The 144,179-nt window shown below is 45.1% G+C and overlaps 1 protein-coding gene and 1 long non-coding RNA gene across 5 annotated transcripts; both read left to right on the forward strand.

The window, feature by feature from the left end:
* The first annotated feature begins 7,541 nt into the window (after window positions 1–7,541).
* On the forward strand, window positions 7,542–8,940 carry LOC106611013 (uncharacterized). Its single transcript, XR_001330040.3, has 2 exons — window positions 7,542–7,649; window positions 8,597–8,940. It is a non-coding gene; the product is annotated as an uncharacterized LOC106611013 (long non-coding RNA).
* A 3,451-nt stretch (window positions 8,941–12,391) lies between these two features.
* LOC106610923 (kinesin-like protein KIF26A) lies at window positions 12,392–115,378 on the forward strand. 4 transcript variants are annotated; one of them, XM_045723484.2, is made up of 16 exons: window positions 12,392–12,652; window positions 12,922–13,161; window positions 53,804–54,274; window positions 62,525–62,724; window positions 96,002–96,194; window positions 99,007–99,210; window positions 99,574–99,667; window positions 100,132–100,394; window positions 101,279–101,462; window positions 102,716–102,875; window positions 104,904–105,066; window positions 105,838–109,126; window positions 110,123–110,316; window positions 111,334–111,357; window positions 111,709–111,859; window positions 112,049–115,378. In XM_045723484.2, the coding sequence occupies exons 1-16, from the start codon at window positions 12,593–12,595 to the stop codon at window positions 112,231–112,233; spliced, it is 6,075 nt and encodes a 2,024-aa protein (XP_045579440.2). In that variant the 5' UTR covers window positions 12,392–12,592; the 3' UTR covers window positions 112,234–115,378. The 4 variants fall into 4 exon arrangements, with proteins under 4 accessions (XP_045579440.2, XP_045579443.2, XP_045579442.2 ...); XM_045723487.2 differs by having other exon boundaries at window positions 111,337–111,357; XM_045723486.2 differs by lacking the exons at window positions 12,392–12,652; window positions 12,922–13,161 and adding an exon at window positions 45,416–45,547.
* Window positions 115,379–144,179: the final 28,801 nt, after the last annotated feature.

The raw sequence follows: 144,179 nt of genomic DNA on the forward strand, positions 1-144,179 counted from the left end.
CCCTGGTTGGCCTATCATGACCCCATCATTTCGTGGCAACAGAGGGCTCTCAAGGGATGGTCACCAAAGTGCTCGGGGAGGTGTGTAGGTGTTTCCATCGGTCGACTACGGTGGAGAGTCCAGACCAGGTCTCCACCGTGCACATCCCCTCAGAATATGCCGATTTGGCTCTCCATCGATGGGGGGATTGTGCGATAAATCTCCTGGTAGATGCAGCACTTCCCAGGAGTCACGTGTATCCTCTGTCACAGGAGGAATCTCTGGGGCAGGGATACATTCGGCCTTCTACTTCACCTGCCTCCTCGAGTTTCTTTTTTGTGAAGAAGAAGGAGGGAGGTCTGCGCCCGTGTATTGACTATCGAGGTATCAAATCAGATCACTGTGAGGTAGAGCTACCTGCTGCCTCTCATAGCCAGTGCGATCAAGTCAATGCACAGGGCGCGCTTCTTCACAAAATTGGATCTCAGGAGCGCTTACAATCTGGTGCGTATCCGAGAGGGGGACGAGTGGAAGACGGCATTTAGTACCACCTCTGGGCACTATGAGTACCTCGTCATGCCGTACGGGTTGATGAATGCTCCATCAGTCTTCCAGGCATTTGTAGACAAGATTTTCTGGGACCTGCATGGGCAGGGTGTAGTGGTGTATATCGACGACATTCTGATATACTCCGCTACACGCGCTGAGCATGTGTCCCTGGTGCGCAAGGTGCTTGGTCGACTGTTGGAACATGACCTGTACGTCAAGGCTGAGAAATGTCTGTTCTTCCAACAGTCCGTCTCCTTCCTAGGGTACCGCATTTCCATGTCAGGGGTGGAGATGGAAAGTGACCACATTTCAGCGTGCGTAATTGGCCGACACCAACCACGGTAAAGGAGGTGCAGCGGTTCTTAGGGTTTGCCAGCTACTACCGGAGGTTTATCCGAGGCTTTGGTCAGGTAGCGGCTCCCATTACCTCACTGCTGAAGGGGGGACCGGTGCGACTGCAGTGGTCAGCTGAGGCGGACAGGGCTTTTGGTCACCTGAGGGCTCTGTTAACCTCGGCTCCCGTGCTGGCCCATTCGGATCCCTCCTTGGCATTCATAGTGGAGGTGGACACGTCCGAGGCTGGGATAGGAGCTGTGCTGTCTCAGCGCTCGGGTACGCCACCAAAGCTCCGCCCCTGCGCCTTCTTTTCAAAGAAGCTCAGCTCGGCGGAGTGAAACTATGATGTGGGGGACCGGGAGCTGTTGGCTGTCGTAAAGGCTCTGAAGGCGTGGAGGCATTGGCTTGAGGGGGCTAAACACCCTTTTCTCATCTGGACTGACCACCGCAATCTGGAGTACATCCGGGCGGGAGGAGACTGAACCCTCGCCAGGCAAGGTGGGCCATGTTTTTCACCCGTTTTGTTTTCACCCTATCCTACAGACCAGGTTCCCAAAATGCTAAGGCAGACGCACTGTCCCGGATGTATGACACAGAGGAGCGGCCCATGGATCCCACTCCCATACTTCCGACTTCTTGCTTGGTGGCACCGGTGGTGTGGGAGCTGGACGCGGATATCGAGCGGGCGTTACGTGCAGAGCCCACTCCCACCCAGTGTCCAGCTGGGCGTCTGTACGTTCCGTCTGCTGTCTGCGACCGTTTGATCTATTGGGCCCACACGTCACCCTCCTCTGGTCATCCTGGCATCGGTCGGACAGTGCGCTGTCTTAGTGGGAAGTACTGGTGGTCCACCTTGGCTAAGGACGTGAGGGTTTATGTTTCCTCCTGCTCGGTGTGCGCCCAGTGCAAGACACCTAGACACCTGCCCAGAGGGAAATTACAACCCCTACCCATTCCACAACGGTCATGGTCACACTTGTCGGTGAATTTCTTGACTGATCTTCCTCCGTCACAGGGAAACACCACAATCCTGGTTGTTGTGGATTGGTTTTCTAAGTCCTGCCGTCTCCTTCCTTTGCCCAGTCTCCCTACAGGCCTACAGACTGCGGAGGCCCTGTTCACCCATGTCTTCCGGCACTACGGGGTGCCTGAGGACATAGTTTATGATCGGGGTCCCCAGTTCACGTCCAGGGTCTGGAGGGCGTTCATGGAACATCTGGGGGTCTCGGGCAGCCTCATCTCAGGTTTTCACCCCGAGAGTAACGGGCAGGTGGAAAGAGTTCACCAGGATGTAGGTAGGTTTCTGCGGTCGCCGGGGGAGTGGGCGGCTTTCATCCCCTGGGCAGAGATGGCCCAAAACTCACTCCGCCACTCCTCCACTAACCTATCTCCCTTCCAGTGCGTACTCGGTTATCAGCTGGTTCTGGCACCGTGGCATCAGAGCCAGATCAAGGCACCTGCGGTGGATGAATAGTTTAGGCACTCGGAGGAGACCTGGGACGCCGCCCATGTGCACCTGCAATGGGCCATAAGGCGGCAGAAGGCGAGCACCGACCGCCACCGCAGTGAGGCCCCGGTGTTCGCACCGGGAGACCGGGTCTGGCTCCCGACCCGAAACCTGCCCCTCCGCCTGCCTTGCCGGAAGCTGGGTCCGCAGTTTGTGGGGCCATTTAAAGTCCTGAGGAGACTGAACAAGGTTTATTACAAGTTACAGCTCCCCCGATTACCGTATTAACCCCTCGTTCTATGTGTCTCTCCTCAGGCCGGTGGTGGCTGGTCCACTCCAAGAATCTGAGGTGCGGGAGGTTCCTCTGCCCCCTCAATGTCCGGCGTATGCTGTTCGAGCCATCATGGACTCAAGAAGTCGGGCGAGAGGCCTTCAGTACCTCGTGGAGTGGGAGGGGTACGGTCCGGAGGAGAGATGCTGGGTGCCGGTGGAGGACATCCTGGACCCTTTGTTGCTGCGGGAGTTTCACCGTCTCCAACCGGATCGCCCTGCGCCTCGTCCTCCGGGTCATCCCCGAGGCCGGTGTCGGCACGCTGCTGGAGCCGCGCGTCAAGGTTGGGGTTCTTTCACGACTTCCGCCGAAGTTGGTCCCTCTCCTTGTTCGGGCGGCGTTCGGTGGTCGACGTCACTGGTTTTCTAGCCGCCACCGATCCACTTATCATTTTCCATTTGTTTTGTCTTCATTGTACACACCTGGTTTCCATTCCCATAATTATATGTTCCTTATTTAACCCTCTGTTTCCCCCATGGTTTTGTGTGTGTTTGTTTGTTGTAAGTTGGTCTGTATTTGTGAGTTTGATTATTTTCTTTCTTGGAATTTTGTTGTTTTGAGTAAAGTTACGTGAATTACTCATCTATGTGTCCTGCGCCTGACTCCGCCTTGCCTACTACACCTAGACGCCTTACACCTTCTCCCTTATTAATAAGTGAATAAAGATGTAGTTTAAGTATAACTCTGACTTGTGTGATACGTTTGTCTCTCCTCATTTGATAGTAAATAAGTTAAACACCACACCCTCCCGTCAGCAACCAGCTCATCAGCAGCCAGCCCCAGGACCAGCCCGTCAGCAACCAGCTCATCAGCAGCCAGCCCCAGGACCAGCCCGTCAGCAACCAACTCATCAGCAGCCAGCCCCATGACCAGCCCGTCAGCAACCTACTCATCAGCAGCCAGCCCCAGGACCAGCCCGTCAGCAACCAGCTCATCAGCAGCCAGCCCCAGGACCAGCCCGTCAGCAACCAGCTCATCAGCAGCCTGCAGGAGAAGAAATAGGGATGTAAAAATTGTGAAATTGAATGGTTTTCTTGCCCAAGGAATTGGCCACCCCATCTGGCTGCCAATGTGGATGGCGGTTAATCATGTGCAGGACATAAAGTCTTCTTTTGAACTGTTCATCCCAGACACCATCCAGAAAATCATTCTGGACTGCACTAATTTGGAGGGAATCCGTGTTTTTGGAGAGAGACGAAAGGAGATGGACCAAACTCATTTACATGCATACTGGGGTTCTTATCCTTGCTGGTGATTTCAGATCCAATGGGGAATCCACAGAATCCCTGTGGGATGCAGAAACTGGTAGAGAACTTTTCTATATAACGATGTCTCTGGAAAACTTCCACATTATTTCCAGGATTATCCGCTTCGATAACCGAGACACCAGACCAGCTCGGCGGCAGAGAGACAAGCTAGCTGCAATCAGGTCAGTGGGTGGACAGCCTTCCCCTGTTTTACAACCCTGGGCCCAATGTTACTGTTGATGAGCAGCTAATGCCATTTAGGGGCCACTGCCCCTTCAGGCAGTATATACCGTCTAAACTTGCACAATATGGAATCAGGATCTGGGCTGCCTGTGATGCTGCTTCATCATATGCATGGAACTTGCAAGTGTATATTGGGAAGCCAGATGGAGGAGCCCCTGAGAAGGACCAAGGGATGCGGGTTGTCCTGGACGTGACTTGGCATCCATGGCCACAACATCACATGCAATAACTTTTTTACTTCGCACAAGCTGGGACAGGAGCTCCTCAAGATGAAGCTGACGATGGTAGGAACAGTACGAAAAAATACGCCAGAGCTCCCACCTCAGCTGTTGAATACACAGAACAGGCCTATCAATTCCTCTAAGTTTGTGTTCACCGCCGACACGTCCCTAGTGTCCTACGTAACAAAGAAAGACAGAAATGTGGTACTCATGAGTATGCTGCATAGTGATGGGAGAATCTGTGGCCAGGAACATCAAAAAACAGAAATCATAATGGATTACAATGCCACAAAAGGAGGGGTGGACAATTTAGACAAGCTGGTGACTGGCTACAGCTGCAAAAGAAGAACCCTACGCTGGCCACTTGTGATATTTTTCAACATCTTGGAAACCTCAGCGTACAACGCGTTTGTCATCTGGATGGTGTTGAACCCAGATTGGAACAGAGGGAAGCTCCAGAGGAGACGGCTCTTTCTCGAGGAGCTGGGCATGGTATCGGTAAGACCTCAAATCCAGAGGAGGCAACAAATTCCAAGAACCCCAGCTGCTGGAGCCATCGTGAGGAGGATTCAGGAGGAGGATACTTGTGCCCCATCCGCCCGACCCACAGAACCAACAACTCCAATACCGGAAGTAAGTGTGAGTGATGTTGTTGCATGTGTGTGTGTCTGCCTCTCCTACCTTGGCCTGCTGTAACTATATATGTGAGTGAGTGAGATGTTAGTATAATTCCTGAACTAAGAGTTTTCATCATTCTAGATTGAAGCCGGTAGCAAAAAGAAGAAGCTCTGCGATGTTTGTGGACCCAAGAAGGACAGGAAGACACAGTACACATGCATCAAGTGCAAGAAATATATTTGCAACACACACACAGTAAAACTCTGTCCCTTGTGGTGTGTAGACCGGCCTTCATTTGTGTTCACTGGGGCTCATTTATCATTTCCATAAAATACTGTACGTAAAATGTGTCCTTCCAATTTGTTCAGTTCAAAGCAATAAACATCAATAGTGATGAAAACCTTGTTTAATATACATTTGTTCAAGATAAACATTTATTCTACCCATATTGTCAGGCGTGTGCGTACTTGTGCTGAAGTCAGGTGCAGAAGAGCAGAGAATTGTGAACAGGCGACACTTTGTTTCAGCAGAAGAGAATATACAGACGGACGCAGCTGCGTCCAAAAAACCTCCAACTAACAAGGCAAAGTGTAAAACGTGCAAAACAGTCACAACCATAAAATGTATACAAACAGGCTTCATGAAAATAACACGAGAGAAAACGCACGCAAGCCTAGTGCGTACAAAAACACGTACCACACAAACAATCTTACACAAAGACATGAGGAGGAACAGAGGAGTAAATACATGTAGTGTGATTGGGGAATGAAAACCAGGTGTGCAGGGAACAAGACAAAACAAATGGATACATGAAAAATGGAGCGGCGATGGCTAGAAAGCCGGTGACGTCGACTGCCGAACGCCGCCCGAACAAGGAGAGGAGTCGACTTTGGCGGAAGTCATGACACATATCTTGATTATAATTGATTTTTTAAATAGATTTTATTTTACAAAAACGAATAGCGCTTTAATTGATAAATGTGATCTAGCAGGGGTAAATGGCAAATATTAACCATGTATGCTGTCTATATTTCTTGTAATTGATATAAGTCAACATCTAAGTATTAAGTATTTTTACGTAAATTGTTATGGTCATATTGTTTTAAAAACCCAATAATGTTGTGGGCCCATCAGACCCGCGAACATTGGGTGAATAACAAAAACATGAACACCACACAAGGGTTAACTAAATGTGAATAACATTATAATTTGTATGTGTCAGTCCACGTCCATAGTTGTCATGCACATATCTGTACTATTGTGTAACTAGTAGAAGAGGTATCATATAACTTTATACTGTTCTGTGATAAAAGGAATACATGTATGATGTGACTGAAGCATGCAGGTTTTTGGACAACAGGATGCTTCTATGTTCTGTTTTTCCCCACTGTCACATGTTAATAATAAGCTCAGGATTGTCAGCTGCCTTCACTAATTCAGAGAGAATCGCTGGAAATCCCACATGCTGTTGTTAAGTTTAATTAAATGCATTGGTCCATTTACAATATATATTCAAATATATATTCAATGTGTTACGATATAAATTACTATTTATTGTTCTTTTTAGTCTTAGTCACCAGCGGTTTCTAGTTTCTGTGACCACTGGTTTACTGCTGTAAGAGAGGAGAGGTTGAGAAGTTGCCAGGAGAGATGTTGAATATAATGCAATTCTGTTATAGCACATACACTTCAATTAAATACTATTGTAGCCAGCATTGGAATCTGTATTGTCATTGTGAAAGAATCATGGGGGAAGTCAGGCTCTCACACAATGCATTCGCAGGGGAAGTCTCATACACAAGCCTGACACAAACATCTTTCAATACTTGCCTTTCTGAAATATGCCAGAAGACAAGTTTTCAGGGCCGGTGGTCTGCTTCCTCAAGTTTATTTTCCTGTGGTAATGCTTTCCATATGAATTGAAGTATTTGAATTCTGTTGTTGGGGATCATTTTCATTAGCTACTTGAAATCCCTCCCTGCATTCTCCCAATGAGATCAACGTAAATAATAAGGGGTTGGGGCTGCTCAGTACTCACGTAAATTAGAGAGCCATACCCTGCCAATTAGACTATAAAACCATTCCCCCTGGTGGAACAGCATGGGGGAGAATACTGTGTGTGTCTGCGTGGGTGACAATAATATATTCTATGAATGGATAAAGAATCATAACTCAAGACTCCTCCACTGTTCCATGGTACCTCAAAGTTAAGCAACCCAGGACACCCAAAAGTATGCTGCCTAGTGTTTGGCTATAGAACAATGTTAAATGGAATCCATGCAGTATTTCTCAATCTATAACTGTATTTTTAAGTCATTAGCCTATGTAGCCTACTGTAGGCTACACTTGTGTGGTATAAATCTGATCAATATTTAGCAAGGACTATAATTCATTGTTTGGTACAGATTTGATACTTTAGATAAAAACCTTTCAGCAATGTGAAGAGAGTATTAGTGACTACACTTGGCTTCGTCATGAAGGCGGCTGTCTGTCAGGCAACACAACTTGCTGGTGGAACCCAGCTCAGCCGGTCGGACCTGCCTGACCTTCATTCCTCACTGAATGAAAGGCTTGTATGAACCTACCCCAAAACACTATATATAATGAGCCGCGGCTCACCAAAGCCACACACACACACAGCATAGGCAAGGACTGCTCAAATGAAACCTCAACTCACGGTGAGATGACCTTTGAAAACGTATGCCTAGTATTTAGCTTACTATAGTAGGCCTATGAATTAACTTTGTCAGTTCAGGTGACAAGAAAAGTATTTTCAAACTGCTGTAAAATATGAAGTAGGCTACTGTTTCTGCTGGTGTGACGTAGGCATGCAGCGATGGTTGCAGACACTGCTCTTTATGCCCATTTTGGACTGCCCGTGGTCACCTGAAGAAGTGATGACTCGTAGTTTGGTCTCTCTGGTGGAGTGGTTCTTAACAGTTCAACAGTTCTTTGCCAAAATTGTGAAATGTTTAGGACCACTTGATCAGGCGGACAAATACTTCCAAGGCAATACATGGAGTAGCCTGCACTTCTTTGAGGATCTTGAATCATTGAGTAGTTTAGGCTGATATGCTATAGTAAAGTGATGAGATTCTTAATTAAATTGTGTGGATTAGACTAATTTCACGTCATGTCTTTAGCATAGTCTAATAGAAGATGTCAGACAATTTTTGAAATCTGAAAGCAGTCGGTTACATTCATTGTTTTATTTCTACAAGATTGATCTTTGAGGATCTTGAATCATTGAGTAGTTTAGGCTGATATGCTATAGTAAAGTGAGGAGATTCTTAATTAAATTGGGTGGATTAGACTAATTTCACGTCATGTCTTTAGCATAGCCTAATATAAGATGTCAGACAATTTTTGAAATCTGAAATCAGTTGGTTACATTCATTGTTTTATTTTTACAAGATTGACCTACATGTTTACGCTAATGTTCACCCTAACCTTGTTTGATTTGTGAGCATTTCTCACTCTCTCTATATCTCTCCCCCCCACAACTGCTCTCGCTCTGTCTACTTCTCTCTCTCTCTATCTCTCTCCCCCACCCCTGCTCTCTCTCTGTCTCCTTCTCTCTCTATCTCTCTCTTGTGTGCCACCTTGTGTTATAATGTCAATATAGCCTCGTGGTGTCCGACTGTTCCTGAAGTCCAAACAGCGCATTGGGCATGGTCGCTGTCCGAGGTGCTGAAGGAAAGGGCCAATTGGATTCCAGACAATTTAACTTTTTTTCCCCCGGTGGATAAATATGTTTTTTGTTTCAGGAGAGTACAATGAATACAAAAAAATATTTTTTGTTGTTGTTTTGTTTTCAATAACTGTTTTTCATTTATTGATGGACAAATATAAGAGAATAAAATTTTACACCGCTAGGAATAATGATGATGATCAAGATAGTTCTAAGGGAATAATATTTGCTTTGTTGTATTGACGTATGAATCATTTATTAAAGAGCCATCCACAGATTATTCTCTCCAGTCTCCATCCCAGACGCCGCTTTATTTCCTCTGATCTCAGCAGTGTGCCAACAACATTACGACTATTTGCTAAACGGTTCTCATGAAGCCCTGTGCACTGCGAAGGTTTGCAAGTTGGGTAAGATATTACGCAGTATAATGAGATGCCCATAGCGATTTCCCTACATGCGCAAAGGCAGCAGATGTAGGGGTAGTAGTCCCACAGGATGCGATCCGGAATTTCATCAGCGGTCGGGGTGACCCGAACCTCCTCCAGTTGGGAATTGGGTGGTGGTCGGACATGGTAAATCATCTTTACTACGGAGAATAGGCCAATTATCGGTCTCCTGAAAATCCAGTGAATCCTTAAAAAAAAAGTATAAACTGTGGTTGTGTCCGTGCGTAATAGTGTGTGTTTGAGTGAGCGTCTGTTTGTTGTGGGTGGGCAAGGTGCATAACTGGGCCTTAGAAAGCCACCTTGATATCCCTCAGGTTAATCTAGCTTCTAAAGATGTTTTTATTTAAATTGCCCAAATCTGAATAAATAAAGGTTGAATAATATAGCCTACGGAATTCCTACATTTTGATTAAACCCATGAGCACACAGCATTGTGTATCGAATTGTATTCTGCTCTCGCATAATGATGAAATGAAATATAATCTAAAATCAGACTTGAAAACATTCACACCCAACAAACTATATAAATGCTTTAAAGAGATGACATATTCAAAGGGTGCCAGGTACCAATGAGTTCATTATGGCGGTTATGACTGGCTGCTTATAAACGAAGTCCTCGGTCTGTGTACAGCAGATAATATTTTTATTAAAAGATCATCCCTGTTCAGCTTTCAAAGCACACAAAATAGATATGATCTATTTTATTAAAATTGCAACTCAAACAGCTCTGTATTTGAAAATGCTTTGAAAATAAGACATTAATATGTCTTTTACAAGTCTCAATTTTATCTGGAACTGGAAGGCAGCTAAGCCATATAGCCCAAACTCCACTAAGCCACACACAGACGTAAGCGCAAGAGCTGACTGCGTACAGTGCACTGACAAATGCAGGGTTTTCTCTACAAAATAGTTTAATTCCAAAAAAAACAAGACGATCCAACTAAGTTAAATGGGTCATGGCACAAGTTCCACCAAAGATCTCAAACCGGGTCATTGGGAAGCTGTTGGATTCCGCTGTTCTCTAGTGCGTGTTTGCTTTGATAAATACATGTTGGAGCCTCCATGAGCGAGTGAGCGAGCGATTAGGAGAGGGGGGGGGGGGGGGGGGAACGACTGCAAAAGGTGGTCTTTAGGCGCATGTGATTGCGTTCAGAGACCTGCGAGCTGAAAGACCAGGCGTGAGGAGTTAAAAAACAAATACTCTACCTGTGGATATAAAGGTTTGGATTACGGATGGATTGTATCGGTTTATTATCTTGCTGGACTGCTGGCCATGCACGGGAGATATATTTTTTGCGCACATGCCGCAATTGTTGGGCATTGAGTGGAGCGGTCATGGAGAGACAGTGAGCTCTCTCCGAGTCATTGTTGGATGTCCTGAATACCTTTTGGATTGAAACCATACAATGGTTGGGGGTCTATAAAAAATATCTCCTGAAATGGAAACTAATATACAAATATAGATGTCAATTCGGTAACCCACGGCGTGGAATATTACGCACATTTCTCTCATGGCTTTACCAAACTCCTCGGGCTCCTCTGGAGCTGACAAGCCCAACCCCAGTCTCATAGATCTGGGTACATTCTTCGTGGACTCCGATATCATATTTGGATTTACCAGTCATCTTCTCAGGAGAAAAGCAAAGGTGAGTAAGTGCACGCTACACTAAATAGCTGAAACATAGGCTGCTCAAACATAAAATGTAGCATAATCCACTGGCCCAACTACATTGAAAAATATAACGTTAATAAATAAGTAAGTTGATACACAAAGTGATCAGTAAAGCCACAGACCTGGATTTCCAGTACATTTCAGGACCATGAACAGCTCCCTTGACTGTCAGTTGCGCCTTATCTACGTTGCCAACTTCATAGCGTGATCACTGACTTGGATATATTTTCTTTCAAATCATTTAAAAAAGTTTGAACCAAGTAGAGAGTAGTAGGGTGGATGGGGCTTTGTGGTCCCGAACATTCAATGCTTTAATAGACAATACGGCTACTGTAATCTCTGCGCTCATTCGCTGTTAAAGGCGCTGAGTAGTTATAACCAAAAATGAACACTCGTAATCAGTACAAGCGCACGCAAGGGTCAGTAAAGACCACAATGACAGACTTGATTTCCCTATCACTGTCAAACATTTAATTTGATGATATGATAGAATGATTCATTTCTAAATGCAATGAGAGTCACACAAAACTGAAGTGGGGAAGATATGGAATAGCCTATCCTGGTTCCTGATCTCCTAAAGACTGTGTAACTAAATTATATTAGGATACCTATTTTTTAAATTGTGACTCCGGCTCATCTGTCTATTGTGTCTGTGGTCTGATAACCATGGCCGTAGCTTCAGATAAAAACATCATTTTCATATCTATGATAAATTATTCAGAGAATTTTGTATTTGCCTTTTGTTGTGAATAGCTTATGTTATGCTGCATGTGTAATTACAAAGAAACGTTTGGCAGTATTAAATTGGCCTCATTCTGTTAACCCCATAAGGACGCCTATAATTTGCAACCAGTTGCGCTGCCAAGCGTAAAGCCATTCAACCTTTTCGACAGACAGACACAGACTGACTGACTGACTGACAGACAGACAGACAGACAGACAGACAGACAGACAGACAGACAGACAGACAGACAGACAGACAGACAGACAGACAGACAAAAGGCTGCAATTGGGTCATGTGAGGGTAGAAAGGATTCTCAAAACGAAGTACGAGGCCGCCGTCGCTTACATCATCAACATCAAATATTTAAACTGGGTTAATTAAATATTTAACCTGTACCCCTTATTTTGCGAAAACCATCCTGCAATCTTTCTATTTACCAGAGGATGGCGCCAAAGTAGCAAGAACGGGACGCATTGGCTTTAAAGCTAAATCGGCTCTGTACTGTACCCATTATCTTGTCAGTGAAGCAATGTCTGCAACTGTGCTCGCGTGAGTGACAACAGGATGGATAAAACCATTGATTACAATAATCTAAAATCAAAATCACTATATTTCAAATAACATTACGAAATTAAGCTATATGAATAACTCAGTCATCTGACTAGTGTAATGCATTGATAATAGCGGCCAATAAAATGGGCAATTTCAGCTTTATAAATAGCTAGCCAAATAACCTATAAACCTAATACAACTCACACGTTGAATTATCCTGTCTGATCCATGCACCTACGGTTGTGATTTTAAGTGATTTACTATTGCAGTGTCCAATCACGCTCCAAAAAGTTTCTCAAAAGTTTTCCCCACCCATTTAAAAGAGTGTGTGCCAAAACTTCTCTCGGATTGTCCCGTCATAGGACGGATCAAGTGCAGGACACAACTATGGTTAGCCTATAATATGTTTAGTCGCTGACAGATTTAGAAGTGACACTTCAATTTACAACTACGACTACTCTTCAATGTACAAATTATTTTAAATGATTGAGTGTATGTGAGAACCACGTCTACTAGGGATACCCAGACCCGGGAGAATGAACTCATTTTGGGGAAATGCAACTCATGGACTGGACCCTGACAACCGCATGTTTACTGTAAGTGTTTTATGCATAAAGTTAAAATGATCAGTTCCGATTTTCAATAGAACCTGTCTCTGTCGCACACACCCTTTTGTCTTGGAACCCATTTAGCCTGCCTTTTCAAATTGGTAGTACTCATGTCTACCTATGACATTCATGCAGGTTGTCAGTCAACCAACAACTCCAGACAAGTAGACTTCCACACCTGTGCTTGTGCGTCTCGCCAGCGTATTGTCCTACCTGTGAATTTATTTTAACCGAGTTGCTTTTCTCTAATGGCGAAGGTGGAAGGTTGTCCTAGCGGAGAGTCGCCGTTCCCTGTTGATCTGAGTCCCAGGAAAGTACTTCACTTGGCGAAGGACGCGCGGTGCAGCAGCCGGCCACCCCCGGAGGGCGCAGGGTCCGTGACCGTCTCAGAGTCGGAGAGAAGGGATGGAAAAGGAAGCTTTTGCCAACAATGTCAAATGAATGTGACAGAGCTGAAGAGGCAAGCGCTGGCCTTGACAGACCCAAGTTCACTAAAGGTTTGTGAAGCAATTTTTTACTTTAATATGAGTCTCAAGTGCTGATTGCCTTTTAAGTACCAATAAGGCAAAATAATAATTTTCATACACTTTACACCAAGGTTACATAGTTGATAATGTTGTTGGTTGATTTTTGGATAATATTGCAATGGCATGGTAATAACCTCCTTTCCCCACTCATTTGAAATGAGTCCAGTGAGGTGGCTCTTTCATTTATTATGAGGCAGGTAGTAATGGGAGATGAATGTGTGTTTGTTAACATCATGCTCTGCTGGCGTAACAGGGACAGGCTGCCTTGGTTCCATACAGCAGGTCATATAGGGGCACACAGATGGCATGCTAAGAATAATTATTTTTGCCATCCTCCTCCCAGTGTAGCTAGCAGTGAAGGCATAGAGTGTGATTCTGACTAAGTCAGGATCATGACCTGTTCCCCAGCTTTTCTCTGTGGCCCTCATTACTGACGGGCACCTCTAATCAAATCAAATCAAATCAAACTTTATTTGCCACATGCGCCGAATACAACAAGTGTAGACTTTACCGTGAAACACTTACTTACAAGCCCTTAACCAACAGTGCAGTTCAAGAAGAAGAAAATATTTACCAAGTAGGCTAAAATAAAAAGTAATAATAAAAAGTAACACAATAAGAATAACGAGGCTATATACAGGGGGCACCGGTACCGAGTCAGTGTGCAGGGGCACAGGCTAGTTGATAATAGGTTTGAGCCCACTGCCCACGTGCTTATGCCATAGTCTAGACTCTATTATGATGGGTACATAAAGGCAGGGTGAGACATGGCTGTGAAACTCCTTGTGAGCTCTGTATTCCCAGCATGTAGTAGCTGTGGCTATAACTCCCCATACAAACACACCTTATTATAGAGCTGCGGTTGTCCTCTGGCTGGGTGCAGAGGTAATACATATCAAGTCCTTCTCCTCTGTGAGTACTGGAGTCATGAGAAGCTGTAGGGTAATGACACTGATTATAATGTCCCAGTCTTCCTGTGAAGTATTTTATTTCGCTGCTCACAGCCACACGCTGTTTATGGATGTGAAAACTCAGCGTCTGAGACTGAAAGGTCTCTGGAAGTGGCCTATTGTCTTGCTAAACAATGCTTATGTCTTTATTTTGCTGTCGGGGAGAGTAGGGGGGAGGAGCTGCTAGTGGCGGAGTCTGAGGAGGAAGTCAAATCCCAGTTGACCTTCGCAATGCATTGAAAGTGTTCCTGTATGGCTCGCCCCACAATTCCCACCGCTGTTAAATTTAGGCCCTTTTTGTTGATGTCACTGCTGCGTGAGTTTGCCCCAGGGTTTGTTCTCCTTTGTTGTTGTGTTGGAGGGACTGTCTCATGCTTAGCTTGGATTACAAGCCCTCCAGCCTCGTCGGAACCCCCTCAGCATCTTGTTTCTTATGGGAAAAGGGAGATGAGATAAACGATTGGGGAAAACTTTTGAGAGGAATTGAACTTCATCACTCAAGTGTTCTTCTGTATGTGTGGTCGAGTTTCTCTGTGGGGGTGGTCTAAATCATATCAGATCCGGTAAGCCCCCCCCAACAGATGTACACTATCCCACCTGCAAGTCCTTCTCCATGGGAATGGAACCCTCCCCTCTCGGTTACCTGTGTGGTCCTCTCCAGGTGTGGAGCGGTTGAAGGGTGGGATGGGGGCTGCTCCTTCCTTCTCCCATTATGCACATGTTGATGGCTAAATTGGGCCCTAATTCTAAGGTGGTAAACAGCCAAGGCAGGGTGCTCTTATAGTGCTCCCCTCATAGTATCCATTTCTCCAGCTGCAGGAGAAAGGGCTCCATTGTCGCATTGGGCCTGTGCTGCCCACCTGGAAGGTCTAGCTGGATGTGGTCGTAGATGGAGGGCTTTCACAGATTTTCTTTGGTGGAAGAGGGCCACGTGATGTGTGGTGGAAAGATGACTGTTGTGGGATGTTTGAGCTCCTGGCATCAGAGCTACAGAGTTCTGCTGTACCTGTCATGGTGGATAGGGGCCATCTGAGTTTACCCTGGGAAAGAGAGAGAGGGAGCTGTTTATGTGAGAGTTTCCCTCCTCTATCCTCCTGCCGTCCCATTTTTTTGTGATGAGGAAGTCAGCCTGCCTCCCCAAACAACCCGTCCTCCAGTTCCAGTAGACTTATTGTTTGAGTACAGTATCAGTAGCAGCCAGCAGATACATTCAAGGAAGACAATTTGGGTTGAATGAGTGTACTATGCTGAAGCCTGGGTTTACTGGGAAATGCACAGACAGTGAACTGCCTCAGAGGTGGCTTTCGTGTTATCCTGTTTGTCCTTCAAAGAACCCTCTCAGGTCACTCTAATGTTGTTAGGAACTTGAAGAGCTCCTGTTCTTCCTAGTGTCACTATGCTCTGGGCCACTGGCTCAGTGTCAACCTGAAGGAGCTCAGAGTAGCAGCAGCCAGCATACACTACAGCTGGGCTGGGAGGGAGACGGTTGCTGCATTACTGTGAGGTGTTGTCGAGGGAAACGCAGGGTCAGCATTAGAACAATGAAGGTGACACATGATTTTCTTTATGGTCTGCTGCAGCTTGCACAGCCAGTGGCAGCAATTAGTCTTTTTCCACGCTCTCTGCCATTAAGTGCCTGTCTCGTTCACAGAGGAGCAGCTCCTGTGTCCCCCACATCTTTTGTTTTCATATTTATAGCTGGCATGTGCTTTGTCTGACATCACCCATACCACTTCACCTCACTTAATGCTCGAAAGTAAAATACAGTGACTTGGACACACATTAACCAGACATTGTTAGACAGCAGCGCATTGAAAGAAGCCCTGGTAGAATGGGTTTTGCTTAAAGGACAGATACTGAAGAGGCAGATTAAATGGAGACACAGGTTCTGCAGACTTGATTTTCTCCCTTAATCAAAGGCATTCACCCGGGTTAATGTACAGTATTTGATTTATATAACTAAAAACGAACAAACAATTTTAGTAGTAAATGTCAGACAGTCTGGATGGCTGCAGCAGAAATGACACACTGTATTTCAGGTGGCTGAACATGATGGCAAGGTGAGGTATAATCGGGGGAAAGATGATCACTTGAAGGGTAACCTCAGGTTCAAAGCACTAAATACCCCTCAACCGTAATCAGAGGATCTGTCAACATTCAACATGCCTATAGAAAGACCAGACCTGTACACCTGGCTCAGATCCACCTGCATTTAATGAACGATACCCCCTTCATCCACCCCTTCAGATGATTTCTGCCCTGAAAGGGTTACTCAATATTTTGGCCGTGCCTTGTGATGGATTGGGAGGAGGACGTTTTTTTTTGTCTGCACTGTCAGCCGTCTCATGAAAAGGTAAGGGGGCTGTCAGTGACAACAATGGTCTGTTGGGTTTCTACAGCCCCTAAAGCCTGGCGGTATTGTGACCCACAAGGGCTTTAATTCCTCAGCCACGGCCAGGCAGCAGCTTCTAAAGCCACTGGTCCTATTCTAGGCAGGCTGACAGTTACTTGATATGGTGGTTGAAATAAGTATCCTCCCTCCCTATCTCTGACTATCACCCAAACATTAAAAGAAAAGAAAGGGCTCAGCGAAAGAAAAGCAGCCAGGCTATTGTTTGTTAGGTACTGTATACAAACATGTATATCGTCACTCTGCTTTCAAAGCATGTATCCCTGAAGCTCCTTGTGAAGCAAAGTTTATAGTTGATGAAATGCACTGTGCAAAGAAAAAATGTATCTAACAAACTTTCCTTCATGTTTTCCTTCAGGTGAGTTTGTATTCTCATTGCATTTGATGTAAGAGCATTGTAATTTAACCAATATATTCATAGGTTGGAATGTTTTTTTAGATTCCAGTCATTTACATTGTGTATGTCTATGAATTAGTCTTTGTGTGTATGTTTTTGTTCATAGTACAGTCAGAGCCAGTTCCAGGGCCAGTGTGAGTTTATAAAGACTTGTTCTGATGGCTGGAAGAGATAAGTAGATATTGTGTTAGTACTACACCAAGGGGTACAGGTCAGTGAAACAAGCACCATAGCCAACACCCCCACATAGCTACTTATATACGAACACCTAGGAATATGAATACAGTGTGGAATTCATGATACACAGAATGACTAGCAGAGAAAGCCTTGCAGGGGTTTATGGGCTTGCAGACTTGGATTAATCCGAGCAGTTGGAGGTAGAGGTCAATGGAGAGCTGGCATTGTGGCGTGGTGAATGAAGGGTTTTATTGGTGTTTGCAGTCTGACTGAACAGGCCTGCTATTTGCTCACAAGCTGATAATGAATCATTCTATTGATGTGTTAGAGTGGACGATGAACAGGTACTCCTAGTTAGTTGACTATGTATTTAGAGATGTCTTTGTTTTTGTTTATCCATCTGTTTACTTGTCTGTGTTTGTGTATTTATTGTGTGTGTGTGTGTGTGTGTGTGTGTGTGTGTGTGTGTGTGTGTGTGTGTGTGTGTGTGTGTGTGTGTGTGTGTGTGTGTGTGTGTGTGTGTGTGTGTGTGTGTGTGTGTGTGCCTGTCTGTCCAGGCTAGGAACACTTTCCTAAATCCCACTATGGGTTTATGTAAGTGTTCTGTAGAGGATATTTCAATAAAGTTTTTGGTTGCCATGGACAACAACCCATCTGGACCATTTCAGTATGTATGCATCACCACCTTTGTAGCCCTGGGTGACGTTTCAGAGCTTACACAATCACCATGTTCATTTCTCATCTGCCTATTCAGAGTTGAGTTGACAGGGTAAGTGCCAGGGATCACCAGGCATCCAAATCAAGAGATTTAAGTTTCTGAAGACGTATCATTAGTGTCAAAACTTTAGGGATCATATTTCTACTGGACTTTGCATAAATGTATGTGTTTATGTATGTGTGGGTACATGTGAGGGAGAGAGAGATAGGGAGAGAGAGAGAGAGCGAGAGAGAGAGTGAAAGAGAGATGGAGGGATCAGACTGAGTGAGCCTGTCCACCTGGCTGGCTGCTGTTTCTCAGGCTTGCCTCGGGGGTTACCTCTACCGTTGTTGATTGACCTCTGACCCGTCTGTCAGCTCTCCCAGCCTCTGCTGTGGGATAAGGTGGGATAGGGTTTCAGGTAGCCGGGCTGGGCTGGAACAGGTGTACGCTGCCAGGTCCACTGCAGGGGGTTGTGGACAAGACTGATGAGGACAGGGGAAGGAAGGGGTTGTGGGAGGATTGTGGGAAGTCATAAAACCTAAGGTAGATACAGAGTATGACCACATTGAAGAAAAAAAAGTAGGATCATACATTATTTTGTTCACTAGTATCATATGAACTATGGATGATTTGGTCGTAACTGGTTGGGCGGGGATGGGGGTAGAGGTGTAGGGGTGAGGTCCCACCCTGCAGAAGCTGCTGAGAGAGAGCCTTGCCTGGGGAGAGGAGTGCACTGTGAGGTGGGCTGCCTCCTCCTCCATGTCCTTTCTGGTGAGGCCAGCTAGGCTGTGCTGCTGTGCTTTATGGCATGTGCACAGTATTAAACTGCAGAGCAATAATCTGATGTCAACCAGCAGAGATAACACAGGCATCAATCACAGCCAAGCCCTGCGGTATCTGCGTGGCTCAGTCAACAGTACAGAGTTGGAGCAGAGGACAATCTCATCACGCTCTGCTTCTGCACTCAGTGACTCTTCTGTTCTCCTTTTGATTTGCTATTTTCATTACCTGGTCACCTCATTAATACGTCATTCCTGTACTGTGCCATTTGATTGTTTCTTCTGCTGGATGATTGTCTGCACATATGACCACATTTGTGGTGTCTAAGAGACAAGTGTCTGTAAACAGGACAGTGTGTGTCTGAGAGAAAGCAATAATGTGTTGGTCTCCCCCTCCCCCCACCTACACCCCGTGCCCCTCCGGATTCTATTCCAGTCTGGCAACAACAAGAGGAAACGGCCATCCACTTCAGGGCGGGGCCACAGGAAACAGCCTTCGAGGGGGACTTTGGTTGGTTGGCCTGTGTGGCATACCTAGGCTTATACATACAGCATGGAGGCTGATGCTCATCACTGGTCATCAGGGTAGAGGAATCTGTTTAGGTACAGGAATAGCTGCCATTCCTCCCCTCTCGGCAGCACTCCTCACTGTGCTGAGATAGTCTACAGCAGACGGACTCTGGACAAGATTAGACAGGCCACAAACACAGACGTGCCCCGCTCAGACCATCTGGCTCTACTGCTGCTGGCTGGCACTGGATGCAAAAGGGCCAGTCCAGATGTTCTCCCATTTACCTGGTGAAGGGGAGAGCAGCTTAGTGCCGGGGGTTTAGCTTAATAGTTCTAGTCTTTAATGTTAGTGAAAGCTTAGAATTGTTGTCATACCTACAGTGAAACAAGCAAGCTCCACCTGTGCTCTCCCATAATCATTCAACATGATAACCTTCAATCGATTCAGAGCGCTCAAGCCTTTGAAAGTATATGGTAAAATTGTACAATTCTTAGTACAAAACTGAAAACAGATCATCAAAAAGGATGTTTTTTCTAAACTTTAGGCACATTTTCAATTGACTAAGTACAGCACACAAAATCACACACTAACTTTTTCACCAACCTAATCAGTGTTTTATCTAGAAATACTTTTCATATAAGGTAATTAATTGCCTTTCACAATGCAATGCTCACAATACTTTTCATATGATTCTCTTTTAATTTATTTAAATACGTTTACCATCACTTAATCCAACTGCGCTTAATGGTTAATTACTAGGCGTTTGGTAAACCTATAGATTTTAAATTGGTTTGTCACCATATAGCTTTTCTGTCAATTTTGATGAGTAACGTAAGTGTATTGCCTAATGTGAAAACCGTGTAATCTACTGTAATTTACAGTACTGTAGCATATTACTTTCAGCACTTCTAAAGGGCCGTATCTTGCATTATTTGCTATTGGATTAACTGGTAGTTAAAATGACTAAATTGAAACGAGATCATTATGTTGTGTTTTGGGGATTAAACCAATGTTCTCATGTAATGCGGTGCGTACTGGCGGCAGAGAAGTCAGGCGCAGGAGAGCGAAAACTGATTTACAACGGTGTCGTTTAATAAAGAAACTACCGTCAATAGAACAATACATGAAATGGGTCAAACAAAACCCTGTAATAACCAGCATACTGTGCACAAGCACTGCAAGAAACAATTACGGACAAGGACATGGGGAGAACAGAGGGTTAAATACACAACATGTAATTGATGGAATCGGAACCAGGTTTGATGGAAGACAAGACAAAACCAATGGAAAATTAAAAGTGGATCGGCGATGGCTAGAATGTCGGTGGCGCCGAATGCCGCCCGAACAAGGAGAGGGACCAACTTCGGCGGAAGTTGTGACAGTACCCCCCCTTGACGCGAGGCTCCAGCAGCGCGTCGACACCGGCCTCGGGGACGACCTGGAGGGCGAGGCGCAGGGCAATCCGGACGAAGACGGTGGAAGCATTGAAGGGTCCAACACGTCCTCGACCGGAACCCAGCACCTCTCCTCCGGACCGTACCCCTCCCACTCCACGAGATACTGAAGGCCCCTCGCCCGACACCTCGAATCCAGTATGGAGCGAACGGAGTACGCCGGGTCCCCACGATGTCCAGAGGGGGCGGAGGAACCTCCCGCACCTCAGACTCCTGGAGCAGGCCAGCCACCACCAGCCTGAGGAGAGACACATGGAACGAGGGCTTAATACGGTAATCGGGTGGAAGCTGTAACCTGTAACTCACCTCATTCACTCTCCTCAGGACTTTAAATGGCCCCTCAAACAGCGGACCCAGCTTCCGGCTGGGCAGGCAGAGGGGCAGGTTTCGGGTCGAGAGCCAGACCCAGTCCCCCGGTGCAAACACAGGGGTCTCACTCCGGTGGCGATCTGCGTTCTCCTTTTGGCGCATCACGGCCTGCTGAAGGTGAACACGGACAGCTTCCCATGTCTCCTCCACGCGCCTGAACCAATCGTCCACCGCAGGAACCTCGGTCTGACTATGATGCCAAGGCGCCAGAACCGGCTGGTACCCCAGTACACACTGGAAGGGAGAGAGGTTGGTGGAGGAGTGGCGAAGCGAGTTCTGTGCCATCTCGGCCCAGGGCACGAATGCCGCCCACTCCCCCGGCTGGTCCTGGCAATAGGATCGCAGAAACCTACCCACATCCTGGTTCACTCTCTCCACCTGCCCATTACTCTCAGGGTGGGACCCTGAAGTAAGGCTGATCGAGACCCCCAGACGTTCCATGAACGCCGTCCAGACCCTAGACGTGAACTAGGGACCACGATCAGACACTATATCCTCATGCACCCCGTAGTACCGGAAGACGTGTGTAAACAAGGCCTCCGCAGTCTGTAGGGCCGTAGGGAGACCGGGCAGAGGGAGGAGACGACAGGACTTAGAGAAACGATCCACAATGACCAGGATCACGGTGTTACCCTGTGAGGGTGGAAGATCAGTCAGAAAATCCACCGACAGGTGCGACCAAGGCCGCTGTGGAACGGGTAAGGGGTGTAGCTTACCTCTGGGCAGGTGCCTAGGAGCCTTACACTGTGCGCACACCGAGCAGGAGGAAACATAAACCCTCACGTCAATAGCCAAGGTAGGCAACCAGTACCTCCCGCTCAAACAGCGCACTGTCCGACCGATCCCAGGATGACCAGATGAGGGTGACGTGTGGGCCCAATAGATCAACCGGTCACGAACAGCAGACGGGACGTATAGACGCCCAGCGGGACACTGGATGGGAGCGGGCTCTGCACGTAACGCCTGCTCAATGTCCGTGTCCAGCTCCCACACTACCGGCGCCACCAGGCAGGAGGCAGGGAGTGGGATCCATGGGCCGCTCCTCTGTATCATACAGCCGGGACAATGCGTCTGCCTTCACATTCTGGGAGGCTGGTCTGTAGAAAAGGGTAAACACAAAACGATGAAAAACATGGCCCACCTTGCCTGGCGAGGGTTCAGTCTCCTTGCTGCCCGGATGTACTCCAGATTGCGGTGGTCAGTCCAGATGAGAAAAGGGTGTCTAGCCCCCTCAAGCCAATGTCTCCACGCCTTCAAGGCCTTGACGACAGCCAACAGCTCCCTGTCCCCCACGTCATAGTTTCGCTCCGCCGGGCTGAGCTTCTTCGAGAAGAGGCACAGGGGCCGAGCTTCGGTGGCGTACCCGAGCGCTGAGAGAGCACAGCTCCTATCCCAGCCTCGGACGTGTCCAACTCCACTATGAACGCCAAAGAGGGATCCGGATGGGCCAGCACGGGAGCCGAGGTAAACAGAGCCCTCAGGTGACTAAAAGCCCTGTCCGCCTCAGCCGACCACAGCAAACGCACCGGGCCCCCCTTCAGCAGTGAGGTAATGGGAGCAGCTACCTGACCAAAACCTTGGATAAACCTCCGGTATTAGTTGGCAAACCCTAAGAACCGCTGCACCTCCTTTACCGTGGTGGGAGTCGGCTAGTTACGCACAGCTGAAATGCGGTCACTCTCCATCTCCACCCCTGAGGTGGAAATGCGATACCCTAGGAAGGAGACGGACTGCTGGAAAAACAAGCATTTCTCAGCCTTGACGTACAGGTCATGCTCCAACAAGCGACCAAGCACCCTGCGCACCAGGGACACATGCTCGGCGCGTGTAGCGGAGGATATCAGAATGTCATCAATATACACCACTACACCCTGCCCGTGCAGGTCCCTGAAAATCTTGTCTACAAAGGCTTGGAAAACTGATGGCGCATTCATCAACCCGTATGGCATGACGAGGTACTCATATTGCCCTGAGGTGGTACTGAAAGCCGTCTTCCACTCGTCTCCCTCTCGGATACGCACCAGGTTGTAAGCGCTCCTGAGATCTAGTTTTGTGAAGAAGCGCGCCCCGTGCATTGACTCAATCGCTGTGGCTATGAGTGATAGTGGGTAACTATACCTCACAGTGATTTGGTTCAGACCCCGATAGTCAATACACAGGCGCAGACCTCCCTCCTTCTTCTTCACAAAAAATAAACTCGAGGAGACGGGTGAAGCTGCGGACCGAATGTACCCCTGACGCGGGGATTCGGAGACATATGTTTCCATAGCCTCCGTCTCCGCCTGTGAGAGGGGATACACGTGGCTCCTGGGAAGTGCAGCGTCTACCAGGAGATTTATCGCACAATCGCCCCGTCGATGGGGTGGTAATTGAGTCGCCTTCTCTTTAGGGAAGGCGAGAACCAAATCGGCATATTCAGGGGGAATGCGCACGAGACCTGGTCTGGACTTTCCACCGTAGTAGCACCAACGGAAACCCCTAAACACCTCCCTGAGCACTCCCGCGACCACCCCGTGAGAGCCCTCTGTGGCCAAGAAACAGTGGGGTCATGACAAACCAACCAGGGTAGGCCTAGCACCACGGGAAACGCAGGAGAGTCAACAAGGAAGAGAATAATTCTCTTCTTGTGCCCCCCGTGCCTCACCATGCCCAGAGGAGTGGTGGCCTCCCTGATCACACCTGACCCTAATGGTCGACTATCTAAGGCGTGAACAGGGAAGGGCACAGCCACGGGAACAATGGGGATCCCTAAACTATGGGCGAATGATCTATCTATAAAATTCCCAGCCACGCCTGAATTGACGAGCACCTTATGCTGGGAATGCGGGGAAAACTCAGAAAAAGTGACATAGACAAACATATGAGCAACAGAGGGCTCTGGGTGAGATGGTGCCGGCTCACCTGGGGTGACGCCAGAGCGCCCCGCCTGCTGCCTCAATCCCCAGAGGAATCAACCCGGCACCGACCGGCGGTGTGACCTCTGCGGCCACAGATGGTGCACGAGCTGGAACCCCCTCTGGTCTCCCTGCGCACCGCCCCTCCCAGCTCCATGGGTATCGGAGAGGGGGTGCGGGGGGATGGAACCACCAGACCCCGATCTGAACGTCCGCGGGTAGCCAGCAGGTTGTCCAGCCGGATGGACAGGTCCACCAGCTGGTCGATCGTGAGGGTGGTGTCTCTGCAGGCCAACTCCCGATTGACGTCCTCGCGCAGACTGCAGCGGTAATGGTCGATCAGGGCCCTGTCGTTCCATCCCGCGCCGGCAGCCAGAGTCCTAAACTCCAGGGCGATCTCCTGGGCGCTCCTCGTCTCCTGCCTCAGATGGAAGAGGCGCTCACCCGCCGCTCTACCCTCGGGCTGGTGGTTGAAGACTGACCGGAAACGGCGGGTGAACTCCTCAAACTGGTCCAAAGCCGCATCTCCCGCTCTCCACACGTCGTTGGCCCACTCCAGGGCTTTCCCGGTGAGGCACGAGATGAGGGCGGACACCCTCTCAAGGCCCGACGGAGCCGGGTGGACGGTGGCCAGGTATAGGTCCAGTTGTAAAAGGAACCCCTGGCAGTTCGCAGCCTTCCCATCGTATTCCTGGGGCAGGGAGAGACGAATCCCACTGAGACCAGGAGGAAGAGGGGCGCTCAGGGGAGACCCCGGTTGTGCTGGTGGAGGTGCTGGAAGAACTCCCTGTCTCTCCCAGCGGTCCATTGTCTGGACAACGCGGTCCATGGCGGTGCCAAGATGTTGGAGCATTGCTGCGTGCTCCAGGACGCACTCCTCCACCCCTATACCCGGGGTACCTGCTCCTGCTGGCTCCATATTTTTGGTCTGTAATTCTGTAATGCGGTGCGTACTGGCTGCAGAGAAGTCAGGCGCAGGAGAGCGAAAAACAATTACGGACAAGGACATGGGGGGGAACAGAGGGTTAAATACACAACATGTAATTGATGGAATTGGAACCAGGTGTGATGGAAGACAAGACAAAACCAATGGAAAATGAAAAGTGGATCGGCGATGGCTAGAAGGTCGGTGACGTCGACCGCCGAAAGCCGCCCGAACAAGGAGAGGGACCAACTTAGGCGGAAGTCGTGACATCTCATTACATTTAACAATAAACGTATATTTTGAATCAATAGTTGTGTTGTGAGAGACAATCCAAATGAATGCACAATGACAGGTTTTGAATGAAAAACTGACTGCGTTACAAGTGTGACCGGTTTGGAGTTTTGTAATAAGAGTTAAAAAAAAACTAACATGAAGGAGACCAGCAATGACAAACATTCTCCCTGTTGTTGTCTCTTTGAGAAGAGAGAATGTTCAGTATATGAAGTAGCCCCATTACTCCTCTGTAATTATCTAGAGGGTTGAGAGATGATTTTACAGAATTCATTGAAGTGAGGAATAAAAGGAAGGATCAGTATTGGAAGAAACATCTCGCTTTTGTGTTGCTCAAGGTCAGTTTGATTGAATGGTCAACATCATACATAACAGTATGCCCCTGTATGTAATTCAATGAGATGGCTCCTGTTGGGTTAAAGATCGTTTGGGGAAATACCCTTGACCAAAGTAAAACAATTGATGTGTAGTCCTGCTTTATTGGGCAATATGTTATATGATGGCAGTCCAGTGGTCTGTCCCAGATCATGAAAACAATGTGACATGAGACGTGAGAAGAAATATCAATGAGTCAACAACTGACTGAACAAAGAGGTGTGACTGGGACCGCCTCTATTCGGTCTTATGTAGAAAAATTAGAAATTGTGTTTTTTACATTGGATAAAAGTAGCGACTCAGAGCTAGAAAGTGGTATATCATACACTACAGTTGAGGAACAATGAGAAAGTAATTCTGCTTTGAAAGTTGATAAACTTGTAACCCCACATTTGAAAAAATGACCCTTGAATGTTTTAGTCAGGGGCGCAACTGGGGGGACATATATTTTTGTAAATTCTATATTAAAAAAAATACAGTCGGATAACACTCCAAACAGCCTACCTGACCGCTCGGAGGCACCCACATGGTCCTAAAGCACACCATTGCCTCATTTTGGGGGGGGCATTTCAGAATGTGGGGGGGACATGTCCCCAGTGACACAAATATGACAGGCTGCATGACATCAGCAGCCTGGTGGTCCAAAATAGCATAACTGGTGTATTTTAACACCAATAAACCATTCTTAAAAAAATTTAGTATACGGCAATCAAGCAAACCTGGCAACTTAAAGCAACTTTCTAAACAATGTTTTAGTTTGTTTCTAGCTTGTTTAGTTAGCTAGCTAGCCAGTTCAAATAATACCCATATCATATAGCTGGCAACGTCTTAACTTTAAGCAATTTGTATTCATTATTACAGGAAAATAAACTCACAACAAGATCATTATTTACAAGTTAATGGCAAGCTAATTACAGGAAACGGCTTACTGTTGTGAGTGTGACGAATTAAAAGCAAAGCATTCTACAGGGGAATTTTAGAACTTGGACACTGTCTCGTTGACCTAACTTTATATCCTGATTTTACTTTGGTTCAGGTCATGCTGTTCTTCACATTACCGTCTTTGGTAAACACACAATCTATCAAATAAAATCTAAGTTTATTTGTCACATGCACAGGATACAGAATGTGTAAACGGTACAGTGAAATGGTTAGTTGCATAGTGAAGTCTTTTGTTTAGACATGTAGCTAGCTAGCTGAACAATGAACTCATAACATTACTACCCTGCATGAATATACAGGTAGCTAAAGCTAACCAACTAGGTTCAGTATTAGCTAGCTATCTAACATTAGGCTATGAATAGCAATGCAAATAGCTCTGAGATACGAATAATATTACTGCACAGATCATACACGTAACTTTAGCTAGCGAGCCAGCCAGCCAGCTAACGTTAGCTAGCTAGCCAACAGTACGCCTTAACTTACAATGAAAATTACTTTCTGACAGAATTAGAAATGTATCATATCTGAAAATGTAGCTAGCTAGACTCTCTTACCCGTATACATGGATGAATGCTTTTCCCTCTCTTTCACGGATGCCATGGTTGCCCTTAGTTTGAAGATGTAATCCAGAGACAGGTGATCTATATAACAGCCTTTGTGTATTCTCTTTTTGACGCCCTCCGCATAAACAAACGCCTGAATTTCCTCCATCTCCTTAGCGATCATACTTTGCTTCCACCGGGAATTCCACTGATTTCAAAACTTGGTCCTCCAGAAAGTGGAGAGCATTAGCAACATTATCACAGTTCTTCCTGATATCTTTATAAAAAGCTGTGTTAGAAAGGATTACCTACACATACTGAGCAGTTTATGTTATAAACAGAAGCATACTTCATGGCAGACCAATCCGAACTCATCTCTCGGCATGTCGGCATTAACATTTTTATTCATAATTACAGATGGCATGCAAATTTGTTATTGAGGCACATAAAAGTTCATATGTTCCAGAATTTTTTGATAAAAAAAAATAATGTTTACGTTCAAATGCCTCTTCTGTGAAGTAGTGACACTCGACATATGCCTAGTCTCCTGAAACGAGTCACAAATCAGCATGACTAGCTCACGAGGAAGAGAAGTGTGTGTGTGTGTGTGTGTGTGTGTGTGTGTGTGTGTGTGTGTGTGTGTGTGTGTGTGTGTGTGTGCTCCTGACAGCCAGTGTGTTTGTGTGTGGACATAGATTGTTGTGTGCTGTCAGGCTGCCCTGATGCATCATAATGAACTGAGATGTACCATAGCCTGGCTGTCAGGAGCACATCTCTGGAATTGATTCAGAGTATCGGAGAAAACATAATTGTTCAGATAAATTTCCAGTGTGATTATCAGAGAAGTGGGCTGAGTTTGAAGTATTCTTCCCCTGGCTCCATAAAGCGCAATAAATTGTCAGAAGACAAATCACCAGCCTTATAGCAATGTGCAGAAAGAGAACACCAGCGCTGTGTATCCTTGCCAAGATGGATCTGCATTCGGCAAACTCTAAGTCTAGCCTCTCGGGGCGTGGCAGGTGAGCCTCCCCTCCTCAGAACAAACAGATTGGATCACTATGGGCATTGTGGGTAATCTAGACTTGACATTGTCGTGTTTGTTTTCCCCCCTCAGTCTCAACTGGACATCTGTTTATGGAAAGCTGCTTTGTCTCTGGCTCACCTGCCAATACTGACAGCCCTGTTTGACAATGTTTACCAATTGTGAGTGCACGTGACTGTGTGTGTGTCTGTGTGTGTGCCTGTGTGTGTGTGTTTGTGTGATGGGGGTTGAGCAGCAGTGTTAGTTTGTCTCCAACTGCCTCTTTGGTATACGCTGGCATATTCTGTATTGTTGGGACTTTACCCTGATATACAGTGCTCCGTAAATCTCTACTCTGTGTGAAAATGCCAGTCAAAGTTCACGTTACTGCTCATTTCATGGTTGAGCGTCCCACTCTTTGAGCAGAGATGAGTGTGGATGTGTGTGTACAAGAAAGAAAAAGATAGATAGAGAAAGGGAGAGAGAGAGAGAGAACGACATGGATGAATTTGTGCTGAGAATATTCTTAAATCTCAATACAAGAGCAACAAAGACAATCCTAATTGTTTTAGTCGTCAATACTTCTCTCATTGAAATACAGTCTCTAGGCCATTTGGCTGGTTGAACGTAGAAAACCAACTGCTATCAGTCTATGCTTGTATCATAGTCAATGGTGTCCATGATATTGTAGCATAGTGACACATTTCTTGGCAATGCCCCTATACAGTTGCAATGTCCTTGGTTACTCTGTGACTGTAAATGCAGACTTGGGGAAGGTGATTGGTTACTCTGTGACTGTAAATGCAGACTTGGGGAAGGTGATTGGTTACTCTGTGACTGTAAATGCAGACTTGGGGAAGGTGATTGGTTACTCTGTGACTGTAAATGCAGACTTGGGGAAGGTGATTGGTTACTCTGTGACTGTAAATGCAGACTTGGGGAATGTGATTGGTTACTCTGTGACTGTAAATGCAGACTTGGGGAAGGTGATTGGTTACTCCGTGACTGTAAATGCAGACTTGGGGAAGGTGATTGGTTACTCCGTGACTGTAAATGCAGACTTGGGGAAGGTGATTGGTTACTCCGTGACTGTAAATGCAGACTTGGGGAAGGTGATTGGTTACTCTGTGACTGTAAATGCAGACTTGGGGAAGGTGATTGGTTACTCTGTGACTGTAAATGCAGACTTGGGGAAGGTGATTGGTTACTCTGTGACTGTAAATGCAGACTTGGGGAAGGTGATAGGCCAGTTCCATACGACTCTGCCTGCTGGACCTATGTGTGTGTCCGAATGTGTGTATATGTCAAATCAAATCAAATTGTATTTGTCACATGCGCCGAATACAACAGGTGTAGACCTTACGGTGAAATGCTTACATACAAGCCCTTAACTAACAATGCACTTTTAAGAAAATAAGAGTTAAGAAAATATTTTCTAAATAAACGAAAGTAAAAAAAGAATACTAAAAAAGTAACACGAGGCTATATACAGGGGTACCAATACCGAGAGTGTATGTGTGTAGTGGTGGAAAGAGTACCCAATTGTCATACTTGAGTAAAAGTAAAGATACCTTAATAGAAAATGACTCAAGTAAAAGTGAAAGTCACCCAGTAAAATACTACTTGAGTAAAAGTCTAAAAGTTTTAAACATACTTAAGTATAAAAAGGAAATGTAATTGCTCAAATGTACTTAAGTATCAAAGTAAAAGTACAAGTATAAATAATTTTAAAATTCTTATATTAAGCAAACCAGATGGCACAATTGTTTTGTATTTACGGGTAGCTAGGGGCACACTCCAACACATCATTTACAAATGAAGCATTTGTGTTTAGTGAGTCTGCCAGATAAGAGGCAGTAGGGATGACCAGGGATGTTCTCTTGAGTGTGTGAATTGAACCATTTTCCTGTCCTGCTAAGCATTCAAAATGTAACAAATACTTTTGGGTGTCAGGGAAAATATATGGAGTTAAAAGTATATAATTTTCTTTCGGAACGAAGTGAAGTAAAAGTTGTCAAAAATATAAATAGTAAAAAAAACGACTTAAGTAGTACTTTCAAGTATTTTTACTTAAGTACTTTACACCACTGTGCGTGCGTGCGTGCGTGTGTGCGTGCGTGCGTGTGTGCATGCGCGCGTGTGTGTCTGTGTTTGTGATGGGAATACCAACAGGCTTTATCTGCTTGGGTGTCTGGCTGCTGCCTCAGCACTTTGCCCTTGCAGTGTGACAAGGATTCTGGGAGGGTGATGGCTTTTTCTGGGCTTGCAGCTCCTCACAGCTCCTCACAGCTCCTCACAGGGCCAGGCAACACTTACACTGACTGCAGACTGACTGCTTCTAATAGACAAGAGACAAACACTGCTGATGTGGAACTATTCATTACTCACAATAGACCAGACAGTCTGAGGGAGGTTAGAACGGTTTTCGGAATCCCGAAATGCCTCACCAGGCTCAGGACCCTGTCTCTCTGTACTTCTCTGTTCCATAACAGCAGGTCAGAGGTCAATGCTGCTCTATTAGAAATCAATTCAGCTCTGATGAGGTGTCTGATTGTGTCGTTATCTCTATGGCAACCCTGATTAAGTTGACTCAAATAGGCTTCAAGGATATTTAGCATTTTCTGAATCTGGCCCCTTGTGTGAATATGTCAATTCAATTACTTGTAAAATGACTGAGCAATATACCAGTGGAAAGCCTTCATTGAAGAGAACGACATTGCACTCCTCCTCACAATGAAAGGAATGTCACCATTACATTGAGAAACATAAGCTGAATTATTGGAAAGAGACAACTGTGAGGAGGCCAACTCTGGCTGCAGCACCGTTCAATGGATTTTCATCAGATACTATCTGCACAGTTGTTACGTGAATGTATTTTCCCAAGTGGCAGGCTTGACTACTGCTGCCCTGGCAACTGTAGCTATGGAGTCTCTGTAGTCTCTGGATCATTTCCAGAGCTGCCAAGACTAGACTGCCTTATCATTGTTTGACTGACTGGGATATTCAGAGAGAGTGTGTGTTTCTTTGCTTACACAAACAGTAGATTAACTGTATCATAAAGAGCTGATAAGTCTCCCTCCCTCCTTGGCGACCATGCTGTTATGAAAGTCGTTATTTTTTACAACGTTGTTATGAGGGGTACTGAGGGGTACTGGGGGGTACTGAGGGGTACAGGGGGTACTGAGGGGTACTGGGGGGTACTGAGGGGTACAGGGGGTACTGAGGGTTACTGGGGGGTACTGAGGGGTACTGAGGGGTACAGGGGGGTACTGAGGGATACTGGGGGGTACTGAGGGGTACTGGGAGGTACTGGGGGTACTGGGGGTACTGAGGGGTACTGAGGGGTACTGAGGGGTACTGGGGCGTACTGGGGGGTACTGGGGGGTACTGGGGGGTACTGAGGGGTACTGGGAGGTACTGGGGGGTACTGGGGGGGGGGGGTACTGGTGGCTACTGGGAGGTACTGGGAAGTACTGGGAGGTACTGGGGGTACTTGGAAGTACTGGGGAGTACTGGGAGGTACTGGCTGGTTGGGGTAACATTAAAGCATGGCAGAGTCTAAGAGGGAGGGGAATGGATGTACTTGAGATAATCAGAGACTGTCATTAGCTCATGGAATGGCTAGCAGGACTGTCTTCCAGCGTGTGTGTGTGTGTGTGGGGGGGGGGGGGGGGGGGGGGGTGGACAGATAACATCAGAGGACAGGCAGACACTCACTCACTGAAATACCAAGTGACTAGGAAGCTGTGAGCACAGCCCAAACACACACACAAACACATTCACACACTCATGCACACACACACACCCACACACTTCACTGTGACATTCTCCGTAACTAACACATAAATGAGGATGATTCTTTATTCCTCCCCTCTGTTACTGTGGCGCCAGTTTATGATGTCACTCTGTCTTCACATGGTTCGCCAGAAGAGCCCTAGTTTTATCCCCTCACTGTGCTGGGCACTTAAACTCACACCTCTGTCTCTTTACGAGTCCCAATCTGCTCCCCTCCTCAATGCTCACTATCAATTCACCACAAACAATAAAAGCCATCCAGTTACTCCTCATTCTCCTCTCCCTGTAGCCTGGGAACTTACATCAGGACACACAATCCGGACCTCCAGCCAAGTACTACTCCTCACTCCCAAGCTGTGTGTTTGTGTGAGCCTTCCTTACCTTATTTTTAGCTCTCTATAACAGCCAAGTGTATAAGTTGCTCTCTCCTGAGTTGCCATGGTGTTGGCTGTGAGAGGACCTGACGCCCTGCTAGGTGTTGAGCTGATTCCTCATCACCATCACTCCTCTCCCTGGTTCTGGTTCCTCTCCCTGCTTATCTCCAGTCTGTTGCTACAATAAGCCCTGATTACAGCCTCTGTTTCTAATGGGATGTCATTAATTGGCCTGCAGATATTACTCTGATGTTATACTGGAGTTGGTATCAGTGGGCGTTTAGTTAGTGGTTAGAGTGCTTCTGATAGCGTGGCCAAACACTATTCTCACATTGAAGCTAGAACCCTGGCAAGCAAGGCTAGCTGAAATCCAACCCAGTTTTTCTGTGTGTCATGATCACTAGACATATGGTCGCTATGGAACTTCCCAGGCCAGGGTGTTTTGTGTACTTCAGAGAATTAGTTTGGACTCCTTTTATACCACTCTAAATGTATGCATCCAGCAAACATAGCTGGAATGCCTTTAAACGTGAATCCTTCCCTTCTTCAGAAGCCCCCTTGACAGGGAGGGAAGCTCTTGGGGAGTACATCTATGTGTGTGACCTTGATGGATTCCTGCACAACTTTACTGCTGGGAGGGGGGATGGAGCGGTAGAGGTGGGGGTACAGGTGGTGGATGATGGCCTGGCCATAGACCCTGACCCTAGGCAACCTCACGCCCACCTCCCCTCTCTGAGTCCTCTGGGCCTGGAGCCCTGGAGTCTGTGGTGGGAAACAGCTCCTTTACAAAACCAGGGTCATCTTGTAACGTCCACCGCAAGTCCAGACAACAAATGGGCAGTAAAACTATTATGTGGTCAAACTTAACTGCATTGTTTTATTTATGCACAGTGTTTTAATGGTTGCGTCAGCTTCAGTTTAGCATCCAAGCAGTGCTCTGGTTACCAAGGGAGGCCTTAGTCATACTTAGCAATGCTGTTCTTTGACTGGACCTCAGAAGCCTTTCAGGCCACATTATTGTGTTGTCAATGATCATGGTCAATTTCAATTCTGTTTCAGTTGATTTGCTCTGAATGGATGTAAAGAGGATACCTGTGAGTCCTCGTACAGGGTTATAACTTCAATTGATTATGAAACCGTTGTATTGTTCATCACTAACTTTGTCTTTCCTATTCCTTTCTGTGTTCCTGGAACTGGCCTCTCCTAAACCGGTCGACATTTCCTTCACTCTGTTTGTCCTTGTTCCTATTTTAGAACACCCCAGTCCTCAGCTATTAAGCTCCTGTTCTTCTTTACAGGGCCACAACATCCAGTTCCTACTTTGTCTCTGAGTAGTATATTGCACCAACATGACATACAGGCCATGGAGCAGTCTCCAACATCAGAGATACTACACATTACATCAGGAAATCCTGCCGTTGAGATGTTGTCCGCTTCACTGACCATCCAGTGACCCCCCGTGTCTAACACGGGGCCGTCATGCCCTCATGTCTTTGTTCCTGCAAGGCTGGTGGGGCCCCGGCGTCGTATGGTGGGGTCAAACAGGGGCACACTTGAACTCCCAATAAAAGACTCTAGGTCACTTAAGACATGAGAGCACATATGAACTGGATTTGAACCGGTTACGTGTGGATATGAGCCCTCTGTTTCTGTCTCTATCTTTTTGTCATGTTTTCTCTCTCACTCTATCTAAAGTATATCTAAAGGCTACATTATATTTTTACATCCACATTACAATATGCCCTAAACGTGCCTTTGCAGTGTAATCTACATGATATTGCAGTCATGAGTTAGATAAATGTGTATTAGCCCCAGTATGGGAAGGGGTGGCCATAGTAAACTGTAGTTAGAGGGTAGAGAATCACACAGAAAGCTGTTCTAAAGGTTATGTTATAGAGGGGGCCGTAAAGGAACGAGTTAGCCAATTGAAAGTCACGGTTATGATGGTACTGTATGAGTAGCAAGAGGAATGGGGTTGTTGTGGAAATAGAACTGAACAACGCTTAATTAGCTCATAAACAAGGGGAGTGGAGATGAGAGAGGGCAGTCAAGTGTTCCGCTCCTTCTTTGGCTCACGCTCCGTCAACAAAGGCCCCAGAACGCCCCCGACACTCTTGTTGTGTCTCACTGCGAGGGGCTTCCTGAGAACATGAAAGGCACACATTCCAACAAAAAGTCCCATCTCCACTCCCCTTGTCCACACCTCCCTTGGCCTTCAAAGCTCTCCTCTCAGCCCCAGCGTGATATTGACATTGCCCTGTCGCTGACCCACCCAATGTTGTCCTAGGGGTCCCGTAGCGACAGACCACCATGACATTGGAGGTCTGTTTTATTACCCTCCTTTGTCTGTGCCCTGTTCCTCTGACACACCACTGAGAGGCAGGAGGGATGTGTTTTATGTGATGACTATTGGTGTTGTGCTCAGGAAACCAGGACACTAGACTGGTCATCCAGGGATGACTGTGTAGACGTGTGTGTTAGTGTGTGAGTGAGCTCTCCTATGGAGTGAGATTTCTTACCCAGGCACTGCCACCTGAGGACAGCCGCTGCCGTGGCACGGAGGTAATCTCTGCTTGTTTGTGTCGATGTGCTATCATCCCCTGCTTCCTGACAACAGGACATGACAGCGGCTAGAGGGAGGATAGGAAAGTGCTGCCTTGATGTTCTGTTGGCTTGAAGTCCAACATGCCTCCCTGACAGTGACCATCCTAGCTGGGAAAACAAGCCTGTAAAGGGCGTGACCCACAGCGGGATACTCCACTGCGTTATTGAGCGATTCGTCCCTTCAGAGAAGCAGACACGGGCAGTGGAGATTGAGCAGGCTCCACCTAGCCAGAGCGGGTGGCCAGGCCAGCCTCATGTGATTTCAGCCTCTGTTTAGGAAAGGAAGTCACTGCCGGCATTTCGTTAATCATTTTTAAAACTGGACCCTCCTTTTCTGGATGATCCCCTGACCTCAAAACACAATACGTTTTCCACAGTGTAGGGAATGGTCTTGTTATTTTATTGTATTCCATCCATCCATCACACCTATTTGTTAATAGTTAGAACAGGAAGACAACTCCTCACACCTAGTGTCCAGTGGGAGATGTGCTTTTAAGTGTGTGTGCATTCCAGCGTGAGCTAAACTAGCAGTGTGGTGCAGGCAGCAGAGTCAGAGCTGACGCTGTGGAGGGTCAGGGCATAGTGTCTGCACTCACATGGGTAAATGGACAGGTATGCTGCTCAAACAGCGGATTAGAAAGCTGGCTAATTATTGACTGGTGAAAAAAATGATAACCATCTCTTGCTCTGCCTGTTTTCTTTATTGTTTAGAAGCCAGCTGGAATAGCTGCAAAGTATTCCTGTGGAATACCAGGAGTTTGTGGCAAGATTTAGTTAGGTTGTTTTATGGGACTTTAAAAAGGCTGCTTACTCAAGAATGTCATTGTTAGATTAAACAGATTGAACCAAGGGCCCTGTCGTCCGGTCCTGCATTGTCCCAGCAGCCTGTGTACCTGCTCATTTAAATGACAGGTTGACCGATATGATTGGCTGTTACAGAGAGATAGAAGGGAGCAATTTCAGCAAATTTAGAGATAGATCACTGTCTCTGCGCTGCAGCCCTGAGTGAGTCTGGAGAGGAGTCGCTGGTCATGGGCTAGCCATAGAGGGGCCACTTATGAGACTGGCTGAGAGATGAGAATCTCTCATCATAAGGTGTCTGTGTTTCAGCCTTAATATTTTAGAACTAACTGAGAATATGATCGCCAGAGAACTATCCATCCCAGAAGGCCCCACAGCCCTGTGTAAACGTGCATGTAGCAGCATGACCCAGATTAAGATGTGGCCCGTGTTTGCTGACTGGGGTCGATGTCATCAGCAGAGAGGTCGTAGTTCATTTGTCTTCCTGACAGAGCTTCAGGTGGTGTTCCACGGCTCTGTCAGAAGGCCACACTGATGCTGACCTCCACGAAGCGCACAATTAGGTGCCCTTTGACCCCACAGCCCCACAATCAAACCCACAGCACGGACAGAGCATGCTCCTGCATCTCTGAACACTCTGTGTGCGTGTGTGTATGTGCGTGTGCGTGCGTGCGTGCGTGCGTGTGTGTGTGCGTGTGCGTGTGCGTGTGTGTGTGTGTGTGTGTGTGTGTGTTACCATCAGGTAATTTCCAGGCTCATTTTGATGTTCTTAGTGCAGGAGACATTGATGTAGTATGTGTTTCGGGCGTGACATGATGGTAATACCACCGAACTCGCGTTTCCCACTTAAAATGAGAGGAACAAAACAGGTAGCTTTGACATGCATAAGCCCAGGCACCCCAGACATTATGCTGAATTCAGTTGTTCTCCACACTCCTGGTATCATAAATATATCATAGACATATTGCACAGCAGATGACTGTGATGCTCTCCTCTCCTCTTGTTGTGAAGATTGTTATTTATCTGCTCTGTTACTCAGGCTCTTTAGTGGAGTAAAATCCTTACATCAGTATCGAGCCCGGGGGTCGTGTAGACAGAGGCTTAGACAAATACCACTGGACCCTTGAGCAAAAGTAAACATCTCGCTGCTGGAAAGCATTTTTTCCCCGGCTTTCTATTTTTACGTTGTCTGCAGTGTTCCATGTTCCTCCTGTGGAGGCAAGGCCATGCACACACAAAGCAGCTATGAGCCTGCAGGTCTGAGCAGAATGCACCCAGTCTGTTTCTCTCATCGCCCTCTCTGTGTCAATGCCTGCCTGGCCTCCCTGACTCCCTGCACTCCCTGACTCCCTGCACTCCCTGACTCCTTGCACTCCCTGCACTCCCTGACTCCCTGCACTCCCTGCACTCCCTGACTCCCTTCACTCCCTGCACTCCCTGCACTCCCTGACTCCCTGCACTCCCTGACTCCCTGACTCCTACAGGCTCTGTTCTGACAGGACATGTGTACAGATAGATCTGGAGGGAAGGGAACAGCAGAATCTAGTCAACAAAAACCTGATTAAAACTCCCACCTCTCTCCAAACCCCATTAATTCATATGCAGATGAGAAATTACTGTTGCGCCTGCTTTTATCTGCTAATAGTAGCTTTTGTGCCATGACAATAGCAGTTGGATTGTAACTCTTTTCTTGTGTAATTGGTTGTGCAGACTGAAGGCCAGTCTGGTGCTGTCGTTTACTGTGGCTCTAATGTGGCAGTGATTTGTCAGTGCCTTTCAGAACATGTACCGGCTCGCTCAGACAGGTGGATATTCCGTAAAGCCTCAGCAAATTGCCACTATTGTGGGTGTGTGTGCGCGCGCGTGCAAGTGTGTTTGCATGTGAACGCACAGTATATCTGTCTACAGTATGTGTGGGATTATACAGTACAAGAGGTTGATTTTAAAAGGTGTATTAGATACCTAATCCTCACTGTAGAGAGGAAGGATATTCTGTCACTGAATTAATGGCCCATGAGTGAGCCTGTAAAATGTATAATGCACATTTAGCAAAAATCACCGTCTCTCTTCAGGTTCAATTTGGTCTCCCGTCAACCCACCAGACCACCCCCAACTCATTTGAATGTAAAGTGAAATGGTGGAAGTAGCTCCCTGGTTTTTATTGTGGGCTACACAGTATTCCATTGTTCCTAGTAGACAAAGTGGTGAAATGGCCATTGTAACCAGTCTTGATAAGCGTAGTATTCACTGGGAAAAAGAAAGAAAAGTCTTTACAATCATTAAGTGGATTAGTAGTCCCGTTTCCCTCACCAGATAGAGGGGGTTCTGCCTTTCCCTTATCTTATGGAGATTCAATTGTATATGTCTAGACATCTCAATTAGCCAGGAGAAAACAGCCAGTCCTGGTAAGCCACAGCACACTTTTCCTAGAGATGTTTTCCTATCAATACTCTCTCACCATCAACATGTCTACACCACGGCTGCAATTTTCAATTAGCATGTCATTCCCTGACTGCGAAGTCTAAATTGATGCTGAATGCTCAACTTATTAGTGAAAATTGCATTATCTTACAGGCCATTATTAGCATGGTGATATAATGTTCTTTCATGGTTAAATTGGTATTTCCTTCTATACCAGTCCTCTGTGTTCCTGTATGCTAACATGTGCTGCAGTTGCCATACTGTCACTTGCCACTCTCTGTTCTATTGTTCTGCTGACACTGCATCTTTGTGGATACACAAAGGATGCCAGTCACAGAGATAACAACCCCATAGAAGCCTGGGATGGAGCAGGGAGGCTCAGCACAGCACACCTGAGCTCAAGCAGATAGTGCAGTGCTTCATAGTACAGTGGAGCAGAATACAGTACAGAGACCTGGCAGTTTGCCAGCATAATTACTCTACCATCCATTCCACCAGGGGAGTGGATAGAATAATTGTGTGAATGTACTCAACATTTCACCTTGTCGTCAGTTGCATACAGCTTTATTCTGACAAGTACATAGAAATATGCATTTGGTTGTTTTTTTTCTTCTTCTGACAGTCAAAATTAGTTCAATAAAAATAATTAATGTTGTTTTACAAAGACAGAGGAGGTTTAGCAATCTGCTTTTCTTTTGTGTTTTTTTGTTGTTGCTCATATGCAAAACTCATCAGTAAATTATTTGTATTTTTTATTTATTTCACCTTTATTTAACCAGGTAGGCTAGTTGAGAACAAGTTCTCATTTGCAACTGCGACCTGGCCAAGATAAAGCAAAGCAGTTCAACACATACAACAACACAGAGTTACACATGGAATAAACAAACATACAATCAATAATACAGTAGGAAAATCTATATACAGCATGTGCAAATGAGGTAGGATAAGAGAGGTGAGGCAATAAATAGGCCATGGTGGCAAAGTAATTACAATATAGCAATTAAACACTGGAATGGTAGGATGTGCAGAGGATGAATTTTCAAGTTGAGATACTGGGGTGCAAAGGAGAAAGATAAATAAATAAATACAGTATGGGGATGAGGTAGATTGGATGGGCTATTTAGAAATGAGCTATGTACAGGTGCAGTGATCTGTGAGCTGCTCTGACAGCTGATGCTTAAAGCTAGTGAGGGAGGTAAGAGTCTCAAGCTGAATTCTGATCATGCTGATGTGTTGATTAATTTGAGACAAATGCTATGGAGAAATCGCATTAATGTCACGTCGTGTGTGTAGGTGGCAGGGAGGTCAGGCGCAGGGGAAACAAACTTGGTGTAACTGGAGTAGTTTAATAAAGTAAAAACAAACTCCAAAACCAAAGTACATAATAAAATAAACATGGGTACAATAACCCGTCGCACACCAATCCAACAACACGAGCAAATAACAACAAACAATCTCTGACAAGGACACGAGGGGAAACACACAACATGTAATGAATGGGATTGGAACCAGGTGTGCAGGAAGACAAGACAAAACCAATGGAAAATGAAAAATGGATCAGTGATGGCTAGAAGACCGGTGACGTCGACCGCCGAGCACCAACCGAACAAGGAGGGGCATCGACTTCGGTAGAAGTCGTGACAATGAAATTAATTCTGTTTGAATATTTTCCTCTCTGTGTTTGCATTTTTATTCAATAATTGAGGTTTTCCTCTCAGTCAGTCTGCTACTGGCTGCAGCTAAAGTTTACCATCTCTGGGGCTTTAAGAGAGCTGTTCTGTGGATTACCAGCCGTAAAGACCTGTGCTGCTTCTTCAACCTTTACCAGTTAGTTTTGTGATTGCAGGTTTGCTCATCATCATCATTTTGTCTTCTCAGTTAGTTTGTCTAGCAGAATCTTACATGGAGGGAATGAACGATTAACAGATTCACAAACATCCAAACTCTCAGTGACACGAATGGAATGGGACTAATGAAATGGGACTTGAAGGGTGGGATAATTCACACAGGCGAGGAGAGGCAGCTGGCTGTTTTTACTCTGTAAATATCAGGTAGGAAGTGAAACACTATGCTGAAGCCACTTTAGCTACAGCTGTTGTATTAGCATCCTCCTCTGCACTGAATGTCTGGAGTGGGTTCTCCTCATGTACAGAAATAGGTCTCTTTACAAGCCCCAGTGTATGGCTTCGAATACCAATATACACTTAGTTTACAAAACATTAGGAACACCTTACTAACATTGAGTTGCACCCCCTTTTGCCCTCAGAACAGCCTGAATTTTTTGGGCATGGACTCTACAAGGCGGCGAAAGCGTTCTACAGGGATGCTGGCCATGTTGACTCCAATGCTTCCCACAGTTGTGTCAAGTCGGGCTGGATATATTTTGGATGGCGGACCATTCTTGATACACACGGGAATCTGTTGAGCGTTAACCTCTCTAGGGTAGGTGGCACCAAATCGTCCCACCTACGTAACAGCCAGTGTAATCCCGTGGCGCGTTATTCAAAAACCTCAAAAATGCAAAAACTTACATTTTTCAAACATATGACTATTTTACACCATTTTAAAGACAAGACTCTCGTTAATCTAACCACACTGTCCGATTTCAAAAAGGCTTTACAACGAAAGCAAAACATTAGATTATGTCAGCAGAGTACCCAGCCAGAAATAATCAGACACCCATTTTTCAAGCTAGCATATAATGTCACATAAACCCAAACCACAGCTAAATGCAGCACTAACCTTTGATGATCTTCATCAGATGACAACCCTAGGACATTATGTTATACAATACATGCATGTTTTGTTCAATCAAGTTCATATTTATATCAAAAACCAGCTTTTTACATTAGCATGTGACTAGCATGTGACTAGCATTCCCACCGAACACTGCCGGTGAATTTACTAAATTACTCACGATAAACGTTCACAAAAAACATAACAATTATTTTAAGAATTATAGATACAGAACTCCTCTATGCACTCGATATGTCCGATTTTAAAATAGCTTTTCGGTGAAAGCACATTTTGCAATATTCTCAGTAGATAGCCCGGCATCACAGGGCTAGCTATTTAGACACCCAGCAAATTTAGCACTCACCAAAGTCAGATTTACTATAAGAAAAATGTTATTACCTTTGCTGTCTTCGTCAGAATGCACTCCCAGGACTTCTACTTCAATAACAAATGTTGGTTTGGTTCAAAATAATCCATAGTTATATCCAAATAGCGGCGTTTTGTTCGTGCGTTCAAGACACTATCCGAAAGGGTAAATAAGGGTGACGAGCATGGCGCAATTCGTGACAAAAAAAATTCGAAATATTCCATTACCGTACTTCGAAGCATGTCAACCGCTGTTTAAAATCCATTTTTATGCCATTTTTCTCCTAAAAAAAGTGATAATATTCCGACCGGGAATCTGCGTTTAGGTAAACAGACGAAAGAAAATAAAGCATTCGGTCGACTCGGGCACACATCTAAGCCCATAGTACTCTGATCGGCCACTTGCCAAAAGCGATAATGTGTTTCAGCCAGAGGCTGCCTCGATATCGTTCAGCTTTTTCCCGGGCTCTGAGAGCCTATGGGAGCCGTAGGAAGTGTCACGTTAGAGCAAAGATCCTCAGTCTTCAATAAAAAGAGCCAAGATGAAACACAACTTCTCAGACAGGCCACTTCCTGCATGGAATCTTCTCAGGTTTTGGCCTGCCATTTGAGTTCTGTTATACTCACAGACACCATTCAAACAGTTTTAGAAACTTTAGGGTGTTTTCTATCCAAAGCCAATACTTATATGCATATTCTAGTTACTGGGCAGGAGTAGTAACCAGATTAAATCGGGTACGTTTTTTATCCAGCCGTGTTAATACTGCCCCCTAGCCCTAACAGGTTAAAAACCCAGCAGCGTTGCAGTTCTTGACACACTCAAACCAGTGCGCCTGGCACGTACTGCCATAACCCATTCAAAGGCACTTAAATGGTTTGTCTTGCCCATTCACTGTCTGAATGGCACACATACACAGTCCATGCCTCAGTTGTCTCAAGGCTTAAAAATCCTTCTTTAACATGTCTCCTCCACTTTATCTACACTGATTGAAGTGGATTTAACAGGTGACATCAATAAAGAATCATAGCTTTCACCTGGATTCACCTGGTCAGTGTATGTCATGTAAGGGCAGTGTATTCAGTGTATAACGTGAATGCACAGCTTTTGGAGCCCACCTACTACAGCATAAAACATCTCTATCTCACTGGGTTAATCCAGATGGTTCTTCTTGAGACTAAGCCTGTACCACAGGGAACAAGGCCTACCGCCTCCCAGCTGTAGCCAAACTATCCATACCAAACTACATTTCTGTTGAGTCTCGCCTCAAAAGCTATCAGACCGATCTGACAGACATTTTATTCTGGGAGCAGACGTGATCCTCTGTCTCTGTTCTAACCCCCTGCTGCTCCCTGGGGCACAGTGAGTCTAGGAGCAGCAGGATCTGAAAAACTCAAAACTGGACAGAGAGAGGGAGAGCAATAGATGAGAGAGATGTTCTTTTTCTTCCTTTTGACACTTTCAAGAGATTTATTTGAAAAAGTTACTTTTTTATTTCATTAGCAGCAAGCACCAACAAGGAGGGCAAGATGGAGTTGGACTGGTTCTTTGACAAGGGTCTTCCAGTGTGTAGAACTCCAACCAGTACAGCTCTCATTAGTCGGGTGCTCCTGAGCTGAGATGGGGGCTCTAGCATCTTACTCCTTCCCCCTACCCTCACCTCTTCCTTCTCCTTCTCCTCCATACCTGCAGAGCTTAAAACAACACCTGGCTCCTGACTCTCCAGTTGCCTGCTGAATTTTTCATGATATATTTATTTTTGTTTGTTTCAGTAAATCTAGTAAAAAATATGAATTATCTGGTCTGGAGAGTTTCCAGGAGCGGTATATCAGGTATTCTAATTAGAAGTGCAGAGTAGCTGGTGAGCAGCATGCATAAATACACTCACAAGTGTCTCCCTGGTGGGAGAGATGAGCGTGAGTGCTGCTTCTGCTTGGCCTCCTCCAGATTGGCCACAGGCAACAGAGTAAAGATCTCTGGTGTAAGAGAAAAACATATATCCTGAAAATATAAACACAACATGTAAAGTGTTGGTCCCATGTTTCATGAGCTGAAAAAAAAAGATCCCAGAAATGTTTAATATGCACAACAAGGGTATTTCTCTCAAATGTTGTGCATAAATGTTTTACTTCCCCGTTAGTGAGCATATCTCCTTTGCCAAGATAATCCATCCACCTGACAGGTGTGGCAGATCAAGAAGCTGATTAAACAGCATGATCATTACACAGGTGCACCTTGTGCTGGGGAAAATAAAAGGCCACTCTAAAATGTGCAGTTTTGTCACATCACAATGCCACAGATATCTCAAATTTTGACTGCAGGAATGCCAGTGAATTGAATGTTATTTTCCCTACCATAAGCCACCTCCAACGTCGTTTTAGAGAATGTGGCAGTACACCCAAACGGCTTCACAACTGCAGACTAAGTGTAACCACGCCAGTCCAGGACCTCCACATCCGGCTTCTTCACCTGCAGGATTGTCTGAGACCAGCCACCCAGACAGATGATAAAACTGAGGAGTATTTCTGTTTGTAATAAAGCCCTTTTCTTAGGAAAAACTCATTCTGATTGGCTGGGCCAGGCTCCCCCATGCCTGCGCCCCTGCCCAGTCATGTGAAATCCACAAATTAGGGCCTATACATTTATTTAAATTGACTGATTTCCTTCTATGAACTGTATTCAGTAAAATCTTTGAAATTGTGCATGTTGCGTTTATATTTTTGTTCAGTGTATTTCATCATAGGTGTAATGCTACACTGGTGGAGAATGGAGATGGAGATACCCTGACACATAGATGTATCCCTGTCTTTGTTGTAGAGTGGTTGCAGTGAGACAATTTTCAGCGACGTTTCTTTTCTCTTCGCCAACGTGGTCCGATATGTTTGAATCCCCTGCTCCCCACTGAAACAGAATTTTGCTCTATGGAGTATGTACCTATTGAAAGCCTGAGTAGTAATTACAGTAGTGTCCACTGCCATGATGTCATTGATGTAGATGTCAGTTGGTGAAGTCATTCACTCTCTCACAGGGGAGTCTAGCTTATCCGTAGCCTGTAGCCTAGCCCAGACGATGACAGCTTGACTGATCTGGAGGAAAAACAGTGTGCCGACAGCTGCCTTGGATCCATGCGGGAGAGAGAGAGACGTTGAAAGGAGCAAGGGAGGGATGAAGTTTGTCCAAACAGTCTGAAAGGAGCTTGTTTTCTTTGTGTGCGTGAGTGAACAGGAAAAGGTAATTAACTGGCCAAGTGAGGAAAGGTTGGAGTGATGGATGGATGTGGTGTAAACAGACAGATGGACACACAAGGGGCACACACGCACACACACAAAAATGGGGAGCAATAAGGTTCAGTCAGTCACTCTCCTTTTCACCTATTCCTCCCACCTTGATAGCAGTGATTCATATAAGGCACTGCACATTCTTGTAATCGCTGACATGACAAAGTTATAGTATGAAAGGTAGCTAGAATCCTATTGCGTTCTCTCTTGGGTAACATGAGTGACAAGAACAAATGGGCCAGCCGTGACATGTCATTATGTGAGGTAATTTGATTGCAGGAAGCTTGCTTGACAGAGCTCCATTAAATCATGCATTCTACTTGATCCATAGTGTCTATCTATGGCTGATTGTTTGATAGACAGTGGCATCTGCTTGTTGTATAAATAATAGAAAAGGAGTGGCACTGTAACCATACAGTAATAGGCCCCTGCTATTATATGTAATGTGATACATAGCACATTATACACATCCTGTAGCATTATCTATAGCTAAATACTGTACATAACAATCATTTGAATACTGCACACACATATCCACTATGATGTTTAGGCTCTAATGCATTAAAGATGTACTATGCAGAAATCGCTTCGGCATTTCCTGGTTGCTAAAATTCGAATAGTTTGCCTAATTTCAGTTTATGAGACAAAACAAGCAAGTATATGGTAGAGAATCGTTGTACCATCTAAACCGCTGTTAAAATATATTTTCCAGAACCAAAAATATTGTATTTTCAGATGTTTGAAGCTGGTGTACAAAACCGAAATTAAAAGAAGCAAAAAAACGAAAGGGAAGCATTTAAATAGCACACATTGAATTTATCTACCGCTTCTGAGACTTGCTTTCAATGAGAATAACGATTTATAACACACATTTCTATGTGAATTTGGTCGTTGACCAAAAAGTTACATATTGCAGCTTTAAATGATGAGATGTTTGAAAAATGTCAAAACAGCCATACATTTTTCATCTAGGACCGTCCTGCTAAAATATGCTTCTTTGAGATATGAATCGATTCCAGGTAGACTTGATCGTATAGGCCTTACCATTGACTAAGTGGGCTCGCGTGTATCAGGTTCCCGGAACACTCCAGTCAATCAGGTTGTACGCTAACCCAGGCTACTCCTCCTACTCAGAAGCGCCTTGTGAAAGTTCAGCGCAAGCGTTTGCAGCAGTCTTCTGGTGTTCACAACATCAAAGCGGATAAAGGATTAATCAACTCCTCGCTCTGTCATCTGAAAAGTACAGGTAAATTAATTTCCTGATAGCGTTTATGTTAAATAATAATGCAATTTACTGTTTTTTTTTGGTTGGAAAGTGATTTAAGGTAGTTCTGCATACATTAGTTATACTTGAAAAAATATATAGTAAAATCATTGGCAACCATAGTATTTCCGCGAGTAGAGTTATCGCCTAATAACGTACTTACACATGAAAGCATTTGTTCAATATTGATCAGTAGGGATTCATTTTGATGCGGCATAAGGAGGATTTCGCAAGGGCTATACTTGGGGAATATGCCGTAATGTACTATTTGAATGTTTTATTTTCTATTACAATGGGGTCCAGATATACAACATCATGAATCATGCTGAAAATAAGGTGGATATTCCATCTCTGGAATGATGTTCTTATTTTATCATGCAGACAAATAACTACAACCCAGTGCTGTTGCTACAGATGTAGGATCTTAATTTGATCAACCTGTTGCAGGAGAACATTCCTGCAATTCAGGAAATGTTTAACTTGTAGTGTATTTGAGGTTTAAAAAGGCTTATGAAGTTTGTAATTTCCTGCATTGCAGGAATGTTCTCCTGCTACAGGGGCTGGCAGCATCTGTTTGATGTTTGTTTGATGACACATCCCAGTTTGTGTGCCACAGGAGACGTTCCCACAGAGGTAAACAGCATGCTAGTGTGAGATCCTGACTCATTGTCTTCTCTAGCGACACAGGACTCAACAGGAGTGGTTAAACTTAGTGGTCTGTGGCCCACTGCTTCTACTGGTGGTTCAGCATTAAATGCTCCTGAAGTCAAATGAGATGTATGGGTCTGCTGAGGCCATAGCTGAGGTTGTCCAGCCCAGTGCTGCTCCCGGGGATGGCTGAGGGGGGAGAGAGTTGAGGGGTGAGGTTGGGAGGGATTACCACTAGATGTGGTTCTTTTATCCTGGGAATGTAATCTGTTTTAATGGCCTGTGGTCATCCAGGGGCAGGCCTGCAGCTGTGCTTGTTTCTCTGGCCTGGCCCCAGGCTACCTGTGGGAGAGTAGCCCTGTTGGCAGCTCTCGTCCTCACTGTGGGACCTGTCCGTAGGCCCCTGTGGTTTATTAGGGCCTAGTCCCATTGAAACACACTGGGACAGCACTACTGATGGGGCCAAAGGTGTCAGAGGCCAAGTAAACAGAGAGGGCTCCGACTGTCTTAAGCTGTCCTTATGGAGAAATTAGAGAAGGGAGAGTGGAGGATTTCCAGTTTTTAAAAGGTGCCAGATGCGGCAGCTGTGTTGTTGTGTGGTCTTGTTGGTTTTATACACTGTTATAGGAAGTATGAAAAACTCTGAAGTATTGTATTGCTTGTGTTACTGTTAACAGCGATAATGCTGTTGGGTATGGGCTCTAGTGTGAGAGACACAGCACAGTTTTGACCTACTGAGTCATCGGGGGGAAAGTTTCCCTGTAAAATAGTACAAGAGCAAACTGGAAGAAGAAATGGGAGACTGCACGATTGAATCTTATGAAATCTTGTGGGTGTGCTGTGGCTGTTCTGCCTCTTGTTTCTTTTAAGTGAATGGCCACAGAAACACAGTGAGCTGCTCTGTGGTGAAGGTCACTGCTCCCCATCTAACAGGCACTCCTCATCTCGATGAAATAGAAAGTACTGTTTCCCAGAGTGTCTTACTTTTAATGGAGCGTGCTTAAAAGTCTTTAGTCTGGCGAGGGGTCTGAAAGTCTTTAGTCTGGCGAGGATCTTCATGCATCTTCCTGATTTAAGTAAGTCACGGGTCAGCTTTCTGTATCCGGTTGGCCGATCCGTGGCTGAATTTCATCAAATGGTAAACGTAGGCTTCCCACCCTGCTTGCTCCGTCTGTGGTTTTCATGTGGGTGCAGGAAGGGAGACAGTGAGGCGGGGTAAATTGAGACGATTTCCCAAATCATACCCCGTGTGACTTTGCCTGGCTCCATTTGCATTGAGGTACCCAGAGGACCCAGGCAGAGAGAAATCATGCACATCTTTTCCTCTCTCTCTCTCTCCATATGGACACAGTTACAGCTAAGCTTCTTTCCATCAGCCCCTGGGCAAAGGCTTTCTGATGACACTCACCACCCAGAAAGTTTTTCTCCGACCTCTCCTGCTGCCCGTCTGCAGTTTCTCCTCATCGTTTGTGTGAACAACTGACAGACAGACAAACTTGTGTGTCTGTAGTCTATGTAGACCTACAGTCCATTCCACAGGCACTTCTTTTCCATTGCATGCCGGTCTCCTTTCTATAATAAGGCCACAGCATCTGACTTCATTCGTCCCCAGAGTTTAATAAAGATCCTTGTTGACAGGCAATAACCCAACACAACGACCCACAAGCCCTCAGGCAAGGGGCCCAACCCCAACCTGCCTCCCCCTTCTTATTCTCTCTCTCTCTCTCCATGTCCCTAACTCGCATTCCCTCTCTCTCTAGAGTGCTTGTGCTCTGAAGCCTAGTGGTCTTCCACTTGTACCTAACAATGGTTGAAGAAGCCTAGGCCGTCATGTCTCTCTCAATGGCCTGGTGTGTCTGGAATACTTCTATTGTGTTGATGCAGCTTACTACAAATGTCTCTCAAACTGGGCTTTTCTTTATACTCACAACAAACAACCCTGCAAACAATAATGAGTCATTAGGACGTCCCGGTTGATCTCGGGGACGTCCCCCGAGGACTTTTTAGGATGTTCTTGGGACGTTGTGTCATGATCCCCTGGAGGTTTTGTCCCTGGGACGTCACCTGATGGTTCTGTCCCGGGGATATCACCTGATGGTCGCAAAGAAACGTACTCCCCTCCAAAAAATGTTTTACCCAGGGAACACGCACCCTCGTTTCATTGCACATCACCCCTTGTTACAGTTGCCAAGCCTATCAAGGCCCTGATTGGTGAACCACTGATCCAGTCACAGCTCTTTGTCAAATGCTAGGGATTGAACCACACACAAACGGTGCTTTAACATAGTGTTTTAAACTAACATATTTGACATACATGATTACATTGTGTATGTTTATTTAACATGTCCACACCTGGGATTTGAACTCACCACCACGTGGTTCACGGAATTCCAATCGTCCTGGTACACCATCATTTTCTGTATCAATGACTGATTTCACCTGTAAGCCTATTCCTACACTTTGCTCTTCAAAGTAAATCTCAGCTCTGTTAAAAATACACTAAAAAACTATTATATTTATCATAATGATTCAGGAGTACCATTAAAACAGAATAATATGCCCCACCAACATTAGACTACAACACTGAAAACCCAATGAAATCAATGAGAGAATAGTCAGATTAACTGATGATTAAAGTGCAGATTAGAGGTCGACCGATTATGATTTTTCAACGGCGATACCAATTATTTGAGGTCCAAAAAAAGCAGATACCGATTAATCGGACGATTTTCTTAACATGTATTTTTATATATATATTTGTAATAATGACAATTACAACAATAGTCAATGAACACTTTTATTTTAACTTAATATAATACATAAATAAAATCTATTTAGTCTCAAATAAATAATGAAACATGTTCAATTTGGTTTAAATAATGCAAAAACACAGTGTTGGAGAAGAAAGTAAAAGTGCAATATGTGCCATGTAAAAAAGCTAACGTTTAAGTTCCTTGCTCAGAACATAAGAACATATGAAAGCTGGTGGTTCAATATTCCCAGTTAAGAAGTTTTAGGTTATAGTTATAATAGGAATTATGACGCATCGACTATTTCTCTCTATACCATTTGTATTTCATATACCTTTTGACTATTGGATGTTCTTATAGGCACTTTAGTATTGCCAGCCTCATTTCGGGAGTTTATAGGTTTGAAATCATAAACAGTGCTGTGCTTCAAGCATTGCTAAGAGCTGCTTGCAAATGCAGTAAAGTGCTGTTTGAATGAATGCTTACGAGCCTGCTGTTGCCTACCACCGCTCAGTCAGACTGCTCTATCAAATATCAAATCATAGACTTAATTATAATATAATAAACACAGAAATACGAGCCTTTGGTCATTAATATGGTCAAATTCGGAAAGGATCATTTCGAAAACAAAATGTTTATTCTTTCAGTGAAATACGGAACCGTTCTGTATTTTATCGAACGGGTGGTAACCTTAAGTTTAAATATTGCAGTTAAATTGCACAACCTTCAATGTTATGTCATAATTATGTAAAATTCGGACAAATTAGTTCGCAATGAGCCAGGCGGCCCAAACTGTTGCATATACCCTGACTCTGCTTGCACTGAATGCAAGAGAAGTGACACAATTTGCCTAGTTAATATTGCCTGCTAACTTGAATTTCTTTTAACGAAATATGCAGGTTTAAAAAAATATATACTTCTGTGTATTGATTTTAAGAAAGGCATTGATGTTTATGGTTAGGGACATTTGTGCAAAGATTGTGCTTTTTTTCGGCAATGCACTTTTGTTAAATCATCACCCGTTTGGCGAAGTTGAAGTAGGCTGTGATTCAATGATAAATTAACAGGCACCGCATTGATTATATGCAACGCAGGACAAGCTAGTTAACCTAGTAATATCATCAATAATGTGTAGTTAACTAGTGATTATGTGAAGATTTTTGGCATCCAAAAAGGCCGGTTACCGATTTGTTATGAAAACTTGAAATCGGCCCTAATTAATCGGCCGACCTCTAGTGCAGATGGCACTTTTTTCCCAAGTGCTGAGATGTATTAAAGGTAATGAATGTGTCGGGGACTTCTGAAATTCAGCAGAAAGATCAGCATACCCCAAATCCAGAGGTTGTGAGTTCAAATCCCAGGTGGGGTCACATTGAAAAGTCGTTACTAGTGATCATGTTAAATGTAATCATATTGTTATTTTATCTGAATAGCGTACCACTTACCTTACAACCCACATACTATTTCATTACTTTACTTATAATGGTTTGGGACACCTGGGACCATCATGTGACAAAAACCCCCAGGGGACCATGACACAACGATCCAAGAACGTTCATGGGACCATGACACAACGTCCCAAGAATGTCCTTAAAACGTTCTTAGGGACATCCCCCTGGACAAACCGGGAACTAGACAAAACCTCCAGGGACCATGACACGACATCCCAAGAATGTCCTAAAAACATCCCCTGGACAAACCGGGAGCTATTAAAAAGGTCCCCCAGAGAACGTTCCCTTGGGACCATCACACGTCGTCCTAAAGACTAGTAAAATGAAAGTCTCAGAACGTCAGTGGGATAACGTCACGCCTGAAACCCTTAAGGGACCTAACGGGAACATAGCCGAATGTCCTCAGGACGTTCTCTGCTTTCTGCGAATATGGCGTCAGGCCTCAATGCATGTATAGTATGTCACATGTCTCATGTATTCCACATTAGGCATTACACAACCTCTTCAGGCCATCGGTTTGTGTTTAAAATATCTCAGAACTTGCCTGTAAAATACATTTTTGTTATCTGTACATTGGAAACAAAAATTGGAAACAGCTTCACTACCAAAGACATTATTTTTTGAGGTGTATGTTTGTGAGAATTTTGACAGGCTGCACTTCGGGCTGAAATCGTATGAGAAGTCCTTAAAACAAGACAGGCAGAGAGCCAAGGTCTGACTTAAAGTCATACCCTATCCCATTATTTTAGATTGAATGCTCGCTGACGTCATACTTGATGTGGAGACAATCACATATTATCCACCTCAAAGCTGGGCTAGCATCATCCTCTCCACTATCATAACCATCATCATCATTATCATCACCATGATCCACTTCCTACCCCTGACCTCCGGCTCACTCTTCCCCAGAGCATAAAGCTCAGAGACAGCTTTACAAGGGAAGCCCACTCTCTAACCTACAGAACCCTACAGGATAGCAGATGGGTGGAGCTTTGTGGCTGTTTTTATTGGCTCTCCTAAATCAACAACTAACAAATGCATGGAGGAAGGTATGGGAAGAGAGGGAGAGAGGAATTGATTTCTTCCATATAGTCATGGCCTGAGGTGAGGTATGGTTGGCTTGGTGGGAGGCTGAAGGGTGAGGAATGGGTGGTGGGGAGACCAGGGTAGGTTACTCTGGTTATGACTGCTTTAATGTCCCCTCTCACAACCAAATACGTGTTCCAGACTGGAGCATATCTGTGGTGATATGTTCTCCCCCCTCCTCTCTCGCTCTCGCTGTCTCTCTCTTCCGATTTCTCTTCTGATTAGTCTCAGACCTGGTGAATTCAGAACCTGCCCTTTTGTTAAACAGGTTGAAATAGAATGCCATCAGGTTAGGTCCCTCACATGTCTCAGTGTCTCCCAGCCTCAGATCGTTCTCCAAAGCTTTATGGTGTTTACATTTTAAGCCTCTTTACATAAATGCATGTTCATTGGAATGTTGTCATAAGTGCCCTTAAGAAGGTAATTGTAGCAAACATATCCTCCATTAGCCAACATAACCCCACCCAACACTACGATAAGACCTGGGACATCATCTACAGTAAATGCTCAGACTTAGTCTATTCCAGCCTAACATCAATTCTGACTATGCATTACCAATAGTGTCAGTATCGTGTGATGAATCATTTATCAAAGTATATCACTAAGTAAACCATATTAAACCCATATTGCTCCTATGAATTCTCCCTTGAAAAACCATTCACTTTTACATATTTACATTTTAGTAATTTAGCAGACGCTCTTATCCAGGGCGACTTACAAGAGGACCAGCACAGCTGTGTCCTGCCAAGGGCCAAGCCCAGCAGCATCCTCTCTCCAGGGGCAGGCCTGTGGGCACTCTATGTCCCTCTCTGGATCTTCGTGCCTGGTGATCGATCTCTCTTATCATGACGACTGGATCCGTGCTGTGGATAGAGCATTGATATATAGGGGCTGCTTACACTGCTTAGACTCAGGGACAAAATTAAGATGATGATTCCATGTCCTCTGCCGTGGCTTGGCTGTTAGTAAGCAAGAGGGAGTGCAATATACTCATAATAATGATAACCATTTATACTGTAGGTATAAGCATAGGGCTCTAACATAGAGGTCACCTAAAAGTCTCTGTATTGAGCTGCCTTCAGAGGGAGGAGATTTAAAGTCCCTGGGTTGTGACTCTGTGGAGACTGCTGTATTAAGTGGTACTGCGTTAAGGCAGTGTCGTTCTTTGGCCAGGCCGTCTCGCTCCTCCTGATCACCACAGAGGCTCTAAGGAACAGAGGCCTCATAAACATTATGTATCTGTGGGCTCCTGTCTTAGAGCTCTGCTCCAGTGGCCGGGAGGTTACTGCCCCTTTATGCCTCTTATGAGACTACGTGTGTGTGTGTGTGTGTGTGTGTGTGTGTGTGTGTGTGTGTGTGTGTGTGTGTGTGTGTGTGTGTGTGTGTGTGTGTGTGTGTGTGTGTGTGTGTGTGTGTGTGTGTGTGTGAGAGAGAGAGTAAAAGTGGTCTTAGAACCTCACTTGCGTGGTAAGAAAAGCGGAGACAACTTGACTTGTAATCGCTAGTGAAAGGCTGGGTGTTGTGAGTTGTCATCAGGAGGAGATGGGTATTTTCACGCTGGGCGTTTTATCATGTGTTTTCATGCTGGGACTGTTCTCATATGTAAATATTCTACACTGAGCTCCTAGGATTGGCTCAGCTGTTGTTTTATTTTGTAGTTCTCTAAACCCCCACAACTCCCTTCCTCTCCAGCTGAGGACACCTCAGGGAGTCTTTTAACAGACAGAGGGAAAGGACACACCTCTACTGGTCTCCTTCTATAAGGCGATGCCGCGCAAAACCCTTCATGAGGTTCATTTGTTCTGGGGCCTTAAACAGCCCTGCAGAAAGTTGGAAAAGGGTCTGACTGAGTTGGTGTTCCAGAGGAATGCGTCTTTCACTAGTGCCTCAAACTTCCTTTTATCTCTTTTCATTTGCCCCTGTTGTTTGACTTGGGTCCAAGGCCCAGGCAGGCAGCTATGAGCACATCTACCAGCAACATGATCTGGTGTCTCTGGTTTCAAGCAGAGCAGCTCAGTCTAAACAAACTGAATTCCTGAGGGGGAGGATGTGGATGTGGTTAGGGCAGACAGGGAGGGAGGTAGAGCTAAGATCACAGAGGGCAGCCTCCGGGAGGGACCACACCGATAGCCACTGTCTGGCACGCCTGGAAAATATGAACAACACCCAGGAAACCCCCCAATCACGCTGATATGGAGATATGACGTAGTATACCATGTTTTTTTCTGAATGGGACCATGTTAAGTTGAACCCCCCCCCCCCCCCCCCCCCCCCCCCACCCCCTCTGTGTGTTTCCTCTGCAGGACCCTGGCTACGCAGCCTTCGTCTTCGACCAGCTCCAAGTGCCTGGGAGCCATGATGGATGCTGCCAAGTGTGTTCTACTCCCCTCCACCAGCTGAGGCAGGAGGCCCTGCAGACAGTAGGCGCCCCGGCCCTGATCCTGAGCCACAACATGCCCGCTTTGCCGTCCACCACCCTCACTGGGCAGCCCCATGGACTGACACTCTCTTCCTCCAGTGCCCATGTGAGGCAGCCCTCCAAAGCTCACCCCCATGCCCACAATGTCCTGCCCCTAGGGGAGAGGGGGCGCCGGGAGCTGGGCTGTCCGCAGGGCTCCTCTGTCTCTGCTGGGCCCAAGACCAGTGTCCAAGTGACGGTTGGGGGAGGGCAGCTGACCGGGACCCTGGGATCGGTCACCATCCAGGCCCAGCAGTACCTGGATGGCATGTGGAGCATCTCCAGAGTCAACAACTTCCTCCCTCAGTCCAGCCCGGTACATGCTCTGCCCTTCAATGCTCATCATTATTACTATTTATACAGATGCACTGTTTACCCTGTCTGGGGGAAGCATGTATCAAAGCACATTTAGTAAATGTTTTGTATAGACAGCTTGTTACTCTTGTCAATGTTGTCTTCAACGTTTTTCAATAACCTTGGTCAGAACAACGTCTGACAATGGACAATCTTAAACCTTTAGAGAAATGAGAAGAACCTCACGCAGACCTTGGACCTGTCATTCCTCAGGAGTTATGGCTCCTGGGTGGTACTGTCTACCCGGGGAGACCAAGACACAATGACCACCTTACAATCTTCCTGTAATGCTCCTCTCAGGCATACTATATGGCTCCATACAGACACATTCCCCATGTAATATACTTTACTCCAGGCTTATCATTATGGGATGTTGTCCTTTTATATTGAAGAGTTTTCTTCTTGCAGTGAGAGGGACATTTAGTCCAAGCCTCTAACCTGTGTCTTACACACTGCTGTGACATTCTACACTAGGGAGTCTGAGTGCGCTGAACAAACTCACCACCAGCTAATCTTTTCTACTTTTATGTTGTCAATCAGAAGCTGTTAATGGCTCTTCAGTTTTATTTTAGTTTTTGCTGCCCCTACTTAATATGGCATTGAAAATCGCTGACTCGAAAATATGACTCAATTACGGCGTCTGCCAGTGTTATTCCTTATTCTGGAACAGGTTTTTCTCCTCTTTGACTGTCAACAAGTGCCTTTAGTGCCAGTTTATGTGAGGCCGCCAGAAGCTTTTAACAGCATCTGTGCAATCTAGGGCAAATCAAAAGGCCCTGCATATAGGGAGAGAGAGCGACTTGTGCTCTCCTCCTACATGTCTAAAAGCAATTAGAGCCGATGGGAGCTGGGATGAAGCGTTGCACAATGCCACATGGCTGAGCCTGGGCCTCCAGAGACACAAATGGCCCTTCAGGATACTGACTTACAAACACAGCAGAAATGTTCCTGGCATTCTTTTTTTAAAGCCCATTTCTTTCATTAAAACAAGATCCCTCAGAATGACAGAAAACCCACATGGGCCATGGAGGATTCGGAGCTGCACTGTGCCCGAAAGGCTTGCGCTTTAATTCACAATTACCCACTTGATTTCTTTGGGGGGGACAGTGTAAAACTCTGCAGAGCGGTGGGCAGACGAAGGAAGGGAGAAGGCCCCTGTTGACAGCAATCCTACAGAGTCTTAGACTAGAGCCCGAGGCCCCAGAATATCAGCACACAGCCCATTATAGGGCACCTTGAAAGTTTCACAATATATATAGTAAAAAGGCTCTGGCTTGGAATTACATTTGGGGTCCACTTTACACTACAATAGAATCTAAACAATCTGTCACAGTTAACAGCTGGGATAATGGGCTCACTGAGAGAATGGGTCATTGTGTTAAATGGAGGAGACAGCACATCCTACCTAGAGAACTCCAGTCTCCCAAAACCTGACAAAGTAAAATCACAGCATCTGTTGTTGAATTCCCCACTCTATTGTTCATTTAAAACCTCTAACTTCTAACCCCTGATGTTGGATGTGGTTAGATTAACAGTTCAGTCATTCTAAGAAACATTAGAGTGTGAGTAGTGAATGCTGAACTGAACAGTGCACACTACAAAACGACTAATTGATTGACCCAAGTCTGTGATTTGCCCTCTGCTCTGCAAAATCCACAATCACATGCGCAATAATCTGCTAAAACCGCTGCTCTTGACCCTGGGGGTTTAGTGTGTGTTGTTGGCCCAGTGTGACCTCTCCACTCTTCTGCTACCCACTGGAAACCCAGTGGAACATCTGGGCTGCTGCCTGCCACGGTACAGCTGGGCCTGCATGGCACCCTGCCACACAGAGGGATGTGGAGACTTCAGTCAATTTGAGGAAAATACAACATTTTTGTTGTCCACTATTCACATGAAATTGTTGTCCATTTTTCTGTCTATCTATACACCCCTATACACTCCTCCACCAATAACAGCGGCTGAGGAAGCCATTGGATCAGGATGGGCCCAGATTAGCAGGGTCTATTTCACCTCAGCAGTAATGGCCTGTCGAACAGTGGAATCAGAGGTCACTGGGGATCGCTGCTAGGCTCCGGCTCTGAGAGGAGGAGGCTCTTTAGACTGCTGATGGGGAGGGAGTCACTGAGCCCGGTTGGCTTGAGACTGCCTGTATTGGAAGCTTACTGTCTCTCCTTCTCCACATCACCCTCCTCCTCTCCCTGGGAAGCAGTCGCTATCGGTCGGGCCATGGGGTTTAAGGGTGGTAGGTCCCCTCATTACTGACACTCAGTGTCAATGGTCCTGGACACATGACACCCCTGAGAGTGCCTAATTACCTGACCAGGGCATACAGCAGCATGCTTATCCCTTAACCAGGGACGTCAGTGGTCATAACGGCCTACTGCATTGGAGAACAGGTTGCCTGAGTCTCTCTCCTGGGATAATGCTCTCTGACATGTATGTGTTAGGGTGAGCTGTTTATTCTGGTTACACCCCCAACGAGAGCCCCTCCGCTCCTCGAACCTGCTGCCACTTGATTCTAAAACCTGACACCACCATTGGCTTAATCTATGACAGGGTTGTGGATGAGCTGTCAAGATAGGCTTACTGCCTAAGTGTGTGAAGTAGTTTAGTCTTTCTGGATGATGTGACATGTGTACATCTCTCTTGTACGTGTTGAGTTTCTGTCCTGTCACAGACGCCTGCATGCTGTCGTTAGTCTTTCCGCTCCGTCAGGTGCGTGACGACAATCTGCATTTGGGGCGCAAACTGAAATGAGCCGTCTCTCCATCACGCTCTTCAGAAATCATAACCCTGACATGTACACATACAAGAGGCCCTTGCTGTCCCACCATGATGGACTTTCTTTTTTCTGGTACTTTTTACCCCCTTTTTTTCTCCTCAATTTCATGATATCCAAATGGTAGTTACAGTCTTGTCCCATTGCTGCAACTCCCGTACTGACTCGGGAGAAGCGAAGGTCGAGAGCCATGCGTCCTCTGAAACACAACCCTGCCAAGCCGCACTGCTTCTTGACACAATGCTCGCTTAACCCGGAAGCCAGCCGCACCAATGTGTCCGAGGAAACACCGTCCAGCTGGCGACCGAAGTCAGCGTGCCTGTGCCCGGCCCGCCACCAGGAGTAGGTAGAGCGAGATGGGACAAGGACATCCCGGGCGGTCAAACCCTCCCCTAACCCAGACGACCCTGGGCCAATTGTGCGCCGCCTCATGGGTCTCCCGGTCGCAGCCGGCTGCAACACAGCCTGGGATCGAACCCGGACCATGATGGACTTTCAACACAGCGGAAATGCCTTCCTAGATAAGGATGTTCAATGCTTAGTCTTATATATCCATGGATATCAGGAACAACACAACACAGATGTCTGGCGTCTAATAAGATTGATGTGGTTATTAATAATAACAGGCAAGCACAAATGGCTCTCTGAGATATAGTCAATGGGTTATTCCCTTGGGATTAAAAACAACCATGTTTGGTTGTGGTGATCATGACAAGCTTATAGTGTCAGTGCTAGTGTGAGGTATAGCCCTACTGCCGGAGGTGCCTGTGTTCATGTGAATGTCCGAATGTATGCTGCTGCATGTTGATGTATAGCACTCGCATGTCAGCTATGTATATACAGCACATTCGGAAAGTATTCAGACCCGTTGACTTCCAATTTTTTTTACATTACAGCATTTTTCTAAAATGGATAAAAAAAAATGTAAATCATCAATCTACACAAAATACCCCATAATGACAAAGTGAAAACAGGTTTTTAGAATTTTTACAAATATATTAAAAATAAAAAACAGATACCTTATTTACATAAGTATTCAGACCCCTTGCTATGTGACTCGAAATTGAGCTCAGGTGCATCCTGTTTCCATTGATCATGCTTGAGATGTTTCTACAACTTGATTGGAGTCCACCTGTGGTAAATTCAATTGATTGAAAATTATTTGGAAAGACACACACCTGTCTATATAGGGTCCCACAGTTGACAGTGCATGTCAGAGCAAAAACCAAGCCATGAGGTCAAAGGAAAGCCATGAGGTCAAAGGAATTGTCCTTAGTGTTCAGAGACAGGATTGTGTCAAGGCACACAGATCTGGGGAAGAGTCCCAAAAAATGTCTGCAGCATTGAAGGTCTGCAAGAACACGGTAGCCTCCATCATTCTTAAATGGAAGAGGTTTGGAACCACCAAGACTCTTCCTAGAGATGGCCACCAAACTGAGCAATCGGGGGGGAAGGGCTTTGGTCAGGGAGTTTACCAAGAACCCGATGGTAACTCTGACAGAGCTCCAGAGTTCCTCTGTGGAGATGGGAGAACCTTCCAGAAGGACAACCATCTCTGCAGCACTCCACCAATCAGGCCAGAAATAAGCCAATCCTCAGTAAAAGGCACATGACAGCCCGCTTGGAGTTTGCCAAAAACAAGATTCTCTGGTCTGAGATTGAACTCTTTGGCCTGAATGCCAAGCGTCACATCTGGAAGAAACCTGCCACCATCCCTACGGTGAAGATTGGTGGCAGCATCATGCTGTGGGGATGTTTTACAACGGCAAGTCAAGGGAAAGATGAACAAGGCAAATTACAGAGAAATCCTTGGTGAAAACCTGCTCCAGAGCACTCAGGACCTCAGACTGGGGCGAACGGTCACCTTCCAACAGGACAACGACCCTAAGCACACAGCCAAGACAACGCAGGAGTGGCTTCTCTGAATGTTCTTGAGAGCCCAGCCAGAGGCCGGACTTGAACCCAATCAAGCATCTCTGGAGAGACCTGAAAATAGCTGTGCAGTGACGCTCCCCATCCAACCTGACAGAGCTTGAGAGTATCTGCAGAGAAGAATGGGAGAAACTCCCCAAATACAGGTGTGTCAAGCTTGTGGCGTCATACCCAAGAAGACTCAAGGCTGTAATCGCTGCCAAAGGCGCTTCAACAAAGTACTGAGTAAAGGGTCTGAATACTTACGTAAATGTTATGTTTCTGGTTTATGCATTTGCAAAAAAATTCTAAAATCCTGTTTTTGCTTTGTCATTATGAGGTTTTGTGTGTAAATTGATGAAGGAAAAAAAATAGTTTAATACATTTTAGAATAAGGGTGTAACCTAACAAAATGTGGAAAATGTCAAGGGGTCTGAATACTTTTTGAATGCACTGTAAATAGTTCAGCTGTCTGCCTCCTTTGACAGATGGCATGCACCGGAGGGCCTACACTTTATAAGAAGATTGTAAATGATGTTGTTTTAGTTACCAAACATGAATCGAGGGCAAACACTGAGCGAGTAAATATGCAGAGGGACTGGTTGGTGTTGATAAAATATATCCTGTCAAGCGACATACCGTGTTTGACTTCAGGTTGCTGGTTACCCAGTGTGGATGTGTCACCAGGGTGAATGTGAAGGAAAACTAGATGCTTAACTCTACCATATGTTCAAACTGGTTCTTGTACACTTTCACTGATCAGTGTACAGTTTGATATACTAGTGATTTAGGGTGAGGATTAACCCTGTGTTGTCATGGAGACCCTGGTAGGAACAGTGCTTTTTATTATTGGCTGCCTGGGTGATCAGTGGACTTTGTCAGCACTCCCTCTGCTGGACCAAAGAGAGAGAGATCACTGTTCTACTTCCAGATGAACCCCACTACCCCCTATCCCCCTCCTACCTGGCTCTCTCTCCCCAGACCAGCACTCCAAGAGCAGCCTGGGACCTGCCTCATCACCCATAGTCATTACCACTCCCGGGGCCAGGCTGAGGTAGCTTCTGACTCATACCCCAGCTGGCAGGCAGCGCTGCAGACAGGCTCTGCTTTGTTGCCCCTCTACATCTCAACCTGTAACATACCTTCCCACAGCAAGATTCATAGGCCTATCAGAGAAAAGTGTCCACTGTAGTATTTCACTGCTTATGGTTTGTGTGTAGATGTGTAGGTTTCTTTTGTTGTTGGGGGTTAAATGTTTATTTTCCTGTTTAAGTCAAGCTGTGCATTAAAAAGTTGTTCACACATGGCAAATTAGCTGCTGATGTACAGTAACACTCATTCCAGGGTTTTTCTTTATTTTTACTATATTCTACATTGTAGAAAAGTAGTGAAGACATCAAAACTATGAAATGACGCATATGGAATCTTGTAGTAACCCAAAAAGTGTTAAACAAATTAAAATATATTTGAGATTCTTCAAAGTAGCCGCCCTTTGCCTTGGTTACAGCTTTGCACAGTCTTGGCATTCTCTCAACCAGCTTAATGAGGTAGTCACCCAGAATGCATTTCAATTAACAGGTGTGCTTTCGTTCCTTCTTAATGTGTTTGAGCCAATCAGTTGTGTTGTGACAAGGTAGGAGTGGTATACAGAAGATGGCCCTATTTGGTAAAATACCATGTCCATATTATGGCAAGAACAGCTCAAATAAGCAAAGAGAAACATCTGTCCATCATTACTTTAAGACATGAAGGTCAGTCAATCCGGAAAATGTCTTGAAAGTTTCTTCAAGTGCAGTCACAAAAACCATCAAGCGCTATGATGAAACTGGCTCTCATGAGGACCGCCACAGGAAAGGAAGATCCAGAGTTACCTCTGCTGCAGAAGATAAGCTCATTAGAGTTACCAGCCTCAGAAGTGCAGCCCATATAAATGCTTCACAGAATTCAAGTAACAGACACATCTCAACATCAACTGTTCGGAGGAGACTGCATGTCAGGCCTTCATGTTCGAATTGCTGCAAAGAAACCACAACTAAAGGACACCAATAATAAGATGATTTATTTAGAATTCGAGGCACACTTTACCAGCATGGCTACCACAGCATTCTGCAGCGATACGCCATCCCATCTGGTTTGCTCTTAGTCCCACTATCATTTGTTTTTCAACAGGACAATGGCCCAACACACCTCCAGGCTGTGTTAGGGCTATTTGACCGAGAAGGAGAGTGATGGAGTGCTGCATCAGATGACCTGGCCTCCACAATCACCTGACCTCAACCCAATTGAGATGGTTTGGGATGAGTTGGACCGCAGAGAAGGAAAAGCAGCCAACAATTGCTCAGCATATGTGGGAACTCCTTCAAGACTGTTGGAAAAGCATTCCAGGTGAAGCTGGTAGAGAGAATGCCAAGAGTGTGCAAAGCTGTCAAGGCAAAGGGTGGCTACTTGAAAGAATCTAAAATATATTTTCATGTGTTTAACACTTTTGTGGTTACTACATTGCATATATGTTATTTAATAGTTTTGATGTCTTCACTGTTATTCTACAATGTAGAAAATAATAAAAAATAAAGAAAAACCCTTGAATGAGTTGGTGTGTCCAAACTTTTGACTGGGACTGTATGTATATGACCAATGATTTAATTGCTAAACTGTAATTAGATATAGGCTATCACTTAATTACCATTCACACCGTGCAGCCTCATGTGTTGCCAGACTCAATGAGCAGTCCAGTACACTACAGTCCAGTCCAGTACACTACAGTCCAGTCCAGTACACTACAGTCCAGTCCAGTACACTACAGTCCAGTCCAGTACATTACAGTCCAGTCCAGTACACTACAGTCCAGTACACTACAGTCCAGTCCAGTAAAGTACACTACAGTCCAGTACAATACAGTCCAGTCCAGTGCACTACAGTCCACTACACTACAGTCCAGTACACTACAGTCCAGTCCACTACACTACAGTCTAGTCCACTACACTACAGTCTAGTCCACTACACTACAGTCCAGTCCACTACACTACAGTCCAGTACACTACACTACAGTCCTGTACACTACAGTCCAGAACACTACAGTCCAGTACACTACACTACAGTCCAGTACACTACAGTCCAGTCCTGTACACTACAGTCCAGTACACTACAGTCCAGTCCTATACACTACAGTCCAGTACACTACAGTCCAGTCCAGTACACTACAGTCCAGTGCACTACAGTCCAGTCCTGTACACTACAGTCCAGTCCAGTACACTACAGTCCAGTACAGTGCCCTTGCCATCTTGTGAGTAGTTAGTGTTGAGGTGAATAGTCCTGATTCCCGTTTACTGGGATGGCCAGAGCAGCTGCCTGACCATCTGTGGCGGAGGAGAGGAGAGAGGGAGTAAATGGACTGGAAGAGAGGTGTGGAGGACCAGTAGTGGTGGTTAACCCTTGAGGCCCACTCATTGCTAATGCTCTGTCTCTCTCTCTGTCTCTCTGTCTGGCTTTATCTCTGTCTGTCTCGCTGTCCCTCTGTAGGCACAGGGTCTGAAGGAGGAAGCAGAGAGGGACGTCCCTGGCCCTACCATGGCCCCTGTCCCCAGCTCCCGCTGTAACCTGATACCCAGCCGACAGAATAGCCCCGTCCACATGGGACAGTGTGCCGTCGGCCCCCCTGCCCCTGGCCCCACATCCACCTCCACTCAGAGCGCATCTGCGGCAGCCTCCTTCTTCATCAGGTAAGCAGCGTCCACAGTACACACAACCCCCCTTTCACTGAAATCACACCTGAAGAGAGAGTCTGACACAGGGCTGAGAGTGATGATGATTAGGGTCTGCTGTGCTGTATTGTGGTGGCTTTAGGGTGTGTGTGGTTGGCTGCCTCTGTATGGCATGCTCTTGTGGAAGGGATCTGTGTGGAGACTTGTCTTTACACAATAAGGTCATGGTTCATTGCTGCACTACACTCTTAGAAAAAAAGGTTCCATCTAGAACCTTAAAGGGTTCTTCAACTGTGCCCATAGGAGAACCCTTTGAGTTCCATGTAGAACCCTTTCCATAGAGTTCTACCTGTAACCAAAAGTGTTCTCCTATGGGGACAGCCGAAAAACCCTTTTGGAACCCTTTTTTCGAGGAGTGTGTAGAGTCTAGCGTGATGTGGACCTAATCCATGAAGATGTTGTCCTTGCCATTGTTGAATTATGGCATACACAGGCTGTGCTGGAACGGTGTGTGGAGAATAGATTGTGAGCATACTTTAGGCTGTGCTGGAACGGTGTGTGGAGAATAGATTGTGAGCATACTTTAGGCTGTGCTGGAACGGTGTGTGGAGAATAGATTGTGAGCATACTTTAGGCTGTGCTGGAACGGTGTGTGGAGAATAGATTGTGAGCATACTTTAGGCTGTCCTGGAACGGTGTGTGGAGAACAGATTGTGAGCATACTTTAGGCTGTGCTGGAACGGTATGTGGAGAATAGATTGTGAGCATACTTTTAGCTAGGCCAGTGCCTGTGAATTGATAATGGTATTATATAATGTTACACATGTAAAGACAGTGTCTCACAAAAGGGCTTAGGTTCAAGCACATAGTTTGTACTATTGTGCTTTTCTTTAACAGTATGTACACCTGTGTTTTTTGTTGTTTGGCTCTATTAAAAGTTTCTAGTGCAGTTTGTTGTAGTAACATATTAATGTAGCTTGCATTCAGTGTTGTTCTTGTGTACATTCACAATGAGTTGCTCCATTTAGCTATGGCAACACTAATGCTCTGGAGGATATGTGTGCCTCCACTGGGAGTACAGACAGCTCTCTATAGGCTGCTCTAATGTGGTAGGATGTCATTGCTAGAGTCTCAGGCAGATTGGTCGGTGTGTACATTCCCTGTACAGCCTCGACTCCCCAAGGAGCTGTGTGACATAATTAATTTTATCCTGAGGGAAACTGAGGGAAGCTGGGTAAGGATGATCTATTGGGTTGTTAGAGCATTGCACCCTGGGAGGCAGAACCCTGGGAGGCAGAGAAGACAGGAGAGGGGGACGTTGTGAAGTGTGATGGTGACATCCAGAGGGAACAGGGAAGGAGCTTGGCTTTCTCCAAACTCTCCAAATGAGCTCCCCTCGCCAACCTTAGTGGGGTCAAAGTATAAGACTGGGACCATGGGGCCTCTCCCTTTGAAAGGAGGATGTTCCAAATACTCTTCTAAATGTGTCACTTCCTGTACGTGTCACTTCCTGTGAGATACTTGGCGGGTCAAGCGTGAACAACAGTGAGTTGTGACCTAGACGTGGACAGGGTTAATTTCAAAGGCTGATTTATTATTTGTACTGTTTTCTTTGGACGAGTGCTCAAAAAGAGAAGGCTGGACAGCCATGCTGTGTGTATCTCTCAGTAAGGGAGGGGGACTTGTTTTTTCCCTTCATTTGCGTCCTGGTGGGACAGGAGGGGAGGTGGTGGAAGCAGTGAAGGGTTCCACCTTTCATTTCATCCCAGAGATACTTCCCTGCCAAGAATGTGTGTTGTTTGACTTGGCGAGGAGAAGTATGGTGATGACGGGGCCCGGACAGCTTTAAACAGCATCACATTCCACAGATTCAGATAGAGGGCGGTGGACGGCTGGGCGGTAGGCGGTTGAGATGCACTGGGCTAGACTGGAAGCACACCCACTTCCTCAGCTACTGCAGCTGTTGCCTCCACAAGCACCTGCACTGCTTTAAACACTAGAATGTAATCCTCGTCATCATCATCACTGTCATCTTCATCTTTACTCTAGCACCAGGGTCAGTGTGCAGGCTAGGGTTGTGTTCCACCGCTGCTGATTGCAGTAACAGTGTTTTAGTTCTCGGAGGTCAGCAAGCACAACTGTGTTTAACAAATCTCCTTCTTCTCACTCTCTCCCACTGACATTTGAATGAACAAATTAGCCCTTCATGTTTTGGGGCTGATTGAAAACATATTTGTGATTTTAATATTCCTTTTTGTCCTCTAAAGATACAATTAGTGAAATCCATGTGAGAGTGTTGCGAGGCCAGGATATTTGAGCAGAGTAACCAACCAGTGGTTGCTCCTGTCTGGAGTGTAGCATGCTCCACAGACACTTGTCTGACATTCAGGAATGCTGTTCAACTCACAGATGACATTTGAATTAGAACGCAATTAGGTAGATGCTGAGAGAAAAGAGGAGACTGAGAAAGAGGGAAAGCGCGAGAGAATACCACTTCCTCTCAGTGATTGCCTCTGGTGCAGATCATTTATTTGTTTAACTCAAGCATTCAACATTATTTTAAACTTGTCTGGTCCGTTAAAAAAAGCATTTGATTATAAATGTTAATTTGACAACCCAGAAACTCCAACTAACATTACTCTCAGTGTTGTCGTCTACTGGGCGACTCAGTTAAGCTGACTGTTCTCTCATGTGGCTGCCCAGGGGAAATGGTTTAGGTTGGGTCCCCTTTCCATAATGTCTCTGATCATTATGTAGGCAGGAAATGGGCCTCAGTATGAATTCACCAATTGAAGCTGAACTATTACTCTCCTTTTACTACGCTGTCATTACTGGTTGCTGATTGCTCATCAAAACCCTTCTAAGCTTGAATATTTCCATTTCTTTTTTCATTCATTAATCTGTTATTTTCTCAAACTCACCATCATTCATGAAGAATGGTGTCTTATAGCTTCAGTAAGGAGACATTTTTCACAATGTAAAGGTAATGTTCAATGAAATGAAATGCTTTGGTCAAAGCAAATAAGCATACAACATGTAGTTTAGTATTGACATTTTACAATCCCCATTCAACTCTTGCTGTCACCCATTATTTTTCCCCTATCAACCAGAGTGTGCTGAAACAAAGATTGGCCCGGGTCAATAATGAGCAATTGGCTATTAGATGGACCATAAAATAGCCTCTAGACAGGAGGGGTTAAAGGTCAGGGTCTGTCCAAGCAGAGTGGTCAGTGTGTGTGTTTCAGTATACAGAGGGAGGATGAAGGGAAGGAGGGGGGGAAGGGAGGGGGTAGGGAGGAGGTGGGAGGAGAGGAGAGGAGGGGAGGAGGGAAGGGAGGAGGGAGGGAAGGGCTGGGAGGTGGGAGGAGAAGAGAGGAGGATGGGTGCTCATTCAGCTTACTAGCGTGCTGAATACTGATTGCTTTGTGACGGAGCATGTGATTAGTGTATTGACACAGCGTTTAGTAATGAGAGCAGGCAGTGTTCACAGCGGGGGCTCTGGCTGCTCGACTAAATGATGTGTCTTTGCCACTGCCGACACACCGTCCACCCTGCTCATCCCTCTGTTCTATTAACACCTGCTGATTGGGAATGAGGTGTGTTTCTATCCCTTGGGACCCGTGAGGGGAAGGGAAAAAGAGAGGGAGAGGGAAGGGAATGCTAACCGCAGAGCAGTTCTCCTCAATGCTCAGAACAACTTTTGCTGTTCTGAGTAAGAGAGGAGAGCAAACCTTAAAGCTAAGAGGAGTGTTTGCAGTGTCCAGGGACAGGCAGGTTCAGGGTAGGGGCGTGGGGCAGGGATAACAGCTGTTAGCAGGAATGTGGCCCTGGAGCAGTGTCAGCACAGGATGAAGTGTCTTTACGGCCCTGTGCAGCCCTGGAGCTGCTGCTGCCCAGGTGAGTGTGTGTGTACTGCAGTAATCACTGTGATTGTGGGTTGGGAAGGCATTCTCCTGTAATTGCAGGAGAACAGTCCAGCTTCTCCCCAGACAAGGCCTGCCTAGTCTTTGTGTCTGAAATATAGTGTGCTGCTTCATCACTGAGACTGTGCAAAGTAACCATAGAAACAACTTCTCATGACTAACATGAAAGCTGGCCAATTAATGTGACTAAATATGCCTGAGGCACGCTAATCAACATTTTTGTAGCTCTCCATACAAATATCTTAATCAAAGTTTTGTTGCAACAGCATCCCCTTGAAAGCTGTAGACCCGGCTACAATTCATGAATGTATAACCAGGTGATTGTCACTGTAGAGATGTTTATATCTCTCTCGCTCTCTCTTTCTCTCCCTCTCTCCCTCTCTCTCTCTTTGTGTGTGTTTGTATGCCAGTGGCCTTTTTCCTGTGTGAGATTGTTATTGGAGTTGGGGTTGTGTTGGTGTAGTGGTGGAGGTGGGGGTGGGAGTGGTGTGGAGGTGGGTGTGGGGGTGGGTTGATGTAGTGGTAGATATAGGGGTGGGGGTGGTATAGTGGTGGGTTGATGTAGTGGTGGAGGTGGGGTTGGGGGCAGGGACGTGGGGGTGAAGTGTACCATGGCCCACTCACACATACACACTCCACTTCGACTAGAGGAGATAGGAGAGACAGGGAGACTGTGAGGCCGGATATAGAAGGGAAATGCAGTGTTTGTTAGTCTGGCTGTGTTGTGAGTGACAGGGGAGATCTGTGTCAGGGATATATTGTCTGATAGATGAATGCTGAGTGGAGGGAGCTGTGGAGTAGCTCTGCTCTGGGCTGGGCCTGCTGGCCAGGGGATAAAGGGACTGAGTGGATGCAGGCAGGGAGAGTGGATGCAGGCAGGGAGAGTGGATGCAGGCAGGGAGAGTGGATGCAGGCAGGGAGAGTGGATGCAGGCAGGGAGAGTGGATGCAGGCAGGGAGAGTGGATGCAGGCAGGGAGAGTGGATGCAGGCAGGGAGAGTGGAGTGCTGCCGAGAGCCTCACACTCACAGCATGCTCAGGGTGATGCTCCAGACCACCGGTTTCAGAAGGAGGAGGTCAGAACCTGTGGAGGGGAACGCTGGACACACCACCACCATGGGACTCCAGTAAGTCACTCACACCCCAACCCAGGGCTGGAGGAGATACACACCTTAGTTTGATGGGCGATGCAGCTGCAGTGTTTTGGTGTGTTTATACTCCTGCTGCTGATTGTGCTGCAGTCAGTGTGTTGTGTTGATGTTGTGGTGGAGTTGTTCTGTGTGATCCCTGAAGGTGAAAGGGTAATGGTTTTGTCGAGCTTCACAAAGATGGGTGTTTTCAGCGATGGGCGAATGTGAGCAGAATGCTTAGTCAGGAGAGAACACCTTTGAAATGCAAGTTAAGCCTCAGCTTTCTTTTGAGGAGGGTAAGAGGAGTGGAGTTGCAAAGTTTAACGCTAGCTTCTGTGTTCAGCATCGCCTGACTGGCAGGAATGTATTTATCCATACCTTTACTTGGTTTTGTTGTTGTTCTTTGGGAGACATAGAATCTAAAAAAGATCCTGAATAGATCAACAGAAGCGCTGGTGGGTTGATGGGTGGTGAGGGGGTGAGTGGGTGGTGAGGGGGTGAGTGGGTGGTGAGGGGGTAAGTGGGTGGTGAGGGGGTGAGTGGGTGGTGGGTGCGTTGGTGGGTGAGTAATTTGGGTGGTGAGTGGGTGGGTGGGTGGTGATAAGGCTGTGCCATGCTATTGGTCTCTTTGCTGCTGTTCCATTGAGACTTACCCCCTCACCAGTGTTTTATGTTAATGTAGACTCTAGTGTTACTGTCTTTCCATCAGGACTAAAGACTTGTGAGACGCATAATTAACAACCTCTGCATCATTCAAGACTGTTGTTTTGTGAGAAGGTGTTAAAGTTCACAGTTAGACATTGTTATGTACTGTAAATGCCAGCTGAAAGTACCCAGGGCCTTGCCTTGGCTCCAAGTCTACACCTGTTGTATTCTGCACATGTGACCAATAAAATGAGTTTAGATTTTGATTAGACCAGGTCTACCGGAGCCACGGCCCAGTGAGACACGGCCCAGTGAGACACGGCCCAGTGAGACACGGCCCAGTGTCACTGTCTCACTGTTTACTCTGGGATAAAACACCAGCTGTTATTTTCCTGTCATAATCAGGCTATAAGCTTGCTGGGGCTAATGTCTGTCAGTGGAGAGTAGAGCAGCGGTAGCAGCAGCAGCTGAGCCAGGGGATGGGGAAGGGCTCTGGCAGTGTAACCTCCAGATAAGGCCAGGTGTGAAAAGCTATCAGGGGGCTGTCTAGCATCATCAGTGGGGAGGTGTTGATGGAGATTCAGCCTAGACCCACCGCCTCAGGGATCTGCAGCAGGCCACCAGGCAGGCCCCTTCCTTTTCTTGGGGGGGCCTACTATCATCACTATCAGCCTAGCAGTAACCTGGTGGATCACCCCACATCCCTTCTACCCCAATATCACAGCCTCCACCCACTGCCTACAGCCCACACCTCCACCCACCTCCCAGATCCTCCCTCAGACCTCCTTCTGTTATACCCAACATGGTTCTGTATATGGAATGGGTCAGATGATAGATCCCCTCATTTGCCTATTTAACATTTTTAGTCAGTTAGGTTGAACTCAACAGAAAATACCAATGAAGTAATTTATCCAGTTTTGCTAAGTTTGTTTCATTGATTTAGTATTGGCAGCTGTAGATACTGTAGTTTTGGTTCTTGGTTTCTTGGAGGTCATTGGAGGGATTGTAAGTCATCTTAGAACAGCCTGAGTGTATCCACATTGCAGACCCTTCCTCTCAAGCCAATCACTTCTACTTCCTGGGCAGTGTAGTGCAGTCTGCTGCACAGTAGAGATGGTGCCACCTCGTCAGACCACCACTGCTGTGGAATAGACTGGCACTGCCCTCCCCTGGACATGCCCATCTCTAAGGATAAGATGCCAAGGCATGATGCTGCTGTGGGTATCTGTGGGAAGGCCTGTGTTGTGTCAGTCATGGTGGAGGCGGTTGTGGCCTGCATGGTAAACATACTCAGAGAGAGGACTGGTGGGGAGGGACAGGGATGGGAGAGGGCTCTGGGTCCACTGTGAGCTGGCTGTTTGATGGGAGAGATACCCCCGAGGAGAGTGCTGACTAGAACTGTGTCCATTCCTCCTAAACACCTGAGTCAGGAAGTCTGCCTGGCCTGGCCCACTTACATAGCAGGGGGGGATGTTTGCTGGAGCTGACAGACAAAAGGCTGAAACGCTGACTCAAGTCTAAGCGCTGGCTAACACTGGGCCATAGAGTCAGCCCTGTGGGGCAGTGGTTGGGCTGTGAGCGATTCCTTTCACGCAGGGGGAAACGAGGGGATGTTAGAGGGAGACCCACTACGTCCTGTGTGCCTGTCACCTGACATGACAGTGCCTTTGTCTAAGCGTGTGCTGGTGGTGGTGAGCTAAAAGGCCAGGATGTGTTAAATGTCATGTGGACAGGAGAGAGACTGTGGCCTCAGCATTTAGGCAGCACATAACCAGGCCTGTTAGACTGTTCCTCTGCCCATGGCCAACCTGGACTTCCCATTCATTCACACAGATGATGAGGCTACTAATGGAGGTGCCATAGGAACCCTGCTGGGCTGCAGTGATCTGGGCATTAGTGTTAAGTGATAGGAGCCTCTGAGCTGATATTCTCCCATCCGGCTGGATTCTATGCATTACAGTAGTGGGGGTTGAGGCCAGCTAACCCTACAACATGTACTGTAAATCTCTATGGCATCCCTCAGTGAGAGGTGTCATGCAAATTCAGACTATTATCATTGTCATTACAATTGCAGGCCTCTCTGCATTGTGCTGGAGACAAGAGAGAGAGGCTGGAATAAAAATACAAGTTAATTGCAATAGCTGCCTGCATGGAATATGCATTGAAGAATGTTATGACCTATTGTCTCCCTGAACCACAACATAGCGTGTGGTCCCTTCTCCCATGAGCTCACCCTGGCTTTACTTCCTCAGTCTGCAGAAACAAGATGGCTCCCACTGGGCCGCTGTGTTTCTGTGTCCTCCAGCCCCTCCGCTCCACAGTGTCAGCCTGCCTGCCTTCTCCCAGGTCCCGGCCTTGCACTAAATATGAATAACTAATAGTGTCTTAGGCCTATTCAGTGTGAGTTGATTTCCCCAACCGGTAGTTCTCTATATATCAGACCACAGTCATTCTAATTCACACAAACACAGTGCCCCTGGACTCCCTGTGTGTGTTGCTGATCCATCTAACCTCCATTGTTTTTCAATGTGGATGTTCCTGGTTTTACCGATGGAGCTCGCATTACCACAGAGGACAGAGGGCCATTGTCAGGACAGGCAGTTAACCTGTTGGGTCTAGGGGGCAGCATTTGCACGTCTGGATAAAAAAAATGTACCCGATTTAATCTGGTTACTAATCCTACCCAGTACCTAGAATATGCATATACTTATTATATATGGATAGAAAACACTCTAAAGTTTCCAAAACTGTTTGAATGGTGTCTGTGAGTATAACAGAACTCATTTGGCAGGCAAAACCTTGAGACATTTTCTGACAGGAAGTGGATACCTGATGTGTTGTATTGACTTTAAACCTATCCCATTGAAAAACACAGGGGTTTAGGAATATTTTGGCACTTCCTATTGCTTCCACTAGATGTCACCAGCCTTTACAAAGTGTTTTGAGTCTTCTGGAGGGAGATCTGACCGAACAAGAGCCATGGAACGGTGATGTCCCATTAGACACCTGGCGCGCTAGTTCATGTTGGGTACCCTCGTTCCAATACGTTATAAAAGAGTATGCATTCGTCCACCTTGAATATTATTCATGTTCTGGTTAAAAAAGGCCCTAATGATTTATGCTATACAACGTTTGACATGTTTGAACGAACGGAAATATATTTTTTCCCCTCGTTCATGACGAGAAGTCCGGCTGGCTTACATCATGTGCTAACGAGACGGAGATTTTTGGACATAAATGATGAGCTTTTTTGAACAAAACTACATTCGTTATGGACCTGTGATACCTGGAAGTGACATCTGATGAAGAGAATCAAAGGTAATGGATTATTTACATAGTATTTTCGATTTTAGATCTCCCCAACATGACGTCTAGTCTGTATCGCAACGCGTATTTTTCTGGGCGCAGTGCTCAGATTATTGCAAAGTGTGATTTCCCAGTAAGGTTATTTTTAAATCTGGCAAGTTGATTGCGTTCAAGAGATGTAAATCTATAATTCTTTAAATGACAATATAATATTTTACCAATGTTTTCTAATTTTAATTATTTAATTTGTGACGCTGACTTGACTGCCGGTTATTGGAGGGAAACGATTTCCTCAACATCAATGCCATAGTAAAACGCTGTTTTTGTATATAAATATGAACTTGATAGAACTAAAAATGCATGCATTGTCTAACATAATGTCCTAGGAGTGTCATCTGATGGAGATTGTAAAAGGTTAGTGCATCATTTTAGCTGGTTTTATGGTTTTGGTGACCCTGTCTTTGACTTGACAAAACATTACACACAACTCTTGTAAATGTACTGTCCTAACATACTCTAAATTTATGCTTTCGCCGTAAAACCTTTTTGAAATCGTAAAACGTGGTTAGATTAAGGAGATGTTTATCTTTCAAATGGTGTAACATAGTTGTATTTTTGAAAAATTTGAATTTTGACATTTATTTGGATTCAAATTTGCCGCTCTTGAAATGCACCTGCTGTTGATGGAGTGCACCACGGGTGGCACGCTAGCGTCCCACCTAGCCCCAAGAGGTTTTAAGCTCTTACCTGATCCTCAATAACAGGGTGAATAGATGTACTACTCCACCACCTCCCCACTGTTCTCCTGCTTCTCTTCCCTGGCTTCGGGGCTTTGGGCCTGGATGACTGTCCCACAGTTGAATGGGAACCACAATTCTCTGCACATGGATCCAGGTGGACAGTGTTGACAGTGATTGTCTACCTCCACTATGGGAAGTCTCTCATGAATGTCTCCTGCTGTTCGTCTTGCTTGCCTTGGCTGGGGGGGGGGGGGGGGGGGCTGCTGTTGATCTGCTACAGGGTCCTCTTTATGCTGGGTAATACTGGCCACGGTTAGAGTTTTGAATCAGAGATGAGACAGTGTCTATTCTTCTTGGTCAATAAAACCACTAGTGTGGACAGGGTTTATCTTGTGTTAGTGTTTGCAGCCTGCCTGCCTGCCACTGGCTCCATGCAAACTGTCTGGAATGGATTGGATTATAGTTCATAGTCAGTTCATGACCCAGCACGTGAGAGCCTGCTGCAGTGCTAGAAATCCCATTATCCCGAGCTGACTATGTGACTTTGAGTGTGTGTGTGTGGATGTGTATGAGTGTGGGAATGTCGTGTCAATAGGTGACATTATGAGCATGATAAGGTGTGTGTGTGTATGTGTGTGTGTGTGTGTGAATATGTGTGTAAGCCTCTTATTGACCTGAATAATACTGTAGTATTCACTGAGCTCTGGCTCTGTTTACTATACACGGTCACATCTCTACATTTCTAAACCTTAAAGATCACCAGTGTTGGTGTTGTACAGCACTGTAAACCCTCTCTATCTCTCCCTACCCCAGACTCTTAGAATAGCTTTGTTCAGAACCTAGAAATTCCTCTAGCCTTTTTGGATTCCCAAATCCCAACCATGCTTCCATGCGCTCTCCTCCCCTCTAACCCATTTTTACTAGACTTTGATCCCTCATGTTTTCCCAGGGTTGCGTATTGACTGGTATATAGATGGCAGATTAAGGAACACATGTTTGAATCCCCTCACCCTCCCACCACCCACTCCCCCTCGCTCCGCTGATTAATCACTCCCAAATGTTCCCAGCAGCCTGTGGGGCTCGGCCTGGCCTGGTTGTTGTGATAGCCTCGGCGTGGAGGAAAGCAAATAAATAATCGCTAGGTGTCTTACCCTGCCAGGCTCTGATTAATGACAGAGAGGAGTGGCGCAAGAAAACGCCCTCCCCATCTCTCTCTTTTCTTTCTCTCCCTCCCTGACTCTCTCTTCTATCAGCCAATGACAGCTTGATGTTGTGGTCTTCGTGGTATTGAATGAATACTCCACATTCACTGCACATTCTGCTTTACACTACTGTGTTGCTCTGAGCACAAATGTGCTCTTGAGGCTTTCAGCGAAGACGTGGGCGAGTGAGTTTCAGCTCAAGACGTGTTGGAAGTGTAATTTTATTCCACATCCTCTGCGACCTGTGAAGACAACATAACAGTGTGGTGGAGTACCTGGAAACAGCATCAGTGGAGCAGTAGAAAATACTCTGCAGGAGATGAAAGTAGCTGTTAATCTTTGTAAGCAGTAGGGGGTGGGGATGCTACAGCCCAGAAAGAAGGGAAGATCATATCTTCATTATAATCTGTCACACACTGCATCAAATCAGGGGAAAAATATAATTTTCTCCAAATAGTTCAAATCAGCAGCTTACACCAAATCAGCAGCTTACACCAAATCAGCAGCTTACACCAAATCAGCAGTTTACACCAAATCAGCAGCTTACACCAAATCAGCAGCTTACACCAAATCAGCAGCTTACACCAAATCAGCATGGTGGATTTTCTCCTTTTCCTCCAACGCTTCTCTCCTCTCCTGGTGTGTAAGACTCAAGTCAATTATGGTCAATCTACAGAAGATATATTTTCCTACTGTATGAAGACATTTTGACAACGATTTGTAGATCTCTCCTCCAGAGGCCCTAAATTGGTCCCTCTATCTCAGAATGACAAGTAGAGGCTACCGAGCTAAAGTCCTCTACTTGGGCTTCCCCACCAGGGCTTAAGCAGATGCTTAGAGAGGCCACATTAGCACAACGTGTTTGTGGATACCATTAAGGAGGAAAATGGAATTATTGACTTTTACCCCCCTCCGATCCCTCCTGTGGCCGCCCTAAACCCTCCTTAACTCATGGTTTGGCTGGAGGGGTGCTTGGTCTCTCAATTGGATGGGGGTGAAGTGTGAGGGAAGCTGGGGTAGGAGGGGGCTGTAGGGTGTAGGAGTTCTGGGCTTGACTTCTGGGGTCACAATTTTTTATGGGCAGTGGGGGAAACACAAAGGCACAGGAAGCTGTGGCAGGGAGATGTTTCAGCTCACACGTCCCTTATAGGTCCCTGGCTGCAGCTCCAACAACACTCTCTCCCTCATCGCTAAGGAGTCAACCTTGGCATTGTAGATTCTGTTTCATGCAACATTCATTGGGATTGATTCTATTGGCATTGTTGGTATAAACCCTGTCTCCTTGAGCTGGTATCCAACAAACTGGCTCCAGGACCTAAAAAGACAAACTTCCCCTCAGTGGATACAAGCAACTGCCAAAGTCTACCTCCGCCCACCTCCGCCCAGTGCAACACAGGCCTCCCGAGTGGCGCAGCGGTTTAAGGCACTGCATTGCAGTGCTAGAGGCATCACTTCAGACCCGGGTGCGATCCCGGGCGGTATCACAACTGGCCGTGATCGGGAGTCCCATAGGGTGACGCACAATTGGCCCAGCATTGTCCGGGTTAGGGGAGGGTTTGGCCGGGGGGCTTTACAAGTAGGCCGTCATTGTAAAGAAGAATTTGTTCTTAACTGGCTAGACAAGTTAAATAAAAAAAACACAGAAGCAGGAGTTTTGCAATTTTAATTAGAATGTTTTCCATTTAAACTCCAACTGTTCCATGTATTTTAGGTCGACAGGGGATTCCCGTCTTGGTGCACTTTGGGAATAAAACAATTCCAAGCTGACTGTGGCGGAGCCACAATGATAATTTTTCTGTGTTACTTTCTCAGGCAGAAAATGATTTACCTCCTCTCAGACAGCCCCTCACTGGCACCAGGCCAACTCAGTGATCCTAGAGAGGACCAGGCTGTACAGACCACCGCACACACACACACTCACTATCCCCCTCCCGCCGAGACACACCCTTGTCTCCCTCCCTCCCTCTCTCTCATTCGTTCTCCCCCTCAAGCATTCTTCCTCTCTCTCTCCTGTGGTCCCTGTCTATTTTCTAGCCTATTTCTCTCTCACCTATTCCATCTCTCTTCTCTCCATTTCATTTCCCTTCCTCCCCATCTTTACCGTACTCAGTTTTTTTCTCTGTCCCTCTCTCCCACTGTCTCTCCCTTACTCCCCCTTTTTCTGTGGGTCGTCTGTTCTCTTTCTCTCTCTTTCTCTCTCTCTCTCGATCGCCTTAATCCCTCCTTTCCCACCTCACTCCACATGGAGTTTCACATGAATGCTAAGAAGATCATGAGAGATTGTGGTGTTTTTACACAGAGTGGTGCCTTTTTTGCTTTACTCAAGCGAAAGGGAGAGAAATATTATTTATATGCCATATAGATCAACCATATTTTCAGTTTCTGTGCTTTGCGTTGCATTTTAGCAGAGAATAACCAAGAGCTGTAATGTGACAGCAGTCCAGTCTTTATAGTGCAGCTATACCCTTTACTGTAGGACAGTCTGTGGACTGTGTAGGACTGAATGTACCCTGTACTGTAGGACTGTCTGTGGACTGTGTAGGACTGAATGTACCCTGTACTGTAGGACTGTGTAGGACTGAATGTACCCTGTACTGTAGGACTGTCTGTGGACTGTGTAGGACTGAATGTACCCTGTACTGTAGGACTGTCTGTGGACTGTGTAGGACTGAATGTACCCTGTACTGTAGGACTGTCTGTGGACTGTGTAGGACTGAATGTACCCTGTACTGTAGGACTGTCTGTGGACTGTGTAGGACTGAATGTACCCTGTACTGTAGGTGTTTGTATGTGTGGATTCTGCTTGGCTAATTGGCCAGAGATCAGTGCAGCAAAGATACCTGCAGCCTTGGGCAGTCAGCATAGAAATGATGCCCCATTTGGTATTCTGTGTCCATGGCCAGCCAGCGTGTCGACACAAAGAGCATGTTGGACATCCTGTTGGAACAAAAGGCTTTTCTCCAAAGCTTCAGTCCAGTGCGTTTGTAACGATGTAAGCAGGTTATTGGTCAGGTTACAGGACATCACATTCATAGCTGCCTGGTTGGCCTGCCAGGGATTCATCTATCTATTTCTGGTTAGGCTTTATAGAAACTCAATAAATCCTAGCCTAGAGGTATTTGTCCACTTCCTCCTGGATGCTGTGTAAACGAGCCTTGCAGAAAGGACCATCCCTTTAAGAGCACCATTAAGACTGCAGGACGGAAGCAGGCAGTCAGTTAAGAGGTAGAGGCTTAAGATTGATAAGATTTGACAGACAGTGAGATAAGCATGTTAGTTTTCTCCTCCATTTTAATGTTCTGCAGAAAGACGACTGGAGAGACACACTCTTCTATAGTGACCGAGTAGATAATGAACTAGAGTTGCCATCCCTTTGAGTTGGTTTGTTGAAGGGAACCTGAATATGGATGCAAGACAGGAATGAATAAGGACAGGGTGAAAAACAGAGATGAGAAACTAGAAGTTATTGCCAATGCTATAAAACAAGCAAAATTGCAAAAATATTCAGGGCCCCATTGTCTGTGGTCTAAATGATCTTTGAACAAATTCTTTCAATTTTCTGTGATGAGTTGCTGTTTTAGGCATGAGTTGCATTTAGTGAGATGGGGTTAATGTAGAGAATAGAGAAAGGTCGAGAGACACCAGAGGAGGTTTATTCTGGTGGATTTCATTGAGGTTAACATCCCAGCTAAAGAGGAGGCAGAGCTCACAGCCAGACTAAACCATGGGTGACACACTGATATCACACGTCAGCCTTGTCATTCCACAGCTCCAGTTTGAGAAGTGGACATGCAGAGCCCCTCTCCTCCCCCATGGGGCCCAGGTAACACTAGACCCCTCCACACTGTATAAGCAGCCATTTTCCCACATCGCCACAGGTTATTTAAAGAGCCCACTCTGAATGACCCCCTGAGTCCACTCTATACACTCCACATGTAGTCAGTGTTGGGGCTAATGCATGTATATATACATCACCAAACATACATCAGGAGAAACTGTCACTCAGTGGAACCGAGGATTCATGGGAACTTAGATGGGGTCTCTGGTCCACTGAGATATAGCTAGCTACCTCAATTCCCTGTGAAAAGCTTTGTGTGTGGGTGTTTTTTCCCCGTTCTTAACCTCTTGGGGCTAGGTGGGACGCTAGCGTGCCACCTGTGGTGCACTCCATCAACAGCAGGTGCATTTCAAGAGCGGCAAATTTGAATCCAAATAAATGTCAAAATTCAAATTTTTCAAAAATACAACTATGTTACACCATTTGAAAGATAAACATCTCCTTAATCTAACCACGTTTTACGATTTCAAAAAGGTTTTACGGCGAAAGCATAAATTTAGAGTATGTTAGGACAGTACATTTACAAGAGTTGTGTGTAATGTTTTGTCAAGTCAAAGACAGGGTCACCAAAACCATAAAACCAGCTAAAATGATACACTAACCTTTTACAATCTCCATCAGATGACACTCCTAGGACATTATGTTAGACAATGCATGCATTTTTAGTTCTATCAAGTTCATATTTATATACAAAAACAGCGTTTTACTATGGCATTGATGTTGAGGAAATCGTTTCCCTCCAATAACCGGCAGTCAAGTCAGCGTCAGAAATTAAATAATTAAAATTAGAAAACATTGTTAAAATATTATATTGTCATTTAAAGAATTATAGATTTACATCTTTTGAACGCAATCAACTTGCCAGATTTAAAAATAACCTTACTGGGAAATCACACTTTGCAATAATCTGAGCACTGTGCCCAGAAAAATACGCGTTGCGATACAGACTAGACGTCATGTTGGGGAGATCTAAAATCGAAAATACTATGTAAATAATCCATTACCTTTGATTCTCTTCATCAGATGTCACTTCCAGGTATCACAGGTCCATAACGAATGTAGTTTTGTTCAAAAAAGCTCATCATTTATGTCCAAAAATCTCCGTCTCGTTAGCACATGATGTAAGCCAGCCGGACTTCTCGTCATGAACGAGGGGAAAAAATATATTTCCGTTCGTTCAAACATGTCAAACGTTGTATAGCATAAATCATTAGGGCCTTTTTTAACCAGAACATGAATAATATTCAAGGTGGACGAATGCATAGCCTTTTATAACGTATTGGAACGAGGGTACCCAACATGAAGTAGCGCGCCAGGTGTCTAATGGGACATCACCGTTCCATGGCTCTTGTTCGGTCAGATCTCCCTCCAGAAGACTCAAAACACTTTGTAAAGGCTGGTGACATCTAGTGGAAGCAATAGGAAGTGCCAAAATATTCCTAAACCCCTGTGTCTTTCAATGGGATAGCTTTAAAGTCAATACAACACATCAGGTATCCACTTCCTGTCAGAAAATGTCTCAGGGTTTTGCCTGCCAAATGAGTTCTGTTATACTCACAGACACCATTCAAACAGTTTTGGAAACTTTAGAGTGTTTTCTATCCATATATAATAAGTATATGCATATTCTAGTTACTGGGTAGGATTAGTAACCAGATTAAATCGGGTAATTTTTTTTTATCCAGACGTGCAAATGCTGCCCCCTAGACCCAACAGGTTAATGATCTACCCAGTGACCCTGATTGTAAATCTTGATGTGGTGCGGCGTGCCTTCCTGCTGCCAGGCCAGGGCTACACTATGACATCATACGTTCATTCATCTCCTCCCATCTTGACTACTGCAACTCACTACTCTCCAGCATCAACTCACGATTCCTCACCCACACTATCAGCACATCACCCCTGTCCTCCGTAAACTCCACTGGCTCCCTCTCTCCCAACGCATTGATTACAGGATCCTCCTTCTGACCTACAAAGCCCTTCACCACACGCACTTCGTTCCACCACAGCAGGCCATCTTGTCATTCCCAGGTCGAAGCTAAGGATCTTCGGCGACAGGGCCTTCCCCAGTGTTGCTTCTAGGCTCTGGAACTCCCTCTCTCTAGCCATCCTTGACTCGGAGACCATCACTATCTTTCAGTCCCTCCTAAAGCCACACCTAAAGACCCCCCCCCCCCCCCCCACAAGACACTCCTCTCTTCACCATACTGAGCAGCACCTAACCAAACCCTTACCCAGGTTCGTATCCAAATCCCAACCCTCTCCTCCCATAGACTAATGCATCACACTCTTTCCCTTCTTTGAGCTCACCCCTCTCTTTATTCATGTTTTGTTTAGTCTGATGTTTTGTTTTGACTCAATCACGTTTTAGGGAAGACCCAGATGCAGACAATGTCGAAGTAACAAAAGTTTATTACTAGAACAGGGGCAGGCAAAACAACAGGTCAAGGGCAGGCAGAGGTCAGTAATCCAGATCAGAGTCCAAAAGGTACAGAACGGCAGGCAGTCTCAGGGTCAGGGCAGGCAGAGGTCAATAATCCAGGGTGGTGTGACAAGGTACAGAAACGGCAGGCAGGCTCAGGGTGAGGGCAGGCAGAATGGTCAAAACCGGGAAAACTAGAAAACAGGAACTAGAAACAGACAGGAGCAAGGGAAAAAATGCTGGTAGGCTTGACGAAAAAAAACGAACTGACAACAGACAATTAAAAAACAAATGTTTTACCTTTATTTAACTAGGCAAGTCAGTTAAGAACAAATTCTTATTTTCAAAGACGGCCTAGGAACAGTGGGTTAACTGCCTTGTTCAAACAGAGAACACGGGTATAAATACACTGGGGATAATGGGGAAGATGGGCGACACCTGGAGGGGGTGGAGATGAGCACAAAGACAGGTGAAACAGGTCAGGGTGTGACAGACTGTTTTGTTGTTTTTCTTTTTCATTTCTATAATTGTAAGGCGACTTTGTGTCCTTGAAAAGCGCTATATACTGTAAGTCCCATGTATTATTTGTATTATTATTTATCATCTCTATGTCCAGTCCCCTGCCCAAGCCTGTCCTGATGTCATCTCAGCTTAATCAGAGAGAGGCTTAGCAATGGTCTGTCTGTCTGTCGGTCAGTCTGGACGTGACCTGGTTCTCTGGCCAATTCAGGCCACTGCAGAGATGCAGATGTTGTTTACTCCGACAGAATTTTTGGCGAGGTGCTGTTGATGTCCTCAACACTGTCAGTGTTCTGTAGAGGTGGACGATTGGCCTTGTTTTGGTGCCCAAATGTGGAGATATAGAACAGCAGTCCAACAAACCCTCTGTTTCTCCCCTACAGTTGAGTCACCATACATAGGACTTCAAACAACATGCATATATAGTATGTTTCTGTCACACTTATGGCACCCTGGGAGATGTCCATGTCAAGGTCAGCCCATCAATAGGATGATGTATAGACCAGATCTGAGCTCCAAGGAGAAATCCTATTGATGGTTCCTTTAATCAAATCCAATGTATTTATAAAGCCCTTTTTACATCAGCAGATGTCACAACGTGCTTATACAGAACAGCAAGCAATGCAGATGTAGAAGCACAGTGGCTAGGAATAACTCCATAGAAAGGCAGGAACCTAGGAAGACACCTAGAGATCAATCCTGAACACATATGCTGATGTGGCACTTTTTTGTTTGCTACACTTAAGCCACTGTTTTGGCCATTCCTTTAATCCATTACAAACCTACAACGATTCACCTCTAGTCTTACCTGTTGAGAGCAGGAGAGACAGACTCCAGCAGGTCTGGTACTACATTGAGGTGGGTTCATTGTGATGTGGTTGTTATCAGTGTGTTTTACATGTACGGTCTGGCTGGAGCCCAGAGCTTCTATCTCCATTCAGACAGACAGGAGCTTGGTTGCTGCTAATCACCAGAGAAGGCAGACCCACACTGGAGGGGTTAATGCAGTCTGATATCAGCCCCAGTGATCTGATCCATGCATGAATGGCCAGAGCACTGTTATCTTGTCTGGTGAGAAAAGAGGGGAAACCAGAGAAAGAAAATGTCAGGGATAGTAAATGGAGCCAACATGGTAATTAGGCTGGAAAAGGTCCTGCTACCTAAAGAGCTTTGGAGCTAGGCTGAGGAACAGAGACAAATTTGCACAAACAAGCTAATGGGTGCGCCGACTAATGACTCTCCAGGCCAGTGGAATTTCTCTTGCTAATTTGACAAAGCCTGAAAAGGGGTTCAGAGAGATTATTGACAACAGGCCAAACTGTGAAGCTTTGAAAGCCCCACCCCCCCACTGCAGGCCAGCCCCAAATGTAGATGTCCATTCTATCATTAACAAAACCCTAGCAGAGCCTTTATTTGTGCTGCCAGTGTCGTTCTTGCATTTATCTTACCTTGGCTCATTTCTATATATTATAGTCGTTATCTGTCCAAAGGGTCTGTACACAGGGTGATGTTGAGAGGCTGTATGGAGAGTTTGGCCCAATGGTGACTCCCTATAGTTCCCCTGTTTTGATGTACACATGAAACCACACCGAGCCTGATCCCAATGGGTTTAAAGGCGTCCGCATGCATATATTATGACAACGTTTTGTGACGTTTTTGTTCGTTTTGGTCTTCGGCAAGGGCTTTTCGGCTGTTCGTGCGCACAATTTTTCTCGAGGCAAGCCGAAGTCGGTAGACGAAGTCCATACCCTTTCGTCGGTGATTGGTCAACAGTAGGGATTCCCCAATTCTTCAAGTGGTTGACATTTCACATATTCCAGTGAAACAAACACCTGTTCTATGTCCACACCTCTCCACTCACCAAAGTTGTCATGATGACCAATGCCCACATTAGTTTTGTCGTACAGACATTGATCGCTGTCAGTCTTGTTCTGAAGGGGGTCAGTGGATCTGTAGGTAGGAGGTGGCCAGGGGTTGGTGGGGTTTTCCATATCACTGTCCTTCAAAAACATCCAAGGTATCATATGTGAACTAAGTCACTCTGTACTGATTTTTGTTTGCATTATGGGGGACAGTGTAGCTTGTTTTGTGCCTCCGAATCCAGAAACCAGAATCCATTGTAGCTCAGATATGGGGCAATGTGTCAGTGGGAAAGCTCTGTAGTGACTGTATTTATCTGCTGAATTGCAGAGCCATTCTGCTCACCCTAATGGTGTGGAAATCAGACTGACTTTTAAACAAGACCGGAAGAGAGCTTTTACCTTCTGGTAAATTGGCAGTCATGGGAATATAGGCCACTGTCATACTGGCTTCACCCACTCATACACACTGCTTTCCCCTTTTCCCCTTGACCAGAGTGAGTGCCCTCTCTGTCTCTGTCTGCCCAGCATAAATCTGCCTCTCTGCCTGTCATCTGTTCATTGTCTGTCCTCCTCCCCTCCCTCTTCCCATTGAGTCAAAGCATCGCTCAGCCAGCATCTGATTCAGTGGTCTATCCGTCTTCACACACTTAAGTATCTCGCTTCTTATCTATGTGTCACTCCTTATAATTAATGACATTATCTCATTCATCTAACTAATTACATTCTCAGCTAAAGACAAAGAACCACACACACACACATACACACACACACACACACACACACACACACACACACACACACACACACACACACACACACACACACACACACAGTTTTGTATTGCTATCCTTGTGGGGACAAAATAATTGATTCCCATCCAAAATCCTATTTTCCCTAACCCTAAATCTAACCTTAACCTAACCATAACCCTAAACATAACCCTAAGCCTAACCTTAACCCTAACCCTAAATCTAACCTTAACCTAACCATAACCCTAAACATAACCCTAAGCCTAACCTTAACCCCAAAACCCTAACCCTAATACTATACCTAACCCTAACATCTAAACCTAACCCTAACCCCAACTTTAATTTTAAGCCTAACCGTAATTGTAATCCTAACCCTAAATCTAAAAATAGCATTTTTCCTTGTTTCCGAATTGTCCTTGTTTTACTATCCTTGTGAGGACTTCTGGTACCCACAAGGATAGTAAAACAAAAACACACAGACAGACAGACAGGCACACACATGCATATGCTGTAGGCATACTAACCAAATCTGTTTGAAGTCTTGGATAGGCAAAAGTAGAGAGCGTTCCTTTATGCATGAAGTATTCATGTTTTTATTTATTTATTTTTATTTCACCTTTATTTAACCAGGTAGGCTAGTTGAGAACAAGTTCACATTTGCAACTGCGACCTGGCCAAGATAAAGCATAGCAATTCGACACATACAACAACACAGAGTTACACATGGAATAAACAAACATACAATCAATAATACAGTAGAACAAAAGAAAACAAAAAGTCTATATACAGTGAGTGCAAATGAGGTAAGTTAAGGCAATAAATAGGCCATGGTGGCGAAGTAATTACAATATAGCAATTAAACACTGGAATGGTACATGTGCAGAAGATGAATGTGCAAGTAGAGATACTGGGGTGCAAAGGAGCTAGATAAATAAATAAATACAGTATGGGGATGAGGTAGGTAGATAGATGGGCTGTTTACAGATGGGCTATGTACAGGTGCAGTGATCTGTGAGCTGCTCTGACAGCTGGTGCTTAAAGCTAGTGAGGGAGATATGAGTCTCCAGCTTCAGAGATTTTTGCAGTTCGTTCCAGTCATTGGTAGCAGAGAACTGGAAGGAAGGACGACCAAAGGAGGATTTGGCTTTGGGGGTGACCAGTGAGATATACCTGCTAGAGTGCGTGATACGAGTGGGTGCTGCTATGGTGACCAGTGAGCTGAGATAAGGCGGGGCTTTACCTAGCAGAGATTTGTAGATAACCTGTAGCCAGTGGGTTTGGCGACAAGTATGAAGCGAGGGCCAACCAACGAAAGCGTACAGGTCGCAGTGGTGGGTAGTGTATGGGGCTTTGGTGACAAAACGGATGGCACTGTGATAGACTGCATCCAGTTTGTTGAGTAGAGTGTTGGAGGCTATTTTATAGATGACATCACTGAAGTCGAGGATCGTTAGGATGGTCAGTTTTACGAGAGTATGTTTGGCAGCATGAGTGAAGGATGCTTTGTTGCGATATAGGAAGCCGATTCTAGATTTAATTTTGGATTGGAGATGTTTGATGTGAGTCTGGAAGGAGAGTTTACAGTCTAACCAGACACCCAGGTATTTGTAGTTGTCCACGTATTCTAAGGCAGAACCGTCCAGAGTAGTGATGCTGGACGGGCGAGCAGGTGCGGGCAGTGATCGATTGAATAGCATGCATTTAGTTTTACTTGCGTTTAAGAGCAGTTGGAGGCCACGGAAGGAGAGTTGTATGACATTGAAGCTCGTCTGGAGGTTAGTTAACACAGTGTCCAAAGAGGGGCCAGAAGTATACAGAATGGTGTCGTCTGCGTAGAGGTGGATCAGAGAATCACCAGCAGCAAGAGCAACATCATTGATGTATACAGAGAAGAGAGTCGGCCCGAGAATTGAACCCTGTGGCACACCCATAGAGACTGCCAGAGGTCCAGACAACAGGCCCTCCGATTTGACACACTGAACTCTATCAGAGAAGTAGTTGGTAAACCAGGCGAGGCAATCATTTGAGAAACCAAGGCTGTCGAGTCTGCCAATAAGAATGTGGTGATTGACAGAGTCGAAAGCCTTGGCCAGGTCGTTGAATACGGCTGCACAGTAATGTCTCTTATCGATGGCGGTTATGATGTCGTTTAGGACCTTGAGCGTGGCTGAGGTGCACCCATGACCAGCTCTGAAACCAGATTGCATAGCGGAGAAGGTACGGTGGGATTCGAAATGGTCGGTAATCTGTTTGTTAACTTGGCTTTCGAAGACCTTAGAAAGACAGGGTAGGATAGATATAGGTCTGGAGCAGTTTGGGTCTAGAGTGTCACCCCCTTTGAAGAGGGGGATGACCGCGGCAGCTTTCCAATCTTTGGGAATCTCAGACGATACGAAAGAGAGGTTGAACAGGCTAGTAATAGGGGTTGCAACAATTTCGGCAGATCATTTTAGAAAGAGAGGGTCCAGATTGTCTAGCCCGGCTGATTTGTATGGGTCCAGATTTTGCAGCTCTTTCAGAACATCAGCTATCTGGATTTGGGTGAAGGAGAAATGGTGGGAGCATTGGCGGGTTGCTGTGGAGGTTGCCGGGCAGTTGACCGGGGTAGGGGTAGCCAGGTGGAAAGCATGGCCAGCCTTAGAGAAATGCTTATTGAAATTCTCAATTATAGTGGATTTATTGGTGGTAACAGTGTTTCTAAGCCTCAGAGCAGTGGGCAGCTGGGAGGAGGTGCTCTTATTCTCCATGGACTTTACAGTGTCCCAGAACTTCTTTGAGTTAGTACTACAGGATGCAAATTTCTGTTTGAAAAAGCTAGCCTTAGCTTTCCTAACTGCCTGTGTATATTTGTTCCTAACTTCCCTGAAAAGTTGCATATCACGGGGGCTATTCGATGCTAATGCAGAACACCACAGGATGTTTTTGTGCTGGTCAAGGGCAGACAGGTCTGGAGTGAACCAAGGACTATATCTATTCCTAGTTCAACATTTTTTGAGTGGGGCATGCTTATTTAAAATGGTGAGGAAGGCACTTTTAAAGAATAGCCAGGCATCATCTACTGACGGCTTGAGGTCAATATCATTCCAGGATACCCCGGCCAGGTCGTAACATGTGGCATAGTGAGTGTGCGCGTGTGTGTGCGTGCGTATGTGTGTGCGTGCGTGTGTGTGTACGCACACGCTCGTGTCAGTGTGTGGAGACAGAGAAAGAGAGCGAGAGCACTTGCCGATCACACCGCGAGCAGCCAGCAGTAGAGTGCTGACACCTCGTATGGCTGTCAAAGGGAAAAGGGGCTGGGCTGAGAAGAGAGAGCGAGAGGGCGCAGGAGAGAGAGAGAGAGAGAGGAAAGGAGAGAGAGACACGGCAGGACAGCTGCCAGCATTTCTCCGGCAGCAGGAGCAGGATTGAGAGCCGGAACGGGAGCAGGAATTCTCCCCATTCCCCTGAAGCCCCCCTAGCCAAGGCTCCACACTGGTTCTCTCTCCCCCTCCTGGATGTCTCTGACTGCTGCCGCCCCCTCATCCCCACAACCAGAGGCACGGGGCACAGGGAAGGACACAGCCACCAGGACTCCCTGCTACAGCCACATGGCAGAGATGTAACAGCATGGATTAACTGGGAGAGAGTAACAGAGGGAAGAAATAAACACAAACCAATTGGATGTTGGATGAAGAGAGAGGAGAGAAGTGAAAGGGAAGAAAAAGGAGAGGCTGAAAGAAAAAGACAGAAAAGGAGAGGCTGAAAGAGAAGAGGACAGAAAAGAAGAGGCTGAAAGAGAAGAGGACAGAAAAGGAGAGGCTGAAAAAGGAGAGGCTGAAAGAGAAGAGGACAGAAAAGGAGAGGCTGAAAGAGAAGAGGACAGAAAAGGAGAGAGTGAATTAGAGAGAGATAGGAGTAAGAGCATCTTGCCAAAGTGCTGGAGAATCTGCTTCTATTGGAGGTATTGGATCTCTGAACTGAGACTGAACTTTGGAGAGGCGTGGACACAGAACACAGACGCGGACACAGAACAGGTGTTTGTTTCACTGGAATATGTACAGAGTACAGAGAGGTGCTTTTCTCCCCTCTGATCTCTTCTTCTCTGCCTTCTCCTCTCGCTCCAACCTGAACACCTGTCTGGACCCCCTCACTGGGACCTCTTTACTATCCACCCCCTCCTCTCCTAGTCAGCTAGGATGACGTTGGTGCCCACCCCGTCCCCTTTGCTCCCTACAAACCGTTGTGAAATCAAGTGGAACCCTCGATAATTGTGATCAGAGTAAAAAGGACCCCCCTTGCCCCAGCAAGGGATCGGCCCCGCCTCTTTCTGCTTCTCTCTCTGTGTCTCTAATGCTAAAGTAATGGAGAACCTTGGAAATGGAGACATGGACCCTAAAGTTGAGCTTGAACACTTTTGCGCTCTTTGACTATGACCACTAACTAGATAATGGATTGGAAAGAGCTGTAAGTACTCTCTATCTCTCTGTCTTTTCCACTGTCTTTTTATTAGATTGTCCAACAGTGCCCAAATACAATGTAGTATTTTAAGTAAACCTTCATAATTTGACATGCATGTTGTAGAAAATATTTGAGAGAGACTGAAGCTGGTTGTTTGCTTCCTACATACAGTGCTGTATTGCTTGATAATCCTCTAACTTGCAGAATCTCTCTCCCCTTTTCTGTGCTGCGCTGAAATGCAGTTAATGTGTTTGAGCATGCATTCAGACCCAAGGTGTGTGTACTGAAATGCCTTCATTAGTATGGAGATGTGTGTTGAACAGGTGGGCAAGCTGTAGTGGGTGAGGGAATCTGAGCCTCTCCTCCCTGCACATTTTCCATTGAAGGTGAGAGGGAAATAGAAAGAGAGAGAAAAAAGAGGGCAAGCCATGTGACAAGCAATTAATTTCCCCATTAGGGTGTGTGTGCGTTGTTACAGAGGCAAGCGCTCACTGTTATTGCTCATCACCCATTGAGTGGCTCAGATGGAACAGCAGAATACAAACCTGACTCTCTCGCCTTTCAAGCAGACACACGTGCCTTTTCTTCTCATTGTGTGACTGGCTTTAACCCTCAAGGTTAGAGGCATACCCTGCAATGCCGTATGGGCTCCCAGAGGGACAGGGGGGAAAGCAAAAAAGGCAACCTATGAATCCTATCCGAATGTTAATTGTATTTTACTGTTTGTTGCTGTGTGTCTTTGTCATGTTGGCAGATTCCTTGCATCTCCACAATAGCATCTCAATGTGACTAATCTGAGAGAGAGAGAGAGACTTTCTGTTGAAAAATGAATGTGTAATGCAGCCTCCCTTTCATACATGTGCAGACTGAAATGTGCAGACTGATATGTACACAAGCACACACACACACCAAACGACACACACACACACTGTATGTGCCGAGTTTCTCTTTATTTTTTACCATCTCGCATTCATCTATTCCATCTCATTTTCTTCCTCATGCTATCATACACAGGCTGGTCCCTGGGGAGAGCCTCCTCCTGTAGCCCTCTTGGATGCAATAATTATTCCATCAGCCAGCGGTGTGTTCCCTGATTGTGCACTTGGGCTGTCGCTGCATGGGGCGTGCTGTACTGGGGAGGGGGCAAGGTGGGGAGGGGTGTGGCTGTCACTCCAGGGGGTAGAGAGGGGTATATTTTGGCAGCCGCCCACCCTGTCCGGAGGAGCCCAGAACAGGACTAATGAGCTCAGGATGCTGGGCTCTCAGGCAACAGCCTCTCACTGAGAGAGACACATGAACTGTCTCTCTCTCACTAGCTGTAACCCTCCCTCTTCACATTTCTCCTCTTTTCATCACTCATACCATCTTTATTTCTCTCCGTCACTCTCTCCCTCTTATTGACAACGGCTTCTTTGTCTCTTGCATCTCTCTGATTCTTAACTGTGTGACTGAAAAGCATTCAATGCATTGAATTTCCTGTGCCTATTCCTTTACTCTGACCTTGACTTTTAAGATGAAGTTTGGTGGTAACTGATACACAGTGGTGCCATATCACTGGCTGTTATAAGTGTGGCTGACTTTTACAGAGTTACAGAGCTGGTAGAGTTGCAGTCAGATATTGGCGCTGTCTTGCGAGCAGCAAGAGTTAAGACTGAAAGGAATGCGTGCGTCTCACTCAGTTGGCCAATCTATTCTTCTCCAGTGCTCACTCTCCGCCTCCGAGAGAGCGAGAAGGATGACAGTGGATTTTAATTAGTCTCATCACAGAACTGGATCTTACCCTGAGAGCCCTGCTAAACGCCAGAACAGCGGAACTGCTTAAAGACAACCACTTAATGAGACGCAGGGTCTAACTAGTCCACAGTACCAGGAGAGATCTATTTCTCTCACTCTCCTCACCAAATCTGTCCATCACGGGACTCGGTGAATGGGAGATTCTGGGATCAGTCATTGATTCCATGGGACATGATCAGGAGCTCCCAACAAGCTTCACCTTCATACCGGAGTAACATATGAAATAGCACAACGTTTCTTGTCACAATCACTTTCCCATTGCCTGTATGTAGGGCTGTGGCGGTCATGAAATTTTGTCAGCTGGTTATTGTCATGCAAATATCTGCCGGTCTCACGGTAAATGAGCGTTAATTAACATAAACATGTTTAGCATCTCCAGGCCTCCACGCGTACAAGCCGCTGATGCTCACCTTTGGAACATTTACATTTTAAAAAGTCAAATAAATCCATTTAATATACACCATCACAATAAATCCATCATTTATTTTAGGCAGATCTAAAGAAACATGATATGAAGAAAATGTATTTCAGAAGAACAGAATGTGAATCAGTCTATTGTATGTTTTATGGCTATGTTCCATGCAATAGGCTGTAGGCTAGTTCATTTAGCAGACAAGATATGTTTATAAGTCACGTGCCATTATTTTATATGATATGATTCTATACTAAAAATAATATAATTGAACTGAATAAAATAGAAAGGATATTTTTCCCATTCCTGAGCGAGTGTGCATATGAAGTGGCTATGTTGAGCGTAAAAGTAATAATACACTAGATTGAGTTATTTGGCAAATATTTTTGTGAATAATACAAACCGTAGAATGTCTTAGAAATCAAAACACATATGGGCTGCATGGTGTGACTGTAGCCTATTGACGATTCAAAAAAAGTCCCCAAAAAGCTTTAGCTCTATTCCATGCCTCAGGCTGCACACGCTGTTCTCTCATCAAGGGATCATATTTTACCCAACAGACTATTCTCAATTTAATCTTGTCTTTAGTAATATGTCAAATGTGTTGGTCCCATTTTTCATGAGCTGTAATAAAATATCCCATAAAAAGCTTATTTCTCGCATTTTGTTCACAAATTTGTTTACATCCCTGTAAGTGAGCATTTCTCCTTTGAAAGATCATCCATCCACCTGACAGGTGTGGCATATCAAGAAGCTGATTAAACAGCATGATCATTACACAGGGGCACCTTGTGCTGGGAACATGTCTAAAATGTGCAGTTTTGTCTCACCGCACAATGCCACAGATGTCTCAAGATTTGAGGGAGTGTACAATTGGCATGCTGACTGCAGGAATGTCCTGTTGCCAGAGAATTGAATGTTCATTTATCTAATATAAGCCGCCTCCAACGTCATTTTAGAGAATTTGGCAGTACATCCAACCGGCCTCACAACCGCAGACCGCGTTTAACCACGCACAGCCCAGGACCTCCACATCCGGCTTCTTCACCTGCAGGATTGTCTGAGACCAGACACTCGGACAGTTGATGAAACTGTAGGTTTGCACAGCGGAAGAATTTCTGCACAAACTGTCAGAAACTGTCTCAGGGACGCTCATATGCGTGCTCGTCGTCCTCACCAAATCAAATCAAACTTTATTTGTCACATGCGCCAAATACAACAAGTGTAGACCTTACCGTGAAATGCTTACTTACAAGCCCTTAACCATCACTGCAGTTCAAGAAGAGTTAAGAAAATATTTACGAAGTAGACTAAAATAAAAAGTAATAATAAAAGTAACACAATAAGAATAACAATAACGAGACTGTATACAGGGGGCACCGGTACCGAGTCAGTGTGCGGGGGTACAGGATAGAGCACAATTGGTTGGGAGAATGTAAAACGTCAGCCATCTTCTTCTGTACCAGGGTCTTGACCTGACTGCAGTTCAGCGTCGTCACCGACTTCAGTAGGCGAATGCTCACCTTTGAATGCAACTGGCACGCTGGAGAAGTTTGCTCTTCACTGATGAATCTTGGTTTCAACTTTACCGGGCAGATGGCAGATAGCGTGTATGTTATTGTGTGGGTGAGCGGTTTGCTGATGTCAACGTTGTGAACAGTGTGGCCAATGGTGGCGGTGGGTTTATGGTATGGGCAGGCATAAGCTACGGACAACGAACAAAATTGCATTTTATCGGTGGCAATTTGAATGCACAGAGACACCGTGATGAGATCCTGAGGCCCAGTGTCGTGCCATTCATCCGCCGCCATCACCTCATGTTTCAGCATGATAATGCACGGCCCCATGTCACAAGCATCTGTACACAATTCCTGGAAGCTGAAATGTCCCAGTTCTTCCATGGCCTGCATACTTATCAGACATGTATGACAGCGTGCTCCAGTTTTCTCTGCTATCGCACGGCAAACGGTACCGGAGCGCCAAGTCTAGGACCAAAAGGCTCCTTAACCTCTCTAGGGTAGGTGGGACGAAATCGTCCCACCTACGCAACAGCCAGTGGAATCCCGTGGCGCGATATTCAAATACCTTAGAAATGCTATTACTTCAATTTCTCAAACATATGACTATTTTACACCATTTTAAAGACAAGACTCTCTAACCACACTGTCCGATTTCAAAAAGGCTTTACAACAAAAGCAAAACATTAGATTATGTCAGCAGAGTACCCAGCCAGAAATAATCAGACACCCATTTTTCAAGCTAGCATATAATGTCACATAAACCCAAACCACAGCTAAATGCAGCACTAACCTTTGATGATCTTCATCAGATGACAATCCTAGGACATTATGTTATACAATACATGCATGTTTTGTTCTATCAAGTTCATATTTATATCAAAAACCAGCTTTTTACATTAGCATGTGACGTTCAGAACTAGCATACCCCCCGCAAACTTCCGGTGAATTTACTAAACGTTCACAAAAAACATAACAATTATTTTAAGAATTATAGATACAGAACTCCTCTATGCACTCGCTATGTCCGATTTTAAAATAGCTTTTCGGTGAAAGCACATTTTGCAATATTCTGAGTAGATAGCCCGGCATCACAGGGCTAGCTATTTAGACACCCACCAAGTTTAGCCCTCACCAAAGTCAGATTTACTATAAGAAAAATGTTATTACCTTTGCTGTTCTTCGTCAGAATGCACTCCCAGGACTTCTACTTCAATAACAAATGTTGGTTTGGTTCAAAATAATCCATAGTTATGTTCAAATATCCTCTGTTTTGTTTGTGCGTTCAAGACACTATCTGAAGTGTAAAGAAGGGTGACGCGCCCGACGCGTTTCGTGACAAAAAAATTCTAAATATTCCATTACCGTACTTCGAAGCATGTCAACCGCTGTTTAAAATAAATTTTTATGCCATTTTTCTTGTAAAAAAGCGATAATATTCCGACCGGGAAACCGTGTTTACGTTCAAAGAGAGAGAAAATAAAAACATGGGGTCGCCTCATGCACGCGCCTCAGTCTCATTGTCCTCTGATAGACCACTTACCAAAGGCGCTAATGCTTTTCAGCCAGGGGCTGCAAAGACGTCATTCAGCTTTTTCCCGGGTTCTGAGAGCCTATGGGAGCCATAGGAAGTGTCACGTTACAGCAAAGATCCTAAGTTTTCAATAAAAAGAGTCAAGAAGCCCAAGGAATGGTCAGAGAGGGCACTTCCTGTACAGAATCTTCTCAGGTTTTTGCCTGCCATATGAGTTCTGTTATACTCACAGACACCATTCAAACAGTTTTAGAAACTTTAGGGTGTGTTCTATCCAAAGCCAATAATTATATGCATATTCTAGTTTCTGGGCAGTAGTAATAACCAGATTAAATCGGGTACGTTTTTTTATCCGGCCGTGCAAATACTGCCCCCTACCCTCAACAAGTTAACAGCTTCTACCCCCAAGCCATAAGACTGCTGCTGAAAAATTCTCAAATGGCCACCGGACTATTACATTGACCCCACCATTTGTTTTGTACACTGCTACCTCTACAAATTACCTCTAACCTGTACCCTGGCACACTGACTCAGTACAGGTACCCCCTGTATATAGCCTCGTTTTGATTATGTTATTGTGTTACTTTTTATTATTTTTTACTTTAGTTTATTTGGTAAATATTTTCTTAACTCTTCCTGAACTGCACTGTTGGTAATGGGCTTGTAAGTAAGCATTTCACGGTAATGTCTACACTTGTTGTATTCATCGCATGTGACAAATAAAGTTTGATTTGATTTTTGATTTGATATCCAGCAACTTCGCACAGCCATTGAATAGGAGTGGGCCACAATCAACAGCCTGATCAACTCTATGCAAAGGAGATACAGTACAGATACAGTACAACAACAAAAAAATGCATGAAATGTATGCATTCACTACTGTAAGTCACTAGGGATAAGAGCGTCTGCTAAATGACTGAAATGTAAATGTAAATGTAATATGTCGCGCTGCATGAGACAAATGGTGGTAACACCAGATACCTACTTTAAAAAAAAAGATGTCTTTGACCAACAGATGCATATTTGTATTCCCAGTTATGTGAAATCCATAGATTTGGGTCTAATTCATTTATTTCAATTGACTGATTTCCTTATATGAACTGTAACCAAGTAAAATCTATAAATTGTTGCATGTTGCGTTTATATATTTGTTCAGTGTAGAATGGCCCATTATCAAACAGGCAGCAACAGGGGCAGGGGAAAAAGGACATGTCATCCGTATATATGCCCTCAAATAGCGAATGGAGGCTGCTTTCCCTCAGTTCGTTCTTAAATCATGCAAGGAAGCTAATCCGGTTTTATAGCGGAGCTGCTGAGAAATAAATATAGTAGCAGCTGGGATCGTCGTCTTTTGAGTGGAAACCACACAGGATATTGACATGTCTGGGCTTATAAGAAGACTTATTTCACTTCACACATCAACCACACAGGATATGGACATGTCTGGGCTTATAAGAAGACTTATTTCACTTCACACATCAACCACACAGGATATAGACATGTCTGGGCTTATAAGAAGACTTATTTCACTTCACACATCAACCACACAGGATATAGACATGTCTGGGCTCATAAGAAGACTTATTTCACTTCACACATCAACCACACAGGATATAGACATGTCTGGGCTCATAGGAAGACTTATTTCACTTCACACATCAACCACACAGGATATAGACATGTCTGGGCTTATAAGAAGACTTATTTCACTTCACACATCAACCACACAGGATATAGACATGTCTGGGCTCATAAGAAGACTTATTTCACTTCACACATCAACCACACAGGATATAGACATGTCTGGGCTCATAGGAAGACTTATTTCACTTCACACATCAACCACACAGGATATAGACATGTCTGGGCTCATAAGAAGACTTATTTCACTTCACACATCAACCACTGTTTGAGGAGCATGCAGTCTCTCGCTGAGCGACAGGTGATATTCCGCCCAATCTCTGTGTGCCAAGGAAACGCACGGTGGTGAGATATTCTGTAGCTAAAGGTAATATCAGCCAATTAATTATGAAAATATAAGAAATGTCCTATTACTAGGCTATTCAAAATCAAATATAAAATTCGCTGTAACTGAAGGCTAACTCTGTAAACCACCCTGCACATCAATGAACCAACAGCATCGCCTAGGCCTATACGTTCTCTCCCAGACTCATGGATAGAACGTTTGGAGCGTAGCATAAGGTAACCAGTCCATCCAATGTGCATAATAATACAGTCCACACTCAAAGGTGATCACCAGAATTAGTTTAATTTTGGAGTATAGGCTAGACCAATTATGTTCCAAAGACACCGTAGACATTTTTATATATGTTTTTCTGCCGTGCATAATATGCTGTAGGCTATTACACAATCATTAATTTAATTCAGGTGGGGGTGTTTTCGGACTCATATAAGTATATGCATAAGCTCTAATATGCTTCTGGGTGTTCTACATGCAACATCTTAAATGCTTTGAGTTAATAATCACCTTAGAAAGCACAGTCCATTTGGTTGTGTTTGGCTTTGAAGCAACCTGTTGTTGAACTTCTTTCTTCAGACTGATCATCACAGTGAGGTAACAAAATGTTGTGAGTTTTAAAAGCATAGTACTGTTTTGATGATAAGTGTTTGATGTGATTTTAGATTGCATTTGCATTGATGTCAGAGTGATTAGAGGGACATTAGAGTACTGAGTACCAGACCATTACCGGCAGGTCGTTAGCAAGTTGGGTACTACAAACGCATGTCCAGAGTGCATAAAAGGAGATTACCGTGACTCAACAGAATCACTGCAACAGCCTTACCTGTACGTGTTTGACGAAGATACATTTATTCATTTAGTGTACATTAGCACCATGACAAGCGTCTGCTGGCCCACTGAAAACACAGGTGTCATGGCTGCTTTTCTTATGTAGACACTTGCAAACCCTTGCTGCAGAATTGGGCTTCATTGTGTCTTTAGCAGTGCATCAGCAATTGGAGTGCTGAAATTAAAGCGTTTGAGAATTCTATGTTGCTGTTTTGAAGTGAAGAACTGAAGCGTTTTACAAAGCCTTGGCCCCAGGTAGGAAGTGGGGAGATGAAAGGGAGGTAGCATTGGGAGTGGAGGAGGGTTGGGAGCGCGCTTCTCCTGTCGACTATGGAAGATAGAGATGCCTGGTGGCTCCTATGACGTCTATCTTCCTTCCTGGCCAGCATATTACAGATGGCTGGCTAAATTGTATGTTTTTGAAGTTAGGCTAAACTCTTGTGTTTGCTCCTCCCAGGGCAGCTCAGAAGCTGAACCTCTCGTCCAAGCGGAAGAAGCACCAGTCTCCCTCTCTGCTGCATTCCGGAGCCCAGAAGCCCTCCATCTACCCCACCAACTTCAGTGGCACCCTGCAGCTCTCCCCGCCCCCCGCCCCACCATGCCTGCTTCACGCCGTCTCAAAGGTCAAGGAGAACCCCGGGATGGGAAAGGTAAGGAGCGACAGGCACACACACAGACACACACACATACACGTTTGTACATACACACACACCCACCCACACACACACATACACGCATATACAGTATGTATGAGTGACTGACATTTTAAATGGGAGAATGCACAGTGGTGACACATTAGTCTATAGGCAACCAGTCGTCTGGTCCAGTCCATACAGATGCGGGCAGATAAGCCTGCTGGAATGTCATGAATTCACTCAGTTTGTTAGGGCCACATTCCTCCCTCTGAATGGACTACAGTTTGTGAGGGAAAGAAAATACAAAAATCCAATCAAATTCACTTTAAAGGCTAAAAGTTTGCAAACATTATTACAGTGGATTTCTGCTAGCTGCGTTCCATAAACCTGATGATGAAATCGAGCAGGATGTCGATGATTGGTCTATCATTAGCGTTAGTGCTATATAAACACACCTTTCCTCTAGGGTTTATTGGGTATTGTTTGCTGGGCTGAGATTCTGTATTTATAGAGTAGAAGAAGTCCCCTAACAAGATTAGATCCCACCTGGTTGGGAAGTCGCTGCTTACTCTGCCAAATTTCCACACCATTGAGATTTTGTCCCATATTGTAATTCTCACTTCATAAAAGACAGGCGTTATTAAGAAGCTTCCTCTCCCTACACCTGATTTACGGAGCTAGACATCTGTGACATCCACAGGGTTGTTTTGAAAAGGGAAATCAGCTTGTTTACAGCATTGTTCTGAGTCTATAACCCCAGGTTTCCTCTTCATTAAGCACACTGTTATGGGAAACTCAACCTGTCATTGTGTCTCAGACATTACTGAGGTTTGCAGTCACCTGGTTCAGACAACCAAGAGTTCACTGCTGTGAAACAATGCTTGTTTGAGGAACCGCAGCCAACACGATTTCAGTTGCCAACATTCTTTTGTCTGCGGTAGACAATTCATCCCAGCTCTTTTACACCTAATCTACAGTATGCATTTCTGAAGAAATTACTGAAACAATGAGGGGAATGGTTGCTGTGATGTTTTCTTATGCATTTATTCAAGACACGCATATCCATCCATGAAGAGTTGATGTCAATGCTGACCCAGACTACAGCCATTCAATGTGTTTTGTGGAGGGTTTGGACACGTAGAGGGGTGGCTGGGGGAAAATCCCAGCTAATGGATTTCTTGGTGGGATCTAGAGATAGGGGAACAGGGCCATTAGCAGAGAGGCCCGAGGTGTTAAAATGCAGCGGCTCCAGCCGATCCTCGCCAGCCCTGGTATCACATCTCTGCCAATGTAAATATAGCAGCTCTAGACGTTAGCTATCGCTCCCTGACCCGGTTGGCTCAGCAGTCATATATGGAAGCCCGGTTTAAATGTCATAGCAAATGTAATTTGCTCAACATATGTACACGTCAGTCATGATAACAGCCCCCCACGGAGCACAAAGAGAGTTTGCACTTGGCTGCTGGAACACTGGAGAGGAATTCCCTCTGTGGCAGAATGGGATCGCCACCACACATTGTTCCTTAGTGCCGGAGCCAGGATCTGTGGCAATATTTATAAACAAGCCATGGGAACAATAGGCCTTTTGTGTGGGCGTGCTGCGAATGACATAGGAGAGACACACAGAGGATGAAAGGACCAGTCTGAGGTGTAGCTTTTGCTGCCGTTGCAGAAAGGGGAGGTGGGGAAACAGTTAGAATTATAATCCGCTGCTCCATACCACAGGGACTCTCACAGGCATCATAGTCATTTTGTTTTTTTGCGATGGAGGTTTTAGTTGTTTTTATTGTCCCAGATTGAACTCCTTATCAATGTATGGTTGTTAAATCTCAAGCTGTTTGTAACCATGAAGGAGCGGGGGAGCGTGCCGATACACTGGTTCAGTGGATTGACTATCCTTATGCTAAACCCTAAACACACTGAGCTTTCAGGGATTTTTCAGAGCGAGGAGAAGCACCATTATCCATTCCTCTGCCTGACAACAGAGATGTTTATGTCTCCTGTCTGTCATACTACAAGATAGTCAAGGTTGAATTTTCACAATAAAATGTTGACAGAGTGAGTGAGGATGTTTCTCTTATTAAAGGAATCATCCGCTCCTACATGTTCTTTATAAATGGTATTGCAGTTGTCACAGAATCAAAAGTGTGGATTTGTTTGAGGGGGTTAGTCAGGGAGACTGACATAGATTAAAACACGCGCATACACCACACACACACAGCTTCACCTATAACGTGGTGTGCATGCAGATGAAACCTGCTCTCTCCAGTTCAGGAAGTGCCAACAGACACAGCTGGCAGAATAGCTCCACTTGTCATGGCCATAACATAGTTCCAACATTAGACTAGATGAGAGATGTCACAGTAGAGGTGTGCTAAATCAACACCTTAAACACGACCAGTGACATACCATCCTGTTAGGATCATGGTGTATCGTGACAACTGAAGAGACACAGAATCTATGGACTCTAAGTTTAGACTCAATACAAACAGATCCGAGAGAGAGAGAGGCCATATGTTCCAATGCTACAGAGTTGCTCTTGGTCCAGAGAGCAGCCTGCTAGTTGGATAATCCCTCAGCATGGTGGTCGGCTCAGAGTCAGTCATTACTGTTATGATTTACAATCTCAACCTTACACTGACAGGCTTTGTGTTGACTCCGTTCTCTCTCCATTACAAATTCCTCCCATGTCTCCTGTTGCTGTGTGTACTGTATGTACCATGTTATCTGCCTGTTATATCTGTTTTTAATGTGTGTGCTAACACATTTGCCATATTTACTTACATATATGTTCTCTCTCTTTCCCTCTCCTCTCCTTATGTTGCAGGTAAAAGTGATGATGCGTATCTGCCCCTCCTTGGAGGCTCCTGATTCGTCCATGTCCTTCCTGAAGGTGGACCCCAGGAAGAAGCAGCTGACCCTTTACGACCCCTCAGTCAACGACCACGCCAACTCAGGGCACAGGAGAGCCACCGTGGCCATCCCAAAGATCTTCGCTTTCGACGCAGTGTTTACCCAGGATGCCTCTCAAGTAAGGACCAAGCAGTTGCAGACTGTGTAAGCTGGCTGAGTGCAGTCCAGGGACTTAGTAAAAAAATGCCTTTCTTGGGTCGGGACCATTCTTCCCAGTATGGGCCTCAACAGCTGTGGCTTTTAAGTCTGGGGAATGAATTGAATTCAGTCCACTTATATCTAAGCTCTCATTTCATAGTCCAGACCTTACAGTCTAGTAGAACCATGGCCAAATGAAGATCAAAGTGGAAGGGCCAGACACTGAGGACATGTTTACTTGACGGTGATTGAGTAACAGCCAGGCAACTATGTTCTGCCCTCTAATCCCCCTATTGCTCTCTCTCTCACACTCTCTATGTTTCTCCCTCTCTGTCTCCGTCAGGCGGAGGTGTGCTCAGGGACGGTGTCTGAGGTCATCCAGTCCGTGGTGAATGGTGCGGACGGCTGCATCTTCTGCTTCGGCCACGTCAAGCTTGGTAAGTAAGCCCCTCTACTCCCCTCATCTGGCAAAGAAAAACACTATTTGTCACAGCCCGGTTTGATGTTCACATTCACAAATGATTTAGTGGTGCACGGGAGTGCGCTGAGGAGAAGACAATAGAGTTTGGATGAGCAAGGGCTAGTGAGAGATGGTGGTGAGGGGTGTCTTTCATTTTACCCACTGTCATTGACCTGGATTCTCACCCAGTCTTGAGGGGCTGTCATTTCTCAGAACAAGCTTCATTGTCCCTTTTGTTCTCCACTGTGCTCATCCTACAGTGATTGCTCCTTGAATCACCCCCTTCACAAGTTCTTATAGACACAGTAGATTCCCAATCAGCTGTACCCAATCCAGACAGCATATTCCAAGTCTTCTCAGTTTTAGGAGAGACATGAGCAGCAGGCTGTATTACTTGTATATTAATGTCTCCTTTCCTCTCACCCTCTCCTCCGTCTCCAGGCAAGACGTTCACCATGATTGGCAAAGACGGCTCCACCCAGAGCCTGGGCATTGTGCCCTGCGCCATCTCCTGGCTCTTCAAGCTCATCAACGAGCGCAAGGAGAAGACGGGCACGCGCTTCTCTGTCCGCGTGTCTGCCGTGGAGATCTGTGGGAAGGACGAGGCTCTGAAGGACCTCCTGTCTGAGGTGTCCATAGGAAGCCTGCAGGATGGACAGTCCCCAGGGGTCTACCTGCGTGAGGACCCCATCTGTGGCACTCAAGTGAGGAAAAAAGGCATCTAGACACGTGCCTGTTTTCTTGCCTTTCTTTGTTCTCCCTCTCCATTTCTCACACTCTCCGTCTCTCTCTCTGTCTGGTATATATTAGTGTCTGTGTATTGATCTGATTCTCACTGCCATCTACCTCTGTCTGCCCCAAAGATTTAGGCCTTTGTATTGTCAGTTCTTTCATCTCCCAGGTCTTTCCTCTGTGTACGCTGAGCCCATATTGCCCTGCCTTACCCATCTCAATAATCCCTGCTCTATATTTTCACCAAAGCCATCCACAATATCGACGTCTTTTCCATACCTTTTTATTGACTCCCCTGTCAGCATCCATCAGCATCTATTACCTCTGTGTTAGCTCTGGTCCTCTGCAGCACAATGGGACTAGTTGGGGGGATGGGGGATTGAAGGCACTGACAGGTGTTGCCGTCTGATGTTGTTTTTTGGGGTTCTGTGTGGACTGTGACTTCAAAGGCTGCCTGGAGTCCTGTGAAGCTCCTCACGGCTCCTCCTCCTCTTAGTAACCACGTGATGTGCCTCCCTACTAGATGCCCCCCTCTCCCCTCTCTCCACACCCATCCACCACCACATCCGTGTGGAGGAAAGTGCCCCTGCTCCTCCATTACCTCCCCTAATCCTCCTCCCTCTGTGTGCATATCTGTTTCCCTATAATTGCCCCGGAGACCCAATCTAATGGGCAAGAAATGTGTGCTTGGGTCCAATTAACTGTTTCCCCTCTCTCGCTCTCTCCCTTTTCTCTCTGCTTTCTCTGTTCCCTTCTCACTCTTTTCCCTCACTCTCCAACTCCATGCTCTTTCCTTCTCTCTACCCCTTATCTTTTTTACCCCCCCCTTACCCTCTCTTCCCTCCTCCCCCCTCAGCTCCAGAACCAGAGCGAGCTCCGTGCCCCCACGGCGGAGAAGGCAGCCTTCTTCCTGGATGCAGCCATCGCAGCACGCAGCACCAGCAGGCCAGATGCAGATGAAGAGGAGAGACGCAACTCTCACATGCTGTTCACGCTGCACATCTACCAGTACCGCATGGAGAAGAGCGGCAAGGGAGGCAGTGAGTACAACTACTACTACTACTACTACTACTACTACAACAACACTATTACTACTACACTCATAACACTATTACTACTACACTACATCTATCAGTACTACATGAAGTGAGGCACTCTCTGAACTCTAGTGTCACTCTGTGTCCTAGTGTCTTTGACGGTGATAGTGTCAGATTTTCATTCATCATTCTGCTATTCTATTAATCATTTCACTCGATTCAACAAGTGCTCTGACCTTTTCGATTCTTCCGCAAGAGATAAATGCACTGAACCATATTTCTGCACATGAACAGAAAAAATATTTCACTGGATGATTATGGACTTAATCGAGTAAAGGTAATGACCTACAGTAGTTTAATGATGAGGACTTTATTATGCCTTAATGATACTGTTAAGTAGCAGATGTAATTCCACTCATCAGTTCTGGTGCTGATGATAGTTCTTCAAGTGTCTGTGTTCCCAGAGGTAACCATCATAGCCATAGGAGACTGCACCACACTGGGCTCGATGGTGGATAAAATCTGAATAAATCTGAATGGATAAAAATCCTCAAGCCTCTCATTTGTAATGTTTATGGATGGGTGCGCACTAGCCTCTATAAAAAAAAGTGACTTGCTTGCATCCATGTGTTGTGCTAAGCGGAGGGAGAGAGTGCGCACAGATTTTTTACATTTAATTGTACCTTTATTTGAAGCACTCCATTTCTAAGTATTGCTGACAAGAGTTTAATGGTTCACCGCCTAGTCTGAAACTCTGTAATTTTCTCCCAATCATGTGAAATAACATATCAGTGACCTACATTACATTACAATGTGCTGCCTCGCTGCTGAATAACATTTGGAGAAATTCTGCTCATTTTCCGTCTACACTGAATTACTGTATACTTTTTTATTTTATAGCACAGCCCCCCAAACTAGTCATCATCTAAAATGACAATTTATGTTCCAAATACAGTGACTCTCCCCCTTGGTTTTGTATGCATGTGACAACAAGATCCTTTTATTTCTGGAACGTTATTACCTGTCTGTTAAACTGAGACAATCTCAGCCCAGATTTGAATCACTTCAGACTGAAAGGCTTACTTGTGAATAAATCAGACTGCCATGTCTGGTCTGGTTTGGGCTGTGCCACTCATGCCTAAATGGCGCAGCAGCAGCAGCAGCACGTGGGAACCCGGTCTTCCTTCAGAGGGAGTGTCTGAATGTGTCTGTGCTGGGATATAACCTCACCTGGCTCTTCTTCCTGTCATCTACAGTGTCGGGTGGACGGAGCAGGCTGCACCTTATAGACCTGGGGAGCTGTGAGAAGGTGCTAAGTAAGAGCAGAGACGGAGGGGGAGGCCTGTGTCTGTCTCTCACCGCGCTGGGCAATGTTATCATGGCTTTAGCCAATGGAGCCAAGCATGTACCTTACAGGTAGGGGAACTTGTACTGTACTTTTTATACCTTGATTATGTAAAACCAGTGTCAAGTATGAAGTCGAGTATGTAATCAAAATGTTTGAGACAAGTTTATTCATGTACATTTACCTTCACTATCAAGGCTGTGTTTATCTAGCTTGCTATAGATTTTAAGATATGTATCATTCTCAGCCATGTAGTTTTTTATTTTATTTAACTAGGCAAGTCAGTTAAGAACAAATTCTTATTTACAATGATTGCCTACACCGGCCAAACTCGGACGACGCTGGGCCACTTATGCTCGGCCTATGGGACTCCCAATCACGGTTGGTTGTGATACAGCCTGGATTTTGCTACACTATGGAATCAGAAATGAGGTCAATAAACAGATAACATTTAGTTTGGTTAATGCAATGCATACTGAGGGCTCTATTTTACCAAACCTAACGCAATGGTAAATCTAAGTGCTGGCGGTGGCACTATAGGTTTGTGGGTGTGTCAGAAATATTTTAGCTATTTTCACCACCAAAATTATAGGCACATTTGCTGGCCGTGGGTTTTGCAGAAAACCAGTTAAGGGTGTGTCAAGGTTTGGCCCCTCACTGGCCAATCAGAACATGCTTCATGGCTAAATATGTGGTTGCTTCAAGTTGTGTATTTACGGCCTTTTATGTATTGCATTGTCATCAACTCCAATTGGAATGTTAGTCCGTTATAGCCTAGTTTGTTAAGTAGCCTGCCCCACATTTTCTAAATATGTTGAACATGTTTGCAGTTCTCCTTGTTCTAGTTGCATTTCTTCAATATGGAAATACATTGTTAAACATATGCTATAGTATTCACACGGCTATAGGGGCTAGGCCTACTGTAAATTGCAGTCTGGACATGGACATGCCAAACATAGTAAATAAGCAAGATTAAATTCACAAGGCTATTGATAAGGCCTAAAAGACAGTGTATAGCCTAATTATCAAATTCTAATCAAAACAATATCTTGTTTTAAATAGGCTGTCTAAATACAGTTACAGCACCATAGTTGATCCCTGTGGGCATATAACAACGTAACTTAGACTATGGAGGGTTTTACGCACATTCAAACTTTTCACAGAAGATCCAATGTAAAGAGAAACGGGGAATATCCATTCACCGTTATACTGCTCGTAAATGTCATGTTTTATAAACATCATGGAACCATTTTACAGATCAGATTGGCACTTCTCCAGAAATAGCAGATGAAATTGCATTAGCCATGTAGCCTACGTTATCACCATAAACCCATGGACGGGTAATATTTGTAAAAAGTTTGGTTATTAATCAAATTAAACGAAAAACAATCAATCTGCTTTTTAAACCAACAGCAATATTTCGAAATAGTATCGGGTATTGGGCAGAAAGCAATCGTTTTTTGGGGGGAAACCAATAGTTTGTTTCTAAATAGGAGATTCACCAGCACAAAATGCACATCTCTCTTCTATGGTTACTACTGGATAGGCTGCGCTTCTGGTCTCAAAATCCATGCCATTTATCAGATGTGTCACTGTTAAGAGAGTCTTAAAACTTCCCATTTAGCGCTGCATGAAATTGTCCCTTTTGCAAGTGTTTTTAAGGACACGCCTCAAATATTGCCAGCCAACCCACCACAGTGGAAGTGAGCTGATGTGAGACAGGTAAATTACCAAACCTGGCGTTAGGGCTGGAAAATGCCAGTGCACCAGTTTTTACATGACAAAATTGCAAACTAACATGCATTTGACATTGTGCCTCCTAACCGCCAGCCGAAAATAGAGCCTGTAGTGTAAAATCGGGAAAATTAGCTGGGAGGAAATATACTAAGAGGTTAGAACCGAAAATAACAGTTGAAGAATATGAAATGAGTCTCTGGCACCCCAGACTAATATTACGTGTTAAGGACATTGGTTGAATGTAAACCAACACTAACGTTTGTTTGCTAGTCATTAGCACAGACAGGGATATAAGGCACTGAAAAATCCTGCCGTTTCATGAGCAGTAATGATAATGGTGTGTGTGAATGTATCATCTCTAGGGACAGCAAACTGACGATGCTGCTGAGAGAGTCGCTGGGGAACATTAACTGCAGAACCACCATGATCGCCCACATCTCTGACTCCTCTGCTAGCTACGCTGACTCCCTCACCACCATCCAGCTGGCCTCACGCATCCACCGCATGAGGAAGAAGAAGTCCAAGGTCTGTGTCTCGACTCGAAGAGCTTTCAGTATCATAGGCTGTAAACATTGGTATAGCCGCATGGGTATTCTCTATTTGAACATATTTTGATGAACACAGCACTTACTGTTTTGATGAGGGAAAGGCATAGATTCTCACAGTTATATGTTTTTAGTGATCTCAAGAGTGTATTACAGTGGTGTTATTAACAGAAGTTGCATTGTTCACCATTTCAGGGCCATGGTATGAAATGAATCAGGGCCTCTGTTAATGCAAGGTTATTAGTGCCATAATTCAGAGCTAGTTTTTCTTGGTTTCTCAACACATAATCATGTAATCAATAAGGCTGCCTAAGGATTAGGGAAATAATTACTCCAGATAATTAGGTGGAATGACAGCATGTATTTATTTTGCATTGGTCTCTGGCGTGATTATAATGCATGCCACGCACACCAATTCATATTATTGACATAAATCTCAGTGTGCCTATTGATGTGCACTTTTAACCTTTAAATGTATTGACTGGCCATTTTAAAGGGATTTATATTTTCCTTACAATTGATTCCACCCTGAATTCATTACACAATTGAATTAAATGTAAATTGAAAGAGAGACATGCGGAAAAAATGACATAAAGACTATTTAAATAAGTATAAAGTAATAATGTTATAGCTTGAATATAAGAAGTGTGCAGACAGTCTAATTATGTAGCAGTCTTGTCCTAAGCATTTTACACATATCCCATATACACTGTTTTGTAAGTGTCTGTATGTGTTTCTGGCTGTCTTGCAGTATGCATCCAGCTCCTCTGGAGGGGAGAGTTCCTGCGAGGAGGGGAGGATCCGTCGGCCGCCCCACCTCAGACCCTTCCACCCCCGGACGGTGGCCCTGGACCCAGACCTGCCCTCCCTGCTCAGCGACCCAGACTACTCCTCCAGCAGCGAGCAGTCCTGCGACACCGTCATCTACGTGGGTCCGGGGGGTGCTGCCATCTCTGATAGGGAGCTGAGTGACAACGAGGGCCCCCCTGCCTTCGTTCCCATCATCCCCTCTCTGAACAGGAAGCGTTCTGGGAAAGAGGGCTCCCTGGACAGAGACCACTTCTTCATGTGCAACACGTTTGCTGAGCTGCAGGAACGCCTGGAATGTATTGACGGCAGCGAGGAACCTACAGCGTTCGTTGGAGAGGGTAGGGGAAGTCAGGCTAGCCCACAGATAGACAGCAAGGCAAAGGAAGGCCCTGGCTCAGCTTCCCTAAAGACTGTAAGTAAAGCCTCCTTCTCCCAGGAGAATATCTCACCCAAACTTCCTCCTAAATCTGTAGCCACTCTGCCATCCAGCAACCCCCAGGTAAGCCCCTCAAAGTCTAAACTGGAACATTCCAGAGGGGTTTCAGAGAACGTGTGCAGAACGAGTGCTGATGGTGAGAAGGTGATGATGTCAGAGAGCCAGGCTAGCCCAATCGAACAGGATGTGGCCACGGTGCCAGCCTCTGAGCCAGTGGTGCGGGAGAAGGTCTACTTCAACAAGAAGCCCTTACCCAAGCCTGCTCCCCCTCCCCCACAGCAGAGGGACTCACGTAGAGGCAACGGAGAGGCAGAGGAGAGGTCCACCACTAGATTGCCACCCGTGGGAATGAGCCATCAGACTGGGAAACGGGGGGAGTCTGGGGGCTCCCATTTTCTTGGTAGAGCCCAGACCAGGGGACCAGTAGAGGTGTGCCAGCTACGCTCCACCCTGAGAGAGAGGTGCCTGGACAGGGACATCCTCCGGGCTACGGTGACCCTGCAGCAGCCTGTAGAGCTGAACGGCGAGGATGAGCTGGTGTTCACTGTGGTGGAGGAGCTGTCCATCGGTAGCATCATAGACAACGGTCGGCCCTCCAGCATCATCAGCTTCAACAGCGACTGCTCCCTGCAGGCCCTGGCCTCCGGCTCCCGGCCCGTCAGCATCATCAGCAGCATCAACGATGAGTTTGACGCCTACACGTCAGCTGTGGGGGGTGCAGTCAACATTGAGGTGCTCACCCCCTTACAGGATGACGCATTTGTGTGTGTGGGCAGCAGGGGCTCGTCCATCAGCTCCTGGCTCAGTGAGGTCAGCGTCTGTACTCTGGAGAGTGAAGGGGCCCACTCGGCAGACGTCTTCCTCCCACAGACTAAGCACATCGGCCCAGAAGGCACCTTGTATCTGGATTCCCTGGGTATGTTTCACTGTGAATCATCCCCAAGGGACACCAAGAACTCCCTGAATGACAGCGGCTTTAGCTTTTCTGAACTGGACAGTGATAGCGCAGCGTCTAGCAAACTGTCCCTGACAAAGTGCGCTCCGTCTCCCGAGTCAACCAAAGGATCCCTCAGATTCCCATCCAAAACAGCGAAAGTGAACTTTCTCAGTTCGTCTTCACAACCCTCCCAGGGCCCTTACATAGACCACTCCAGTCTTCCCAGGAAAATGAAACCTACCTCATCCATCACCCATAGTAACAGCAACAGCAGCAGTCGTGAACCACAGAGACAGGAAGTGAAGCAGGAGGACCCCTGGCAGCGCATTGACAACCACTCTGAACCTCAGCTCCCAGTCCCCAGCGCCACTGCCACCAGCAAGCTCCCCAGAACCCCAGTGAGTGGCATTCCCTGCCGAAAAGCTGGTGTTTTCAACAGCAACAGCGTACCTCGCCAGCCCAAGATACAGGGCTCTACCTCAGCCCAGAGGGTGGTGGACGGCTGTGAGAAGTCGCCCAGCAAGAAAGCAGGGTCCCCCAGCAAGATGCCTCAGCTCAGACGAGGGGCCACCACCCTAGGCACCGTGCCTGTCATCCATGCCTCCCCAGAGACCAAGGTCACCACCCAGGACATCACAGCTACAAGTAACAGTCTCAAGTTCTCCTCTCTGGGGAAAAATGGCAAGACCAATGGGCAGAAAGCCAGCATGCTCCCCAAACCTGGTGGTAACTCACCTCCTCCCCCTCCAGTGCGCAAATCCAGTCTGGATCAGAAGAACAAGACCATGCTGCACCAAAGTGCCTTAAAGTCTGTGTATGGAGAAGCAGGGAGGCCCTTACTCACCAGGGGGACAGTGTCAGAGGATGAGCTAGAGGTCCGCTGCAGAGGAGACTCCAACAGACTCAAAACATCCAGCCTCAGGGGTGACTACACCTCGGCCAAAGCCACGTCCAGCCTGAAGGCCAGAGGGGATACTGGACAGAAGCATTACGGCAGTCAGATGTCTCTGGAGAGATGTGACAGCATGTCCATGGTGGGCTCCAAACCCACCCTCAGCCGAGAGAACAGTGGGGCCAGCCTGGGCAGCAGCATACCCAGCAGGCCAATTCCCAGATTTGGTTTACCCATCTCAAGCAGCTCTGCCATTGCTACCTCCCCACCTTCCCCATGTAGCACCACAGGTGCTCTAGGTAAACCTGGGCAGGTCAAAGGTAGTGTTAACCCCAGAGTGGTAGGAGCGGTCAATGGAAGTAAGGCCCGTTTGTTGTCAGCGAGCAACTCTAAAGGCCTGAGTTCCTCCACCAAGTCCCTGGCTGCTCCAGCCTCCAGGAACCCAAATGCCAACCTCCCCCCAACTGGTAAGACCTCCGCCCCTCGGGCCACCGCAGCCGTCAACAGCAAGCCTGGCCGGGGCACCATCATGGGCACCAGGCAGGCCATGCGGGCAGCCAACAGCCGGGTCAGTGAGCTGGCATCAGGCAGCACATCAGGCAAACACCTGAGGGGCTCAGGGGACTCTGATAGTGGTAATGACAGTGGGGTGAACCTGAGTGATGACAAGTCCCCCGTGGCCATGCTGCCCTCCCCCTACAGTAAGATCACAGCCCCCAGGAGGCCGCAGCGCTACAGCAGTGGACACGGCAGTGACAACAGCAGTGTTCTGAGTGGAGAGTTGCCCCCAGCCATGGGCCGAACAGCCCTCTTCTACCACAGCGGGGGCAGCAGTGGTTATGAGAGCATGATCCGTGACAGCGAGGCCACAGGCAGTGCATCCTCTGCACACGACTCCATGAGCGAGAGTGGGATGTCTTCCTCAGGCCGCCCCAGGACCTCCAAGTCCCAAAAGAAACGCAATGGTAAGAGCTTTGAATCTGTATACATCATTATGCATTATCTCTGATAATATCCTGTAAAACCACATACTGTTAGGGAATCAAAAACATGTGAAAGTTCCATAAAATCCCAAGCATTACTTAGGTCCTTTTACAAGCCTTCTTGTTTAAGTCCAGTCTTTGATGTTTTTTTACAAGCCTCTGTGTGATGTCAGAAGTCAAACAGTCCACTTGTTAAATAATGGAGAAGGTCATTAATGGAGGACATATGTCCAACTGTCTCTGTAAAAGCCTCTTGTCTAGAAGTCACAAAGCACGTCTATAAATTCCCCCTAATTGCTTTGGAAAAGCAGTTTTCTTGCACAGAGCAGTTTAGAAAGTCCCTACTTAAGGTTTGTTAAGGGTGAAGGTTCACTGCTGTTGACTTTAACTAGATGTGTCATGCTGAAAAGCAGACTGAGTGGTGTTCCCATCTGAAATAAGAAGTACAGTTCTGCAGTTCTCCAGATCGAAGCAGCATGGCAGAGAAGTATAGCACAGAATCCCCAGACAACATCGAGTACAACCTGTAGCTTTCTCCAACTTCCCCGGGCAATCTTGTAAAGATAGCTTTTTAAAATGTGATTCTTATAGTTTATTGGTTTTCTCACCTTTCTGATTCAGCAGAATACATTACTCTTATATGAGAAATGTAATTAAGGTATGTAATGAGATGACTTTGAACTAAGTTGAACAGCAATGGAAAGTCGTGACCATGTTCCAGCTCTCGTAGATTTATATAGTCAACCTTTTCAATTCATATAATGGGGTAGGAATATGATATAGACAGTGGTGAAAGCCTTATACATATGCAATCAACAGCACGCTCAGGAGGTCCGTGTAAAGCCTGCTATCGCTTTACATCTCCATCTCAGCCTCATACATATTTACTGATAGAGCCGTACAGCTTGGCCCTGGCAGATATTACCATTGTATATTTCCAGCAGTAATTGATGTGCCTGTCTGTTTGTGTCTCGCCAGGGCTCCAGCGACGGCGGCTCATCCCGGCCCCCCTGCCAGACACCTCATCCCTGGGGAAGAAGACTGGCACAGCTGGCCAGTGGGTGGATCTGCCGCCCATGTCAGGACCACTAAAGGAGCCCTTTGAGATTAAGGTGTATGAGATCGATGATGTGGAACGGCTCCAGAGGAGGCGTCAGGAGGACTCAGCCGAGGTGAGTGAAGGGTCACGCTTACTGTTTGTAATACAAGCTCCCCATACTGTAACTGAACTTATTTTAGAGTCCTGTCATTAGGTTCATGTTCATCACTACATACATGCTGCTTAGCAATATCAGGCTCAGCAATGTTCTGCATGTGCCACATTGATCTCAGCAATATTCTGAATGTGCTACATTGAAGCCAGGCATGGCATCGTGGGAAGGTCTTGGCTCACTCCTTCCCAGTTTCTTATTAAAGAACAAGATGAAAATATGCATCTTAGACGTTTGACTTTCAGTCTGCCCAATGGTGATTCCCGGCGTCTGTGTCTGTGTGACCACAGTCAGAGCCCAGTGTTACGCTAGTCGGACTTCTTAGGAATGTGAAGAGATCAGGACGCAATTACTGTCTGGGGTTAATTGGTTTAGATATGACTGAGGCTGGTGCTGGTCGACGGAGGGGTAAGGGGTGGTGGTGGAAAGAGTAGTCCAGGAATTTGTGATGAATGTGCGTTCCCCCCTCCACAGCCCATCAGCCATCACCATGGCCCATCCCTGGCTGCCTGATGGCTCTTTATGGCTGGCGCTACTTGCTATGGGTCATTAACTGCTCCCACAAGTTTGAGGTAGCCAGACAGGGATTTGTTAAGAGAAGATATTAAATCAGCTAGTGGTGGTTTGATTTAGTTTCAATTAGGAAAAGATTATCTTCAATTTGTTTTTCCCAGCCATCACTGGCTGAATGGCTGGGAAAGACAAATTGAAGACCATCATTCCCAGACCAGTTTTGGAATACCATGTAATGTGTGCATCAAGGCTTGTTTCAATGTGTGTATATTCACATGTCTATTTGTGTTCCCATGGATTTTTCTGTGTGTATGTATGTATATATATAGGGTTCAGTACTCTGTATATTCATATCTGTTTGTGTGTTCATGTTTGTTTGAGTTCTAACTGTTAGATCATAACTCTAGAGTAAGATAATATTTTGGACCTTTTCTATTTACTCTTCTTCCCTTTTCTCCTCTTTAGCAGCCATTCCAAGATGTTGAGAAGGTATGTTGATTTTGCTGGATGGCTGAGGCTTCATTATTCTGTAATGGGAGTTGGGGAATAGTTTGGAGTGAGGGAAGAACAGGCATTCATTGCATGCACAGTTCTCAAATTAGGTTTCGGCCCATTGTGACAGGAAACCAGTATTCTTATATTACAATACCTGGAAAATGTCCAGAAATGTTAATATAAACAACTGTGTCTGTATATCCTGCAATTCTTTAGCAGCAACAAAATGCTAGTCAATGACGGCCATGAATTATCATCTTCAAGCTTTCTTTGAATTTCAAACCGTTCCTGTCACTCACCACCCTATCGTTTCTCTCTCTCTCTTTCTCGCTCTCGCTCTCTCAGGGGCTGCTGTACTTCAACAGTAAGCTGAAGGTTCTGGAGCGGCGGCATCAGCAGATCAGGGAGATGAAGGTCAAACACGAGATACTGAAGGAAGAGCTAGAGGACACCAAGACCCGGCTGATGATGGACCCTTGCAAGTGGATAGGAGAGTGTGAGTATCTGCTAGACTATTCCAGGATAGGGGCATATGGGAATTTACACCTTTTTACTCTTCATATTCCCCACCAAAATAGAAAGTTATCTTCCTATTGATAGTTAACTTGATTCTGTGGACAGTCTTTCAGTTGACTGTGGGTGACCATGACTTTAATTCTCTGCTCTCCTGTCTCTTCTCTTCCAGTTGAGGTGGACCAGGATTTGGACAAGGAGTCCCAGGAGTACCTGGAGGCCCTGAGTCAGGTCACAGAGGAGCTTGATTTCTGTGTCAACATATGCAAGTCACGTGTCATGATGGTGACATGCTTCGACATCAGTGTGGCATCACCGCCTGACACTCAAGAGGGACTTCGAGAAGTGGAAGTCTGAGAAGGTGCGAAATGAGAGATGGAGAATCCAGAAAGTGAGAAAGGAATGATGATGAAATGTAGCAGCCAGTTCATATTGCTGGAATGAAGTGACAAGAAAAACTAAAAGACAAAAGATGAGACAAAGAGGACGAGGGTCTTTGCATGAAGACAGAGGAGATCTGAACCGACTTATCTGCAGTGCCTCGTTGTTCTGGACATGTTCATGTTGGAATGGGAGAGAAACGTGTGCACAGACAACAACGGTGTCTGTGTTTCCTGCATGATGAGAGAGAGGCCATCATTTACCCAAGAGTCATTCAACGACAACCAGAAGTGCCTTTTTCACTCAACTTATTTTGAGTCATAATTTTTTGTATGGTGCTAGTATCATAACCAGCATACCTAAGCAAACCCTGAACATATTCCTTTTAAGAAATAATAATTTTATATTGCATTGTATAGTGTATTTATATGATTATGATGTGTGTAAAAATATCATTTGTAGGTAAAAAAAAAAATGTAAGAAGAAAAAGGAAGAGCAATAAGCTAATGTTATTGCGTTCCCAAACTTTGCCTTTTCTCATGTTTCAAACCAACCTCAGTCAGCATTTTGCCCATTTATCCAGCCTCTTTGCGCCTTATGTTATCTTTCTTGTTCCGTAGTTTTTCTACCTTTTAAACCAGGTCTGTGTTATCTTGTCAAGGACTTGGTTTGCTGTTATCACTCAACCACTGCCAGCGGAGCTGTGAAAGCTAGCAGGGTTGAGTAAATGTTTCCTCCCTCCAGTTGCCTTGATCCCAAAGGGCCCCAGTGGAGGTGCTGAGATGGGTGATGGTGGAGGTGTAGAAAAGGGGAAAGGAAAGTATGTGGAGCTCAGCTTTGTTTGCCCCTTGTTTATTTAATAGAAAATTTGGCAACGTCAGAACATATCATACACCATACAGGGACTGCTCCCAACAGGCTGTGTGTACGCCATGATTCATGGGTGTGACAGTAAGCTCTCTCTGGTGCTCTGTGTTAGGGGTGTCCAGAGTCCAGTGCGCACTGACAAGGCATAGTGGTGCTTGTCAATGCGTACATTTTTATCCCTAGATGGGCCTCGACTGTGTTCTACTGACACGAACAAAAGGGCATAGATGAGATGCCACAAGCAAAGGTAATTCTACGGCTCTTGTGTTGTACTCTTTTTACTGGTGCCAAGCCTTGGTTCTATGCATTCCAACATTCTCACTCCCACTATAAGAACCTCATACACTATATATACAAAAGTATGTGGACACTCCTTCAAATTAGTGGATTCGGCTATTTCAGCTACACCTGTGGTGTATAAAATCAAGCACACAGCCATGCAATGTCCATAGACAAACATTGGCAGTAGAATGGCCTTACTGAAGAGCTCAGTGACTTTCAACATGGCACCGTCATAGGATGCCACCTTTTAAACAAGTCAGTTAGTCAAATTTCTGCCCTGCTAGAGCTGCCCCGGTTAACTGTAAGTGCTGTTATTGTGAAGTGGAAACGTCTAGAAGCAACAACAGCCCAGCCGCGAAGTGGTAGGCCACACAAGCTCACAGAACGGGACCGCCGAGTGCTGATGTGCGTAGAAATCGTCTGTCCTCGGTTGCAACACTCACTACCGAGTTCCAAACTGCCTCTGGAAGCAACATCAGCACAAGAACTGTTCGTCGGGAGCTTCAGGAAACGGGTTTCCATGGCCGAGCAGCCGCTCCGCACACAAGCCAAAGATCACCATGGGCAATGCCAAGCGTCAGCTGGAGTGGTGTAAAGCTCGCTGCCATTGAACTCTGGAGCAGTGGAAACGCATCACAATCTGGCAGTCCGACTGATGGATTTGGGTTTGGCGGATGCTAGGAGAATGCTACCTGCCCGAATGCATAGTGCCAAATGTAAAGTTTGGTAGAGGAGGAATAATGGTCTAGGACTGTTTTTCATAGTTCGGCCTATGCGCCTTAGTTACAGTGAAGGGAAACCTTAACGCTACAGCATACAATGACATTCTAAACAATTATGTGTTTCCAACTTTGTGGCAACAGTTTGGGGAAGAGCCTTTCCTGTTTCAGCATGACAATGCGCCCGTGAACAAAGCGAGAAATGGTTTGTTGAGATTGGTGTGGAAGAACTTGACTGGCCTGAACAGAGCCCTGTCCTCAACCCCATCGAACACTTTTGGAATTAATTGGAACGTCGACTGTGAGCCAGGCCGAATCGCCCAACATCAGTGCCCGACCTCACTAATGCTCTTGTGGCTGAATGGAAGCAAGTCCCTGCAGCAATTTTCCAACATCTAGTGGAAAGCCTTCCCAGAAGAGTGGAGACTGTTGTGGCAGCAAAGGGGGGACCAACTCCATATTAATGGTCATGATTTTAGAATAAGATGTTCGACAAGGAGCTGTCCACATACTTTTGGTCATGTAGTGTAGATCAACACCACTGACAGTTCACAATGACTCAGAACCCTCCCTTAGATCTGCTTCAAAGCTACATATATATAACACTTCTCTCCAACATTCTATTTTCTTTACTAATTTAACCTGATGTCTCAATCAAAGACTAGGATAGGCTCCAAGAGTAGTATCCTAATTAAAGGCCATGAGAAACCACAGTTTATACATGCAGTGAAGCAACTTCAGATGTTGATGTTGTATGGCAAATAAAATCAATCAACCAATTGTATGTAGTGGCCAGAATGTGTGTCTGAATTACTTCTCTTAAAACGGTGAGGACAACGATGATTGACTGGTTTTAGTTATCTATTGAGAAACTAGCTTTTGTTGTATTTTGATGTGTTAGATTTATAACTAAAATATTAATTTGTTTTCTTTCAAAGATACTCTCAGGCCCTTTCTGAAGATGCTGCATGAGATTTTTATTGATTTCTAAGAATGATTTCTATTCCATTTTTACCATTTTGATTTTTATAATATAGCCTCTGCTCTCCCTAATGTGGGGTTTGTTTCATGAATTATATTACTATTACCAAACCGAAACATTTCAAGAAAGTTTACGTATGTCATATTTCATATAAAACCCCATATTTTCTAATGTCCTTGGTTTTGTATAGGATTTTCTGACCTCGTGTATAAATGTATGATATGGCAGCTCGTGTTGAGTTTTATCTGTGAATAAATTAGGTTTCTTCTTATTGCGAATACATTTTTCTTCATGGGTTGTCTTGAAACAAACCATTCTTTAGGCCCAATGGTTTGGCCTACATAATTCAAAGCCACAATAATTGGTCGTCAAACTTGATTAAAAGTCATGTTAGGTTGAGAATGTAATGAAGGCTTAACAGTTGTTTAAGTTTTCAACCTCAATTGGAACGCAGATGTATCGAAATAGTTAAGTACTAGCGAAATGAAAAGGGTAGGGAATATCTGGTTGGCTTTTTTCACACATATTTTAGATTTAATGTTTTCTACCAGCGCAAAGCGTGAATTGGCCTTGCACACGAGGAACTGACCATTTGCAAATGCAACACCAGGTGAGCAGAATTGCCTACAATTATGAATATATTAGTTCGTATATGTTACTACAAAGACGATGCTCTCTTTGACCAAGTAATTCGCGTTTCATTTGCGATTAATAGCCTAGCCTACATTTACCATGATAGGCCTATGAGCCAACTCTCTGCTCGTGTAGGGATTTATCAGACAGATTGGTGGCCAGAAGAAAAAGAGAGGGGTGAGTAGGCTAGTGGTACTGAAGAATATAAACCTATTTATATCTCTCTATTCACCCGATAATTCGTCCACCACCACACACAGACAGTTGGGTGACCTGTTGGCCTCACTTGCTCAACAGTTCACACGCAGATGCTTGATTTGATTGGGAGCCTACCTCAATTCCACACAGTCACTTTTTGGTAAGTGGACAGTACCCTCAAGTTCTCTCCTCAGTAACCAACCGTGTTGTAAGTCTGGACTCAAGACCGGTTCGTAATTTCTTCCAGCGGAGTGGAAAGGTCATTATTATCAGCTTCCATTCAGTCAGGCCATAAAACCACTTTGCCAGGTCAAATATCAACTCTTTTCATGACACATTAATATTTAATCGACTATTGAAGCCTAGGCTTCCTACTTTACTCGTAGCATTACTGTCCTTTACTTTCGTTGAAAAACATCTTCAAACTTTGTCGCGCTCGTCAGAATTTCCTTGATTCGCTGGTAGGGAATAGTGGGGGATATTTGAACATTTTCACGCTCACTATTTGTAAGCAGAGAGTGGGGGAATTTGTAACATATTTTGTTTTTATCTATTATAATAGGCCTGTTTGGGTTGGTGATCATTTGTACAGTGGCTTTCCATTTGCTCTCAACATGCATTTTTCTCACCAGTCTGAATGTCTAAAGAATCCATATGTTGTTCTGAAAAATGAACACAGAAATACTGGACATTTTGAACTCTTATTATGGTGGTGATTTGACACCACTACAATCATGGTCTTGAATTGGACTCACATTCTTCTGGTCTTGACTTGGTCTCCAACCCCTCGACCCTCCCTCCCGATCTTGAATCGGTCTAGCTTTAGTGGTCTTGAGCACAAAACTGGTAACTAACCAATATTCACATCACCCCCTTTTATAAAAACAAACTGTTTCCACAGATGTATTCATTTAATTTGATCATTGCTGCCAAATAACTGCTTGTGATGATTAATCTCCCAGGTGCATACATAAGCATTTTTGTGCAATGACAAAAAAAAGTTGCAGCCATCAAAGAGATATTAGAAGTGCAGCAAGATTAATGGCACCACTATCAAATATGGTTCTCAACTCTGTGTTATTCCAGGTGTGTAATATAGATGAGTGTAGAGGTAGACCTTCCACCATGCTGAGCGATACCATCTTGCCTCCTCCCTATTCTTTTAATTTGATTAAAAGCATAGGAGGGAGACGTGGCAGGCTGGCAGGAGCAGCTGGCTGCCGTGTTTCAAATCCAATCCACGGGTGGGCTGGGTTTAGCCGCACTCAGCCTGGGTGCTCTTTGACTCAGGAAAGGGCTCTTAGTGGTGAAGAGAATATCTCTCTCTCTTGCACATTAAATTCCTGGTGATAAGCACCATAGTGCTAGATACACTACAAGTATATAGACACCTCTTCAAATTAGTGGATTCCGCTATTTCAGCCACACCTGTTGCTGACAAGTGTATATTATCGAGCACACGGCCATGCAATCTCCATAGTCAAACATTGGCAGTAGAACGGCTCGTACTGAAAAGCTAAGTGACTTTCAACATGGCACCGTCATAGGATGCCACCTTTCCAACAAGTCAGTTTGTCAAATTTCTGCCCTGCTAGAGCTGTCCTGGTCAACTCTAAGTGCTGTTATTGTGAAGTGGAAATGGCTCAGCTGCAAAGTGATAGGCCACACAAGCTCACAGAACAGGACTGCCTAGTCCTGAAAAATCATCTGTCCTGGTTTGCAACACTCACTACCAAGTCCCAAACTGCCTGTGGAAGCAACTGTAAAGTTTGGTGGAGGAATAATGGTCTGGGGCTGTTTTCCATAGTTCGGGCTAGGCCTCTTAGATCCAGTGAAGGGAAATCTTAATGCTACAGCATACAATGACATCTAGTAGAAAGCCTTCCCAGAAGAGTGGATGCTGTTATGACAGCAAAGGGGGGACCAACTCCATATTAATGTACATGATTTTGGAATGAGATGTTCGACGAGCACATACTTTTGGCCATGTAGTGTACTTCCAAATGAGAGAAATCATCCAAATTCTCTTACATTTGTACCTTAAACTATTGTTTTAAACTTATTTTACACAGCACACTTTCATTTACATTGGGTAATAACTGTGTATGAGTTTTTTTTCTTCCCAGATTTAAGCCAGCAGTTGTTTGGCGGGCAGTGTGTTTCTTATGATAAGTCATTAATTCCCCTGACAGCTCGGACGGTTTCCCACTGCTCTGAGCGAGGTGCTTTGTGTCTACGTGCAGACAGTTGGTCAGGCCTTCTGCTGATTACTGATAGCTGCTGAGTCTGTGTGCTCCTGGCCCACTAGACCCAGTCTTTCCCTGCTCTGTTTGCCCTTTAGGGATCTCCTTATATGAGCAGGGAGTCAGATTTGTTATGAGAATAAAAATGTGTTCATGGAGAAGTCAAGGAGTCCCTCGCTTCAAACAAGTTTCATCATAGTTTAGATTTTCTGTGTTAGCACGCAATGTCATCTGAAAATAAATGTAACATTTCTTCCCCTCACACTGAACCAAAGTTGTATCGTAATACTGTCCCACTTCATTTAAATTTTATTTCGCTCCTTCTCCCCCTCCCTCCCCATATGAGTGCAGCTTTGATTCATGAGTGAAACAGACTGATGTGATGTCTGTATTTCCTAGTTAATTGAGAAGAACATTACCCAGCTGATGGCCCATATTCCCAGGAGTGACTGAATGTAACCATTTCATAAATGAGATGGTAATACCCCAATGAGTTGTTTACAACAACAGCACAGACTGTCAATCTGATGTAGTGGTAAATTGACCAGTTGTTTGCCCTACCCATTGTCCATGTAGATGGGAAAACAATAGAATGTTGGGGTACCTGGAGGTTGGCGCTACCCTGGGCATTGTTAGTGTTAGTGACAGCTCATGTTTGGATTTACAGCTGCAACTGCAATCACACAGATTGCGCCGTCTAAACCCAAGTCTGCTCTCTCAAGAAGAGCCATAAACCTGACCAAATGCAGCCACTTTCCCAGTAATTAAAGCAAGCTGGTTTGGGGAAATGTCCTTAAATTATCAGAGGCTTGAGGAGATGTAAGGCTAACACATCTCCGTCCCTGCTTCAGGGGGCTCGTAACTATTGACTAATTCTCCCCAAAACAGATGACATTAGTGAGTCTACCTCCGCTCTTAAATAGGGCTTTAAGACCTTGGGTCCCATTGGATTTACCATCTAAGGGCTCTAAGTTCTGGGTGTATAGACATAAAGGTCTAACACTGACATTGAGTTCAGATAAAATCAAAGCCAGACCAATTCAGTATGTGAAAGGGAATGAATTGCCTTTTTGGAGACAGCTGGAGTGATCTATAACTAAAGACTTAATCTTGTTTATGGAATCTTGCTAGAAGCAGAGCATGGTGAGATGAGGGTAAGGGCATGAGCTAGGCCTCCGTGACAATGGGAATATGATTGTCATCTTGGCACTAGCCTCAAAGTGAAACATCTTCAGGCCTCATGAAGACCGTCGTTCTCCAACAGCTTGTGTTTTGCCAGGCACAGGGTTGAGGGGTTGGTCTGGATATAGGTCAGTCGATGGGTTGGCCTGGTGTGTTTCGATCTGGGAGTGTTGGCAAGCTGCTGTGTCTGTCCACCTCCAGGAGCCCAGAGCTGAAGTAATGGAAATACACACAGCCCAGTTCTGATCATTTCTGACAGGAGGCTGGCAGTGGCATCAGACAACAGAGCAGTTGTCCTCTTTATGTTACACTCTCACTTTGCCTGACTGACATGCTGGTTGTCTAGAATTGACACATACTGTCTGTTTGGCCCTGGCCGGGGGTATCATCGGATGGGGCCACAATGTCTCCTGACCCCTCCTGTCTCAGCCTCCAGTATTTATGCTGCAGTAGTTTGTGTTGGGGGGGCTAGGGTCAGTCTGTTATATGTGGAGTATTTCTCCTGTCTTATCCGGTGTCCTGTGTGAATTTAAGTATGCTCTCTCTAATTCTCTCTTTCTCTCTCTCGGAGGACCTGAGCCCTAGGACCATGCCTCAGGACTACCTGGCATGATGACTCCTTGCTGTCCCCAGTCCACCTGGCCGTGCTGCTGCTCCAGTTTCAACTGTTCTGCCTGCAGCTATAGAACCCTGACCTGTTCACCGGACGTGCTACCTGTCCCAGACCAGCTGTTTTCAACTCTCTAGAGACAGCAGGAGCGGTAGAGATACTCTCTGCTATGAAAAGCCAACTGACATTTACTCTTGAGGTGCTGACTTGTTGCACCCTCGACAACTACTGTGATTTATTATTATTTGACCATGCCTGGTCATCTATGAACATTTGAACATCTTGGCCATGTTCTGTTATAATCTCCACCCGGTACAGCCAGAAGAGGACTGGCCACCCCTCATAACCTGGTTCCTCTCTCGGTTCCACCCCTCATAACCTGGTTCCTCCCTAGAAAGGTTCTGGCCTTTCTAGGGAGTTTTTCCTAGCCACCGTGCTTCTACACCTGCATTACTTGCTGTTTGGGGTTTTAGGCTGGGTTTCTGTACAGCACTTTGCGATATCAGCTGATGTAAGAAGGGCTATATAAATACATTTGATTTGATTTGACTCTGAATTGGCTGTCATGGTTACGTAGATGGGGAGTACTTTCACTTGGTTTACAATATACAAAACTCATTAGTATGCTTGCAGACTACATTTATAATCTGTCCTGTTGACAAGTATTTGAAGTAGGGAAATAACTTCTAGTAGCTACAGAGTGGAGTTTGGGTTCCTCTTTGATCAGTAAAGGTTCAAATGCCAAATGGGCTGATCCATCTTTAGTCCAGTGGGCCTGTCTAACTCGGATATTTTGTGCAAAATTCTCCATTATCTGGCAAAACATGGGGTCGTCAAGGAAAACAATGTGCCGGTGTGGGGGCCTCAAGGGAGAAAATGGGCTGGTGTGTTAGAAATGCCAGGGCCCTGGCCTCCTGAGTGGTGCAGCGGTCTACAGACCCGGGTCACTACAGGTGCACAATTGGCCCAGCGTCGTCTGGGTTAGGGGAGGGTTTGGCAGGCCGGGATTTTTTCCCCTGGGATTTCCTTGTCCCATTGCGCTCTATCGACTCCTTGTGGCGGGCCGGGCACCTGCAAGCTAACTTTGGTCGCCAGCTGGACGGTGTTTCCTCTGGCACGTTAGTGCGGTTGCGTGGCTCATGTCCTTCGCCTCTCCTGAGTCCGTAGGGGATTTGCAGCAATGGGACAAGACTGTAACTTCCAATTGGGGAGAAAAATCCTGTAAATCACTATCTGCTGTCGCTTGCCTTTCCAACTGTTAGCTACGATGACGTTGTGGTGGGGAGTCGACTCCCGATGTCGACTTCCATTTCTGTGTCAAGAGTCGATTCTGCTAGGAATAAGATTAAGATTCAGTGTTTTTGGTATGGTGGAGACTGATTAGTTGCCGTACTTCCGAGAACACAAACACTTGCATCTTTCATGGCAAACTATTGAGGAACGGAGAGAGAGGGGAGGGGCACAGTATAGGCAGTTCGGCCACCAGGCAAGTAGTCAGAACCGTGCACTAGGCCCATCTATCTGTAATCAGAAGCTGTATCTTGCAATGGAATGCTGTAACTCGAAATATCTTGGCTTGCAAAATGTTTTACCTATCATCAATGAATAGGCTAGGATATTGAGATGAGCGAGATGCAACACTTAGCTCTCACACACAATATTTGTGCATGTGCATGGGTTCGTTTCATGCCGTTCACAGCATGGTAGCTAGCGCACCAAAACAGCGAAGAAGTTGACATGCTGAGTTGACCGGGCACGCGCGTGTTTCATTGACATGGTAATGGACTAATAGTATTTGAGAAAATATGAAAAACGAACCCCTCTGACGCGGTACTTTACATTGTGATGTGTCACTACGTAACATACGGCACTCATTTGCAGCTCATTTTGTGCTGTACAGTCTTTCCACCAGTTTAAAAACAAGAAAGGGACAGGGTAAGGGGATACCAAGTCAATTGTACAACTGAATGCATTCATTTTTTGTGTCATCACTGCAAGCCATTATGACTCTCAAAAGCCGTGACAGCCGCTGTTTACTTCTGAAGATAACTTTAGCGCCGCCCTAAAAACCTGACTCAAATTTGACACAATCCTTCAAATGGGTACATTATATAAACTCTTTATAGTGTTTTATTTAAATTTTAGATGTGATAAGTTGGACATATCGGGTAAAAAATACAAAATAAAAAAATGTCCCTACACGGCTTACACTTTAACGCAGTAGGTTTCACTTCCCCACCCACCATTTAAAAAAAGACCCGATGGAGTTTGTTGCCTTTTTCAACCATGCAGAGACGGGCAGCATGAAGGTCTCGTCATTGATTTTGCTGGAGAGGGGAGAAATGGTGCTTTACAATGGTATTCATATTACAGTTGACCTGGAGGTATTACATTTTTTGGGGCACTAAAATAAGGTCAATTGTACGAAACGGCGCAATGTACAAAAGTTAGTTAGTTTCTAGTAATCTCTCAACCTTCACTCTTCTTCTTTGGACTTTATATGGCTATTGGCAACCAACTTTAAGGTGCCTTACCACCACCAACTGGACTGGAGTGTGGACCTCTGTTCAGCTTTCAGTCACTCACGTGGGCATATGCTCCTAAAAACCAATGAGGAGATAAGCATGCAAGTCCCGCTTCTCCTATCAAAAAAAATAACCAAGTTCTATTTTAGCGCCTGGCTACACAGACGCTCATTGACACACGTAATCAGTTTGGATGAAATGATTGAATAACGTATGTGTCAATTTATTTTGCAACTCGAGCGGTGTGGTTAGCATGTGAGCCTCGCGCTTTAAAGCTAGTTGTGGAAATTGACTCACTATGCTGTTTACTTTCTGCATCTACTTCATATCGCTGAGTCTACATTTAAATTACACAACTTTCCTCAGGCTTTTATAGCCCATCGTCTAGTTAGGCTTTAACATGGAAAATAATGTTTTGCACTGGGATTTGAATTTTGTGTGCTTGTGGGACACACACACACGTTTTTCGATTAGAGATTTCTCTTAATGTTAAGGATCCCAATTTCGTTTAAACGTTCACACCCTTAAAATTATCATTGTTCTGTGGATTTCCACTGACCTGTACAAGACCTTGTGGATACGGCATCTAGCAGTGCAGTGCATGAATAGATGAGTAAGATACTAAAGCAAATGAGTGTGGTCACCTGCTGGCCACCTGCTTGCCCCTCCGTGCCATATCTAATCCTCCTCATCTCATAGAGACTGATTAAAATCCTATCTTTGTATCTTACAGCAGGTGGGAGAGACTGGGCCCGATGGGGATCTAATGCTCAAATTATGCACTGACAAAACATTTTTAGAAATTGACCAGACTACGGCAGAATTCTTGACCTTATGAAAATGTTGATGAGGACGGGGAACCATTGTCTCTATCACAGTGCCCTTTTTGTTTGGCGGTCTTTGTATCCCAGGGTAGATTGATTAATGTAGATAAACTGAAGATTGCCATAAAGATACTCTTTGTTTAAAGAGTAATGTGACATACTTTTAGAATACTGATGTAAATGTTAAGTCAATGTGATCTTCTATATGTAGTGCATACGCAAGGGTTTTTGTGATTAACCTATTCTAATTGGCTGTATTAAGTTGCATTACATCCAACAGATAGGTTGCTCTCGAAATCAGATGAAATCATGCTAATGACGGTGTCCTCCTGCCAGGGCTTTGGTGTGTAAAAGTTGCCAGCCCAGTTAAAGATCTGTAGATGGCCCTCCTAAGACCTGGTGGCCATAAAGAAATCTCATTAGTCCCATATACATACCTAAATAATGTTATTGGACAAGAGGTGCAGCATTGGGGTCGGCTTCAGGACGTTCTGTTGTGGATCTGACTAGTCAGTGAGTAATTCCATCATGTCCTTCCCTTAACAGATGGGCTGCAGTAATGAAGAGACCCTTTTTAATTAGTCTGTCTGAAGACATTTATTCATATAGGACGGCCCCCTCCCCAATAAAGTTTCATTGACCACCACCAGGCAGGCCTTTAGCTGGCTCCCAGCAGCCACCATCTGGTGGACAGCAGAACCAGGGCTACAAGGTGGCTCCCTTGTTCTTCCCACTCCAGTGAGCCGGAAAGGGGCCCAAGGATACAGGCGAGTGGCTGGCTTCAAGGGAGGCCTACTTTGTTGTTCTCTATTGGTGACTTTCTTGTCAGCAGGCCACAAAGCCACCTTCTGAACTAACTCTGGTTATTGAGGTGGAGCATAGGGCCACAGAACATGGATGTAATGTTCTGAACTGATCTCAAAGTCAGCTGGATTTGTTCAGATTATGAATGTTGAATTTTGCGTAACAGGCGTATCTGGCTCTGTCCTCATGTTTATCTATAGATCAGATCTGGTAAGCAGTGTGGGGAAAATACTGTGGATTAGCTCTCTATGCTATAACTCCTGGAGATCATATTGACAGCTGTGCATCCTGCCTATTTTTGGCAGTAATGGAACTTCAAATAGTAACCTGACAATACTTTTCCCTTATTGCCTCCATTCTATAATTTTTGCTCATGCTCCACAGTCACATTCTGTTATTTTGAGAGAACCATTTTGGTTGTGTCATGCATGTTCATCTTAACACTAAAAATGGTAGAGACATGAATTGAAGAAGTAGGCATATTATTTGGCACATCTAGGGGTTGAAGAATCTGATTTGGCTAGGCTTTTACTTGTAACATATTGTTCAATGCACGAAAGAGGAATAATGGGAACCTATTGAAGATTGGCATTCTCATCCCCAGAATCTTTTCACATGTCAATTTTCAAAGAATAAAGCTAAAAACATTAACAGCTTCATAGTTAAGAACACTCTAGTAATATGGATGAAAATAAAAGGGAATTTACAAGAATCAATATCACTCCCTAAAAACACACCCCTAATGAAACAATCTTTGGAAAGCATTGCAGAATTCACAGATAAATGGGCCCCTTATGGAAACTAAATGTATATAAACAGTACATTACCTGGTAATAGGAAATAAACAAATACATGAAACTTAACTTTTATCACAAAATGTAGATCTGCACTCTTTTGGACATCAAAACAATGTTGAGGGAATCCTATTTGAGTCAGAAAATGATACTAACATGATAGGTAGGCTCTCTGTAAGGTTTTATATTTCCTGTCTGACAGTCTCTTAGAAAGAAATATGAACTATTGGACCCATGACATGAAAGGAACTGATATTGGTACAAGATGGAGTGTTGGAACCAGACGTGGGTTCAAATACATGTGTATTTGGTATTAAAAATACCTTTTCAGCGTATTTGAGTATTTTCAAATACACAATACTTTTTTTTTGAATGGTTATTTGTAAAAAACAAATAGTTAACCAAATTTGTATTTAAAAGGACTTTTAAATACTTCAAATACATGGGTTAAACACATGGGAGTGTATTTGAGTCGGTGTATTTCCATTTTTCTAATTCTTTCTAAATGTATTTGCAAATACATTAAAATGTTCTGTGCAAGAATGTCATTAAATGTATGTCTAAGTTGGTGTCTTTGTCCTTTATTCTTATTTTTTTATTTATGTTGACAGTTGTGCAATTAGTCCTTGCCAACGTCATGTCTAGTTTTGTGGATCTAAGTCTGTGAACCTTTTTAGTTTGTCTATTGTCTAATAAAAAATTGAACCAAAAACATTATCTTATTTGGCTGGAATTACTTTTTCGTGTCCTGCGCCTTTTCATTTCAAATGAGGCTTGCCCCTTCCATATACATAATTTGTCCCATTTCTTTGGGTTAACTGTGGTTGCAGATATCCATTATAGAAGTAGATAAGATTTATTGGATTTCCCGTTTCTGCTCAGAGCAGAATGGAGTGTTTGGCTTCACTCTGTCTTTTCACCAGGATGAACTCTTTGTAGGCAGCATGTTGCCGGAGGGAGACATTTGATTTCACAGAGCTTTGATTTCTTTCTCAGCAGCCCTTATGCAGTAGGCAGGCAGGTCACTCTGCTGTCTGTCCATCTCCCTACATGATGAATCACCTGTTCTGTCTGAACAAAAACAACTTTCACAAAACACACAAGTTTTTCACCCAGCCTCTTAAATAAAGTTCCTCTTGTGCCTTAATGTTTAATTTGCTCTGTGGTGCCATGTCTGCCTTGAAGTCCAAACAGGAGTGCTATATTGGGAATTATAAACTGGGTGATTTGAGCCCTGAATGTTGATTGGCTGACAGCCGTGGTATATCAGACCGTATAACACGGGTATGACAACTTATTTTTACTGCTCTAATGCCGTTGGTAAACAGTTTACAATAGCAATAAGGCACCCCGGGGGTTTGTGATATACGGCCAATATATCACGGCTGAAGGCTGTGTCCAGGCACACAAGAACCGTTCTTAGCGGTGGTATATTGGCCATATACCACACCCCCTCGGGCCTTTATTGCTTAATTATCTTTATTACTGTATTATGTGTCACAGTACATTATAATCCACATAAATAAAAACCTGAATATAGATACCCACTTTGAGGAAAGTGGGTATCTAGGCTATATGACATTCATAAGATATCTGCAAGAGTTTTCATGAGAAGGCAAGTGGAAGTGTATTCATCAACAAAGGATAGAGGCAACCCAATGGGCACATGCTGGTTGAATCAACATTGTTTCCACATTTCAATGAAATGACGTTGAACCAACGTGGAATAGACATTGACTTGGCCCAGTGGGAAGCTAATCAAGCCGCACACCTAGACTATATTTCTAAAAGGAATGGGAAGTATAAATGTGCACAGAGTAGGCCTACATGTAGTATCTGGATTAAGTAGACTGGCACAGGCTGGACCACACGATTACGTGTTCCATGTCATTTCAATAAACCATGACACCCACCATCTCGGATTGTTCTGAAATAGTTTGTTATAAACCGATAAGATTAGCATTGCTGCGAAAATGTTTTGTTGAAATATAATTTGATGTCTGAGAAAAAGATGATTGATTTGACCCTAATTGGCCATTTTTTAAATTTTATTTATATAATATTCAATAAATAAAACCTTAAACTTTTTTTAGACATGTGGAATCCAAATAAATGTACCTGTGGGCTGCCACTCAAAAGGAAAACAAGAGTAAGAAATACATAGTTTAAGTAATAATACATTCAGTATAAACAGGAAAAGAAAACAGAAAAGTGGGCCTCCACCCCTAACCAGGCTATATCACAACCGACCTTGATTGTGCGCCGCCATATGGGACTCCCAATTGGCCCAGCGTTGTCCGGGTTAGAGGTAGGCCGTCATTGTAAATAAGAATTTGTTCTTAACTGACTTGCATAGTTAAATAAAGGTTAAATAAAATGCATTAAAAAAACTCCCATTCACCCAAGCCCACCCAGCCAACAAGTCTCTTTATTTGTATGTCTTGGGCTTTAGGTGAGATTATTCTTTAGAGTCAAGTATATTTTTCCAGGCCTCAATTGTTTCTTGACCAGCACCATTCATTCTCACTGTCAATAATTCTGTTATAACTTCTAATAGTAATTGTATCCACTGGTGAATTGGGAGAGAGTGAAGTGATTGCCATCAAAGAGGAGTATTGTTTCTTCATCCTATGTAGGGTTGCACATTTTGGGGAATATTCATAGGTGGAAACTTTCTGTGGGAATTAACGGGAATATATGGGAAATGTATGCAGATTAATTTTAATACCATTTAAATGTAGATGTTTTTTGCATTGGATATATTTACCATATCACATGGTGACAAACATAAACCTTTTACCTTATCAGAAGTAGACATAATTGCAAATGATTAAATCCTTCCAATAGAAAAAAAAACAATTTAGTTACTAATTGAACTTTAATTTAATGAGTTGACTCTTCACATGGGATGATTTCACTGAACAACAAAAGGGAATATTGAATGATCCCCAATGATCCATCGCATCTCCCAAAAACGTTTAAGACATGCATCTGTGAATTGATGGTCTAGAAATGAAAGCTTTGGTTGTCTTCCTCTCAGGCTTCCATGTCTTCTCCCTGGACCTCCTCAATGTCCACCACTTGAACATCAGACTCTGAGGCCTCATCTTCACTGTCACTTTCCAACCTTGTTGAGGATGGCTCGATGTCAGGCTCAAAAAGCCTCAAATTTGTCCGGATGGCCACCAATTTTTCAACCCTTGTATTGGTCAGCCTGTTGCGTGCTTTGGTGTGTGTGTTCCCAAACAAGGACCGGTTGCGGTCTTAGGCGGCTGATGTTGGTGGAATTTGGAGGATGATGGAGGCAACAGGAGAAGGAGCCTCAGATCCACAAAGTCCCTTCCACCAGGTGGCTGATGAGATATGTTGGCACAACTGCCATATTGCATCTCCATCCCAAAGCCCTTGCTTGGAAGTGTACTTCGCCAGACTGCCAAGAACCTTGCCCTCATACAGGCCAAGGTGGCAAGACACAGTAGTGATGAAACCATAGGCCTTGTTGATCTCTGCACCAGACAGGATGCTCTTGCCAGCATACTTGGGGTCCAACATGTACGCTGCGGCATGTATGGGCTTCAGCCAGAAGTCTTCACGCTTTTTGATGTATTTCAGAACTACAGTTTCCTCTGCTTGGAACAACCGTGAAGTGGGCAGGGCAGTACAGATTTCTTCTCTTACATCTCCAAGCAGAGTCTGAACATCAGACAGGATGGCATTGTCTCCCTCAATCCGTACAATGGCTACTGCTATAGGTTTCAGGCTGCTTACCACTCTCTCCCAAAATACATCATCCAGGAGGATCCTCTTGATGGGCCTGTCCATTTCGGCAGACTGTGATAGGGCCATTTCTTGGAGAGACCCCTTCCCCTTCAGGAGACTGTCAAACATGATGACAACACCACCCCAATGGGTGTTGCTGGGCAGTTTCAATGTGGTGCTCTTATTCTTCTCACTTTGCTTGGTGAGGTAGATGGCTGCTATAACTTGATGACCCGTCACATACAACCATTTCCTTGGCTCTCTTGTAGAGTGTATCCATTGTTTTCAGTGCCATGATGTCCTTGAGGAGCAGCACAGCCAATGGGTGTGATGTGAGGGTAGGACTCCTCCACTTTAGACCAAGCAGCCTTCATGTTCGCAGCATTGTCTGTCACCAGTGCAAATACCTTATGTGGTCCAAGGTCATTGACTGCTTTCAGCTCATCTGCAATGTAGAGACCGGTGTGTCTGTTGTCCCTTAAGTCTGTGCTCTTGTAGAATACTGGTTGAGGGGTGGAGATGATGTAGTTAATTATTCCTTGCCCACGAACATTCGACCACCATCAGAGATTTGCTTGACCTTCACTTGAACTCTGTTGAACTCTGCATCCAGCAAATGAGTAGATAAAGCATGTCTGGTTGGAGGGGTGTATGCAGGACGAAGAACATTCAGAAATCTCTTCCAATACACATTGCCTGTGAGCATCAGAGGTGAACCAGTTGTATACACAGCTCGCGCAAGACATTCATCAGCGTTTCTCTGACTACGTTCCTCCATTGAGTCAAAACAACTTCTGATTCCAGGAGGACCATGAGCTGTTGTTATCGATAAGGTGTCTGATTCATCACTTTCACCTCGAATAGAAGTAGAGGGACTTTTGTCAGCGGGTGCTTGTTGTGAGCGCTGAGGGAACTTTATGCACTTGGTGAGATGATTCTGCATCTTTGTTGCATTCTTCACATATGATTTGGCACAGTATTTGCAAAAGTACACAGCTTTTCCTTCTACATTAGCTGCAGTGAAATGTCTCCACACATCAGATAGTGCCCGTGGCATTTTCCTGTAAAGATTAGAAAATGAGTAAATTTTGTAAATAATAATTCCATGTACAGATAAATAGTGAAGCAGTTAGATTAAACAACTCCTTTTGTAAGATAAATGTTTTAAAATGAAACATGTATGGAAACAGGTGAATTACCACTCCTCAGTTAGCAGGCTCTAGCGAGCTAAAACCCACATGGTAGCAAAAACTAACTAGCAGAAATTGTTAACAAGTTAGAAATTATTTAAACTCACTTTGATGTAGGCTACTATTTACTAGTTAACAAAAAATCATGTGTGTCATCTAAAATATATTCACCCCACCCAGTATTGTAATCAGAACTTACCAGAAAGCATGTAGTCCTTGGCTTAAATGTAAAATGGCTCAGACAATGTAGTAGTGTGGGCTCAATAGCATCTCATTAGTGTGCATTATCTTGAGAATCAGCTGGACATATGATGGAAGAGTGCACTGCACATGTGATGGAAGAATGCACTGTGCATGCAGAGGGTTGCAATTCAATTTTATTGGGGATTGTTTAACCAAAATATGCCACAAGACCTAGAATCGCTTTATATGTATCCCACAAAAAAGGTTCACTGTTATAAGCTAACTTTTTAAAAATGAATTTAAGTAAAATTTACCGGAAAGTTTCCGACTCTTTGCAACCCCAATCCTTTTTAATGTATTCTCAGTTAATTTGGTGATGTTTTTCTAACCCCGTTCAGATAAACCTAACAACTTTAATTAATAATTCATGTCCCATCCTACATCCTGTTATTTACCAGGTTCTGACCACTAGATGGTACTGTTCCTGCTGTTAGGTGATTTTCTTGAAATAATCCCCCCTCAATGTTGAAGGCATAGTTTTTCCCAAATTACAATATGACATATTGGTTTCCTTACTAGAGCATCCTAAGCATTTGTGGCACAAACCCAAGTCAATGGTATCTATATAATTTCCGCGCTTCAAATAAAGATAATCTATAACCTAATTGATAAAAAAATATATATATACACTGCTCAAAAAAATAAAGGGAACACTTAAACAACACAATGTAACTCCAAGTCAATCACACTTCTGTGAAATCAAACTGTCCACTTAGGAAGCAACACTGATTGACAATACATTTCACATGCTGTTGTGCAAATGGAATAGACAACAGGTGGAAATTATAGGCAATTAGCAAGACACCCCCAATAAAGGAGTGGTTCTGCAGGTGGGGACCACATACCACTTCTCAGTTCCTATGCTTCCTGGTTGATGTTTTGGTCACTTTTGAATGCTGGCGGTGCTTTCACTCTAGTGGTAGCATGAGACGGAGTCTACAACCCACACAAGTGGCTCAGGTAGTGCAGCTCATCCAGGATGGCACATCAATGCGAGCTGTGGCAAGAAGGTTTGCTGTGTCTGTCAGCGTAGTGTCCAGAGCATGGAGGCACTACCAGGAGACAGGTCAGTACATCAGGAGACGTGGAGGAGGCCGTAGGAGGGCAACAACCCAGCAGCAGGACCGCTACCTCCGCCTTTGTGCAAGGAGGAGCAGGAGGAGCACTGCCAGAGCCCTGCAAAATGACCTCCAGCAGGCCACAAATGTGCATGTGTCTGCTCAAACGGTCAGAAACAGACTCCATGAGGGTGGTATGAGGGCCCGACGTCCACAGGTGGGGGTTGTGCTTACAGCCCAACACCGTGCAGGACGTTTGGCATTTGCCAGAGAACACCAAGATTGCCAAATTCGCCACTGGCGCCCTGTGCTCTTCACAGATGAAAGCAGGTTCACACTGAGCACGTGACAGACGTGACAGAGTCTGGAGACGCCGTGGAGAACGTTCTGCTGCCTGCAACATCCTCCAGCATGACCGGTTTGGCGGTGGGTCAGTCATGGTGTGGGGTGACATTTCTTTGGGAGGCCGCACAGGCCTCCATGTGCTCACCAGAGGTAGCCTGACTGCCATTAGGAACCGAGATGAGATCATCAGACCCCTTGTGAGACCATATGCTGGTGCGGTTGGCCCTGGGTTCCTCCTAATGCAAGACAATGCTAGACCTCATGTGGCTGGAGTGTGTCAGCAGTTCCTGCAAGAGGAAGGCATTGATGCTATGGACTGGCCCGCCCATTCCCCAGACCTGAATCCGATTGAGCACATCTGGGACATCATGTCTCGCTCCATCCACCAACGCCACGTTGCACCACAGACTGTCCAGAAGTTGGCGGATGCTTTAGTCCAGTTCTAGGAGGAGATCCCTCAGGAGACCATCCGCCACCTCATCAGGAGCATGCCCAGGCGTTGTAGGGAGGTCATACAGGCACGTGGAGGCCACACACACTACTGAGCCTCATTTTGACTTGTTTTAGGGACATTACATCAAAGTTGGATCAGCCTGTAGTGTGGTTTTCCACTTTAATTTTGAGTCTGACTCCAAATCCAGACCTCCATGGGTTGATAAATTGGATTTCCATTGATTATTTTTGTGTGATTTTGTTGTCAGCACATTCAACTATGTAAAGAAAAAAGTTATTAATAAGATTATTTCTTTCATTCAGATCTAGGATGTATTGTTTAAGTGTTCCCTTTATTTTTTTTTGAGCAGTATACTTTAGGGTGATTTGAACATGAAGCGTGAAAATGCTAATATAGATACCATTGACTTGCATTGTATTTGTGCCACAAATGCTAAGAAGTTTGCATTTTAAACAGTGACCTACAAAACCAAAGCATGGGTTGCTGTCATACCTTGTCAATAGACTAGGCTAAACCTAGGGTATATCAAAGGGGGGTGGGGATTGAGTGGTGGAACTATCCCTTTAACATTAGGGGGAGGGGAAAAAAATCTTCAAACCTTTTTCACCTAATCGCAGGAACAGCACCATCTAGTGGTCAGAACCTGGTGATATCGGATGGGACATAAACCCATCCTATATCTAGGATGGGACATAAACCCAACCTGGGAATACATTACATTGGGAATACAATACTCAGAGCTGCAGCTCCATACTACTTGTCAGATGCAGCGAACTGATACTATGTACTCGTTGTTGGGGTGGGTTTGGCGTGGGGTGTTGGGGTCCATGGCTGGCTTTGGACCATTCCTTTGGATTCCTCATGTCAAACTCATTGTTAGAAAAAAGTTTAGTCTAAATTGGATATTAGGTGCTATAATTATTGAATATTATATAAATCCTACAAATTCAAAACTGCAATCAATTAGCTTAATTTCTGAGATCAAAATAATGTTGCAATCTTATCTGTTTCTATCAACAAAAATGATTTCAGAACATTATAAGATGGTGAGATTTGAAATCCTCTTTCTTGTGGTTTTTGAGGTGGAAACATCTCTTACCCCATCCTCTCTTTTGCTTTTCTGTGTGACTCTCCCTATTTTTTTTGTCTTTTTAATATTTAGTTTAGCAATTTTTTTATTTTTTTATTTAAGCAGTTAAGAACAAATTCTACCAGAGAACAGTGGGTTAACTGCCTTGTTCAGGGGCAGAACGCCAGATTTCGTTTACTGGCCCAACGCTCTAGGCTACCTGCCGCCCAAAAATGCACTCATATGATGAGGATGCTTACTGAGGATAATTTGTTTAAATTGCCCCAAATTTGCATCTCCGCAGTGAGAATGCCTTTCATTGTCAAAACGAAGTCGTTGATATACGTCAGCAGTGTGTCTCCTCATTCTGTCAGTGATACCACAACGGTGACAGGCCCAACACGGTCTTTGTGTTTTCTCTCTCTGTCAGGGAGATTAGGGGCTGATTGGTGCAGGCTGCTGGCAGGAAGCTGTCAATCGTTTTGATTTCTGAAGTGGAATGCAGCGAAGTGAAGAGGTTAATTACATAACATTTAAGACCCCCACCATCCCTTCCTCCCTTACTCCCTCCTCTCATCCTGACATCACATCCCAGCCTCCGCTCCGCATGCTGATCAACCAAGCCTGGCAGCTCTGTACCGTGACAACAGTTGCTGTGACGGTGGCCTGTCTGGCAGGAAGCATCATGTCCTGCTGTTTGCCTATTTGAATTGGTTTGCAGACTGGTACAATCCCCTCGCTTTCTCATCACTATTCATCCACAGCCAAAGAAGGTGGAGAATCAATGCACCTTTGATGCCATGATGGGTTGGATCATTCTTCCTTGTGTCTCTGGTGCTTCACTAGTCAGGTCTGAGGTACTAGTAGGTACTCCCCTGCTCTGCATTTCTTTACAGCAAAGGGGTTTACTTTGAATGACTGTTTCAGCTTGCGTGATTAACAATCTATTGTTACTCACTCTGGAATTCATTTAAATGAGTACTTAAGACTCAAAACTGGTGAATGCTTTGTTTGTACACTCAGTGAAATCATACATAACTTACCAACTATGTTGTGGACATGCTCTGTTTTTATTTGCCATCTGTTTCAGTGTTTTCCACTAGTGCCGGCTGTCGGCTATACAGCAGATCACAGACTAATTGTCAGTACTTTTCCCGCTTAAATTAACTAGGCTACTTTTCAATTTGCTAGTCAGAAAAAAAGTCTGCCAATCCCTCTCCTGCTAGAATTAAGATAACGTATCAGGCGTAAGAGAAACGCTAGAATGAACGATATGCATCATCTAGCGATCTATTGATAGGACAGGCTCCTGTCAGTCACAAAGTGAGCGATGACAGGGAAACTGCTGGTTTGACAGTCTGCTGTCTGTCCCGCCTCTTGGTACCTGGGTGTGTATGTTGTGTGCACTGTGGTTGCAGTCCAAAAAATGTACACCAAGGATGAATTTGCACGTCACATATGTGGTAACGTTGAGTCAAAATTCACTTAGCCTATTGTTTTCTTTAGGCTTAGACGGTATCCAGATTGTCATACCATCATACCGATATTTGGTACTACCGGCACTTAACTCAAGGGGCGCTATTTTCAAACCCCACTGAGCTTATGTAATCCAAAAGTTAGCAATGCCAACAATTACATGTAAAATCCCATAGAGAATGCTAACTAAATGATAATGAGCGCATTGCCAAAATGTTATGCAGTCTCTGACCTAAATATTTGCAGGATAGACAGGCTCTCAGCTCATAAAGTTATACAAGTAACTCAAAAATGCTACTCACAGTTTGCTGCATGCAAAAAAACAAATATTAGACAGCAAGGCTCTTGAACCAGGATTCCCTACTGTAACCAAGCACAGTGTGATTTTTGGAAGAAGCTAACCACTTAACTAGATAGCTAACTAGCTACAAAATTAGCAAACCAAATGCATTTAGCACATTTTATATGGTTAACTCAATAGTTATGATAAAAAGTAAGTGGACACCTCCTCGTCAAACATCTCATTCCAAAATCATGGGCATTAATATGGAGTTGGTCCCCCCTTTGCTGCTATAACAGCCTCCACTCTTCTGGGAAGGCTTTCCACTAGATGTTGGAACATTGCTGCAGAAACTTGCTTCCCTTCAGCCACATAAGCATTAGTGAGGTTGGGCACTGATGTTGGGCGATTAGGCCTGGCTCGCAGTCACATGCTGACCACACCGCTCGTGTCGCGTGCACCGTTAAGTTGGTTGCCAACCTCCATATAAAGTCAGAAGAATAAGCCTGAAGGAGGAGAGATTACTAGAAACGAACTCGGTTTACCCTTTTATCTGTGGATTAATTGTCAGAGTAGAGGACCTTGTGCATGTCAGGTAAAATAACAACCCAATGGTTATATCCCAGGACAAATTAGCTAGCTACATCAAGCTAGCTAGCTAATTTGCTATACATGTTTAATGGTTTTTGACCTGTCCCCAAATTATAATAGTTGGTTCAGAGTTAATTTTGATATTTCAACCAGCGTGTCCTGATCGTGTGTGGGTGGACAAAATCAACATGCACGTGATGGCGCACGGTCTGTGATGGCGCACGGTCTGGTCAGCGTTCCAATTCATCCCAAAGGTGATCGATGGGGTTGAGGGAAAGGCTCTGTGCGGGCCAGTCAAGTTCTTCCACACCGATCTCGACAAACCATTTCTGAATGGACCTCGCTTTGTGCACGGGGGATACCTAGTCAGTTGTACAACTGAATGCCTTCAACTGAAATGCGTCTTCCACATTTAACCCAACCCCTCTGAATCAGAGAGGTGCGGGGGGCTGCCAAAATTGACATCCACATCTTCGACGCCCGTGGAACAGTGGGTTAACTGCCTTGCTCAGGGGCAGAACAACATATTTTTACCTTGTCAGCTCTGGGATTCGATCCAGCAACCTTTCGGTTACTGGCCGGCTCTAACCTGCCTTCCCCAAACTGTTGCCACAAAGTTGGAAACACAGAATCATATAGAATGTCACTGTATGCTGTAGCGTTAAGATTTCCCTTCACTGGAACTAAGGGGCCTAGCCTGAACCATGAAAAACAGCCCCATACTATTATTCCTCCTCCACCAAACTTTACAGTTGGCACTATGCATTCGGACAGGTAGCGTTCTCCTGGCATCCGCTAAACCCAAATTCGTCCGTCAGACTGCCAGATGGTGAAGCGTGATTCATCATTCCAGAGAACACGTTTCCACTGCTCCATAGTCAAATGGCGGCGAGCTTTACACCACTTCAGCCGACGCTTGGCATTGTGCATGCGGATCTTAGGCTTGTGTGCGGCTGCTCGGCCATGTAAACCCATTTCATGAAGCTCCAGATGAACAGTTATTGTGCTGACATTGCTTCCAGAGGCAGTTGGGAACTCGGTAGAGTGTTGCAACCGAGGACAGACTATTATTACTTGCTTCAGCACTCGGCGGGCCCGTTTTGTGTGCATGTGTGGCCTACCACTATGCGGCTGAGCCATTGTAGCTCTTAGACCTTTCCACTTCACAATAACAGCACTTGCTATTGACCGGGGCAGCTCTAGCAGTGCAGAAATTTGACAAATGGAATTGTTGGAAAGGTGGTATGCTATGACGGTGCCAGGTTGAAAGTCACTGAGCTCTACAGTATGGGCCATTCTACTGCTAATGTTTGTCTATGGAGATTGCATGGCTGTGTGTTCAATTTTATACACCTGTCAGCAACAGGTGTGGCTGAAATAGCCGAATCCACTAATTTTAAGGGTGTCCACATACTTTTGTGTACATATACTGTGTATATATATTTGAGTCACTTCAAACTGCCAATGTTACAGGATTCTTTAAATGCACAGTGCAGTCCAAATGCACAGTGCAGTGTGTTTTATGCCATATTGTAAAACAGCTGATGAAACTAACACTTGTATGAGTGTTCTTTCCTGATAGTTAGTGGTTAAAAATACAATCTATCATTAGATTGTACCGGAGGCCAACAAATAGAACTTGTTCGGCAAACATTTCTTAAGAACACCCCGGTCCGGGGAGCATGACTGGCTACTTTTTCTATTTGACTGGCTACACTGCTGTTTCATGGCTTTCTTTAAATGGCTGACAGGCAGTGTGATTACCTGCCAATGGAAAGCAGCCTGTTTACTGTTGTGAGTAGAAGGAGTAATGGTGTGAAGTGCAAACAGATGTTAAACAACAGGAACCCATTCCAGTGTCAGGGATAAAAGTGGTTCTGGGCTGTGGAGAGACATGGATTTCTCACACGCCCTCTCATGTGCTGACACCTAAACACGATGACCCACATCCACGGCTTAAACCATGTGGCTCCCACCCCCTGGCCCCGTGTCAACATCCCCATCACTCTCCCGTCCATCCCAGCCCAGGAGTACTCCTTTCATCCAGCCACAGCTCTCATTAGAGCCTGGCCTCCCTGACCTGAGACCCACACATCCACTCCTCTCACACTCAGGGTATCTTTGGGGCCACTTGGCACACTGGTAATGAGTGGGGACGAGGAAACTTGAGACAGGGTGCATGGGTAGGATGACAGAGATGGAGAGGGTGGGAGAATCTGGAGAACTCTCTGTCTCTTCTCTCTCTCTCTCTCTCTCTCTCTCTCTCTCTCCCCAACATCAGTTCAACTCTCCCCTAGTGATATTAATAATTTACATGTGATCTTACTACCATAGTGAGTTTGCCTCTTTGGTCCATTGGCATTCCGAGAGACCAGGCCTTCTCTCAGATCTATGTCAGATGTATGTGCTGTAATCATGTTTTACCGAGGCTGTGATGGCAATTTCCCCATGGGATTTCCTCAATCTATGCTCTGGAGGTAAAGTATATGGGCCTTGCTCTCCAGCGGCCCACAGTACCTGCTTGTTCTACAAAGACGTTTGGATATCAAAAGATGCATAGATGGCTTTGATAGGAGTGTGCTAATTATTTTTCCTTTACTGATGTCCTTCGATGTGGAAAAGTATATAGAAAAATCGGAGGCTTTTCAAATCCGAGGGAACAGTTAAGTGGACGGCCTTTGCTTTTATGAGCAGTGCTACAGTATGTGCTATAATTCTGTTGGCATGGGGACTGACTGAACTTTTTATAGTCAAAGATAATTATTTCAGTCACTCCAACATACCAGTAATTTGTTTGGTAATTCTGGAATCATATTGAACGATATTTGCTTGTTTGATAAGTGCAATCAATGTTATACTGTATACCATTATGTGAGACTGCTGAAGTTAATGGGATTATACATGCCGGGTGACGAAAATGACATTTTGAGGTACTCTGATTAATACACACGTGTGTGTTCTGTACTGTATTGTATCAAAGGAATGTATGTTGACTGTGGTGGATGAGTCAACTCTCCAGTCCATTGTGTGACCGCAGTAATGAATGTACAGATGTAAGGCTTTGGAGACTCGGAGAAAGGGGACAAAAGAGATGTTCTTGACTACACTACACACTGCTCCTTTTACACCAGGCATCTTTCTAAAAGCAAAATGTCTTTATCAAAAGAACAAGAACAAGATGCCTTTCCATCTCCCCGAGGAAATGTTCTTTGTATATGTTGTTCCGTAGCAACCCAGATGAAATGGTTTTATTGATTGGTTCAGCAGCAAATTAGGTTTCAGCCAGGAGTCTCAGTACAATAATTTTTGCTCTCCCTGCTGCCTCAGACTAACAGGGATCTTGAATAGATATTTATCCCTGCTTTTAATTACCGATGCCTACCTGACTGGCCGACAGTACAGACAGAGACCTGCCCTAGTAATTAGCTGTCAGATGTTTTTTCAGTGCCACAGCTCATTGATTAGGCCATGATGGCTAATAGGACGTGAAATCCTGCTGCTCCTTAATTGAAATGGATAGTATAGAGGGAAGGGTCGAATTAACATCATCCTTAAACAGGATTGGTTGCTTTGTAAGTGGCCCTTGATGCTTATTTTGAAACTGTAACAGTATTTGCGCAGCTCTACAGTTAATTGGTGGAATTCAAATTCTGCAACACTGCAAATGAAATGCATTCCTCTGCTGATGGCAGCTGTATGCCAAATCACATCCTGGGATTGAACCAGTGACCCTTTGGGTCTGTGGACAATTTAAGGATGTGCTGCTCTGCCATGCTAATTTATCAGTTGAACATTGTAATCCCCATTTCTAAATCTAGTTGCCAAATAGCACAGTTGGGTGACATCTTACAGTCTGCTAGGATAAAGCTTTTGGGCTTATTGCCTTCATTCATTGACTTATTGTCCAAAAGCAGTTAACCGCCAGCTGCATTGCTATATCGACCCAGTATCGCTTTTAAACATGGTGGATTTGGCTACTGAGATGGAATTTGGGGAGTTGAAGGTTTCACTAGCTGACTCCCTTTCCTGCTACGAGTCCACAGGCAGTCTGGTTGGTAACTCTTTAGATCCAGGAGTGCTCTTACCACTCTGCTCTCCTCCCAGCCTTTTACAGTATGTGATTCAAAATGTCAGGAGGAATGATAAATGCATCAGATATCCAAAAGTCGGCATGTATTTCCTTTGTTCCCATTCAGCCATTAATCTCCTGTCTGGGAGTCTGCCTGGTCCTACTGTACTGTACAGGTGGGCCCTACAGGCAGGTGAACTCTTGCCTTTGGCAGCTCTGCTCTCCAGACTTCGTGCCTGGGAGAGTTTTGGCGTTGGTACGCCAAGTGTTGCTCCTCCCTCTCCCACTGCCCCCTTAACACAGTTGTTCATGAATATGGATGGCAGGCATTGCTCGCTGGCATCATTAACGTGCCACAAGTCCATATACAGTAAATCACATCATAAAACCTCCAAATGCTTTGATAAATAAGGTTACATGATAACAACCCAGGGAGCTCTAGAACATAAATAGTCTTGAGCACATACACACTCACAGATATTGTTACTGCAGGTACTGCAGTATGGCTATGGTTTATCACAAACAAAGCAAATCTCATGAGGCAGAGATGCGCACACACAGACACTTTCATGAATGTGATGTGCATCGTTGGCTAGTGCACAATCGCTGTGAGTGTTGTGAGCCCTTAGAAAGCTTTACTACATGTGGTAGAGGGGTCTGACATGTCAGATAGAAGGAAAATGAGTGCATACTGTACAGCACTCACTCTCTCTCTCACTCTTAACCTCCATCCCCCTCTTCCTCAGGTTTTGCACGTGTGAATACCATGTCTGAATGTCCTGGATTGAGAGTTTGGATATGGTACTGTTGTTCCAACCCATTTGGCAGTATAATGTTCTCTTATTCAAATGAAGTCTCTTTTCTCTCGCTCGCTCGCTCTCAAATCAAATAAAATGTTATGTCACATGCATCAAATACATCAGCTTTAGTAGACCTTACAGTGAAACGCTTACTTACAAGCCCTTAACCAACAGTGCAGTTTTTTCTTAAGTCTTAAAGTATTTACTAAAATAAACTGAAGTAAAAAATAATTAAAGAGCAAAATGAAAATAACAGTAGCGATGCTATATACAGGGGGTACTGGTACAGAGTCAATGTGTGGGGGCACCGGCTAGTCGAGGTAATTGAGGTAATATGTACACTACCATTCAACAATTTGGGGTCACTTAGAAATGTCCTTGTTTTTGAAAGAAAACCTTTTTTTCTCCTCCATTAAATAACATCAAATTGATCAGAAATACAGTGTAGACATTATTAATGTTGTAAATGACTATTGTAGCTGGAAACTGCTTTATTTTTTATGGAATATCTATGTAGGCATACAGAGGCCCATTATCAGTAACCAATGGCAAATTGTGTTAGCCTTTTAAAATGATACACCTGGATTAGCTAATTGATCATTAGAAAATCCTTTTGCAATTATGTTAGCACAGCTGAAAACTGTTGTTCTGATTTAAAGAAACAATAACACTGGCCTTCTTTAGACTAGTTGAGTATCTGGCGCATCAGCATTTGTGGGTTCAATTACAGGCTCAAAATGTCCAGAAACAAAGAACTTTCTTCTGAAACTCGTCAGTCTATTCTTGTTCTGCTATTCCATGCAAGACATTGCCAAGAAACTGAAGGTCTGGTACAACGCTGTGTACTACTCCCTTCACAGAACAGCGCAAACTGGCTCTAACCAGAATAGTATGGGTGTGGGAGGCCCCGGTGCACAACTGAGCAAGAGTACAAGTACATTAGTGACTAGTTTGAGAAACAGACACCTCACAAGTCCTCACCTGGCAGCTTCATTAAATAGTACCTGCAAAACACAAGTCTCAACGTCAACAGTGAAGAGGTGACTCCAGGATGCTGGCCTTCTAGGCAGAGTTCCTCTGTCCAGTGTCTGTGTTCCCCCCCCCCCAATCTTAAAATTACATTTTTATTGGCCAGTCTGAGATACGGCTTTTTTTTTCCAACTCTCCCTAGAAGGCCAGCATCCCGGAGTCGCCTCTTCACTGGTGACGTTGAGACTGGTGTTTTGCGGGTACTATTTAACTGAAATATCACATTTATATAAGTATTCAGACTCTTTACTCAGCACTTTGAACCACCTTTGGCAGTGATTACAGCCTCAAGTCTTTTTGAGTATGACACTACAAGCTTGGCACACCTGTATTTGTGGAGTTTCTCCCATTCTTCTCTGCAGATCCTCTCAAGCTCTGAAAGGTTGGATGGGGAGCGTCGCTGCAAAGCTATTTTTAGGTCCCTCCAGAGATGTTTGATCACATTCAAGTCCGGGCTCTGGCTGGGCCACTCAAGGACATTCATAGACTTGTCCCGAAGCCACTCCTGCGTTGTCTTGGCTGTGTGCTTAGGGTCTGAGGTGGTCCTGAGTGCTCTGGAGCAGGTTTTCATCAATTATCTCTCTGCACTATGCTCTGTTCATCTATCCCTCAATCCTAACTAATCTCTCAGTCCCTGCCGCTGGAAAAACATCCTCACAGCATGATGCTGCCACCACCATGCTTCACCGTAGGGATGTTGCCAAGTTTCTTCCAGATGTGATGCTTGGCATTCAGGCCAAAGAATTCTATCTCGGTTTCATCAGACTAGAGAATCTTGTTTCTCATGGTCTGAGAGTCCTTTAGGTGCCTTTTGTCAAACTCCAAGCAGGCTGTCATGTGCCTTTTACTGAGGAGAGGCTTCCGTCTGGACACTCTACCATAAAGACCTGATTTGGTGGAGTGCTGCAAAGATGGTTGTCCTTCTGGAAGGTTCTCCCATCTCCACAGAGGAACTCTGGAACTCTGTCAGAGTGACCATCGGGTTCTTGGTCACCTCCCCCGATTGCTCAGTTTGGCCAGGCGGCTAGCTCTAGGAAGAGTCTTGGTGCTTCCAAACTTCTTCCATTTTAGAATGATGGAGACCACTGTGTTCTTGGACCTTCAATGCTGCAGAAATGTTTTGGTACCCTTCCCCAGATCTGTACCTAGACACAATCCTGTCTCGGAGCTCTACGGACAATTCCTTCGACCTCATGACTTGGTTTTTGCTCTGACATGCACTGTCATTTCAGTTGAAGGCATTCAGTTGTACAACTGACTAGGTATCCCCCTTTCAACTGTGGGACCTTATGTAAACAGGTGTCCCTTTTTCAAATCATGTCCAATCAATTGAATTTATCACAGGTGGACTCCAATCAAGTTTTTGAAACTTCTCAAGGATGATCAATGGAAACAGGATGCACCTGAGCTCAATTTCGAGTCTCCTAGCAAAGGGTCTGAATACTAATGGTAATAAGTTATATCTGTTCTCTGTTTAATACATTTGCAAACATTTCTAAACCTGTTTTCGTTTCATGATTGTGGTAATGTGTGTAGATTGATGAGGATTTTTTATTTATTTAATCAATTTCAGAATAGGGCTGTAACTAACAAAATATGAACAAATTGAAGGGTTCTGAATACTTTCTGAGTGCACTGTATATAGATAGAGAGATATCATTGTCACTAAGGATTGTGCCTTTTGAGTTTTAACCGAATGTGGGTGTAACCTATTTTTATTTGGCTCAGTGTAAGGGCCTGTTTATACCATATGATCATTCCTCCCGAGTCCTTGCCCTGTTTTATGTTTTTATGTTTGGAATGATGGAAGTAGAATTCCCCTATAGCCTCAAGTCCCATTTTTCATGAGCTGAAATTAACAATCCCAGAAATGTTCCATACGCAAAAAAATGCTTATTTCTACATTTATTACATTTACATTTAAGTCATTTAGCAGACGCTCTTATCCAGAGCGACTTACAAATTGGTGCATTCACCTTATGATATCCAGTGGAACAACCACTTTACAATAGTGCATCTAAATCTTTTAAGGGGGGGGGGGGGGGGGGTTAGAAGGATTACTTTATCCTATCCTAGGTATTCCTTAAAGAGGTGGGGTTTCAGGTGTCTCCGGAAGGTGGTGATTGACTCCGCTGTCCTGGCGTCGTGAGGGAGCATGTTCCACCATTGGGGTGCCAGAGCAGCGAACAGTTTTGACTGGGCTGAGCGGGAACTGTGCTTCCTCAGAGGTAGGGGGGCCAGCAGGCCAGAGGTGGATGAACGCAGTGCCCTTGTTTGGGTGTAGGGCCTGATCAGAGCCTGAAGGTATGGAGGTGCCGTTCCCTTCACAGCTCCATAGGCAATCACCATGGTCTTGTAGCGGATGCGAGCTTCAACTGGAATCCAGTGGAGAGAGCGGAGGAGCGGGGTGACGTGAGAGAACTTGGGAAGGTTGAACACCAGACGGGCTGCGGCGTTCTGGATGAGTTGTAGGGGTTTAATGGCACAGGCAGGGAGCCCAGCCAACAGCGAGTTGCAGTAATCCAGACGGGAGATGACAAGTGCCTGGATTAGGACCTGCGCCGCTTCCTGTGTGAGGCAGGGTCGTACTCTGCGAATGTTGTAGAGCATGAACCTACAGGATCGGGTCACCACCTTGATGTTAGTGGAGAACGACAGGGTGTTGTCCAGGATCACGCCAAGGTTCTTAGCACTCTGGGAGGAGGGGACAAGGGAGTTGTCAACCGTGATGGCGAGATCATGGAACGGGCAGTGCTTCCCCGGGAGGAAGAGCAGCTCCGTCTTGCCGAGGTTCAGCTTGAGCTGGTGATCCGTCATCCACACTGATATGTCTGACAGACATGCAGAGATGCGATTCGCCGCCTGGTTATCAGAAGGGGGAAAGGAGAAGATTAAT

This window comes from Salmo salar, chromosome 09, assembly GCF_965601325.2.
Source record: "Salmo salar chromosome 09, fSalSal1, whole genome shotgun sequence".
Lineage (NCBI taxonomy): Eukaryota > Metazoa > Chordata > Actinopteri > Salmoniformes > Salmonidae > Salmo > Salmo salar.

What these genes read in the sequence shown, in the direction of transcription:
- LOC106610923 (XM_045723484.2), top strand. Translation starts at nt 12,593, where the DNA reads ATGAACTCATTTTGGGGAAATGCAACTCATGGACTGGACCCTGACAAC. An exon ending in CTGACAACCGCATGTTTACT is followed by an intron (nt 12,653 to 12,921) that starts GTAAGTGTTTTA and finishes CTAATGGCGAAG; the next exon opens with GTGGAAGGTTGTCCTAGCGG. An exon ending in TGAGGAAGAAGAAGTCCAAG is followed by an intron (nt 105,067 to 105,837) that starts GTCTGTGTCTCG and finishes GCTGTCTTGCAG; the next exon opens with TATGCATCCAGCTCCTCTGG.